The sequence below is a fragment of the Cervus canadensis genome, chromosome 2 (assembly GCF_019320065.1).
Source record: "Cervus canadensis isolate Bull #8, Minnesota chromosome 2, ASM1932006v1, whole genome shotgun sequence".
In the NCBI taxonomy this organism is placed as follows: Eukaryota; Metazoa; Chordata; class Mammalia; order Artiodactyla; family Cervidae; genus Cervus; species Cervus canadensis.
In genome coordinates this window covers 32473780-32613429 of record NC_057387.1, presented here as the reverse complement: position 1 = coordinate 32613429, position 139650 = coordinate 32473780, and the positions used below count along the sequence as shown (strand labels likewise).

The 139650-nt window shown below is 45.8% G+C and overlaps 7 protein-coding genes and 1 long non-coding RNA gene across 15 annotated transcripts in view; 6 read left to right on the top strand and 2 right to left on the bottom strand.

Annotated features, from left to right (window-relative positions):
• The window catches only part of LOC122436576 (glutathione S-transferase Mu 1), a 16944-nt gene extending 6318 nt beyond the window's left edge, over nucleotides 1-10626 (top strand). The window contains exon 9 of one of the 2 annotated variants that reach the window (XR_006268046.1): nucleotides 10249-10626. The gene's annotated coding sequence lies outside the window, so the exon portion shown is untranslated. Of the gene's footprint in view, nucleotides 120-10248 lie in introns of those variants that run through there. The other variant, XM_043460404.1, reaches the window with a different exon arrangement.
• Nucleotides 10627-29554: 18928 nt separating this feature from the next.
• Nucleotides 29555-38840, top strand: LOC122436573 (glutathione S-transferase Mu 1-like). 3 transcript variants are annotated; one of them, XM_043460399.1, is made up of 8 exons: nucleotides 29555-29680; nucleotides 29952-30027; nucleotides 30593-30657; nucleotides 31234-31315; nucleotides 31413-31513; nucleotides 32172-32267; nucleotides 32356-32466; nucleotides 38328-38840. In XM_043460399.1, the coding sequence occupies exons 1-8, from the start codon at nucleotides 29645-29647 to the stop codon at nucleotides 38415-38417; spliced, it is 657 nt and encodes a 218-aa protein (XP_043316334.1). In that variant the 5' UTR covers nucleotides 29555-29644; the 3' UTR covers nucleotides 38418-38840. The 3 variants fall into 3 exon arrangements, with proteins under 3 accessions (XP_043316334.1, XP_043316335.1, XP_043316333.1); XM_043460400.1 differs by lacking the exon at nucleotides 32356-32466; XM_043460398.1 differs by lacking the exons at nucleotides 31413-31513; nucleotides 32172-32267; nucleotides 32356-32466 and having other exon boundaries at nucleotides 29596-29723; nucleotides 31186-31315.
• Nucleotides 38841-39268: 428 nt separating this feature from the next.
• LOC122436574 (glutathione S-transferase Mu 1-like) lies at nucleotides 39269-49836 on the top strand. Its single transcript, XM_043460401.1, has 8 exons — nucleotides 39269-39427; nucleotides 39732-39807; nucleotides 40213-40277; nucleotides 40580-40661; nucleotides 40760-40860; nucleotides 41591-41686; nucleotides 41774-41884; nucleotides 49309-49836. The coding sequence occupies exons 1-8, from the start codon at nucleotides 39392-39394 to the stop codon at nucleotides 49396-49398; spliced, it is 657 nt and encodes a 218-aa protein (XP_043316336.1). The 5' UTR covers nucleotides 39269-39391; the 3' UTR covers nucleotides 49399-49836.
• LOC122436575 (glutathione S-transferase Mu 1) lies at nucleotides 41389-65454 on the top strand. 2 transcript variants are annotated; one of them, XM_043460402.1, is made up of 8 exons: nucleotides 55249-55406; nucleotides 55711-55786; nucleotides 56192-56256; nucleotides 56560-56641; nucleotides 56740-56840; nucleotides 57571-57666; nucleotides 57754-57864; nucleotides 64942-65454. In XM_043460402.1, the coding sequence occupies exons 1-8, from the start codon at nucleotides 55371-55373 to the stop codon at nucleotides 65029-65031; spliced, it is 657 nt and encodes a 218-aa protein (XP_043316337.1). In that variant the 5' UTR covers nucleotides 55249-55370; the 3' UTR covers nucleotides 65032-65454. The 2 variants fall into 2 exon arrangements, with proteins under 2 accessions (XP_043316338.1, XP_043316337.1); XM_043460403.1 differs by lacking the exons at nucleotides 55249-55406; nucleotides 55711-55786 and adding an exon at nucleotides 41389-41413.
• Nucleotides 65455-70278: 4824 nt separating this feature from the next.
• LOC122436577 (glutathione S-transferase Mu 1-like) lies at nucleotides 70279-93646 on the top strand. Its single transcript, XM_043460406.1, has 8 exons — nucleotides 70279-70613; nucleotides 70915-70990; nucleotides 71408-71472; nucleotides 71774-71855; nucleotides 71943-72043; nucleotides 72830-72925; nucleotides 73012-73122; nucleotides 92614-93646. The coding sequence occupies exons 1-8, from the start codon at nucleotides 70578-70580 to the stop codon at nucleotides 92701-92703; spliced, it is 657 nt and encodes a 218-aa protein (XP_043316341.1). The 5' UTR covers nucleotides 70279-70577; the 3' UTR covers nucleotides 92704-93646.
• A 10247-nt stretch (nucleotides 93647-103893) lies between these two features.
• GSTM3 (glutathione S-transferase mu 3) lies at nucleotides 103894-107218 on the bottom strand. Its single transcript, XM_043460396.1, has 8 exons — nucleotides 107079-107218; nucleotides 106603-106678; nucleotides 105966-106030; nucleotides 105203-105284; nucleotides 105016-105116; nucleotides 104595-104690; nucleotides 104392-104502; nucleotides 103894-104091 (listed from the first exon to the last, which is right to left on the bottom strand). Exons 1-8 carry the CDS (start codon nucleotides 107124-107126, stop codon nucleotides 103993-103995), a joined length of 678 nt encoding a protein of 225 aa, XP_043316331.1. The 5' UTR covers nucleotides 107127-107218; the 3' UTR covers nucleotides 103894-103992.
• Nucleotides 107219-107269: 51 nt separating this feature from the next.
• Nucleotides 107270-125239, top strand: LOC122436572. 2 transcript variants are annotated; one of them, XR_006268045.1, is made up of 4 exons: nucleotides 107270-107396; nucleotides 108546-108590; nucleotides 116309-116476; nucleotides 124992-125239. It is a non-coding gene; the product is annotated as an uncharacterized LOC122436572 (long non-coding RNA). The 2 variants fall into 2 exon arrangements; XR_006268044.1 differs by having other exon boundaries at nucleotides 107317-107628.
• On the bottom strand, nucleotides 109817-125902 carry EPS8L3 (EPS8 like 3). 3 transcript variants are annotated; one of them, XM_043460394.1, is made up of 20 exons: nucleotides 125745-125898; nucleotides 124744-124838; nucleotides 121684-121749; nucleotides 121478-121542; nucleotides 119473-119631; nucleotides 119037-119186; nucleotides 118896-118951; nucleotides 118339-118478; nucleotides 118141-118259; nucleotides 117768-117888; nucleotides 117607-117668; nucleotides 117235-117309; nucleotides 116734-116882; nucleotides 112460-112541; nucleotides 112192-112226; nucleotides 111518-111692; nucleotides 111193-111321; nucleotides 110818-110891; nucleotides 110399-110531; nucleotides 109817-110143 (listed from the first exon to the last, which is right to left on the bottom strand). In XM_043460394.1, exons 3-20 carry the CDS (start codon nucleotides 121712-121714, stop codon nucleotides 110132-110134), a joined length of 1767 nt encoding a protein of 588 aa, XP_043316329.1. In that variant the 5' UTR covers nucleotides 121715-121749; nucleotides 124744-124838; nucleotides 125745-125898; the 3' UTR covers nucleotides 109817-110131. The 3 variants fall into 3 exon arrangements, with proteins under 3 accessions (XP_043316329.1, XP_043316328.1, XP_043316330.1); XM_043460393.1 differs by lacking the exon at nucleotides 124744-124838 and having other exon boundaries at nucleotides 125745-125902; XM_043460395.1 differs by lacking the exon at nucleotides 124744-124838 and having other exon boundaries at nucleotides 121684-121775; nucleotides 125745-125896.
• Nucleotides 125903-139650: the final 13748 nt, after the last annotated feature.

The window sequence follows — 139650 nt, the reverse complement described above, 5'->3', positions numbered from 1 at the left end:
TGGAGAGCCCAGGCCTGAGCCCCCAGCACTGCCCTGAAGAGCCTCGTGTGCAGGCCTTGCTGTCCCGGCGTGGGCCCTGCCCAGCCCTGCTGATCACCAATAAAGCCTTAACCACGCCTGCTATGTCTTATCTTTTTCCCTCCTGACCATCTGAACTGTCCAACTGGCCCTGCTGCTTCCTAGGGATGGCGTGGTGATGCTGGCAGTGTCTGGGTGCATAGGGATCCTATCTGGTAGTAAGATGTTCTGAGACTTCTTGTTCCCATTTCTGAGGCCCTCAGAGCAGGAGTCCTCAGAGGGCTCCTTCTGTTAATAGAAGGGAGGCCTCTTCCTGAGCCTCCATCTCTCATCCATTCCTCCTCCTTATTAAGAGCTCAGGCGCCCTCTGTTGGCTGCTGCGCAGCTGTTATTCAGGACCTTTCTGGGTTACTTCCTCATTTTCTTAGCTACCCAGGAGGTAAATTTCTTTAGTCCTCGAATACATGAAGATGTGTTGCTAGTGTACACTGAAGTAATGTTTTTGTTGGTTATACAGTTCTAGGATAAAGACCTTCAGGCCTCTGATGCAATTAGATATAGCTAGAATTAAGCCTTATTCACGGGAACAAGTCTCTCTTGAATACCTGATGGATATATATATATATATATTTTTTTTTTTTTTTTAACTTAAGGCACTTGCTTTTCAGTTCTTGCCAATGTGAGGTATCTAAGTCCAGAGTCTATATAGAGATCTTGGGGCTATTGTGTTCCTAGTTCACACCCTTCTATGAGTATATTAGATTTCCTGGTCTCCTTTACATCAGGCACCATTCATCACTCTGCTTTGCATCCTCTGGAAGTAATTTCAAATCACACTGTCCAGGGGTCTGCTTATGAGAAAGTTTCTAGGACCTCAGGAGTTCCCAGACCATGCTACCATAAATAGTTGTTTATTTGGGGGTCTAGTATTCAGTCAAAGCTCAGTTGGGAGAAAATACTGCAAATCACAAAGGACCTTTATCCAAAAATATTTAGCTGAAAATATAACCAATGAAAAAAAGGCCTAAGCATTTTTTTTTTTTTTTGCCACATCATGTGGCTTATAGGATCTCAGTTTCCAACCAGAGATTGAACCCAGGCCCTGGCATTGAAAGCCCAGAATCCTAAACACTAGTGAACTCTAAGGCCCCTGTCTTGATTGGGCATTACAAAAGAGAATATCCAAAAGGCCAGTAAGCATATGAAAATGTGCCCAACAATATTGGATTTGGGGAAGTTATGAACACAGTTAATCGAATTATATACCCACACAGGCTAAAATTAAAAGGACCAACAATTGTTCACAAATATGTGCAGTAACTGGAACAATCACTCACTGCTGGTGGAACAACCACTTTGGAATACCAACAGCACTTCCTGGAATTAAACAACATCTACCCTATGCCCCTGGAATGCCACGCCTTGTTATATACTAATGCGGATGTGTGCTTATGTCTTCAACAGACATGTACCATAGTGTTCAAAGCGGCTTTATATTAAAAAGCCAAGAACTGGCAACTTTTTAATGTCTGGCAATACAAGAATGGACAGATAAGCTGTGATATGTTATATAAGTCCATTGTACAAATTCATTATTCATATGATGGAGTATTATACAATGTATATACTTATGATGAAAATATTATGAAGGGCTGCTGCTAGACACAATAACATGGATGACTCTCAGAGACACAATATGGACAAAAGGATGCAGACACCAAATGCACCTACTACATCCTTCTATTTACATGATCATTAACAGGCAAAATAAGTCCAGGGTAACAGAGGTCAGCTGAATGGTGAGCTTGTCTTTGTTGAAGAGATTGTGTGGGGCTGGAAATGTTCTCTATCTTGATCCAGGTGGTGATTCCATAAAAAGATACATATCTAAAAACCCATTGAGTTGTCCACCTAAGATGGTGCACCTTACTGCTTGTGATGGACATAAACATGGTCTCATTGTTACATTGCTTATGTTTTTCTTTATCATCAGTCTTCCCCGTAGGATATAAATACCATGAAAGCAGGCATTTCTGTCTCTTCTTGTTCCTGGTCTTTCAGGTGTGTTTGTATACAAATGGAACAGCACCTGGAAGATACTGGGTGTTCAGTGAAGAGTTATTAAGCTAGTTGTATTTAATATTAGTTGTATTCACTTGATTTTTACTCATGCCTACTTCTTTGGGTACATGTAATTTGTGTGTACATACATTTTTAGGTTCTGCTCTTTTTTCTCTTAATGTTTCCCTTAAAAATCTATACCTATTAGCCATACACTTGTGCACATATTACTAAATATTTACTGGATATGTCTCAATGCTTCCAGTAGATAAAGTGTAATTTGCCTAGTCAGTCACTCACTACTGGGCAATCTGGGGTTTTCTATTTTTTACTTTTCCTTATGATAGTGTCATCTTAAGCTAATGTTTTCCTCTGGTTTGTGGCCTTTATTTGGTAGTTCCCCTGGCAGATACTAGAAGGCAAAGTGTGAGAATGGTTTAAGCTTTAATAGCAGACTATTTTATTGCTCTGGAGAGAGAGTAATTTATTTGATGGTGCCCCCAGCAAGGCATGCGGGCCCTTTTCCTGTACCTTAGGCACTTGGGGTGTCATAATTTCATCGTATGCTAATTTTACGGGCTCATTATCATACCCTGCCATTTCCTACCTTTACATTTTTCTAATTGTTTACTGGCTGTGCATGTTTCCACTTGCTGAATAAATCCCAGTCTATAAATCTCCCTGTGTCCCATGCTCACCCCATTACTCATTTAATTCTGGATCACAGTTTAAAGATGAAGTGATGGTAGTCACAACCTTTTTTTAATGGGCAAAGTGGAACTTACTGTGGTTCTATTCTAGCTTATTATCTAGAGCAAATGAACACACACTTTGAATATGATAATAAATATGTTTTTAAAGCAAAATATAAGAGCTAAAGCAATCCATTTTTACAAGACTTATGAATTAGAGGGGACTGGCTGAGATGCCTTATAAAAGAACTCTAAGTAGGTTTGGAGAGAAGAGGTCCTCTTTTCCACTGGTCAATCTCCTTGACATTGTCATTATTTTAAGGTCTTTAAAGGGCAAGTTGTGGGCAAACAGTGGTAATTGAGATGCACTGTGGTCCTGTCCATCACCAATATCCTTGTGTGGCAGTCATTAGATGCTTACATATTCAACTTTCGATCACCCTACGAGGGTGATAAAAACAGAGGTCTCAGTCTAGACACTGAGTTCACAGTGACTTATTGCAAATTTCTGTACAATCTTCTCAGTCATGTGGGTTTTTTATTATTATTATTTTGTTTTTCAAATTTCTTTTCCTGTTTCTCAGTGCCAGGGAGGTTTCCAGCTGTGATCTTAGAGGTAGGGTCAGCCAACCCAGCCCTTCACCTTTGGTGTAATGGGGTTGCTTCACCTCTGTTGCAGGACCACCCCACTTCCAGGGGCTGGAAGATGGCCTGCAGACTGTCACAGGAGCTGTGGACCCCAGCGTCTGACTGTGGGGAGCATGGCTGTCCAGGCTTCTCCTGAGCACGTCACTGCTTTTCAGACACGGGTGTCCTGATGACCGCCTGACCCAGCTCCCCCAGTCTAAGCGGGGCTGTGCTGTGAGAGACACACCAAAGACCTCCCCCAAACTTGCCCCTTGGACACGGTGTAACAATCCATTCAGTTCTTCCCGGTATAGACATGTCAGCAGTTCCTGGAGAATGAGCTGTCTTAGCAGAGGTCAGTGCTGCGGCCCTGGAAGCTTGGTGAGCTCCGCTCTCTGACAACCAGAGCGACCCCACACCACCACACTCTGCACCCGGGAGGCCCAGGCTGCCAGCCCAGCACCACATTCTCTGCCCCGCTCTCCTGCTCTTGTCCTGATCTGCTGCCTGGTGCCTGCGGAGACAGCCCCCAGAGGAAGACAGTTTCTGGTCGTCCCTGCAGACAGCCCTCCCTGCTGTCGGTCTGTGACCAGGCTCGTGGGTGCTCTGGCTCCTCCTGCCAGGGCAGTAGGAGGAAAACCAGCTGCAGGTTTTGACCTCTGGTCGTAGACTAGAATATCTTAACCTCAGCACCAGACAATTTAGATGGCGTAATTCTAGACTGTGGAGGGCTGTCCTAGGCATAGTGAGGTTTTTTGCAGTATCCCAACCCCTCACCCATTAGCTGCCAGTAGCACTTCCCAGTCATGACAATCACAAAACTCTACCAGTGATTTGTGAATTGCTCATGGTGGAAGACAACAGATGTAGTGGGTGGAGGTGAGCACTTTAAAAAGGGAATAGGATTTAAATATCAGAATGTAACATATATTGATAAGGTAAGTCTTTCTTAATGAAACTTTTTCAATTAATAATAACATAGGTATGCATGTTCTGGATCATGTGATAAGTATATTTTTTAAGGTTTGATGTATCAGACTTCTAGAAATTTTCAGAAATTACAAAGAACTTGTGTAGATCCTGGATGCTAGTTTTCCAAACTTGCTTTCTCCTCTCTCTCACCTCCCTGTCCCTCTGTCTTTTCTCTGGTTCTCAAATGCTCCCTGTGAGCACAGGGTATTTATACCAAAACACCACACTCTGTGCTTCTAAGCTGTCATTGCTGATATTTGGATTTAGGTTCATAAGTGACAGTGATTATAATCATCCTCACCTGTGTTGTCCTTTCCAGGTTAAGGCATTCAGGCCACACTTGTCTACAGTTTGTGAAAATTTATGTAATCCATTCCTTTTTTGAAAGTTTTGAGTAATAATCCAGAAAATTTTCGAGGACCAAGTGTCCTTTTGTGTTATCATTTTTCTTTATGGATCTTCATTCAAAATATTTATGTCTTTTAACACATGTTTTAATACATTTATGTTAGCTCTGTTTGGTTGTCAGGAAGATCCCCTGGAGAAGGAAATGGCAACCAACTCCAGTATTCTTATCTGGCAAATTCTATGTACAGAGGAACCTGGCAGGCTACAGTCTATGTGGTCTCAAAGAGTCATACACGACTGGGTGACTAACACTTTCACTTTATTTGGTTGCAACGGTAATTAGCCATTACCTGAGAAAAATATTTCCCCAGTTTAAAAAAATGTAACTGACTTTGAGGACTTTTGCTCAGTCCTGATTGTTTCTAAATGGTAACAGTGTTTTTGTTTTTGTTGTTAGACAGATGAAATATTGATTAGGCTAATGTTTTCAGAGAATTAACAAACTATTTTATAAACATATTAGGTTTGAAATTTTTCTTTTTAACATTGTTTCTTATTTTCCATATTTTTCACCTTGAAGTTAGTTTCTTTTCTAAAATCCTGCAGTCCTCGTTTGTCTGCATTTCTTTATTCAAAGTAATATAAGTAGATAATTTTTTTTTCTGATATCCCACTTGGCAGATTCTTATCAATATTTATTTTATTTTCTTACTTTCAAGTGAAAAATATATTCCTTTGATTTAACAATCTTTAAAAAATTAACATAAATTAGGACACATTTAAATCTTGCTGTTTGTATTTATTTATACTATGTAATTTAGTATTCCGAGGTTATATCACATAGAATTTCTGTTAATTCACTAGAGAGTTCAGAATGTCAGCGCTAGAGTTGGAGGGAATTATGGAGGGCCATGCAGAAGAGAGACCAGAGGCTGGACTTCTTGACTGAATACTGGACACTATATGTTCTGATGTCCTGCACCATGTTCTATAAAATAATAGAACCTGTCAACATTCTAGAGTCAAGAGAAAGCACATGTAAATCCAGAAGATGTGGCCACATTGACTCTGAGTATCAGCGAGGCAACCACTGGCTGCATCACACGCTGCATCACTCTCCAGTTTCAGACACCTAGGGCAGGTGTCTGGAGCTGAGTGGTGACGGGTCAGGAACAGTGTGGTTTTTGCCCTCTGCCTTCCCATCGCCTCTCACACGTGGGAGGTGGTACCCATAGGAGTCTAGTGAACACAGGTGGGTTGAATTGCAGCGTGGGCACCGACCCCGGTTCAGTCGGAAAGCATGGCTGCTCATCTGGCAGCTGGGATCAGACACAGCCCTGGGAGGCCTGCTCTCTGCCAGGGAGTCGGTATCTGAGGGCAGTGACAGCTGTGTTTTCCTTCAGGAGAAAATGAAACCTGCGTAATTGGAGGGAATCCCTCTGAAGATGAAGCTTTTATCCCAATTTCTGGGAAAAAGGCATTGGTTTGCAGGGGACAAGGTAAGGGGGCGGGGAGGGCAGATTTGAGAGCCAGGATTTCATTTTGCCCAGGTTCAGAGTTTAATGCCCATTCTTGCTTTGCCTTTCTGCAGCTCACCCATGTGGATTTCTCTACTTATGACATTGTTGACCTGCACCACAGATTGGAACCTAAGCCTGGATGAATTCCCAAACCTGAAAGACTTCCTCGACTGCTTTGATTTAATTCTCCTGAACTTCTCACTATTTATATCTCTTTTTTCTTCTCCAGGATGCTTTCTTAGTCTCGGGGCTAAAAATTAAGAATACCTACCATTTATCAATGATTGATTTATACCAGGATATCTGCTGAGCATCTTACATATATTGTGTTTCATCTTTGCAACATTTCTACATGGTAGAAGAATTATCATCTCCATCTTTTTTTAATTAATTATTTTAATTGGAGGATAATTTCTTTACAATATTGTGGTGGTTATTGCCATACATTGACATGAATCACCCATGGGTGCACATTATCACCTCTGTCTTATAGTAAGGAATTAAGTTGAAAGGACAAGTAATTGCTGAAGATCACAGACAGCCTGTGCTGGGCTCCCAGTGAGAGCATCCGGCGTCTATGGGCAACAGTCAGTGGTTCTCTGTTTCTTGTACTGAAAAGAAAAGCTCAGGTCCTTTTCTTGTCTGAGTTCACAGCCCTGGACAGTGTGGAGGAAGCAGAACCTTCAGGAGATGGTATGCAGCTGTGATTAGTAGAGTGAGACACAGTAGGATTGATATCAAGTATCAAAGACAGAGACAATTTTTTCTCCTGGTTCCTGGGGAGCTTAGCAGCAATCATATCCCAGCCTGGGGTTGTATTAGGATTCCTAGGACTAAATGGGGTCTTCCCTGGGGGCTCAGTGGTAAAGAATCTGCCTGCAATGAAGACCCAGATTCAATCCCTGGGTTTGAATCCCAGGGGGATCCCCTGGAGGAGGGCATGACAACCCACTCCAGTATTCTTGCCTAGAGAATCCAATGGACAGAGGAGCCTGGCAGCTGCAGTCTGTGGAGTCATACAGAGTCAGACACGACTGAAGCGTCTGAGCAGCAGCCCCAGAACTAATTGACGCTGACATTTGAAAACATAGGTAGATGCCCATGTGGAAGTATTTTTCTTGACACCTCTTGTGATGACCACTACTCTTTCCTTTCTGTCTTCCTTTCCTTCTTCCTTCCAATCACCCCAGATTCTGTCTCAGAGATGTGATAGAACATCATTTTAAGTCACGTTCACTGATCTGACCCTCTCCTCAGTATGAGGCACTGAGTCAGGCGCAGGGGAGATGCAGAAGTCACATAATATGGTGCCCAACCTCTGGGGCTCAGGCAGCTAGAGAACTATAGGAACCCCGAGCGGTGTGGTGCGGGTGGAGCCTCCGTGGTTCTGGAGGAGGGCAGCCTGACCTCATTTCCCAGCTCACCACTGGTACCCTCAGTCAGCCAACTAGGGAGCGACAGTCTGCTTTATGTCAGGTTTGGGAATTTGAAGCTCTAGTCCAGTAGGTTTTCAGCCTACAGTCTGCTTTCTATTCCCTCTCTCCATCATACAATCTCCTTTCTCAGCTAGTTCTCATCAGTTCTGTTCTAGTCCAAGCTGATCGGCCTCGGGGATCATTCAAGAGCTGGGATGATGGCCTGGAAGTGAGTTGGAGACAGATGTGGGCTGCAGTGTGTGGCCTGTTGGGGCCTGGACTGTGGAATATAGGCAGCCCCAGGATGTTTGAATCCTTGAAACTCTAGGGGCCCAGTGAGACTAGGCTCAAGTCTCAGGCCAGGCAGCTGGACTTTGTTCTTAAAGAGAAATAATTAGAATCTGGTACTGAGCTTTATAGTATTCTTTTTTTGCTTCTTCTTTTTTTCTTTTTTGGTTTTTCCATTCTTTTTTTTTTTCTCTCCGACTGCCGGCGACGGCCGGGTATAGTATTCTTGCCTGGAGAATCCCATGGACGGAGGAGCCTGGTAGGCTACAGTCCACGGGGTCACAAAGAGTCGGACACGACTGAGCGACTTCACTTCACTGAGCTTTATACTTTTCTATCAGCTTTCATCCAGGTTTGCTGAGTCATTGGGTACAGTGGTCTCTTCTGCAAGTTGTTTATGTATTTCTGAGTCTCTTTGTGGTGCTAGGGGGCCCTCTGTGGGCAAAGCCTGGAGCCTGCCTCTGATAAAATTTATGTTTATAGTATACTGTAAACTTTTTTTAAAAGTAATTTTTCTAAAAAAAAAAATAATAATTTTTAAAATTTATTTATTTTTGGCTGTGCTTGGTCTTCATGGCTGGGTTGGCTTTTCTCTAGTTGTGCCAAGCAGGGGCTACTCTCTACTTGCAGTTGGCAGATTTCTCATTGCAGTGGCTTCTCTTGTTGCTGAGCAGAGGCTCTAGGAACGTGGGCTTCAGTAGTTTAGCATGTGGAATAGCTGTGGCTCCCGGGCTTGTTTGCTGCATGGCATGTGGGATCTTCCTGGATCAAGGATGGAACATGTGTCTTTTGCATTGACAGGCAGATTCTTTATCACTGAACCACCAAGGAAGCCCCTACTGTAATCTACAAAGTGTGCAATAGCATTATGTCTACAAAAAGAATGTATTTACCTTAATTTAAAACAGTTTATTGCTAAGAAGTGCTAACCATCATCTGAGCATTCAGGGAATTGTAGTGTTTTTGCAATTGTTGTTGCATAGTCACTAATTCAAGTCCAACTCTTTGTAACCCCATTGGCTGCAGCACATCAGTCTTCTCTGTCCTTTACTATCTCCTGAAGATTGCTCAGTCTTGTGTCCATTGAGTCAATGATGCCATCCAACCAACTCATCCTCTGTTGCCTCTGTTGCCCTCAATCTTTCCCAGTATCAGTCTTTTCCAGTGAGTCTCCTCTTCACATCAGGTGGCCAAATTATTGTACCTTCAGCATCAGTCCTTCCAATGAATATTCAGGGTTAATTTCCTTAAGGATTGACTGGTTTGATCTCTTTGCTGTCCAAGGGACTCTAAAGAGTCTTCTCCAGAACCACAATTTGAAAACATCCATTCTTTGGTGCTCAGCCTCCTTTAGGGTCTAACTCTCACTTCCGTACATGACTACAGGGAAAACCATAGCTTTGACTATAGGGACCTTTGTCAGCAAAGTGATGTCTCTGCTTTTTAATATGCTGTCTAGGTTTGTCATAACTTTCCTTCCAAGGAGCAGGCGTCTTTTAATTTCATGGCTGCAGTCACCATCTGCAGTGATTTTGGAGCCAAAGAAAAGAAAATCTGCCACTGCTTCCACTTTTTCTCCTCCTATTTTCCATGAAGTGATGGGACCAGATGCCATGATCTTAGTTTTTTGAATGTTGAGTTTTGCAAAAGTAAGATCAAATGATCACAGACCACCTTAACAAATGTAATGATTATGAAAAATTTGAAAATGGTGCTATAATGACCAAAATGTGACAGAGACATTTAGCGACATTTATGAGCAAATAAATGCTCTTGGAATGAATAGCGGCGATATACTTACTTGATGCAAGGTTGACACCAACCTTAGTTTGTAAAACACACAATACCTGGGATGCACAGTTAAGCGAAGTGTAATAGAACCAGAGATGCCTATACATCACCCTCTCTGGTGGATATCCACAGAGTGGAGTCTCTGTGTGCGGTAGGTCTTAGTAAGATAGCACATTAGTTAGAGGAAACCGAAGGGGTTGAGTTCTCAGCACTAGGGACGGCAGGAAGACTGCCTTCTCTAACACTTGCCCCCACAAGGAGGGGCTGTCCTGGGGTTCCCAACTTGGGTATCTGAAATGGAGCTGCTGGAGCCCCAGTGGGGCAGCTGATCGTGATCCAACTTCCTTTTTCTTATCCTTATGGCCTCGAGAGGATTTCTGCTTACATGAAGTGCAGCTGCTTCCTCCCGTGCCCTTTGTACATAAAGAGTGCCATGTGGGGCAGCAAGTAGTGCCCTGGAAGGCAGGAGATGGAGCGAGGAGCCAGTGCCATGCTTGCTGCACCAGGGCCCTGGAGAGCAGCGGGAGCTTCCTGCACCCCAGGACCAGATGTCTTGTTTTTTCCTTGTTTCTTTCTGTTTGTCCCCACTCAGGCCCTATTTGGCCCCAACTCTTTCCCAATCCCATTCATCCAGGATCTCTAAGCTCTACAGCACCCTACTCTTCTTCAGTGAAGTCACCCCCTGACATTATCCTTTCTGCTCTAAAGCCAGCCAGATCATCCTTCCTTTCCATGTGTTTTTTTCCCTTCTGTGAGTAGCCTGACCAGACCCCTGGCTTGGAGAGCCCAGGCCTGAGCCCCCAGCACTGCCCTGAAGAGCCTCGTGTGCAGGCCTTGCTCTCCCGGCGTGGGCCCTGCCCAGCCCTGCTGATCACCAATAAAGCCTTAACCACGCCTGCTATGTCTTATCTTTTTCCCTCCTGACCGTCTGAACTGTCCAACTGGCCCTGCTGCTTCCTAGGGATGGCGTGGTGATGCTGGCAGTGTCTGGGTGCATAGGGATCCTGATCCTATCTGGTAGTAAGAAGTTCTGAGATTTCTTGTTCCCATTTCTGAGGCCCTCAGAGCAGGAGTCCTCAGAGGGCTCCTTCTGTTAATAGAAGGGAAGCCTCTTCCTGAGCCTCCGTCTCTCATCCATTCTTCCTCCTTATCAAGGGCTCATGGGCTTTGTAGAGCTGTGTGTCTTAGTAGGGCTCAGAGTGGTGGGATGCCTAGTGGAGAGAACAGGATTTGTTTCCCCTCGTAGTGCATGGCTTTATCACCTCTGGGATGTGATCACATCTGGAATGTGTCTAGGGCCCCATCTCCACTTTTCTCAGATGCCTTCAAGGTGCCTTATGTTGGCTTCTACACAGCTATCGTTCAGGACCTTCATTCTTGGTTTGCTTCCTCATTTTCTTGGCTACCTAGGAGATAAATTTCTTTAGCCCTTGCATATCTGCAGATGTATTGCTAGTGTACATTGAACTAACATTTTGGTTGGGTATAGGATTCTAAGACGAAGATCTTCAAGCCTCTGACGAAATTAGTCATAGCTTCTAGAATTCAGCGTTGTTCATAAGAGGGTGATGGCATTCTTCCCTGAATCTCTGGTAGATGGCTGATAATGCTGATGACTCTACTTTTAGTATCTGTGCTTCCGAAGTGACCACAATATCCATAACCCTAAAGACGTGGCTGTGTTAATTATTTTTTTTTCTCCTTTATTTATTTATTTTTTTTTTTCCATTGGGTTTTGTCATACATTGATATGAATCAGCCATAGATTTACACGTATTCCCCATCCCGATCCCCCCTCCCACCTCCCTCTCCACCCGATTCCTGTGGGTCTTCCAGTGCACCAGGCCCGAGCACTTGTCTCATGCATCCCACCTGGGCTGGTGATCTGTTTCACCATAGATAATATACATGCTGTTCTTTCGAAACATCCCACCCTCACCTTCTCCCACAGAGTTCAAAAGTCTGTTCTGTACTTCTGTGTCTCTTTTTCTGTTTTGCATATAGGGTTATCGTTACCATCTTTCTAAATTCCATATATATGTGTTAGTATGCTGTAATGTTCTTTATCTTTCTGGCTTACTTCACTCTGTATAATGGGCTCCAGTTTCATCCATCTCATTAGAACTGATTCAAATGAATTCTTTTTAATGGCTGAGTAATATTCCATGGTGTATATGTACCACAGCTTCCTTATCCATTCATCTGCTGATGGGCATCTAGGTTGCTTCCATGTCCTGGCTATTATAAACAGTGCTGCGATGAACATTGGGGTGCACGTGTCTCTTTCAGATCTGGTTTCCTCAGTGTGTATGCCCAGAAGTGGGATTGCTGGGTCATATGGCAGTTCTATTTCCAGTTTTTTAAGAATCTCCACACTGTTTTCCATAGTGGCTGTACTAGTTTGCATTCCCACCAACAGTGTAAGAGGGTTCCCTTTTCTCCACACCCTCTCCAGCATTTATTGCTTGTAGACTTTTGGATAGCAGCCATCCTGACTGGCGTGTAATGGTACCTCATTGTGGTTTTGATTTGCATTTCTCTGATAATGAGTGATGTTGAGCATCTTTTCATGTGTTTGTTAGCCATCTGTATGTCTTCTTTGGAGAAATGTCTGTTTAGTTCTTTGGCCCATTTTTTGATTGGGTCATTTATTTTTCTGGAATTGAGCTGCAGGAGTTGCTTGTATATTTTTGAGATTAATCCTTTGTCTGTTTCTTCATTTGCTATTATTTTCTCCCAATCTGAGGGCTGTCTTTTCACCTTACTTATAGTTTCCTTTGTAGTGCAAAAGCTTTTAAGTTTCATTAGGTCCCATTTGTTTAGTTTTGCTTTTATTTCCAATATTCTGGGAGGTGGGTCATAGAGGATCCTGCTGTGATTTATGTCGGAGAGTGTTTTGCCTATGTTCTCCTCTAGGAGTTTTATAGTTTCTGGTCTTACATTTAGATCTTTAATCCATTTTGAGTTTATTTTTGTGTATGGTGTTAGAAAGTGTTCTAGTTTCATTCTTTTACAAGTGGTTGACCAGTTATCCCAGCACCACTTGTTAAAGAGGTTGTCTTTTTTCCATTGTATATCCTTACCTCCTTTGTCAAAGATAAGGTGTCCATAGGTTCGTGGATTTATCTCTGGGCTTTCTATTCTGTTCCATTGATCTATATTTCTGTCTGTGGCTGTGTTAATTAAACCAACAACTTAAACTGGTTTTCATTCATTAAATATTAAATATAGTTTTAAAATTGGGGACAAGTTTCTGTTACATTTAGAAATACTTAATTTGTAAACACTTTTAAGTCAATTAAACAGAATTCTTTCATTAATTAATTTTAATAATGCTATTCTGAGGGAGGAGCATATCATATTTATAATGTGCACAGACAAGCATACATCCAGATAGACACAGAGATCTCACAGTTTTATTTTAAAACTTAGTCATGGGGATTTCCTGGTGGTCTGGTGACTAAGACTGCATGCTCCCAATGCAGGGAGCCCAGTTTTGATCCCTGGTCAGGGATCTAGATCCCACATGCCACAACTAAGAGTTCACGTGCTACAATTAAGCCCTCACACAGCCAAATAAATAAATGAAATATTTTTTAAAAGTAAAAAAAAATTGTCGTGAATCAAGTATTGTACTTTAAACTCACTAATTCATAAGTTGGAATAATTCATTTACCATCTTGAATTTAAAGAAAGACCTAGAACCCTTTCCCCTTTTTTCCTTCATTTTTAGGTTCTACTGATGGACCCAAGGCTGCCGTTTCAGGCAATATGGGCTGTGTTTACAAGTCTCAGGACATGACAAGAATTATAACCACAAGCTTTCTCCTGGGAGTACTTTTGTTCCCTTAAGTTCTGAATCTGTAAAAGATGTTTTTCTCTAATTTCAGAAACAAAAAACCAGTTTGGGAATGATGAAAGAGCCCTATCCTGGCCAATTTGGGGCAAGATAAGGACTTTCAGGTATTGGCTGTGTACCAATTGTAAACAAAGCCAGCTGGAGTTTTAGTGGCTGGCTGCCAACCCCAGAGCTGATAGACTTTCAATTCAGTTCAGTCACTCAGTCTTGTCTGACTCTTTGCAACCTCATGGACTGCAGCACGCCAGGCCTCCCTGTCCATCACCAACTCCTGGAGCTTATTGAAACTCAGGTCCATCGAGTTGGTGATGCATCCAACCATTTCATCCTCTGTTGTCCCCTTTTCCTCCCGTCTTCAATCTTTCCCAACATCAGGGTCTTTTCCAATGACTCAGTTCTTCCCATCAGGTGGACAAAGTATTGGGAGTTTCAGCTTCAATATCAGTCCTTCCAATGAATATTCAGGACTGATTTCCTTTAGGATGGACTGGTTGGATCTCCTTGCAGTCCAAGGGACTCTCAAGAGTCTTCTCCTGCACCACAGTTCAAAAGCATCAATTCTTTGGCACTCAGCTTTCTTTAGTCCAACTCTCACATCCATACATGACTACTGGAAAAATCATAGCTTTGACTAGATGGACCTTCATTGACAAAGTAATATCTCTGCTTTTTAATATGCTGTCTAGGTTGGTCATAGCTTTTCTTTCAAGTAGCAAGCGTCTTTCATTTCATGGCTGCAGTCACCATCTGCAGTGATTTTGGAGCCCCTCAAAATAAAGTCTCTCACTGTTTCCATTGCTTCCCCATCTATTTGCCATGAAGTGATGGGACTAGATGTCATGATCTTAGTTTTCTGAATGTTGAGTTTTAAGCCAGCTTTTAAACTCTCCTCTTTCACTTTCATTAAGGCATTTTAGTTCTTCTTTGCTTTCTGCCATAAGAGTGGTGTCATCTGCATATCTGAGGTTATTGATATTTCTCCCAGCAATCTTGATTCCAGCTTGTGCTTCTTCCAGCCCAGCATTTCTCATGCTGTAATTTGCATATAAGTTAAATAAGCAGAGTGATAATATATAGCCTTGATGTACTCCTTTCCCAATTTGGAACCAGTCTGTTGTCCCATGTCCAGTTCTAACTGTTGCTCTTGACCTGCATACAGATTTCTCAGGAGGCAGATAAGATGGGTCTGGTATTCCCATCTCTTGAAGAATTTTCCACAGTTTGTTGTGATCCACACAGTCAAAGGCTTTGGCACAGTCAATAAAGCAGAAATAGATGTTTTTCTGGAATTCTCTTGCTTTTTTGATGATACAACGGATGTTGGCAATTTAATCTCTGGTTCCTCTGCCTTTTCTAAATCCAGCTTGAACATCTGGAAGTTCACGGTTCACGTACTGTTGAAGCCTGGCTTGGAGAAATTGAGCATTACTTTGCCAGTGTGTGAGATGAGTGCAACTGTGTGGTAGTTTGAGCATTCTTTGGCATTGCCTTTCTTTGGGATTGGAATGAAAACTGACCTTTTCCAGTCCTGTGGCCACTGCTGTTTTCCAAATTTGTTTGCATATTGAGTGCAGCACTTTAACAGCATCATCTTTTAGGATTTTAAATAGCTCAACTGGAATTCCATCACCTCCACTAGCTTTGTAGTGATGCTTCCTAAGGCCTACTTGACTTCGTATTACAGGATGTCTGGCTCTAGATGAGTGATCACACTATTGTGATTATCTGGGTCATGAAGATCTTTTTTGTATAGTTCTTCTGTGTAATTTTCCCACCTCTTTTTCATTCCTTCTGCTTCTGTTAGGTCCATATCATTTCTGTCCTTTATTGTGCCCATCTTTGCATGAAATATTCCCTTGGTATCTCTAATTTTCTTGAAGAGATCTCTAGTCTTCCCCATTCTATTGTTTTCCTCTATTTCTTTGCATTGATCACTTAGGAAGGCTTTCAGAAACACAATTTTGACAGACTTTAGAAACACAATTTCTCATTTTCTTATAAAGTACAAATCTTTTCAATTTTAAGCCACATTAAAAGAAAAAAGTCAGCCAGATCAATTCATTCCAAGGCTCATTCTAGACTTTTCCTGTCTCTGGATTCCTTCTAGTTTCCTGCTAAGAAATCACTTCTAGGTCCTTGCCTAGTAAATCACTCCATATTTTTTTTCTAGGCTCTTCTGCTTAGGGATTCCTAGGCTTATTTCACTGAGGAAATGTGCGAAAAATTTCTTTTAGACCTTTCCTGCCTATAAATTCCTCATAGGTTACTTTGATCTAGGAAATGTACTGCTGCTGCTGCTGCTAAGTTGCTTCAGTTGTGTCCAACTCTGTGCGATCCCATAGACGGCAGCCCACCAGGCTCCCCTCCTGGGATTCTCTAGGCAAGAACACTGGAGTGGGTTGCCATTTCCTTCTCCAGTGCATGAAAGTGAAGACGCTCAGTCGTGTCCGACTCTTAGCGACCCCATGGACTGCAGCCTACCAGGCTCCTCCATCCATGGGATTTTCCAGGCAAGAGTATTGGAGTGGGTTGCTATTGCCTCCTCCGAGGAAATGTACTAGTACCCTATTAAGACTTCATGTTTTGGGAATTCCCTGGCAGTCCAGTGGTTAGGACTTGACGTTTTCATTGTTATGGCCCTAGTTTGATCCCTGGTCAGGGAACTAAGATCCTGCAAGCCACGAAGCTCAGACAAAACAAAGCAGAACTTAAAGACATCAAGTCTTAATATCCTAAGATTTCAAATAATAATCCTTATTAAGTGAAATTATCCTAAGATTTCAAATAAAATTACCATAAGGAGGTCCAGATATCAGGAAGAGCTCTCAGAAGCACCTGAAGTGTTCTATAAGGCTAAGGGAAGGGGGACTCAGAAGGCTGAAGCTTAGTACTGGGCACTGTACCAAGTGCTGTACTAAGTCTACCACATAGACTCCAAGTGCCCTCAGGTAGATTTTCACTTATCTTGCTGACTATGCCAAGCAATGTCTGTGGAAATAGTCAACAATCCAATCTATAATGGAAAAGTGTTTTCTTTGAGGCAAACTGAGAAATTTAGCCCAGGAAGCACGGATTCAAGAGGCACTTGAATTGTGTTCCTTTAAACTACAAAATAGGGGAGGCTTATAAAGGCAAAAAACCCCCACAAAATTATGTAAGTTGTTCGTGAAGAATTATAATTGAAGTTGGCAAGAAGTAAGGGTGCTTGTTAAGCAAGGATTGACTGGGGTCCAGAATGGTTGCATAGTTATGAGGCGAGACCTTGAGAACATAAGGTTGCAGCTGGCAGGGCTAGTGTCCTAGAGTCTGATCTTGCTCAGAGAAAAAGTTCTCAGGAGCACAGGAACATATCTGAAATTATATCCACAATGGCCATCAGGCTCTGTTTTGGATGCCTGAACCACAGTTACTGCATTTTGATCTGTAGATGCATTCTTTTCTTTAAAGATTAAAGCAGATATACAATCCATGTTTGACAGATCACAAAATAGTCTGTTCTACTGACATAACGTGTAAGTCATAAAAGCCAGGATGACTTTCTCTAACCTTAACAGGTGAAAAATTTTTCCATTACACCCTTCCACGAATATTTTAAGCACAAGTTTTCTCCACCATGATTTACCTGTCACCGTTCATCTCTCTGCATTGCATCCACTGGAAGGAACTTCAAATCACACTGCCCAGTGGTCTGCTTAAGAGGAAGTTTCTAGTATCTCAGGAGTCCCCAAACTGTCCTACCACACGTAAGTAGCTGCTGCTTTTGTGGGTATGGTATTCAGGCAACACTCAGTTGGGAGAAAACATTGCAAATCAACAAAGGACATTTATCTAAAAATATAATCCAATGAAAAAAGGTCCATGTCTTGAATGGGCATTTCCAAAAGAGAATATCCAGAAGGCCAATAAGCATATGAAGTGGTGCTTAACATCATTAGATACTGGAGAAGTTAAGAAGTCATATCTTATTACATACCTACATAGACAAAAATTAGAAGAACAGAAAAGAGTGCTTTTTTTTAATTTAATTTTTTAGGTTGAAGTATAGTTGATTTTCCCCTTCTTGGATCACAGCCTTATCATGGTAAAGAGGCTTGTGTAACTCAGTGAAGCTATCAGCCATGCTGTTCAGGGCCACCCAAGACTGATGGGTCCTAGTGGAGAGTTCTGACAAAACATGGTCCACTGGAGTAGGGAATGACAGACCACCACAGTATTCTTTCTGTGAGAACGCCATAGACAGTACAAAAAGGCAAAAAGATATGACACTGGAAGATGAGCCTCCCAGTTCAGAAGGTGTCCAATATGCCACTGGGGAAGAGCAGAGGGGAACTACCAATAGCTCCAGAAAGAATGAAGCAGCTGGGCCAAAGTGGAAAGGATGCTCAGGTGTGGATGTGTCTGGTGGTGAAAGTAAAGTCCGATGATGTAAGGAACAATATTACGTAGGAATCTGGAATCTTAGGTCCATAAATCAAGGTAAATTGGACCTGGTCAAGCAGGAGATGTCAAGATTGAACATCAACATCTTAGGTATCGGTAAAGTGAAATAGATGGGAATGGGAGAATTTAATTCAGATGACCATTGTATCTACTGTGGGGAACAATCCCTTAGAAGAAATGGAGTAGCCTTCAAAATGCAGCACTTGGGTGCAATCTCAAAAATGACTGAAAGATCTTGGCTCGTTTCCAAAGCAAACCATTCAACATCACAGTAATCTAACTAATCTATGCCCCAACCACTGATGCCAAAGAAGTTGAAGTTGACTGGTTCTATGAAGACCTACAACACTTTCTAGACCTAACACCAAAAAAACAAAACAAAAAACAAAATGTCGTTTTCATCATAGGGGACTGGAATGCAAAAGTAGGAAGTCAAGAGATACTTGGAGTAACAGGCAAGTTTGACCTTGGAGTACAAAATGAAGCAGGGCCAAGGCTAACAGAGTTTTGTCAAGAGAACATGATGGTCATAGCAAACACCCTATTCCAACCACATAAGAGACAACTTGACAACTTTACACAGATGGTCAATACTGGAATCTGATAGGTTATAATCTTAGGAGCTGAAGATGGAGAAGCTCTATACAATCAGCAAAAACAAGACCGGGAGCTGACTATGGCTCAGACCATGAACTCCTGATTGCAAAATTCAGACTTAAATTGAAGTAGGGAAAACCACTAGACCATTCAGATATGACCTAAATCAAATCCCTTATGATTAACAGTGGAGGCGACAAGCAGATTCAGTGCCTGAAGAACTATGGACAGAGGTTTGTAACACTGTACAGGAAGCAGTGACCAAAACTATCCCAAAGAAAAAGAAATGCAAGAAGGCAAAGTGGTTGTCTGGGGAGGCTTTATAAACAGCTGAGGAAAGAAGAGAAGTGAAAAGCACAGGAGAAAGGGAAAGATATACCCAACTGAATACAAACTTCCAGAGAATAGCAAGGAGAGATAAGGCCTTCTTAAATGAACGATGCAAAGAAGTAGAGGAAAGCAACAGAATGGGAAGGACTAGAGATCTATTCATGAAAATTGGAGAGATCAAGGGAACATTTCATGCAAGGATGGGCATGATAGAGGACAGGAATGCTAAGGACCTAACAGAAGCAGAAGAGATAAAGAAGAGGTGGCAAGAATACACAAAACTATACGAACAAGGTTTTAATGACCAGGATAACGACGATGGTGTGGTCACTTACCTAGAATCAGACAACCTAGAATGTGAAGTCAAGCGGGCCTTAGAAAGCATTACTGAGAATAAAGCCAGTGGAGGTGATGGAATTCCAGTTCAGTAATTTAAAATCCTGAAAGATGATGCTGCAAAAGTGCTGCACTCAATATGTCAGCAAATTTGGAAAACTCAGCAGTGGCTACAGGAGTAGAAAAGATAAGTTTTCATTCCAATCCCAAAGAAGGGAAATCCCAAAGAATGTTCCAGCTACTGTGCAGTTGCCTTCATTTCACATGCTAGTAAGGTTATGCTCAAAATCCTTCAAGCTAGGCTTCAGGAGTATGTGAATTGAGAACTTCCAGATGTACAGGCTGGTTTTAGAAAAGGCAGAGGAACCAGAGATCAAATTGCCAACATTTGTTGGATCATAGGGATGGCAAGGAGATTCCAGAAAAACATCTACTTCTGCTTCATTGATTACTTCAAAGCCTTTGACTATGTGGATCACAACAAACTATGAAAAATTCTTAAAGAGATGGAAATACCAGACCATCTTATCTGTCTCCTGAGAAACCTGTATTTGGGTCAAGAAGAAATGGTTAGAACCTTAGATGGGACAACTGACTGGTTCAAAATTGGGAAAGGAGTAACACAAGGCTGTATATTGTCACCTTGTTTATATAACTTATATGCAGAGTATATCGTGAGAAATGCCAGGCTGGATGTCAAGATTGCCAGGAGAAATACCAACAACCTCAGATATGCAGATGATACCACTCTAATGGCAGAAAGTAAGGAGGAACTTAAAGAGCCTCTGGAAAAGGTGAAAGAGGTGGGTGAAAAAGCTGGCTTAAAACTCAACATTCAAACACTAAGATCGTGGCATCCAGTCCCATCACTTCATGACAAATAGGAGAAGAAAAAGTGGAAGCAGTGGCAGATTTTTTCTTGGGCTCCAAAATCACTGTGGATAGTGACTGCAGCCATGAAATTAAAAGATGCTTGCTCTTTGGAAAGAAAGCTGTGACAAAGCTAGGCAGCGTATTAAAAAGCAGAGACATCACTTTGCCAACAAAGCTCCCTATAGTCAAAGCCATGGTTTTTTTCAGTAGTCATATATGGATGTAGAGTTGGACCATAAAGAAGTCAGAGCACTGAAGAAGTGATGCTTTTAAATTGTGGTGCTGGAGAAGACTCTTGAGAGTCCCTTGGACTTTAAGGAAATCAGCCAATCCTAAAGGAAATCAACCCTGAATATTCATTGGAAGGACTGATGCTGAAGCTGAAGCTCCAGTACTATGACCACCTGATGTGAAGAGCCAATCATTGGAAAAGACCTTGATTTTGGAAAAGATTGAAAGCAAAGGAGAAGAGAGCAGCAGAGGACGAGGTGGTTAGATAGCATCATGACTCAATGGACATGAGTCTGAGCCAGCTCCAGGAGGTGGAGAAGGACAGGGAAGCCTGGCGTGCTGCAGTCCATGGGGTCACAAGGAGTCGGACACGACTGAGCGACGGAACAACAACAGCAATAGTTGATTTACAGAGTTGTTCCAGTCTCTACCGTATAGCAATGTGACTCAACTATACATAACCTAGTTATGTAAAAAACAGTCTTTTTTTTTTTTAGAGATTCTTTTGCATTATTGTTTATCACAAGGGATATCACGTATGACTGCCTGTGCTATGCAATAGCACAGGCCCTTGTTTTTTATCTATTGTATATATGGCAGTTTACATCTGCTAATCCCACACTCCCAGTCCTTCCCTCCTCCCATCTCACTCCTTTGGCAACAAGTCTGTTCTCTGTGTCCATGAGTGTTTCTGTTTTATAGATAGATTCATTTGTGCCATATTTTATATACCACATGTGGTATTAGTTTTTCTCTTTCTGACTTGTTTCACTTAGTATGCTAATCTCTATGTTCATCCATGTTGCTGCAAATGGCATTATTTTATTTTCCCCATCCTCATCCCAGCGTCTTCCTCCCATTTGCTTGTGGCTGGTCCCAGGTTACAGAGGTGCAGTACCACGGTGAGATTCTCAAATGCTATTAGTTTTTACTAGGGATTTTGAAACTATTGTGGCCCACTTTGGACAGCTCCCTATCATGGCTTGAAAGAGGAAATCCAGAGTTGCCTCGGGGCCCCTGGCCTCCTGCTTGAGTGGGGCTCGTTCCCTGGGGTTGGCTGGGCAGTGAGGCCGGCTCCCCAAGTGTCTGAAACAGGCTGAAGGGGTTCTGAGCCCTGTCTACAGGAAGCAGAGGACCCACACCCCTCCAGGGACATGCCAAGACCCTGTTGAGGTGGCCCAGAAAAGCTGTGTTGTTTACAAGCTCAGCACAGTTGTTATTTTAAGATGTTGATGGAGGGCAGTGTGAGGCATGAGACCCCCGGTTGGGATGGGACTGGGGGGGAGTTGCTAGGCACACCGGAGGGGCAGACTGCCACAACTCTTTTCAAAATATAGGTTCCATAAGGCCTTAGCCAGAGCATGGACCTCAGAGTGGAGTTTTTCTTTCTCCTAGCCCTAGGCAGAGGCCTAGGCATAATATGTATGTGGAATACATATATACACACACATCTTATTTATTCATTTTTCTGTTGATGGACATTTGGGTTATTTCCATACTTTAGTTATGTGAACAGTGCTGCTATGAACATGGAGTGAAGGTGTCCTTTTAAATTACAGTTTTATCCAGATGCATGCCCAGGAATGGTATTGTTGTATCATAGAGTAGCTCTTTGTTTGGTTTTCTGAGGAAACTCCACCCTGTTTTCCATAGTGGCTGCACCAACTTAAATTCCCACCAACAGTGTGGGTGGGTTCCCTTTTCTCCACACCTTCTCCAGCATGTATTATTATTTTTTCTTTTTTTTTCCATTTGTTTTTTGTAGACTTTTTAATGGTGGCCATTCTCACTGGTGTGAGATGGTACCTCACTGTAGCTTGGATTTGCAACTTTCTAATAATTTTTCATGTTGAGAATCTTTTCATGTACCTACTGGCCATCTGTATGTCTTATTTGGAGAAATGTCTGTTAAGGTATTCTGCCCATGTTTTGATCGGGTTATTTGGTTTTTTTGTTGCTGAGTTGTATGAACTATTTGTATATTTTGGATATTAAGCCCTTATCTGTTGCACCATTTGCAAATATTTTCTCCCATTCTGTAGGCTGTCTTTTCACTTTTTAATGGTTTCCTTTGCTGTGCAAAAGCTTGTAAGTTTGATTAGGTTCCATTTGTTTATTTTTGTTTTTATTTCTATTGCCTTGGGAGATTGACCTAAGAAAATGTTGGTATGATTTATGTCAGAGGATGTTTTGTCTATGTTCACTTCTACCTGTGTACATATATCCTTAGCTGCTTCTTCTTTTCCTTTACCATTTCCCTTTAAATCTATACCTATTGACCATATGCTTGTCCACATACTACTAAGTATTTACTGGATATGTTTCATTCTTTCCAACAGATAAAGTGCAATTTGCCTTGTCAGTCGCACACTATTGGACATGTGGGGTTTTCTAATTTTTTACCTTTTTTTTTTTACCACACTATAGGATTATCTTAAACTGATGTTTTCCTTTGTCTTATTTCCTTATTTGGTAGATCCCCAAGAAGATACTAGAAGGCAAAGGGTGAGAACGGTTTAAAGCTTTGATAGTAGACTATTTTATTGCTCTGCAGAGAGAGTACTTTATATGATGTGCCCCCAGCAAGGCACGTGGACCTCTTTCTGCAGTGTCTTAGGCAGCTGGGGTGTCACGATTCCATCTTATGCTAGTTTTATGGGCTCATAATCATACCTTATGGTTTTCCACCTTTACCTTTTGGCGTTTATTGGCTGTGCTTGTTTCCAGCTGATGAGTGAATCCCTATGAATCTCCCTGTGTCCAGCACTGTTTGACTTTGTTCATCCATGACTTATTTAATTCTGGATCATAGTTAAAAGATGAGGTGGCAGCAGTCACAACCTTTTTTCATAGGCAAAGCGGAACTAATTGTGGTTTTATTTTGCACTTCTTACCACATAGCAAATAAATGTATAAACTAATTATATTAACCAATGAATATGTTTGTAAAATTAATCATAAAATGAAAAGCTAAAGCACCCCTTTTTTTGAAGTCTCCACTATCAAACTGACTGGCTGAGATGTCTTATAATAGAACTCTAAGGAGGTTTGGAGAGAAGAGGTCCTTTTTTTTCTACTGGTCAGTCTCCTCGATCATAGGGACTGCTTTAAAGCCTTTAAAGAGCAAGTCACAAACATGTCTTCTTGCATGTTTTGCCCACCTGATGTGTGTGCGTCAGTGTCTCTAGGAGGCCTTGAGTGGTATGTAAAATATGGAAAAGGAGCTGTTTCTATGGTTACTTCCATCACTGATATCCATTAGATGCTGACATATTCAACTGTGGTCACCCTATGAGGGTGTTAAAAACAGAGAGGATCCCGGCCTAGACATCATGAGTTGCCAGTGTCATCCTTAATAGAAATAACCCCCAGAGAAAAATGGATATCTTGAAGCAAAAGGACAGCTTTATTCTCAAGGTTTGCAAACTGAGGATATTCAGACTTTGGCTGGAATGGAAAATATGTTGGGAGGCAGGGCGCAGGGAGAGGGAGTGAGTGATTTTTGTAAACAAAAAACACAGAAACCATGGTTTGAGAGACTTATAATGGGACCGGATGGTCCTTGCAGCCACAAATTCTGGCTGAGTGATGGCAAGATTGTTTTCAATGATTGGCTGTCATTGGAGGTTCCTGTTAGGGTGTTTGTTGTTTTTTTTTGTAAGATAGGACCCTCCGCAGAAACAGGCATCCTTGTAGATTTTGCTTGTGGTTCTCTAAGAAAACAGAGCACATGACTGAAACCCAGGTCCATTATAACTGCCTAGCTTCATTTTATTTTGGGTCCTCATTAGCCACAGGGGTCCATTTTCTATGTTTTCCTCTGTGGATTTTTCTTCATTTTCCTTTCCTTAGGGGATATTATTTTATATTTAAAGCAGTAACTTGTAAGAATTTTCAGTATGTCCTTCTCAGTCATGTGGACAGTTTTTTTTTTTCCTTTAACTTTTTCCCTTTCTCCTCAGGGCCAGGCCAGTTCCCAGCAGGGCCCCCAGAAACTTGTGTGGTCAATCTCAGCCCTTCACCTTTGGTGTAATGGGGTTGCTCCACCTCTGTTGAAGGGCCACCCGACTGGCCCAGGGGCTGGAAGATGGCCTGCAGACTGTCACAGGAGCTGTGGACCCCAGCGCCTGGCTGTGGGGAGCATGGCTGTCCAGGCTTCTGAGCACGCCACTGCTTTTCAGACAGGGGTGTCCTGACGACCGCCTGACCCAGCTCCCCCAGTCTAAGCGGGACTGTGCTATGACAGCCACACCAAAGACCTTCCCCAAACTTGCCCCTTGGTGGACACGGTGTAACAATCCATTCGGTTCTTCCCATGCAGCCATGTCAGCAGCTCCTGGAGAATTAACTGTCCTGGCGGAGGGCAGCGCTGCGGCCCTGGAATGAACCTTGGGGAGCTCTGCATGAGCCCACTGTCTGACACCCAGAGCGACCCCACACCACACTCTGCACCTGGGAGGCCCAGGCTGCCAGCCCAGCACCACATTCTCTGCCCCGCTCTCCTGCTCTTGTCCTGATCTGTTGCCCGGTGCCTGCGGAGACAGCCCCCAGAGCAGGACAGTTTCCGGTCGTCCCTGCAGACAGCCCTCCCTGCTGTTGGTCTGTGACCAGGCTCGTGGGTGCTCTGGCTCCTCCTGCCAGGGCAGTAGGAGGAAAACCAGCTGCAGGTTTTGACCTATGGCCATAGACTAGAATATCTTAACCTCAGCACCAGACAGTTTAGATGGCGTAATTCTAGATTGTGGGGGACTGTCTTACACATATTGAGGTTTTTTGCAGTATCCCAACTCCTCACCCATTAGATGCCAATAGCACTTCCCAGTCGTGACAATCATAAGTGTCCATAGACACTGAAAATGTCCCTTGAGGGAAAGAATCACCCCCTGTCCCAAAGGAAGACAAATGATGTAGTGAATGGAGGCTAACATTTAAAAAGAAAGGAAAGTCAGACTTCCTGGAGGTGCAGTGAATAAGAATCCACCTGCCTATGCAGGGGACATGGGTTCAATCCCTGGTCAGGGAAGATTCTACGTGCTGAGAAGCAGCTAAGCCCGTGTGCCACAACTACTAAAGCGTACACACTCCAGGGTCTGAGAGCCACAACCACAGAGCCTGCGTACTGTAGCTACTGAGGCCCGATCTCCTAGAGCCTGTGCCCTGCAACAGGAGAAGCCACCACAGTGAGAAGCTCACCGCAGTGAGAAGCTCTGCAACGAGAGAAAGCCCGCAGCAGCAACGAAGACCCAGTGCAGCCAGAAGTAAATAAAATAAAAAATACATAAATATAGAAGTGTATATATATCAAGACATAATAAAAATAAATTTTAAAAAAAGAAGAAAGGAAAATCAGAATGCCACACGTTGATAAGATCAGTCTTCCTTGATGAAACTTCTATTTTGATTAATAATATATCCATGTATGTCCTAGATCATCTGGTAAACTTTTTTTAAGCTTTGACATTTCAGACTTCTAGAAAATTTTCGAAAGTACAAAGAACTTATGTAGACCCCGATACTAACTTTCCACACTTGATTTCTCCGCCTTCTCCCCTCCTCCTTCCGTCTTCTCTCTGTTTCTCAAATGCTCCCTATGAGCACAGGGGCCTTTTATACCAAAACACCACCCTCTGTGCTCTAAGTTGTCATTGCTAATGTTTGGGTTTAGGTTCATAAGTGACAGTGATTTATAATTGTCTTCACCTGTGTTGTCCTTTCTAGGGTATTCTATGTGTCCTTTCAGGCCACACTTGTCTACAGTTTGTGACAATTTCTGTATTGCATTTCTGTTTAGAAAGCTTTGAAAAATTACCAAAAAAATTCCCAAGGACCAAGTGTTCTTTTGGGTTATTATTTTTCTTTATAATGCTATTATTCATTCAGAATCTTTGTTTCTTTAGCACATATTTTGATGTGTGTATGTTTGTTCCATTTGTTTGTAACATTAATTAGCCATTACCTGAGAGAGATTTCCCCCACCTTTAGAAATTGTTTGACTAATTTTTAGGTATCTTCCTCAGTCCTGATTTTTACTATCATGTAAAACTTTTTGTTTTTGCTGTTAGCCTACTGTTGTATTGATTTACTAGTGTTTTCAGACAATTAACTAAGGGTTTTATAAGCATTTGTTTAAATGTGGAATTTTTGTTCTTAGCATTGTTTCTTATTTTCCATAATTTTCACCTTGAACTTGGTTCCTTTTCTAAATTCCTGAAAACTGAGTTCATCTGTCTTTCGTTATTGAAAAGAATATAAGCAAGTAGTAAAAATTTGTCAAACATACAATTTGGTGGTAAATTGTCACTGGGTTTTTAATTTTGTTATTTTCAGGTTAAAAAATGTTCTTTATATCTTGGATATTCTAAGCTTACACAGACTATTTCCAAGTCTTAAAAAAAATTAACAAGTAGTGCACATTTTAATTCTATTGTTTGTATGCACTTACACTGTATAATTTAGTATTCTGAGGCTATTTCACATACAGTTTCTGTTAATTCGCTAGAGAATTCAAAAGGTCAATAGTAGAGTTGGAGGGAATTATGGAAGGCCATGCAGGAGACCAGAAGCTGGAGTTCTTGACTGGATACCGGACACTATATGTTTTGATGTCCTGAACAATGTTCTCTAAAATATTAGAACTTGTCAACATGTTACAGTCAAGCAAGAGCATATGTAAATCCAGAAGACATAGCTACACTGACACTGAATATCAGCGAGACAACCACTGGCTGGCTGCATTAGGCCCTTCAGCCCCCTCTCCAGTTTCCCAAGTCCCCACTGCCCCCTACGGCCTTCCACACACCCACTGCCCCCACCAATGGGACCCCTGGGCCCGGTGGCTGAGTCTGAGAGCCTTCTCCGCCAGCCCTCTTCTTCCTCCTGCAAAACTGATGTCTTCCTCCTGCAAAACTGACATCTTCTTCCTGATGGGGCCACCTGTGCTTGGGGCCCATCCCTGTCCTCAGTTCTTTGCCCTAGCAGACTCTGCCTCTTTCTCCTGCCTTCAACCTCCCTCCCTCTCAGTGCCCCTTGGTGTTTGAACACTGAAAATCTCTTCTATACTTAAAAATTTCTCCCAGCTGACATCCAGCCTTTATTACCCAGGATTGTCTTACTCTTTTGGCTACTATATGACGGGATCACAACGATTGTTCTTTGCAAAAAAGGAATGAAGGATAGATGAATAAATTACATTATATTACAGTATCAGTTTTACCTAGTTTAAAAGTTATTATTCTCTTTGTTAATTTGAAACAGCCATTTTCTTCGTGGAATCTAGTCAGGTTTCTGTTCTAAGCTCAAAATGTGTAAAACCCAGAATGGCAACTCCTTATATTAAGGAAACATATAATTATCAAGAGGGCCAGCACTTCTGTGTTTGCATGGCCACCATCGTCTCCCTGTGGACAAACCAGACCAGGGTATCCACCTGACCTGAGCCACATCCTGAGTCTGCATCAAGAGCTGAGCCCTGAAGACTGGCAGGGTAGGGACTAGAGGAACACAGAGGGACTGAGCTCTGCTGGTCTCTGCTGACACACTCTCCCTTCTCCCCAACTTAGCAGAGATGTGCACACTCTGTGATTTAATGTGAATTAGATAAAATCTATCTGTATCCTCAACCCCTTGGTGGTTTGAAACTTTTATTGAATACCTGGTTCACATTAGTTTAATCTGAACAAAGTGTACCTAGTTTAACTTATTTTTCTAGTGCATCAACCTTGAATTATTTAAAAAAATATTTATTCATTTATTCATCTGCGCTGGGTCTTAGTTGTGGCATGGGGGATCTTTGATCTTCCTTGTGGCCTGTGGGATCTTTTTTTTTTTTAGTTGTGGCATGCAAACTCCTAGTTTTGGCATGCAGGATCTAGTTCCCCAACCAGGGATTGAACCTTGGCCCCTTGCATTGGGAGCATGCAGTCTTAGCCACTGGATCATCCAGGAAGTCCCTCAACCTTGTGTTTTAACTTGTAGACCCATTTGTTTTCAAATGTTCTTTTCATCTGTTTTCATATATCCACTAATTTGTAATACTCTTTAAACAAAGAAGAGGAAACACAGGCCAACTTATGTCCTATTCTCCTAAATTTGAAATAGCCTTCAAACTTCCAAGAAGAACACTGACAGGTAGAAGCTGGTTTTCTGGAGGTTATATCACAGAGTGAATTTAAAGGACACTTGAACCATCCTCTCATACACAGAATCACACAGGGGTCAGGAGGCAGGATGAGGGCTGGAATCTGTGGACCTGGGCAGCTGAGGGTGTGCTGGGCCCACTCTGACTGCGGTCCTGTGCACCGTCCTTCAGGTTCCTGACTGCCGTCCCTCCTGGCAACTCTCTGCTACAAGAGAGGAGACTGACTGTTCTGAGGACAGCTCTTCCCCTTTCAGTCACATTCCTTCTGTGACCACCATTCTCCCCATCACTGTATCATGTGAGGGGCATCTAGCTGGCTTTCAGGATATTTCTGGACTGCACTTTGACATCATTGCTGGGCCTGGTTCTGGATTTAGATTCACAATCCAAACCATAAACTAGTTGATTAATTTACATTTGATCAGTTTCACTCTTAGAACAGCAGGGAAGGGCGGGGTCCTCCATAGGCCCGGAAGAAAGGCACTGAGACACATTTTCTTGACCTGGGTGATTCTTCCTATCCCAGTGATAGGCTTTTCCTCCAAGACTTGAGGCTGTTAGGGATCGTAACTGATTGAGGAGCTTTAGGATTGCCTGGAGTCCTGTTCTTCCTGTGACAGGTGCCAATTAACCTCGCAATTTGAGGGGCACCTGCTCTTGGCCTAAACTTGGTGGTCAGAGTTTCCCAGAGCTCGTGGGATCTCTGAAGCCCAAGGGCAAACCTATGCGGTTCCTGAGAGGCAAGGGAAGGCAGAAGAGCCTTGCTGCTGTTGATTCCGGTTTGTTTCCTGAGCGTCCCGCCAACTCCACCGACTTAGCAGAGATCTGACTGGGATCAGGAACCAGGTGAGCCCGACCCGGGGGTTCTTGGCATCTCTGAGCCCACACCATGTCTCTGGACACCCCTTGGCTCTGAGGCGGAAATAGGTCTCATTTTCGCTTGCCTAGGGCTGCATCTAGGAAAGGCCTCGCCGAGTTGGGGGTCGCGCTGGGGGTGGGGCCTAGAAGAGGGGCGGGTGCTTCCGGTCCCGCCTTCACCGCCGGGTCAGAGGATAAATTTCCAGCCCAGCCCCTGTGAAGTGTCTCCACTCAGCACGGAAACCAGCCCCATGGCCATGATCCTGGGTTACTGGGACATCCGCGGAGTGAGCTGGGGTCACCAAGGCGGGAAGGATGGAGGCCGGCAGGGTAGGGAGGGTTGGGGGTGGGAAATGCTGTGCAATGGGGATTGATTTCACTAGAATATTCCTGTTCAGAGCTTGGTGGAGCCAAGCCCAAAGTCCTATCCCTCTGCCCTTTTTTCTCAAGCGGGGCTTGTGTGCGGGAGTGTGGGTGGGGGTTGGTGTTGAGGTTGTGGGAACACAGAAAGTCATATTAAGACCTGACATCTGCTCTCCCTCCGGCCGTCTCTCTCAGCTGGCCCACGCCATCCGCCTGCTCCTGGAGTACACAGACTCAAACTATGAGGAAAAGAAGTACACGATGGGGGACGGTAATGACATCCTTGTCATGTCCTGTCTTCTGTCCAACTCATGCTGATTTGGTGCCAAGCATCCCATGTTCTGACCCCTGTTGTTCACGTCTGTTGCCCTCCCCTCCAGCCCGCCCAGCTGGAGCAGGGACCTGCCCCTTCCCGAACCCTTTAGGGTGCAGCTGGCCTCCAAGGAAGGATATGAGAGCCCACAGCTGGGTCCTGTATCAACCATTGGCACAGGCTCCCCCTAGTGCTTACCTAAACCCTCTGTACCCATTCCAGGGTTCTTGCCTGGAGAATCCCAGGGACGGGGGAGCCTGGTGGGCTGCCGTCTATGGGGTCACACAGAGTCGGGCATGACTGAAGTGACTTAGCAGCAGCAAACCCTTTGTAAGGATTACTCACCTAGTTTCAAGAAGTTTCTAAGTTGGTTTTTCCCCTGAAAGCTCCATGTGAGACTTAGTGGTTCAGATACCAGATTCACCAGTTCAGGGGGGGTCTTGCCTCTACTCCTTGCTGGGTCCTCCTGGAAAGGAGGGTTGGATTCGTGAGAGGTTGTTTCATTCCATCTTCTTTTTCACAGCTCCTGACTATAACAAAAGCCAGTGGCTGAATGAAAAATCCAAGCTGGGTCTGGACTTCCCCAATGTACGTACAGGCGCTGGGGTGCTGGGAGGGGGAGTGGACAGTGTCTCTATCCATCTTCTTCCCTGGCTTAGAGGTTTCAGGAACTGGTGCCTTCTGCTCTGCCTCTCAACTTCCTGGTTCTGTTTTCTACCTTTCCATGATGCTCTGTGTCCCAGCTCATCCCTTCATTTTACAGCATATCATTTAGTGTCTGCCAGAGAAGGCAATGGCACCCCACTCCAGTACTCTTGCCTGGAAAATCCCATGGATGGAGGAGCCTGGTAGGCTGCAGTCCATGGGGTCGCTAAGAGTCAGAAACGACTGAGCGACTTCACTTTCACTTTTCATTTTCATGCATTGGCATGAAATGGCAACCCACTCCAGTGTTCTTGCCTGGAGAATCCCAGTGATGGGGGAGCCTGGTGGGCTGCCGTCTATGGGGTCGTTCAGAGTCGGACACGACTGAAGTGACTTAGCAGCAGCAGCATTTAATGTCTGCAGTGGACCATGCTCTGTGAGTGCCAGGTTTCATCTCTGCTCTTACTCAAGGACGGTGACGCAGGTGGCCCAAGTGACCAGGCCCTGTTGTTCTTCCAGCTGCCCTACTTAATTGATGGGACTCACAAGCTAACCCAGAGCAATGCCATCCTTCGCCACATCGCTCGCAAGCACAACATGTGTGAGTGGGCATGGGGTTGGGGGCAGGGGCACAGGTGGCCATGCCCTGGGCTGGACTGCAGTGGGATGCTGAGGGTGAGTCTGCTGTGTGGCCACAGGTGGGGAGACAGAGGAGGAGAAGATCCGAGTGGACTTACTGGAGAACCAGGTTATGGATGTCCGCTTGCACATGGCCAGGATCTGCTACAGCCCTGACTTTGTGAGTCCTTTCACATTGGACTGGACAGGGTTTGAAATGCTGGACACGGTCCTCTACACTGGAGAATCTTAGGAAAGACTCCAGCTTCCTCTGGGTGGAAATTCAGTTCCTAGACAGGTGTTTACGTTGTTAACCCAGTGTCTCCTCCTCGACATCTCTGGCATAAACACAGGTGCCTAGTAGGCAGCCCGGGGTCAGACTTTATTCCTCTCCCTCTTGTCTTTCAGCCTCTCAGATTCTCTCCAACTGTCCAGAAACTGCTCAGGCGTCTACACCATTTCTGACTCCCAGACTGGAACATAGGACTTTTTTCCTAGTCATTCTAGTGTTTATTGGCCTGAGGTCTGAGGCCCAAGCTCTGCCAGGTCTCAGAGCACTGCTGGTCTGACCCAGGGCAGGTGTCTGGAGCTGAGTGGTGACAGGTTCAGGAACAGTGTGGTTTTGCCCTTTGTCTTCCCATCGCCTCTCACAGATGGGAGGTGGTCCCCATAGGAGTCTGATGAACACAGGTGGGTTGAATTGCAGCGTGGGCACTGACCCAGGTGCAGTCAGGGGACATGGCTGCTCACCTGATAGCTGGGATCAGACGCAGCCCTGGGAGGCCTGCTCTCTGCCAGGGAGTCTGTCTGAAGGCGGTGACAGCTGTTTTGTGTCTCAGGAGAAACTGAAACCTGGTTACTTGAAGGAAATTCCTGGAAGGATGAAGCTCTTCTCAGTTTTTCTGGGGAAGAGGTGTTGGTTTGCAGGGAACAAGGTAAGGGGGATGGCTTCTGGGGAGGGAGAGCTGTCATTTTTCCCCAGGTTCAGAGTTTGGTGCGCATTCATGCTTTGTCTTCCTGCAGCTCACCTATGTGGATTTCCTGGCTTATGACATCCTTGATTTGCAACGCATATTTGAGCCCAGGTGCTTGGATGAATTCCCAAACCTGAAAGATTTCCTCACACGTTTTGAGGTCATTCCCATGCTCCCCCTAGTATTTATGTCTCTTCTCCCACCTTTCCCTGATACTTTCCTGTGTGTATGCATGCTAAGTTGCTTCAGTCATGTCCAACTCTTCGTGACCCTACAAACTGTAGCCTGCCAGGCTCCTCTGTCCATGGGATTATCCAGGGAAGAATACTGGAGTGGGTTGCTATGCCCTCCTCTAGGGGATCTTCCCAGTCCAAAGATCGAACCTGCATCTCTTTCATCTCCTGCATTGGTAGATGAGTTCTTTATCACTAGTGCCACCTGAGAAGCCTGGATGATTTCCTAGTTGGAACTACAGTGAAGAATAGCATTTATGGAGAACTTGGTTTATGCCAGAGTCTCTGCTCAGCAATGACATATATTGTGTCAAATTTAATCTTTATAACATTACTATATGGTAGAAAAATTATCCTCTTCATTTTACAGATAAGGAGTCAACCTGAAAGGACAAGTAATTTTTGCAGGTCACAGAACCAGTACAGGCTGTGCTGGGCTCCTAGTCAGAGCGTCTGACTTCCATGGGCAGCATCAGTGGCTCCTCATTTGCTGTAGGAATAAAACCCTCGGGTCCCTTTCATGACTGGCTCACAGCTCTGGAAAGTGTGGAGGAAGCAGAACCTTCAGGAGGTGATATTCAGCTGGCATTAGTAGAGTGAGACACAGTAGTAGTAATATCAAGGACTAAAAAGACAGACAATATTTTCTCCTCATCTCTAAAGGGCTTTGCAGCAACTGAGTCTCTGCCTGTTGTTCTGAGATTCTCAGAGCTGTAGTTGGTGGCTTCCCTGGTGACTCAGATGGTAAAAAATCTGCCTGCACTGTGGGAGACCCCGGTTTGATCCCTTAGTTGGGAAGATACCCTGGAGAAGGGAATGGCTACCCACTCTAGTATTCTTGCCTGGAGAATTCCATGGACAGAGGAGCCTGGGGGCGGGGGGGCTATAGTCTGTGGGGTTCCAAAGAGTCGCATATGACTGAGTGACTAACATAACATTTCTGCTAACATAATATAGATGTCCTGTGCAAGGATTTTATCTTGACTTCTCATTTGGTGGGTACTTTCCTTCCCTCCTCATCTCCCATCCTGTCTTCCTTCCCGTTACTCCAGATTCTGTCTGAAAGATGGGTTAGTATTTTCATTTTAAGTCACGTTCACTGATCTGATCCTCTCCCCTGTATGAGACACTGTGTCAGGCACAAGGGGGATACAGATGTTACACAGTCCTGGTGCCCTGCGTCTGGGGCTCAGTGCAGCTGGAGAACTATAGGAACCCTGAGCTGTGTGGTGTGTGTGGGGCCACCTTGGCTCTGGAGGAGCACAGCCTGACCTCACCTCCCAGCTCATCATTCACCCAACTGGAGAGCAACAGAGTCTGCTTTGTGATGGATATGGAAATTTGAAGCTCTTGTCCAAGAGGTTTTTCAGTCTACAATCTGTTTTGTATGCCCACTTCTATCATGAAATCTGCTTTCTCAGCTAGTTCTCATCAGCTCTGGTTTTGGTCCAAGGCTTGTTGCCTTGAAAATTTTGCAAGAGCTGGGGTGACTGCCCAGCAGGGAGGATGGGGACAGATGTGGCCTGCAGTGTGTGGCCTGTTGGGGCCTGGGCTGTGGGGTACAGGCAGCCCTAGATCTTGGAGTCCTGGGACCTCTTGGGCACTGTCTGTCTTGCGAAGATGGTGCACAGGTGCACCTGAGTGTTGCTGCCTGGCTGGCTGTAGCAGGACTGAGGATGAGGTAGGTTGAGGCCCCGTGAGAGTGGGCTCAGGTCCCAGTCCAGGCAATTGGTCTGTGTCTTTTAAGTGGAAAAATTAGAGTCTGGCCTAGCCTAGTCTTGTTGCTACAACCCTCCTATCATGTTTCATCCATGTTTTCCTGAATAATTGGGTGAAATGTGGTCTCTTCTGCAAGTTGCTTGGACACTTTCTGAGCACTTTTGTTTTGCTAGGGCCCATCTCTATGGAAACTCTTGCAACTAGGAACCTTTTCTGAGAAAGAGAATAATTTTGGAGAATGAGAAGAACAAATACTCTTATGACCAGATGTCAATTGGGAAAAAACCCTCACAACTTAAGAACAGTGTTGTTCAGTTGCTCAGTTGTGTCTAACTCTTTGCAATCCCATGAACTGCTGCACACCAGGCCTCCCTGTCCTTCACCATCTCCCAGAGTTTGCTCGAACTCATGTCCATTGAGTCGATGATGCCATCCAACCATCTCACCCTCTGTTGCCCTGTTCTCTTGCCCTCGATCTTTCCCAACATCGGGGTCTTTCCCAATAAGTCAGCTCTTCCTATCAGGTGGCCAAAGTATTGGATCTTCAGCTTAAACATCAGTCCTTCCAATGAATACTCAAGGTTGATTTCCTTTAGGATTGACTGGTTTGATCTCCTTGCAGGTCAAGGGACTCTGAAGAGTCTTCTCCAGCACCACAGTTCAAAAACATCAATTCTTTGTCGATGAACCTTCTTTATGGTCCAACTCTCACATCCATATATGACTACTGGAAAAACCATAGCTGTGACCAAACAGACCTTTGTTGGCAAAGTGATGTCTCTGTTTTTTAATATGTTGTCTAGGTTTGTCATAGCTTTCTTTCCAAGAAGCAAGTGAAAGTGAAATTCACTCAGTCATGTCTGACTCTTTGTGACCCCATGGACTGTAGCCTGCCAGGCTCCTTTGTCCATAAAATTATCCAGGCAAGAATACTGGAGTGGGTGGCCTTTCCCTTCTCCAGGGAATCTTCCCAACCCAGGAATCAAACCCAGGTCTCCCACATTAGGCAAATTCTTTACCGTCTGAGCCACCAGGGAAGCCCTTCAAGGAGCAAACATCTTTTAATTTCATGGCTTCAGTCACCGTACACAGTGATTTTGGAGCCCAGGAAAGTAAAATCTGTCAGTGCTTCCATGTTTTCCCCTTCTATTTGCCCCTTCTATTTGCCATTAAGCAATGGAACTGGATGCCATGGTCTTATTTTTTTGAATGTTGAGTTTCAAGCCAGCTTTTTCACTCTCTCTTTCACCCTCATCAAGAGGCTCTTTAGTTCCTCTTCACTTTCTGCCATTAGAGTGGTATTATCTGCTTATTTGAGGTTGCTGATGTTTCTCCTGGCAATCTTGATTCCACCTTGTCATTCATCCAGGCCAGCATTTTGCATGATGTATTCTGCATGTAAGTTAAATAAGCAGGCTGACAGTATGTAGTCTTGTCTTACTCCTTTCCCATTTTTGAACCAGTCCATTGTTCCATCTAAGGTTCTAACTCTCCTACATACAGGTTTCTCAGGTGATAGATAAGTGGTCTAGTATTTCCACTTCTTTAAGAATTTTCCAGTTTGTTGTGATCCACGCAGTCAATGAAGCAGAAGTGAATGTCTGTCTGGAACCCCCTTGCTTTTTCCATGGTCCAACAAATGTTGGCAGTTTGATCTCTGGTTTCTCTGCCTTTTCTAGACAGCTTTTACATTGGAAGTTCTTGGTTCACGTACTGTTGAAGCCTAGCATGAAGGATTTTGGGCATAACCTTGCTAGTATGTGAAATAAGTGCAATTGTACAGTAGTTTGAACATTCTTTGGCATTGCTCTATTTTGGGATTGGAATGAAAACTGACCTCTTCCAGACTTGTGGCCACTGATCAGTTTTCCAAATTTATTGACATATTGAGTGCAACATTTTAACAGCATCATCTTTTAGGACTTTCAGTAGTTCAGGTGGAAGTCTGTCACCTCCACTAGCTTTGTTTGTAGTAATGTTTCTTAAGGCCCACTTGACTTCACACTCCAGGATGTCTGGCTCTAGGTGAGTGGCCACACCATTGTGGTTATCTGGGTCATTAAAACCTTTTTTTGTGTAGTTCTTCAGTGTATTCTTGCCACCTCTTCTTAATCTCTTCTGCTTCTATTATGTCCTTACCATTTGTCTTTTATTGTGCCCTTCCTTGCATGAAATGTTCCCTTGATGTCTCCAATTTTCTTGAAGAGATCTCTAGTCTTTCCCATTCTTTCCCATTCTATTGTTTTCCTCTACTTTGCATTGTTTGTTTAAGAAGGTCTTATCTCATTTAATAGATCTTGGTATACTCTCGGACTCTGCATTCAGTTGAGTATATCTTTCCCTTTCTCCTTTGCCTTTCACTTCTCCTTTTTCCTCAGCTATTTGTAAAACCTTCTCAGACAACCATTTTGCCTTCTTGCATTTCTTTTTCTTTCAGATGATTTCGGTCACTGCCTCTTGTCCAATGTTATGAACCGCCATCCATGTTCTTCAGGCACTCTGTCTACCAGACCTAATCTTTTGAATCTACTAATCACCTCCACTGTATAATCATCGGGGAATGGATTTAGGTGCTACCTGAATGGCCTAGTGGTTTTCCCTACATTCTTTAATTTAAGCCTAAATTTTGCAATAAGGAGCTGATGATCTGAGCCACAGTAAGCTCCAAGTTTTGTTTATACTGACTGTGTAGAGCTTCTCCATCTTTGACTGCAAAGAACATAATCAATCTGATTTTGGTATTGGCCATCTGGTGATGTCCTTGTATAGAGGACATACCTCTAACATACCTCTTGGTATGTTAGAAAAGGGTGTTTACTATGACCAGCTTGTTCTCTTGACAAAACTCTGTTAGCCTTTGCCCTGCTTCATTTATGTACTCCAAGGTCTAACTTGCCTGTTATTCCAGGTATCTCTTGACTTCATAGTTTTCCATTCCAATCCCCGATGATGAAAAAAGACTGCTTTGTTTTGATGTTAGTTCTAGAAGGTATTGTAGGTCTTCATAGAATTAGTCAACTTCAGCTTCTTTGGCATCAGTGGTGGGGGCATAGAGTTGGATTACTGTGATGTTGAATGGTTTGTCTTGGAAACGAACCAAAATCATTGTGTTGTTTTTGAGATTGCACCCAAGTACTGCATTTTGGAGTCTTGTTGACTATAAGGGCTATTCCATTTCTTCTAAGGGATTCTTCACCACAGTAGTAGATATAATGGTCATCTGAATTAAAATCTCCCTTTTCCATCCATTTTATTTCACCGATTCCTAAGATGATGTTTAATCTTGCCATCTCCTGCTTGACCACAACCCATTTACCTTGATTCATGGACCTATTGTTCCTGGTTCCTATGCAGTATTATTCTTAAAAGCATCAGACCTTGCTTTTACTACCAGATACATCCAAAACTGAGCATTATTTCTGCTTTGGCCCAGCCACTTCATTCTTTCTGGAGCTTATGCATCTTAACCATCTAGGGACCATGTATCCAAAACATAGAAAGTTTCATCTTGTTTTTTCCCATCATGAATTGCCTTGCAGGCACTGTTGGTGGGCAACTGGGCTGAGAGTCACTTAACTGTTTGTGTAAGTGGATGATGAGTGAGCCTCCTTGATTTCAGCTATGGGGGAGGGGATGCAGCAGAGAGACTCAGAATGGAGAGGGAGAACAGGCTGCATTCTAGCCATGTTACTTCTGTGCAGTGTGAGCATGAGGGAGGTGCTTATCTTCTGTGTGCCTCAATTTCCCTTCTGATAAATGGTCTCAGTAGAATCCACTTGGAAGGGAGTTGTGTAGAGATTCTGAACCTATGTCACCATGTCTAGTGGATTACAGCACCATTTAATACAGTATAAAGTCTCTGTATGTGATAAGTCTGGATGTCAAATGAATTACAGGAAATTGGAAGAGTTAGCTTTCCAGAGCTGGGGACCCGAGAAGACTATCTTTTGCCCCAACATTTGACTCCCACATGGAAGGGCTGTACCCCAGGTCCCAAACGTGGGGAGAGCTGCCTGGGTTCCAGTGGGGCAGCAGACCTGAGGCCTGGTGTTCTTTTTCCCACCCTCAGGGCCTGAAGAAGATCTCTGCCTACATGCAGTCCAGCCGCTTCCTCCCAGGCCCTCTCTTCCTGAAGCTTGCCGTGTGGGGCAACAAGTAGTGCGTGCAACCAGGAGACGGGCGCGAGGAGCCAGGGCCCCGGAGACCAGGCGGACCTTCCTGCACACAGAACGTTCGGTGTTTTTCTTTCTCCTTCTGTTCACTCTAGAGGGCTGCTTGGCCCCCTTATCTCCCTCCCACACCCCTTTCCATCCCTACTTTAAAGATTGTTTCCCACTATTTTTGAGCAAAGTTCCTCCCCCACCCCACATTATCCCTGCTGCATTAAAGCCACCCAGACTATTCTTCCCTTCCATGATTACTTCTGCTGTGAGCAGCCCAGCCAGACTCCTGGCCTTGGAGCTGTGTTCTGAGCTCCCAGCACTACCTTGAAGACCAGACCTGGCCTGGTATGCACGCCCTGCTTCCCAGTGTGTTTCCTGCCCAGCCTGTCTGATCCCCAGTAAAGCCTTATCACACTTGCTGTGTCTTGTCTTATTTGTTCAGGGCTTCCTGGAGTCATGACTGACTGTGTTGGGTACGTGGGGGTGTGTATTTTCCCCTCTGTTGTCCCTTCAGGGCTCCATGGATGGGTATGGGTGTGTGTGGGATGGGGTGGAGCTGGAAGACCGCAGCTCTCATGGGTTATATTAATAAATCATGGGGGAGTGTTAGGATTGCCTGGGGTTCTCATCTTCCTGTAAGACAGGCCGATTTAATGTTATAATTCAGGCTTGTTTCCCAAGGGCACTGGCAACTCCTCCCGGGTAGCTGACGTCTAACTGGTCGGGAACCAGGCGAGCCCGACCTCGGGGGCCTTTGATCTCTAGGCGCCCAGGGATTGGCTCCCAAAGGAATCTGCTGAGACAAGAGTAGACCCCGTTCTGCCCGCCGCGGGGATGAGTCAGGGGCTGGGCTGGGGGCGGGGCCGAGAAGAGGGGCGGGTGCTTCCGGCCCGCTTTCTCCCGGATTCAGAAGACGTTTCAAGCCTAACTGCGCTGGAGCTTCTGCACTCTGAGCGTCATAACCTGCACCATGCCCATGATCCTGGGTTACTGGGACATCCGCGGGGTGAGCGGGGGTCCCCCAGGGCGGGGAAAGTGGAGGGCGGGTGGGGAAATGCTGCGCCACCCTGGGAAAATGCTGCAAAGCTGGGGCCTGTTCAAACCAGAAACTTCCAGAGGACTTGCTGCAGCGGAGCCCCTCTCCCCTCAGCCCGATCATCTTCTCTGGGTGTTGGCATGTGTGTGTGTGGCGTGGGTGGGCTGGTGCAGGTGATGGTGCTGAGGGAGTTGGAGGTGTGGAAGTGACCTGGAGCAGTGAGAGTTTTGCAGTCGAGACTGACGTCTGCCCTCTGTCCCACCATCTCTCCCAGCTGGCCCATGCCATCCGCCTTCTCCTGGAGTACACAGACACAAACTATGAGGAGAGACAGTACTCGATGGGAGATGGTAATGGAATCCTTCTCCTATTCTGACTTCTGCCCTTCTCATGCTGATTTGTTGCCAAGCAACCCATGTTCTGCCTTTGTTGCTCCCATCCCTTAACTCCACCAGCTGGAAAAGGGACTTGCCCCTTCCCAAACCCTTTGGGGGTGCAGCTGTCCCCCAAAGCAGGACATGAGAGCCCCTTGGGCTCCACTTAGTGCTTGCATTAGCTCTCTGTAAGCCTCAACTCAGGGATGTTCCAAGTCCTTCTAAGTGTGCTTTCCCCTAAAGCTCCATGTGAGGTTAGAACCCATTTCAGATTCCAGATCCAGTAATTTAGAGGGTCTTGCCTCTGATTCCTTGGTAGGTTCCCTGGGAAGGAGGGTTGGATTTGTGGGAAGTTGTTTCACTGCATCTTCTTTTTCTCAGCTCCTGACTATGACAGAAGCCAGTGGCTGAATGAAAAATTCAAGCTGGGCCTGGACTTCCCCAATGTAGGTGCAGGGGCTGGGATGCTGGGAGGGGGAGTGGACAGTTCTCCATCCATCTCCTTTCCTGGCTTAGAGGTTTCAGGAGCAGGTGCCTTCTGCTCTGTCTCTCAGCTTCCTGGTTCTCTGCCCTGCCCTTCCATGATGCTCTGTGTCCCAGCTCATCCCTCCATTTTACAGCATATTATTTAGTGCCCACCATAGTATTTAGGCTCTGTGAGGGCCAGGTTTCATCTCTGCCCTTGGTCAACGGAGGGGGTACAGGGGAGTCTGGTGGCCCAAATAACCAGACCCTGTTGTTCTTGCAGCTGCCCTACTTAATCGATGGGACTCACAAGCTCACCCAGAGCAATGCCATCCTTCGATACATTGCTCGCAAGCACAACATGTGTGAGTAGGGCTGGAGTCGGGTTCAGGGTACAGGTGGCCATGCCCTGGGTTGGACTGGAATGGGATGCTGAGGTTGAGTCTCTGTTGTGTGGCCGCAGGTGGGGAAACCGAGGAGGAGATGATTCGTGTGGACATTTTGGAGAACCAAGTTATGGATGTCCGTTTTGCCATGGTCAGGATCTGCTATAGCCCTGACTTTGTGAGTCCTTCCCACTGAATTGTAGAGGGTGTAAGATGCATGTCAGGATCTCATCTACTGGTCTTTTAGATTTTGATCTTCTTGGAGCTAGTGATCCACCAAGACATTTTCCTGAAAACTCTGACTCAGTATCCCACTAATCCTAAGAGGAGTCCAGCTCCCCTGGATAGAAATTCAATTCGTAAACAGAATGTTTTCCTCCTTACCACATAGCCTGCTTCTTGGCATCTCAGGGATCAGGACATGTGCCCAGTGAGCAGCTCAGGGTTAGACTTTATTCCTCTCCCTCCTTCCTTTCAGCTTCCAGTTCTCTCCAACTGTCCAGAAACTGCCCAGGTGTCCACACCATTCTAGTCTCCTGTACTGGAACATAGGACTTCTTTCCTAGTCATTTTAGTGTTGATCAGCCTGAGGTCTGAGGACCAAGCTCCACCCGGTCTCACAGCACTGCTGGTCTGACGCAGGGCAGGTGTCTGGAGCTGAGTGGTGACAGGTTCAGGAACGGTGTGGTTTTGCCCTTTGTCTTCCCATCACCTCTCACAGATGGGAGGTGGTACCCATAGGAGTCTGGTGAACACAGGTGGGTTAAATTGCCCCTGGGCCCTGACTCATGTACAGTCAAGGGACATGAGTGTTCACCCGACAGCTGGGATCAGACACAGCCCTGGGAGGACTGCCCTCTGCCAGGGAGTCTGTGTGTGAGGGTGGTGACAGCTGTTTTGTGTCTCAGGAGAAACTGAAGCCTGGTTTCTTGAAGGAGATCCCTGAAAAAATCAAGCTGTTCTCAGAGTTTCTGGGGAAGAGGCCTTGGTTTGCAGGGGACAAGGTAAGTTGGACGGCTTTGGGGGCAGGATAGCTGTCATTTTTCCCAGGTTCAGAGTTAGGTCCGCATTCATGCTTTGTTTTTCTGCAGCTCACCTATGTGGATTTCTTGGTTTACGACGTCCTTGACATGCACCGCATATTTGAGCCCAAGTGCCTGGATGCATTCCCAAACCTGAAAGACTTCATTGCTCGTTTTGAGGTGATTCCCCTGAACTCCTTAGTATTTACATCTTTCTTCTCTTTCTTATTCTCCCTGATTTCCTAGTTGGAAATATGATGAAGAATAGCATTTATGGAGAATTTTGTTTACCAGAATCTCTCCTCAGTTACTGACGTGTATTGTGTCACTTTTAATCTTTATAACATTCCTACATGTAGAACAATTATCCTCTCCATTTTACAGATAAGGAATTAAGCTGAAAGGATAAGTAATTTCTGAAGGTCACACAACCAGTACAGGCTGTACTGGGCTCCCAGTCAGACCGTCTGGCTTCTATGGGCAGCAGTCAATGCCTCTCCATTTCCTGTACTGAAATGAAAAGCTCAGGTCTTTTTATTGTCTGTGTTCACAGTTCTGGAAAGTGTGGAGGAAGCAGAATATTCAGGAGATGGTATGCAGCTGGCATTAGTAGAATGAGACACAGTAGGATTGATATCAAGTAGTAAAAACACAGAGAATATTTTCTCCTGATCTCTAAAGGGCTCTGCAGCAATTGAGCCCCCACCTGTTGTTCTGAGATTCTCAGGGTTGTAGTTGGTGCTGGGATTTGGGTACATACAGAGGTGTCCTGTGCAAGGATTTCATCTTCACACCTCTTAGGGTAGACAGTTCCTTCACTCCTCATCTCCTGTCCCTTTTTCCTTCATGTTAACTCCAGATTCCATCTCAGAGATGCGATAGTGCATTCATTTTAAGTCACGTTCACTGATCTGATCCTCTCCCCTGTATGAGACACTGTGTCAGGCACAGTGGGGTACAGAAGTCATGCAGTCCTGCCGCCCAGCTTCTTGGGCTCAGTGCAGCTGGAGAACTACAGGGACCCCAAGCCGTGTGGTGTGTGTGGGGCCACCTTGGTTCTGAAGGAGCACAGCCTGACCTCACCTCCCAGCTCATCATTCACCAACTGGAGAGGAACAGAGTCTGCTTTGTGACTGATATGAGAATTTGAAGCTATCGTCCAATAGGTTTTTTGGCCTACAATCTGTTTTGTATTCCTGCTCCCCATCATGAAATTTGCTTTCTCAGCTAGTTCTCATCAGCTCTGGTTTTGGTCCAAGACTTGTTGCCTTGAAAATTTTGCAAGAGCTAGGGTGACTGCCCAGCAGGGAGGATGGGGACAGATGTGGTCTGCAGTGTGGCCTGTTGGGCCCTGGGCTGTGGGATACAGGCAGGCCTAGATCTTGGAGTGCTGGGAACTCTTGGGCACTGTCTTGGGAAAATGGTGCACAGGTACACCTGAGTGTCTCACTGTCTGGTTGGCTGTAGCGGGACTGAGGATGATGTGGGTTGAGGCCCAGTGAGAGTGGACTCAGGTCCCATGCCAGGCAGTTGGTCTGTGTCTTTTAAGTGGAATAATTAGAGTCCGGCCTGAGCTAGCCTTGCTGCTCCACACCCTCCTATCATGTTTCATCCATGTTTTCCTGAATAACTGGGTGAAATGTGGTCTCTTGTTTATGTTGCCTGACCACTTTCTGAGCCCTTTTGTTTTGCTAGGCCCTTTTGTTTTTCGTCCCTTTGTGGGCAAACCCTGTGAACTAGGAGCCTTTTCTCAGGAAGAAATTATTTTTTGCTTGATGAGAAGAACAAATACTCCTATGATGAGATGTCGATGGAGAAACATTCGACACTACTTAAGAGCAGTGAGTTTTGACTTTATTTGGAGACCTCCAGTTTTGTTTGGAACCCAGGAGACAGCTTCTCATAGAGCTCTGAAGATGTAGGGTAGGAGACAGTAGGTATATGAGTTTTTGGCTGGGATATACATGTAGTCAAGCATGCATCTTGGTAAAAGATTAGTGCTATTTATTGAAAAACAAACATCTCAAGTTAATGATCTTAGTGCTTTTCTCTGTGTAGGAAGATGGGTTAATCTGGAGTCATGAAAATTCTTTTTTTGAGATGCATCCTAACTGTCTGGGGGCCCCGTGTCTAAAACACAGAATGTTTCATTCTGGTCTTCTTCATCCTGAAATCTCCTCGGGCGATTGTCTGTGGTTGACTGCAGTAGATTATAGCTTACCCCTTTCTATAACCAGTTAGGAGGGAATATCTTCAGGCTTTTTACTGTTCATGGAAACGACGTAAGATTTACATTCATTCTTTTATTTTCATAAATTTAAAAAAGTTATTTATTTGTTTTTGGCTGGGCTGGGTCTTCGTTGCTGGGCCTGGGCTTTCTCTAGTTGCAGGGAGCTCGGTCTGCTTTCTAGTTGCGGTGTTCTGGCTTCTAATGCAGTGGCTTTTCTTGTTGCAGAGCACCGGACTCTAGGCACTTGAGCTTCAGTAGTTGTGGCTCTCAGGCTCTAGAGCATAGGCTCAGTTGCCCCGGGGCATGTGAAATCTTCCCAGACCAGGGATTGAACCCATGTCCCCTGTTTTGGCAGGCAGATTCTCAACCACTGGACCGCCAGGGAAGTCCTTCATTCTTGACAAATCCTTTAAAAGGCTGTAAATTAGATTTTGGGTGAAGGAGCCTTTCCAACTGTTTGAGTTTAAAAACACCTCTTTTCCATTATTTCTTCTGTTTGGTGTTAGATTTATCTTATTAAGTTAATCAGGCTTAGTCTCAGGTCATTGTCTGCTATATTTGCATATCTGATATGAAGAGATTTTTAAAAATATGTAACTTTTTTGGGCTACATTGGGTGTTAGTTGTGTCATGTGAGATCTTCCACCATGGTGCTCAGGCTTCTTCTCCTTGTGGTGTGTGGGCCCCAGAGCACATGGGCTCAGTAGTTGTGGTGTGCGGGCTTAGTTGCCCCTGGGCCTGTGGGATCTTAGTTCCTTGACCAGGGATTGAACTGCCTTCACTGCACTGGAAGGCAGATTCCTAACAACTGGACCACCAGGGAAGTCCCCTGATACGTGGAGGTTTGCAGGACAAACACAGTTGCTTTCAATTCCCGGAAGAACTGGGCTGCTATCAAAATGATATCAAAAGATTGATTTGACCAACTACCTTTTTAAAAATTTTGCTTTTTTATATCAGTAGGAAAATTTCCAGCTAAACTGGAAATCAAAAGATTTCTATATTTTAGAACTTTAGGGATCAGTGTTATCGTGTCTTCAAATATTTGCAGAAGGCCCTCTTTCTGAGTGCACAAGTCAAACTCAGATCAATTTACCCTTGGTCAAAAACAAAACCAACCAACCAAACAAAACCTCCAAACCAAACTCCAATATTGCTTTTATTAGGCCCTGAATATTAGATTGCAATTTTAACCTTATGGTGTGTGGGCTCAGGTAACCCTATTGGTTTCCTCTGTTATATTTAATTAACGTTGCCTGAGAGGCAGATTATATGCCCTGTCTTATGCCAGGCAGGGGAGCATTCCCCAGTGAGACATGTTTGTATATCCCCACAGTATAATCAGGTAAAAGAGATATAACCATCTTACAGAAAGCCTGTTCAAATATACCACTTTTTAGTATGTTACTGAGTCCAAGCTTGGTCTGCTTGCTGCACAACAGGCCAATCATCTGAGAGATGAGGTGCAGACTGAGAAGATGGCAGACTAATGTCTCAAAATAACCATCTTATCTGGGTCTGGATGCCAGGTTCTTTTATAGAACAGAGATGGGGGAGGTAAGGAAGTAAAGTAAAAAGGTCATTAATCTTGCAAATATCTCCTGGAATTGCCAGCCTTGGGGAGGGGATGTGTTAATTTTTTCCTTCCTGTAGCCATCCACAGGTGGACAGGGCCCTGAACAAGGGCACTTTGGTCTAACATTCAGGCAGAGGGGCAGGGTTCCCCAAGGCAGGCCATTATTGTGGAGGGTATCCTTTTAGTGAACGAAAGCAATGGGAAGCAAAGTTTAAAGTAAAAGAAACAGATCTGGACTTCTCTGTTGGTACAGTGGATAAGAATCCGCCTGCCAGTGCAGGGGACATGTGTTCAATCCTTGTTCTGGGAAGATTCCACATGATGCAGAGCATCGAATCCTGCACCACAGCCAATGAGCCCGGCTCTGGGACCTGAAAGCCACAACTGCTAGTCTATGTGCTGCAACTACCTACCGCATCTCACGCGCCTAAGACTGTGCGCCACAACAAGAGAAGCTGCTGCAATGAGAAGACTGTGCATCATAATGAAGAGGAGCCCTCACTGGCTGCACTAGAGAAAGCCCAGGCTCATAATGAAGACCCAGTGCAGCCAAAAAAAAAAGAAAAGATACAAATCTTAAAAAAAAAAAAAGAAACAGATCCAACATGGAGGCAGATTTTGTTCTTCCCCGTAACAAAAAAACTTTCATCTCAATTCTATCAACTATTAATATTTTACCTTTAACCATAGCCCTTATAAGGATCCTGTTAACAAGTCTTGGTCTTATAAGGAGTCCCAGAAACTTTCCTTTTTATTCCCTGGCCAATTTACCCAGTTCTGTCCCCAGTGAGGGGTTGAGCCAAGGGACCCAGGGTTTTTTGTCAGTCTTTATTGGATTGTTTGGCATATTGCCCTGAGCAATTGCTGGTGAATTTTTCTACCATCTTGCCTTTAAAATTTTCCTACACTGGGGTAAATAGAGTGGATTTGTGTGGGTCTCTTTAACATTTAAGGGGACTGATAAGGGGTCTTTTTGGCCTGTCCAAAACATCTTTTTTGGTAGTGTTGTATCAAAATCTTTGATTTTGTGCCATCAAAGTCTGTTTCATTTACCATACCTCTTAATAGCCATCTAAAGATTTTCATCCTATTGGGACCAGTTCCTTTAAAATTTCTACTTTGTAGGAAGAACTCATTTGACTTTCCTCTCAGTTTTTAACTATTCCCTTGTTAATTAACCTAATTAACTTTAGTTATTCTTTTGTTTTTATTAGCATCTGTAAGAGTCATTGAGGGGAAGCTGAGACCACAAAACTCTAGGAATAATTTTTGTTGGTTGGTTGATTGATTTGAAACTAAAGAAGTTCTTAAGGTTAGCCACCATTATATATCTGTGTATCCACTCTTTAGTTTGATTTTTCCATAGGGATCAGCTAAACAAATGTTTTCAATGAGAGGTCTCTTAAAATTTACCAATTTAGCAGGTTTCCCAGTTTAAAGGATCCATTGTTAGAATTCTTAGTTATGATTCAAACTAATAAGAGGCAAGAGGAATCCCCACAAGAGAGTGCAAAAGATGCAGCCTTCTCAAGAACCAGGAAGTTTACTCCCAAATATAGTCTAAGAAAGTAAAGGCCTTTGTTGTACAAGGAGACACAAGGAGGGTTGAAACGACAGAGACCCTTTATGAACTGGGACCCCTAATGACACATTTACCTAATGCAACATAGCTGGACAAAAAGACTCTTGGAATCACAGTCTGTGCAACTTGCTGCCAACCATACACCATATGTACCTTCACAATTAGAGAGACTAAGCTTTCAAAGTACGCTGGAAGATGCCTAAGAAGATGAGGTAGAACTTTTATGTCTCAAAGATACAGGGAGATGATGCAAGTTCTTCCTAGAAGGACTTTTGTTTCCTTAAGGTCAGAATTGGAAAACAAAAGTTTTTCTGGCCAAAGTAATCACAATTTTACCAAGCCTTCTGAATCATTCAGTCTGTTTGATCTTATAACCCATTCCTCTAGCTGTGTACACAAAAAAATCCCTAATTTTGAATGTCAAAGAACCCTTTTTTGACCATTTTTAGGATGATATCTCCTTTGGTATAGTTTCCCCAATTAAGTAAGCATTTGCGAGTATAAACTCCACATGTACCTGTAATTACATATGTAATGTACCTGAACCTGCCTGTAATGTCAGTCTTAGGTTGTCAATCTTTCACCCCTCTTTCTTTTGTTTATAAAGCTTTGTTTCCCATTTCACAGTATGTTTGTCAGGATAAATTTCTTTTGATAAGTGCGTGTGGTGGGCCCTTCTGCTGTTTGTGAGCTTAACTCTCCTTGTCGTCACCCTGTAGTCATTTCAGGTCTTTGATATGTCTCAGTTTCTTCTGACAGTCTGAGAACACCTTGGGCATTGGGAACACAGCTTGGCCAAACCTTTTGTGTGTGTCCCTGGATGAGCAAGTTTCTTTAAAAAGTGGGATTCCTTATGGGATTGCTGTGTGATATGAGGACTTGCCTCCCATCACTCCTGCAAGTGTCTCAATTGCCTGAAAAAGCCTTGCTTGGCCAGGAGGAGCTCTGCCCCTTATCTATGGAGCTAAGAGATCTCATGTGGTATCTACACTATATTCCAACCAACTCTGGTAAATTAGTCAGTTCAAGGAAGTACACGAACCAGTCCCTGACCTATGCACCCAACCTGAGCCTTCCCAGTGTCTCAGCTGGGTACTTTCTCAGTATCTCTAAAATGAGATGACAGGAAGCTTTTTCATGTACCATTAAAGAAAACTCAGGATTGTCAACCAAGATGGTAAACTGAGATCATGAGAGATTCACCTAAATTCATATGATCATGGACAGAAGTGAACCAGCACAAGGGGCCTTGCTGGTACCAAGGCTCCAGCTCCTTGTAAGGTTCCAGTACCAGTAAGAAGTCTCATTTGGACTCCTTTGTGGTCACTATAACTGTCCACTGGAAACAAAGCTCACACAATGTAAGAGCAGTGAGTTTCCCTTTTATTTGGAGACCTGTATGCTAGGAGACACCCTCTCAGATATCTCAGGGAAACTGCTTTCAGGAGGTGGAGGAGGAGGTCTGGGAAATAGGAGTAATCAATTATACATCTTGGTAAAGATTACTGCTAATTACCACAAGCTAGGGATCTCAAGTTACTGATTTTAGTGCTTTACTCTGCATAGAAAACTATACAAACCTAGGTTGATTAGAGTGCTTCTTTAGATGCATCTTAACTGTCTAGGGGCTATGTATCCAAAACAGAGAATGTTTCATCTGTTTTTTTCCCATCCTGAATTCCTCTGCGGGCACACTGTTGGTGGGAACTGCCAGGAGTGGTCACTTAACTGTTTGTATAAGTGGATGATGAGTGAGTCTCCTTGTTTTTTTTTTCAGCTGTGAGGAAGGGGGTGCAGCAGAGAGACCTCAGAATTGAGAGGGTGAGCAAGCAGGTTGCATTCTAGCCATATTACTTATGTGCAGCGTGAGCATGAGGGAGGTGCTTATCCTCTGTGTGCCTCAGTTTCCCTTCTGATAAATGGTCTCAGTAGAACCCATCTTGCAGGGTCATTTAGGGATTCTGAACCTATGTCATCATCTCTAGCAACAAGCGCTGGGTGGAGTCTCCATATGTCATGTTTTATCAAGATATCACTGGAATTACAAATAATTGGAAGAGTTAACTTTCCAGAGTTGGGGATACCAGGAGGATGGTATTTTGTCCCAATATTTGATTCCACATGGAAGGGCTATATCTAGGTTCCAAACTTAGGGAGAACTGCATGAACCGTAATGGAGCAGCAGACCTGAAGCCTGATCTTTTTCCCATCCTCAGGGCCTGAAGAAGATCTCTGCCTACATGCAGTCCAGCCGCTTCCTCCCAGGCCCTCTGTTCCTGAAGCTTGCCGTGTGGGGCAACAAGTAATGCCTCCAACCAGGAGATGGGCGTGAGGAGCCAGGGCCCCGGAGACCAGGCGGACCTTCCTGCACACAGAACCTTCGGTGTTTTTCTTTCTCCCTCTGTTCACTCTAGATGCTTCCTTGGCCCCCTTATCTCCCTCCCACCACCCTTTTCATCCATCCTTTAATTCAGTTTCCCACTTTTTTTTTTCATTTTTTTTTTTTGCAAAGGTCCTCCCTGACCCCACATTATCCCTTCTGCACTAAAGCCACCCAGACTATCCTTCCCTTCCATGGTTGCTTCTGCTGTGAGGAGCCCGGCCAGATCCCTGGCCCATGGAGCTCTGCTCCGAGCTCCCAGCACTGCCCTGAAGACCAGACCTGGCCTGGTGTGCAGGCCCTGCTTCCCAGTGTGGTTCCTGCCCAGCCTGTCTGATCCCCAGTAAAGCCTTATCACACCTGACCTGCTGTGTCTTGTCTTATTCCCTCCTGGCTTCCTGGAGTCATGACCGACGATGTTGGGTGTGTGGTGGTGTCCATTTTCCCTTCTGTTGTGCTCTGCAGGGCTGCATGGATGGGCGCGTGCGCGCGCGCGCGTGCATGTGTGTGTGTGTGTGGTGGGAGGTTGGGCACAGGTGGGATCATACTATTGCTTGTTCATTCCTATCTCCACTTCATGCACCTCTGTTTCTTAGCATGAGGTCTCTACTGAAGGGGGGCCCTTCTGTGCCTGCTTTCCTCTAATTCAGCATTTATGGGATGCCTCCTGTCAGCTTGTAGTACTCTGTGTCATGGTTCAGGGGGCTCTTGGGTGCTGGTTAAGGGACCTGAGTAGTCTACTGATGGGTGTGGGATCCTGGTGTATTCGCTTCTGTAACCTTCTCCTGGAAGTTTTCTCTGCTTTAGATACCCTTCATCTGTGTTCTTACAACATATCTCAATAAAATTTGCCGCCACTGTATTATAATCATTGTTTTACTTGTTTTCTCTCTAACTTGGTCATAAAGACATTGAGGAAAGAATCCATTCTTATTCAACTTTATATCTCACATCTATTATACTGCCTCACACACAGTATATGTTCAATAACAGTTGGAAACGTGAAAGAAGTATCTCTAGTTAAAACCCTGGGAAATTCTCAGACAAAATTTTATGGATTTAGAGCTCTGCATATAGGTACCTAGCTTCCAGGTGGTAATAGTAAAGAACCCACCTGCCAATTCAGGAGATGTAAGAGATACAGGGCTCGATCCTTGGGTCAGGAAGATCTGCCGGAGGAGGGCATGGCAACCCACTTCAGTATCTTTGCCTGGAGAATCCCATGAACAGAGGAGCCTAGCAGGCTACATACCATGGGAACGCAAAGAGTCAGACTCAACTGAAGCGACTCAGCACTATAGTTTCCTGAGCCACTTAAGATAAGGAATCAACATCAGAAGTTTTGAAATCTATATGTCTAGGGGAAAGCCATTAGGTCTCACTAACTTAAGCATTTAGTGGGCTGTAGCTGGCCCTTGGATAACTTGACCTGAAATGAGCTGGGCTAGTGTGCTGGACCAAAGTGTAGCCACTCTGTGCAGTCAGGAGGGAGAGTGCCATTTTAGGTAAAGTGTAGGCCTCATCAGATAACAATATGATTAGCAGGTCCTTCAAAGAGTGGCTAGATGGTGGAGTTGGGTTTGTTATAGCACCGCCTCGTCTTGACTTGGCCTCAAGTCATAGCCCTCAGGTGCTCTGGAGAAGAGTCCTGTTAGGTATTTGGCTGAGTGGTCATTTCTTGCAGTTATTAAGCAAAAAATATTAAGCAAAAGTAGGAATAATGTGAACTAAATGATTTTAAATAAATTATTATTTCAAAAACTAAAAATGCTAACATAAAAAAGTCCAGTAAACTAATAGTTAATGAAACTTATAAGTCAGTAAATATTTTTGGTTTTGCAGGCTAGATGGTCTCCGCCATCACAATTGTTCACCTTTATTACTGTAGTGTGAAAGCAGCCATGGGACATACATAAATGAATGGATGGGGCTGTATTTCAACAGAACTTCAAAAACAGATGAACTTATTTCTCTGACTCCAGATTTAAATGCTCAAATTAAAAGGGCAAAGCTAGTGTGGGAGGGAGGGTTAAGAGAGAGGGGAGATATGTATACCTATGGCTGATTCGTGTTGATTATATGACAGAAATCAACACAATATTATAAAGCAACTATCCTCCAAATAAAAAATAAATGGCTATCTTAAAACTTAAATCTTAGATTCGGATGTAAGAGGTGACCATCAAAAAAACCTAAACAACAAAATAATTCTTTAAAAAAATGAGGCAATATGTGATAATGAAGATAGTTGCAAATAAAGTTTGAACACATTTGTTTAAATGTGAAATATTTCTTAATAGCATTTCTTGTTTTCCATACTTTCTATTTTAAACTTGGTTCGTTTTGTAAATTCTTGCAATCCTAGTTTGCATTTTGTTATTCAAAATGTTATAAGCAAGTGGAAAATTTTTGTCTCATATATAATTTGTCAGTAGCTTGTCAATGGCTATTTCTACTATCTTATTTTCAGATTAAAAAATGTTCTCTATGACCTAAAGTTACACAGACAACACTTACAAACAAAAAATTAGCACGATGAAGACACATTTAGATTCTACTCTTTGTATTTATTATACTATTAATCTTGTGTTCTGAGGCTATTTCATATAGAAACACTGTTAATTCACTGAGAATTCAGAAGGTCAGAAGTAGAACTGGAGGGAATTAAGGAAGACCGTACAGAAGAAAGACCACAGGCTAGACTTCTCAACTGGATACTGGACACTGTATGTTTTGATGTCTTGCACAGTGTTCTCTAAAATATTAGAACCTGTCAGCATTTACGGTCAAGAGAGAGCGCATGTAAATCCAGAAGACGTGACCACACTGACACCTAATATCAGCGAGGCAACCACTGGCTGCCCCCTGTCCAGTTTCCCCAGTCCACCTGCCTCCTACTGCCTTCCACACACCCACTGCCCCCAGCGGTGGGACCCCTGGGTCTGGGGGCTGAGTCTGAGAGCCTGTTCAGCCAGTCCTCCTCCTCCTCCTGCAGAATTGACATCTTCCTCCTGACGGGGCCACCTGTGCTCGGGGCCCATTCCTGTCCTCAGTTCCTTGTCCTAGCAGACTCTGCCTCTTTCTCCTGCCTTCAACCTCCCTCCCTCTCAGCGCCCCTTGGTGTTTGAACACTGAAAATCTCTTCCATATTTAAAAATTCCTCCCTGTATTTCCCAGAAGACTTCCAGCCTTTATTACCCAGGATGGTCTTACTTATGGTGCTGCTATATGTCAGAATTATAGTGATTGTTTTTTCATAAAGGTAAATGATAAATGGATGAATGAGATTACATTATGTTACAGCATCTGCTTTACCTATTTTAAATATTGCTATTGTGCTTAATGTAGCTTTGGAAAATCATTTTCTCAGTGTAATCTAGTGCTATTCCTGTAAGTTTAAGATGTAGAAAGGTCAGAATTGTAATTCCTTATTATGTTATGAAATGTGTTAACTATTGTGAAGGTCAGCACTTTTGGTGACCATAGTCTCCATCGCTTCTTTGTGGGCAAAAGGACAAGAGAATCCACTTGACCCTGAGCCACATCCTGAGTCTGGACCCAGAGCTGAGCCCTGAGGACAGGCAGGGTAGGAACGGCTGGGACCATCCATAGAAGGACTGAGCTCTGCTGGTCTCTACTGACACACTCTCTGCTTCCAAATTTAGCAGAGATGTACAAACTCTAAGTCTGTGATTTAACAGGGATTGGAGAAGGAAATGGCAACCCACTCCAGTATTCTTGCCTGGAGAATCCCAGAGACGGAGGAGCCTGGTGGGCTGTCTATGGGGTCGCACAGAGTCAGACACGAGTGAAGCGACTTAGCAGCAGCAGCAGCAGCAGAAAAAGTCTGTCTTCCAAGCCCCACTCCATACTATACCATGGTGATCTGAATCTTCTTGAAACAATGGTTCATGCCTTTCTATTCTACAAAGTGGTGTGCTGTGCTGTGCTTAGTCGTGTTCGACTCTTTGGGACCCCACGGACCATAGCCCGCCAGGCTCCTCTGTCCTTAAGATTTCCTGGAGTGGGTTGCCATTTCCTCCTCTAGGGGATCTTCCAAACCCAGGGATCGAAACCATGGCTCCTGAGTCTCCTTCACTGGCAGGCATATTCTTTACCACTGAGCCATTTGGGAAGCTCTATTTTTTAAACATATATTTTTGTAGTATACCAACTTTGTGTTTTTGGAGAAAAGCATGGCAATCCACTCCAGTAGTCCTGCCTGGAGTATCCCATGGAAAGAGAGCCTGGGGGGCTTATAGTCCATGGGGTTGCAAAGAGTCAGACTTGACTGAAGCAACTTAGCATATAGCACAGAGCACAACTTTGTGTTTTAACTTACAAAATTTGTTTGTTTTTCAAAGTTCCTCTCATTTGTTTCCTACATCCACTACTTTGTAATATCCTTTCAATAAACAAAAGAAACCACAGCCCACCCAATGTCCTTTTCTCCTAATTTTGAAATAACCTTCTGCCTCAAAGAGGAAAGTTGGCAGGTAGGACATTGTCCTTGTGCAGTTTGTACCACAAGTGACAGATCACAGAGTAACTTCAAAGGACTCTGAGCCCACACACTACTATATATAAGAAAGATAATCAACGAGGACACACTATACAGTACAGGGAACTCTGGGCGTCCCTAGCGGCTCAGATGGTAGAGAATTCGCCTGCAGTGCATGAGACCCGGGTTCGATCCCTGGGTTGGGAAGATCCCCTGGAGGAGGGCATGGCAACCCACTCTAGTATTCTTGCCTGGAGAATCCCCATGGACAGAGGAGCCTGGTGGGCTACATAAAGTCCATGAGGTCACGAAGAGTCAGACACAACTGAGTGACTAAGGAAACAGGGAACTCTCCTCAGTAGTCTGTGATAACCTATATGAGAAGAGAATCTGAAAAAGAGTGAATGTATGCTTATGTGTAACAGAATCACATTGTTTTACACCTGAAATAAAGCAGGACTGTAAATCAAATATACTTCAATAAACATTTTTTTAAAGGCACAGATCACTCTCTTAAAATCACACTGAGTCAGGAGGCAGGGTGAGGGCTGGGATCTGTGGATCTAGGCAGCCAAGGGTGTCTGGGTCACTCTGACTCTGGTCCTGTGTGGACTCATCCACCCTTCTCAGGACACCCTCTGGAGCCACCCACTCAGAGGACAGGTCTTCTCCCCTGGGTCACATTCCTACCACACTCCCCGTCACTGTCCCATCAATGTGAGAGACATGGAGCTGTCAGGACATCTCTGGAGCTGCACCTGGGTACCCTCTCTGCTGTGCATGAATCTGGATTTAGATTCACAAGTGAGGCCATAAACTACTTGATTAATTTATGTTATATCTTTATTTTTAGGCACACGAGGAGGGCCGGGTCCTCCACAGTCCCTGAAAGGAAGACATGGAGGCCACATTTCCTTTCTCTGCCTCCTGTCTACTCTTCCTACCGCACTGATACTCATTTCTGGAAGACTGCAGCTATCATGGATTGTAAATCATGGGGGACCGTTAGGGTTACAAATCATGGGGGAGCGTTAGGATTGCCTGGGGTTCTCATCTTCCTGTAACACAGGCCGATTTAATGTTACGATTCAGGCTTGTTTCCCAGGGGCACTGGCAACTCCCCCCGGTGAGCTGACTTCTAACTGGGGTCCGGAACCAGGCGAGCCCGACCTCGGCGGCCTTTGATCTCTAGGCGCCCAGGGATTGGCTCCCAAAGGAATCTGCTGAGAGAAGAGTAGACCCTGTTCTGCCGGCCGGGGGCTGAGTCAGGGGCTGGGCTGGGGGCGGGGACCAGAAGAGGGGCGGGTGCTTACGAGCCCTCTTTCTCCTGGATTCAGAAGACGTTTCAAGCCTAACTGCGCTGGAGCTTCTGCACTCTGAGCGTCATAACCTGCACCATGCCCATGATCCTGGGTTACTGGGACATCCGCGGGGTGAGCGGGGGTCCCCCAGGGCGGGGAAAGTGGAGGGCGGGTGGGGAAATGCTGCGCCACGCTGGGAAAATGCTGCAAAGCTGAGGCCGGTTCAAACCAGAAACTCCCAGAGGACTTGCTGCAGCGGAGCCCCTCTCCCCTCAGCCCGACCATCTTCTCTGGGTGTTGGCATGTGTGTGTGTGGCGTGGGTGGGCTGGTGCAGGTGATGGTGCTGAGGGAGTTGGAGGTGTGGAAGTGACCTGGAGCAGTGAGAGTTTTGCAGTCGAGACTGACGTCTGCCCTCTGTCCCACCATCTCTCCCAGCTGGCCCATGCCATCCGCCTTCTCCTGGAGTACACAGACACAAACTATGAGGAGAGACAGTACTCGGTAGGAGATGGTAATGCAATCCGTTTCCTATTCTGACTTCTGCCCTTCTCATGCTGATTTGTTGCCAAGCAACTCATATTCCGCTCTTGTTACTCCCATCCCTTAACTCCACCAGCTGGAAAAGGGACTTGCCCCTTCCCAAACCCTTTGGGGGTGCAGCTGTCCCCCAAAGCAGGACATGAGAGCCCCTTGGGCTCCACTTAGTGCTTGCATTAGCTCTCTGTAAGCCTCAACTCAGGGATGTTCCAAGTCCTTCTAACTGTGCTTTCCCCTAAAGCTCCATGTGAGGTTAGAACCCATTTCAGATTCCAGATCCACTAGTTTAGAGGGTCTTGCCTCTGATTCCTTGGTAGGTTCCCTGGGAAGGAGGGTTGGATTTGTGGGAAGTTGTTTCACTGCATCTTCTTTTTCTCAGCTCCTGACTATGACAGAAGCCAGTGGCTGAATGAAAAATTCAAGCTGGGCCTGGACTTCCCCAATGTAGGTGCAGGGGCTGGGATGCCGGGAGGGGGAGTGGACAGTGTCTCCATCCATCTCCTTTCCTGGCTTAGAGGTTTCAGGAGCAGGTGCCTTCTGCTCTGTCTCTCAGCTTCCTGGTTCTCTCCCCTGCCCTTCCATGATGCTCTGTGTCCCAGCTCATCCTTCCATTTTACAGCACATTATTTAGTGCCCACCATAGTATTTAGGCTTTGTGAGGGCCAGGTTTCATCTCTGCCCTTGGTCAATGGAGGGAGTACAGGGGAGTCTGGTGGCCCAAATAACCAGACCCTGTTGTTCTTGCAGCTGCCCTACTTAATCGATGGGACTCACAAGCTCACCCAGAGCAATGCCATCCTTCGATACATTGCTCGCAAGCACAACATGTGTGAGTAGGGCTGGAGTCGGGTTCAGGGTACAGGTGGCCATGCCCTGGGTTGGACTGGAATGGGATGCTGAGGTTGAGTCTCTGTTGTGTGGCCGCAGGTGGGGAAACAGAGGAGGAGATGATTCGTGTGGACATTTTGGAGAACCAAGTTATGGATGTCCGTTTTGCCATGGTCAGGATCTGCTATAGCCCTGACTTTGTGAGTCCTTCCCACTGAATTGTAGAGGGTGTAAGATGCATGTCAGGATCTCATCTACTGGTCTTTTAGATTTTGATCTTCTTGGAGCTAGTGATCCACCAAGACATTTCCTTGGAAACTCTGACTCAGTATCCCACTAATCCTAAGAGGAGTCCAGCTCCCCTGGATAGAAATTCAATTCGTAAACAGAATGTTTTCCTCCTTACCACATAGCCTGCTTCTTGGCATCTCAGGGATCAGGACATGTGCCCAGTGAGCAGCTCAGGGTTAGACTTTATTCCTCTCTCTCCTTCCTTTCAGCTTCCAGTTCTCTCCAACTGTCCAGAAACTGCCCACGTGTCCACACCATTCTAGTCTCCTGTACTGGAACATAGGACTTCTTTCCTAGTCATTTTAGTGTTGATCAGCCTGAGGTCTGAGGACCAAGCTCCACCAGGTCTCACAGCACTGCTGGTCTGACCCAGGGCAGGTGTCTGGAGCTGAGTGGTGACAGGTTCAGGAACGGTGTGGTTTTGCCCTTTGTCTTCCCATCACCTCTCACAGATGGGAGGTGGTACCCATAGGAGTCTGGTGAACACAGGTGGGTTAAATTGCCCCTGGGCCCTGACTCATGTACAGTCAAGGGACATGAGTGCTCACCTGACAGCTGGGATCAGACACAGCCCTGGGAGGACTGCTCTCTGCCAGGGAGTCTGTGTGTGAGGGTGGTGACAGCTGTTTTGTGTCTCAGGAGAAACTGAAGCCTGGTTTCTTGAAGGAGATCCCTGAAAAAATCAAGCTGTTCTCAGAGTTTCTGGGGAAGAGGCCTTGGTTTGCAGGGGACAAGGTAAGTTGGACGGCTTTGGGGGCGGGGTAGCTGTCATTTTCCCCAGGTTCAGAGTTTGGTCCGCATTCATGCTTTGTTTTTCTGCAGCTCACCTATGTGGATTTCCTGGTTTACGACGTCCTTGACATGCACCGCATATTTGAGCCCAAGTGCCTGGATGCATTCCCAAACCTGAAAGACTTCATTGCTCGTTTTGAGGTGATTCCCCTGAACTCCTTAGTATTTACATCTTTCTTCTCTTTCTTATTCTCCCTGATTTCCTAGTTGGAAATATGATGAAGAATAGCATTTATGGAGAACTTGGTTTATGCCAGAATATCTGCTCAGCAGCTGATATATATTGTGTCAAATTTAATCTTTATATAACATTGCTATTTGATAGAAGAATTATCCTCTGCATTTTACAGATAAGGAGTCAACCTGAAAGAACAAGTAGTTTCTGCAGGTCACAGAACCAGTACAAGCTGTGCTGGGCTCCCAGTCAGAGTGTCTAACTTCCACAGATAGCATCAGCGGCTCCTCATTTCCTATAGGAAAAAGAGACCTCAGATCCCTTTCATGACTGTGTTCACAGCTCTGGAAAGTGTGGAGGAAGCAGAACCTTCAGGAGATGGTATGAAGCTGGCATTAGTAGAGTGAGACACAGTAGGATTGATAACAAGTAGTAAAAACACAGACAATATTTTCTCCTGATCTCTAAAGGGCTCTGCAGCAATTGAGCCCTCACCTGTTGTTCTGAGATTCTCAGGGTTGTAGTTGGTGCTGGGATTTGGGTACATACAGAGGTGTCCTGTGCAAGGATTTCATCTTCACACCTCTTATGGTGGACAGTTCCTTCACTCCTCATTTCCTGTCCCTTTTTCCTTCATGTTAACTCCAGATTCCATCTCAGAGATGCGATAGTGCATTCATTTTAAGTCACGTTCACTGATCTGATCCTCTCCCCTGTATGAGACACTGTGTCAGGCACAGTGGGGTACAGAAGTCATGCAGTCTTGGTGCTCAGCCTCTTGGGCTCAGCGCAGCTGGAGAACTACAGGGACCCCAAGCCGTGTGGTATGGGTGGGGCCACCTTGGTTCTGGAGGAGCACAGCCTGACCTCACCTCCCAGCTCATCATTGTCACCCTCAGTCAACTAGTTTGAGAGCAAAGAAGTCTGCTTTGTGATGGATTGGGGAATTTGAGGCTCTAGTCCTAAAGGCTTTCAGCCTGCAATCTGTTTGGTATTCCCACTCCTCATCATGAAATCTGCTTTCTCAGCTAGTTCTCATCAGCTCTGGTTTTGGTCCAAGACTTGTTGCCTTGAGAATTTTGCAAGAGCTGGGGTGACTGCCCAGCAGGGAGGATGGGGACAGATGTGGCTGCAGTGTGTGGCCTGTTGGGCCCTGGGCTGTGGGGTACAGGCAGGCCTAGATCTTGGAGTCCTGGGAACTCTTGGGCACTGTCTGTCTTGGGAAGGTGGTGCACAGGTGCACCTGAGTGTTGCTGCCTGGTCAGCTCCAGCGGGATTGGGGATTAGGTGTGTTGGGGCCCAGTGAGAGTGGACTCTGGTCCCATGCCAGGCAGTTGGTCTGTGTCCTTTCAGTGGAATAATTAGAGTGTTGCCTGGACTAGTCTTGGTGCCTCACACCCTCCTATCATGTTTCATCCATGTTTTGCTGAGTCATTGGGTGAGATGTGGTTCTGCAAGTTGCTTGGGCACTTTCTGAGCGCCTCTGCTTTGCTAGGGGCCCATCTGTCTATGCAAACCCTGGGAACCTAGGAGCCTTTTCTGAAGAAGAGAATATTTTTGCATAAAGAGAAGAACAAATACTCCTATATGAGATATTGATTGGAAAACAGAACTTAAGAGCAGCAAGTTACAGTTTTATTTGGAGACCTTACTGAGGACAAGAGACAGCCTCTCAAAGAACTCTGAAGATGTAGGGTAGGAGACAGAAGATATATGAATTTTTGACTAGGAAATACATATAGCCAAGCATGCATCTTGATAAAAGATTAGTGCTAATCCTTGAAACACCAACATCTCAAATTAATGAACTTAGTGCTTTTCTATGTGTAGGAAGATGCGTGAATCTTAGGTCACTATAATTCTTAGTTTGGGATGCATCCTAACTCTCTGTAGGATCCCATGTCCAAAGCACAGAATGTTTTATCCTGGTTTTCTTCATCCTGAGCTCTCCTCAGGGTAGCCTGTTTTTGAGTGACTGCAGTTGGTGGCAGCTTATCCCTTTTTATAACCAATAAAGAAGGAAAATCTTCAGGCTTTTTACTCCTCATGGAAAAGAATAAGATTTGTATTCATTCTTATTTTTTCATAGATTTTAAAAAATATGTATTTATTTTTGTCTCAGCTGGGGTCTTTGTTCCTGGGCACAGGTTTCTCTAGTTGCAGCTAGCTGGGGCTAATCTCTAGTGTGGTCATCCGGCTTCTATTGCAGTGGCTCCTCTTGTCATGAAGCATGGGCTCTAGGTATGCGGACTTCAGTAGTTGCTGCTCTGGCTATAGAGCCCAAGCACAGTAGCTGTGGTTCATGGGCCCAGTTGCGCTGGGGCATGTTGAAACTTCCCAGTCCAGGGTCAAACCCATGTCCCCTGCATTGGCAGGCAGATTTTCAACCACTGGACCACTAAGGAAGTCCTTGCACTCATTTTTGACAAACCCTTAAAGAGGCTGTTAAGTATATTGTGAGTGAAGAAGCCTTTCCAACCATTTGAGTTTAAAGAGGCCTCTTTGTTATTTCTTCCCGTTGGTGTCAGGTTCTACCTTATAAAGTTAATCCTGCTTAGTCTCAGGTCATTGTGAGCTGTATTTACATTTCTGGCATGTGAAGATTTTAAAAAAACATTTATTTGTTTGACTGCAACAGCGTGTTAGTTGCGTCATGCAGGATCTTTCATTGTGGTACTTGGGCTTTTTCCAGTTGTGGAGTGCAGGCTCTAGAGCTCGTGGGCTTCGTAGTTGTGGTGTGAGAGCTTCATTGCCCCAGGGCATGTGGGATCTTAGTTCCTCAACCAGCAATTGAACCTGAGTCTCTGCATTGGAAGGCAGATTCCTAACCACTGGACCACCAGGGAAGTCCCTTGATATGTGGAGATTTGCAAGACAAACACAGTTGCTTTTAATTCTCTGAAGAACTGGGCTGCCACCCAAATGATGTCAAAAGATTGATTTTCCCAACTACGTTTTCTTTCATTTGCTTTTTTATATCAGTAGGAAAATTTCCAACTAAACTGGAAACCAAAGATTTCTGTATTCTAGAACTATAGGGATCAATGTATCATGTCTTCCAATGTTTGCAGAAGGCCATCTTTCTGAATGCACAAGTCAAACTCAGGCCAATTTATCATAGGAACAAAGGTAAAACCAACCAACCAAGCAAACCCCCCAGACCAAACTCCATTATTGCTTCTATGAGGCCCTGAATATTAGACTGCAATTTTTATTTCATAGTTTGTAGGCTTAGGTAACCCTATTAGTTTCCTTTATTATGTTTAATTAACGTTGCCTGAGAGGCAGATTATATGCCCTGTCTTATGCCAGGCAGGGGAGCATTCCCCAGTGAGACATGTTTGTATATCCCCACAGTATAATCAGGTAAAAGAAATGTAACCATCTTACATAAAGCCTGTTCAAATATACCACTTGTAAATATGTTAGCAAGTCCAAGCTTGGTCTGCTTGCTGCACAACAGGCCAATAATCTGGGAGACAAGGTGCTGAGCGCGGGAATGTGGCTTTATTCAGAAAGCTGGTGGACTGAGAAGATGGCAGGCAAATGTCCCCAAATAACCAACTTATCAGGGTCTGGATGCCCATATGCCTCAGTTTTATAGAACTGAGAGTGGGTTGGTGAGAAAGTAAAGTAAAAAGGCCATTAATCTTGCAAATGTCTTCTGGAATGGCCAGCCTTGTGAAGGGGATATGTTAATTTCTTCTTTCCTGTAGCCATCCATAGGTAGCCAGGGTCTTGAACAAAGGTACTTTGGTTTAACATTCAGGCAGAGAGGGGCAGGGTTTCCCTCTGTAGGCTATTATGTATAGCCAGTGTCCTTTTAGTGAACAAAAGCAATGGGAAGCAATGCTTAAAGTAAAAGAAACAGATCCTATATGGCATCAGATTTTGTTTTTATCTGTAACAAATCTCAGTTCTATCAACTGTTATACCTTTAACTGTAGCCCTTGTCAGAACTCTGTTAGCAACTCTTGGTCTTATAAGGAGTCCTAGAAACTTCCCTTTTTATTTCCCAGGCCATTTTATACCCAGTCCTATATAAAAGGTTTTGGGCTCCAGTGATGGGATGAGCCAAGGGATCCAGGCCTTTTTGTCAGTCTTTAGCTGGATAGTTTGGTTTATTGCCCTGTGCAATTGCTGGTCAGGTATCTCAGTGTAATTTTTTTACCCTCTTACCTTTAAAATTTTTCTAAACTGGGGTAAGTAGAGTGGGCTTGTTTGGGTCGCTTTAATATTTGGGGGACTGATAAAGGGGTCTTTCTGGCCCATCGAAAACATCCCATTTGGTAGTGTTGTATCAAAACTTTTGTTTTCATGCCATCAAAGTCTGTTTCATTTATCTCATCTCTTAATAACCATATAAAGATTTTTATCCTATTGGGACCAGTCCCTTTAAAATTTCCTACTTGTAGGAAGAAATCACTTGATTTTCCCCTCAGCTTTTATCTATTCCCTAGTTTATTAACCTAAGTAACTTTAGTTATTCTATTGTTTTTATTAGCACCTATAAGATCAATTGAGGGGAAGTGTGAGACCACAAATAAGGCTCTATGAACAACTTTTGTTTGTTGATTGATTGATTTGAAACTAAGGAAGTTCTTAACGTTAGCAACGATTATATTTCTTTGTATCCATCTTTAATTAAAATTTTTTTAAATTTAAACTTTTAATTTTCTAATGGGATATAGCTGGTTATCAATATTGTGAATATCCACCTTTTAATTTTATCTTTCCATGGGTACCAATAAAACAACTGTTTACAATGAGAGGTCTCTAAAAATTTACCAATTTAGACGTTTTTCCAGTTTAAAAGATCCATTGTTAGAATTCTTCGTTGTGATTCAAACCTGTAAGAGGCAAGAAGAATCCCCTCAAGAGAGTGCAAAGGGTGCAGCCTTCTCAAGAACCAGGAAGTTTACTCCCAAATATAGTCTAAGAAAGTAAAGGCCTTTGTTGTACAAGGAGACACAAGGAAGGTTGCAACAACAAAGACTGTTTATGAATTGGGACCCCTAATGACACATTTACCTAATTCTCACATAGCTGGACAAAAAGACTTGGAATCGCAGTCTATGCAGCGTGGTGTGCTGTGTTCACCATCTGTGTTCCTTTATAGTTACAGAGACTAATCTTTCAAAATGCACTAGAAGATGCCTAAGAAGATGCGGTAGAACATTGATGTCTCAAAGGCACAGGGAGATGAAGCAAGTTCCTTCTATAAGGTCTTTTGTTTCCTTAAGGTCAAAAAAAAAAAGTTTTAAAAACTATTTTTGCCAAAATAGTCACAATTTTACCAAGTCGTCTGAATTATTGTTGCTTTTGTGGGAATTGATTTTGGTGTTATAAAAAGGAAGTTCAGAGAGAGTTGAATAGCATGAAGGAGAGCATTGCAGAATATACTTAGAGGAGCAGAGAGGAGCAGTAGAGAGCAGGGCCAGCTTCAGGGGCCTTTTAAAAATTCTGATAAAATTTCAAGCAATTTTTTGTTGGTTTTCTGAAAGAAGTTACTTTCTCATTTCCTTTTTTAGAAGTTTCTAAATACAAATTGAAACAGACCTTCTATTCAGTCTGTTGGATCTTATAGTCCATTTCTTTAGCTATGTACATGAAAAAACCCCCAATTTTGTGATGTCAAAGAACCCCACATTGGTGATTTTTAGGACAAGATCTTGTTTCGTATAGTTTAAGCTTCATATGTAATGTACCAAACCTGTTGGTGTTAGTCACTGGTTAGCAACCGGTCACCCCTCTTTCTTTTGCCTAGAAAGTGTGATTTCCCATTTCAGAGTCTGTCTGGACAAATTGCTATTGATAGCTGTATGTAGTGGGCCCTTCTGCTGTTTGTGAGCTTAACTCTCCTAGTTGTCACCCTATAGTCATTTCAGGTTTTATACATGTCTCAGTTTTTCCTTCTGACAGTCTAAAATCACTGTGAGCACTGGGAACACAGGATCACCAAACCTTTTGTGTGCGTCTCCCAGATGGGCGAGTTTCTTTCAAGAGTGGGTTTCCCTACGGGACTGCTGCATGGTATGAGGACTGGCCTCTACCTCTGCTACAAGTTTCTCAATTGCCTGGGAAAGCCTTGCTTAGCCAGGAGGAGCTCTGTTCCTTATCTAAAGAGCTAAGAGTTCTCCTGTAGTATCTATACTATATTCCTACCAACTCTAGTAAAGCGGTCAATTCTAGGAAAGACACCAGCCAACCCCTGATCTATTCATCCTGACCTGTTCTCTCCACTGGGTACTTTCTCAATATTTCTGAACTGAGAAGTCTGGTGCATTTTCATCTACCACTGAAGAAAACTCAAGATTGTCAACCAAGATGGTAAATCTGAGATCACTAGAGAATTCAGCCAAATTCGTATTCATATGTAGAGAAGTAGACCGGCACAAGGGGGCTTGTTGGTACCAATGTTCCTCCTCTTTGTAACCTTCCAGTGGGAGGAAAAGTCTTCTCTGGGCCCTGTGGGGGTCGCCAAACCTGTCTACCGGCAAGGAAAGCCCGCACAATGGAACAGCATGGTGGGCAACTGCCCTGAGGGTCACTTAACTGTGTAAGTGGATGATGAGTGAGCCTCCTTGATTTCAGCTATGGGGCAGGGGGTGCAGCAGTGAGACTCAGAATGGAGAGGGAGAACAGGCTGCATTCTAGCCATGTTACTTCTGTGCAGTGTGAGCATGAGGGAGGTGCTTATCTTCTGTGTGCCTCAGTTTCCCTTCTGATAAATAGTCTCAGTAGAACCCATCTTGCAGGGGAGTCATGTAGAGATTCTGAACCTATGTCGTCATGTCTAGTAGATACGTAGCACCTAATACAGTATAGAGTCTCTGTATGTGGTGAGTCTGGATGTCAGATGAATTACAGGAAATTGGAAGAGTTAGCTTTCCAGAGCTGGGGACCCCAGAAGACTATCTTTTGCCCCAACATTTGACTCCCACATGGAAGGGCTGTACCCCAGGTCCCAAACGTGGGGAGAGCTGCCTGGGTTCCAGTGGGGCAGCAGACCTGAGGCCTGGTGTTCTTTTTCCCACCCTCAGGGCCTGAAGAAGATCTCTGCCTACATGCAGTCCAGCCGCTTCCTCCCAGGCCCTCTCTTCCTGAAGCTTGCCGTGTGGGGCAACAAGTAGTGCGTGCAACCAGGAGACGGGCGCGAGGAGCCAGGGCCCCGGAGACCAGGCGGACCTTCCTGCACACAGAACCTTCGGTGTTTTTCTTTCTCCTTCTGTTCACTCTAGAGGGCTGCTTGGCCCCCTTATCTCCCTCCCACACCCCTTTCCATCCCTACTTTAAAGATTGTTTCCCACTATTTTTGAGCAAAGTTCCTCCCCTACCCCACATTATCCCTGCTGCATTAAAGCCACCCAGACTATTCTTCCCTTCCATGATTACTTCTGCTGTGAGGAGTCCAGCCAGACCCCTGGCCCACGGGGTTCTGCTCTGAACTCCCAGCGCTGCAGGTCTGAAGACCAGACTTGGTCTGGTGTACAAGCCCTGCTTCCCTGTGTGTTTCCTGCCCAGCCTGTCTGATCCCCAATAAAGCCTTAATCACACCTGCTGTGTCTTGTCTTATTCTCTCGGGGCCTCCTGGAGTCATGACTGACTGTGTTGGGTGTGTAGGGGTATCTATTTTTCCTAGTGTTGTCCACTGCAGGGCCATATGGATGGGCATGCATGTGTGTGTGGTGGGAGGTTGGGCACAGGTGGGATTATGCTATTGCTTGTTCATTTCTATCTCCACTTCATGCACCTCTGTTCCTTAGCATTGGGTCTCTACCGAAGGGGGGCCCTTCTGTGCCTGGTTCCCTCTTTAATTCAGCATTCATGGGATGCCTCCTTAGCTTGTAGCACTCTGTGTCATGGTTTAGGGGGCTCTCGGGTGCTGGGGAAGGGGTCTGAGTAGTCTACTGATGGTGTGGGATCCTGGTGGACTCATTTCTGTCACCCTTTCCTAGAAGCTTTCCCTGCGTTCTTATAACATATCTCAATAAAACCTACCCCCACTGTATTATAATTGTTGTTTTACCTGTTTTCCTCTGTAACTTGACCATAAAGACACTAAGGAGATAATCAATATCTTATTTGACTTTAAATCTCATATCTATTACGCTGCCTGGCAAACAGCAAATAGTCATTAAAATTGTAAATATAAAAGAATTATCTCTAGTTAAAACCCTGGCAAACTCTACAGTCATTATATGGATTTACAGATCTGAATATGGTTATAGCCATTTGAGATAAAGAATACATTTCAGAAGATTTAAAATCTGTAGGTCAGGGGGAAAGACTTTAGGTCTCACTAACTTAAGCATTTATTAGGTTGTAACTGGGTCTTGGATAACTTGACCTGAAATGGGCAGGTCTAGTGTGCAGGGCCAAAGTGTAGCCTATCTGTGCAATCAGGAGGTGGTGTTCCATTTTATGTTAGGATACCTGCAAAGTGTAGGACTCATCAGATAACAGTATGATTAGCAGGCTCAAAGAGTGGCTGGATGGTGGAGTTGGACCTTATGGCATGGCCTTAAGTCTTAACTTGGCCTGAAGTCTGATAGGCCTTGAGCTTTGGAGAAGAGTCCTGTTGGGTGTTCGTCTAGATGGTCATTTCTTGCAGTCACTGAATAAAAAGGTAGCAAAGGAATAATGTGAAATACATGATTATTTCACTGAATAAAAAGGTAGCAAAGGATAATGTGAAATACATGATTATTTTAAGAAATAAGAAACAAATGATTATTTAAAAAAGTGAAACTGCTAACAAAAAAGTCCAGTAAACTAAAAGCTAATGAAACTGATAAGTCAGTAAATGTTTTTGTCTTTGCAGGCCATGTGGTCTCCATTTTGGTCTCAAGTTGTTCCATATGGTCTCAATTGCTCACCTTTATCTCTGTTGTGTGAAAGCAGCCATAGACCATACATAAATGAATGGATGGGGCTGCATGACAACAGAACTTCAAAAACAGATGGACTTATTTTCCTGACTCCAGATTTAGATGCTCAAGTTAAAAGGGCATAGCTATATTAGAACTTAAATCTTAGATTCAGTAAAAAGGTGACGCTCAAAACAAGGCAATATGTGTTAATGAAGACAGACGAAGTGTAAACACATTTCTTTAAATGTGAAATTTTTCTTCTTAGTATTCCTTGTTTTTCATGTTTCATCTTGAACTTGGTTCCTTTTCTAAATTCTTGAAACCTTAGTTTACCTCTTCTTGTTCAAAATATTATGTCAATGGAAAAATTTTGTCTCATATATAATTTTGTAGTATCTTGTGAGCAGTTAACTTCTATTATTTTTAGGTTAAAAAATATTCTTTATATCCTGAATATTTAAAACCTTAAAAAATTAACAAGATGAAGGACACATTTAAATTCTACTGTATTTATTTATACTATATAATTTTGCATTCTGAGGCTATTTCATATAGAAATTCTGTTAATTTATTTGAGAGTTCAGAATGTCAGCAGTAGAGCTGGAAGAATGGAATGCAGTGTAGAGTCAAATCAGAGGCAGAATTCTCAATTGGATGCTGGACACTATATGCTCTGATGTCCTGCGCAGTATTCTCTAAAATACTAGAACTTGTTAATATTTACAGTCAAGTGAGCGCATGTAAATCCAGAAGACGTGACCACACTGACACCGAATATCAGCGAGGCAACCACTGGCTGCATCATGCCCTTCAGTCCCCTGTCCAGTTTCTCGAGTCCCCCTGGCCCCTACTGCCTTCCACACACCCACTGCCCCCAGCGGTGGGACCCCTGGGTCTGGGGGCTGAGTCTGAGAGCCTGTTCAGCCAGTCCTCCTCCTCCTGCAGAATTGACGTCTTCCTCCTGACGGGGCCACCTGTGCTCGGGGCCCATTCCTGTCCTCAGTTCCTTGTCCTAGCAGACTCTGCCTCTTTCTCCTGCCTTCAAACTCCCTCCCTCTCAGCGCCCCTTGGTGTTTGAACACTGAAAATCTCTTCCATATTTAAAAACTCCTCCCTGTATTTCCCAGAAGACTTCCAGCCTTTATTATCCAGGATGGTCCTACTTATGGTGCTGCTATATGTCAGGATTATAGTGATTGTTTTTTCAAAAAAGGAATGAGGGATAGATGGATGAATTACATTATATTACAATACCGCTTTACCTGTTTTAAATATTATTATTCTGTTTAATGTAGCTTTTAAAATAATTTTCTCAGTGAAATCTAGTTGTGTTTCTGCTCAAAGTTCAAGATGTATAAAACTCAAAATGGCAGCTCCTTAATGTATTGTGAAATGTGTAACTATTGTATGAGCCAGCACTTTTGTGTGACACAGACACCATCACCTCCCTGTGGGCAAACGAAAATAGTGATCTACCTGACCCTGAGCTGCATCCTGAGCCTGGCCCGGAGCTGAGCCCTGAGGACTGGCCGGGTGGGAATGGCTGGGACCATCCATGGAGGGACTGAGCTCTCCTGGTCTCTGCTGACACACTCTCCCTGCTCCCCAGCGAAGCAGAGATGAGCAGACTCTGAGTCTGTGATTTAAGAGGGATTAGAGAATGTCTATCTTTCTTTGAAACCCCACTCCATACCGTATCTTAGTTATTTCAGTCTTTATTGAACACTGGTCCAGACCTTTCTATCTTAATAAAGTGTAACCTATTTTTAAACATATTTTTTATCGTGTACCAACTTTGTATTTCAACTTATAAAATTCATTTGTTTTTTTAATGTTGCTCTCATCTGTTTCCTACAGGCGTTACTTTGTAATATCCTTTCAAAAAAGAAAAGCAATCACAGCCCACCCTATGTCCTATTCTCCTAATTTTGAAATAAATTTCTGCCTTCAAAGAGGAAAGTTGGCAGGTAGGACATTATTCTTGTGCATGTTGTACCACAGGTCACAGATCACAGAGTGACTTCAAAGAACATTGAGCCCACACGCTACTATATATAAGACAGGTAACCAGAAAAGACCTAGTGTACAGCCCAGGGAACTCTACTCAATATTCCGTGATAACCTGTATGAGAAGAGAATCTGAAAAAGAGTGAATATATATATATATATAAAACCGAATCACTTTGTTGTACACCTGAAACTAACACAAGAGTGTAAATCAACTATACTTCAATATAATTTTTTTTTAAGGCACAGATCACCTAAAATCACAATGGGTCAGGAGATGGGATGAGGGCTGGAATCTGTGGATCAAGGCAGTCAAGGGTGTCTGGGCCACTCTGACTCATCCTGTGTGGAGTCGTCCAGGATGCCACCCCTCTCTGGCCACCCTCTCTAGCCATCTACACAGAGGACAGGTCTTCTCCCCTGGGTCACATTCCCACCACACTCCGCATCACTGTCCCATCAATGTGAGGAACATGGAGCTGTTTGTCAGGACATCTCTGAAGCTGCACCTGGGTGTCCTCTCTGCTGTGAGTGAATCTGGATTTTTCACAAGTAAGGCCATAAACTACTTGATTAATTATGTTGTATCATTACTTTTAGGCACATTAGGATGGCAGGGACATCCATAGTCCCTGAAAGGGAAACACAGAGACTGCATTTCCTTTTTCTGCCTCTTCACCTCTTCCTACCTTGGACTTCCCTGATAGCTCAGTTGGTAAAGAATCCGCCTGCAATACAGGAGACCCCGGTTTGATTCCTGGGCAGGAAGATCCCCTGGAGAAGGGATAGGCTACCCACTCCAATATTCTTGTGCTTCCCTTGTGGCTCAGCTGGTAAAGAATCCACCTGCAATGCAGGAGACCTGGGTTCAATCCCTGGGTTGGTAAGATGCCCTGGAGACGGGAAAGGCTACCCACTCCAGTACTCTGGCCTGGAGAATTCCATGGCTTGCATAGTCCATGGAGTTGCAAAGACTGAGCTACTTTCACTTTCACCTCTTCCTGTTACAGTGATATTCTGTTCTGGAAGACTGCAGCTATCATGGGTTATATTAATAAATCATGGGGGAGTATTAGAATGGCCTGGAGTCTTGATCTTCCTGTAACAGGAGCCAATTTTTAAAATATTTATTTATTTGGGCTTGACAGTTCCTAGTTGAGGCACTGGTGATCTCAGATCTTTGTTGAGACATGCAGGCTGTTCGGCAGCCATGCAGAAACTCTCAGTTGTGGCTTGTGTGATCTAGTTCCCTGACCAGGGATCCAACCTCATTCCCCTGCACTGGGAGTGGGAAATCTTAGCCACTGGATGACCAGGAATGTCCCCAGGGACCGATTTAATGTCTCCATTTCAGGCGCATGACTCTTAGCCTAGACTTGGCAGTTAGAGCTGCCCAGAGCCCGCAGGAACTCTGCAGCCCAGACTTAAGGCTGAATTGAGCCAGAGAGGGGAGTGGAGAGGGAGGAGCCTTGCTCTTGTTATGATTCAGGCTTGTTTCCCAGAGGGCACTGCCATCTCCCCTGAATAGTCAAGGGCTGACTCGAGGCAGGAACCAGGCGAGTCCGACCCAGGTGGCCCCAGTCTTCTCGGCGCCCAGAGCTTGGCTTCCAATTCCTTCTGCTAAGAGACAGGAATAGTCCTCGCTCTGCCTGTCTGGGCCTGGGTCAGGGTCTGTGCCAGGGGTGGGACCGAAAAGAGGGGCTGGTGCTGCCAGGCCCGCCTTGACCCCCGGGTCACAGGATAAGTTTCAAGTCCAGCTGTCCTGGAGCTTCTGCACTCAGAGCGTCATAACCTGCACCATGCCCATGATCCTGGGTTACTGGGACATCCGTGGGGTGAGCGGGGGTCCACAAGGGCTGGGAAGATGGAGGCGGGTGGGGAAATCCCGGGCAGTGGGGCTGGTTCAACCAGAAGCTTCCTCAGGGCTTGCTGCAGCAGAGCCCCTTTCCTTAGCCCCACCATCTTACCTGGGTGTTGGCATGTGTCTGTGGGTGTGGGTGGGTGGGTGGGGGGCGCCCATGCAGGGTTGGGGGTGGTGGTGAAGGGAGAGGCTTGGGAGTGTGGAAGCGACCTGGAGCAGCGAGAGTTTGGCAGTCAAGACCTGACGTCTGCCCTCTGTCCTGGCATCTCTCCCAGCTGGCCCATGCCATCCGCCTGCTCCTGGAGTACACAGACTCAAACTATGAGGAGAGACAGTACTCGATGGGGGACGGTAATGGCATCCTGTTCATGTCCTGACTTCTGGCCAAGTCATGCTGATTTGGTGCCAAGCTGCTCATATCCTTGTCCCTGTTGCCTCTGTTGCCCTCCACCAGCTGGAGCAGAGGCCTGCCCCTTCCCAAACCCTTTGAGGGTGCAGCTGGCCTCCAAGGAAGGACATGGGAGCCCATAGCTAGGCCCTGTATCAGTCATGGGCTCCTGTTAGTATTGCACTAACTCTCTGTAAGCCTCACTCAGGTAGGTTCCAAATCCTTACAAGTGTGCTTTCCCCCAAAGCTCCCTGTGAGATTGGTGATTCTGAATCCATATCCACCAATTCAGGGAGTTTTGCCTCTGACTCTTCAGTGGGTCCCCCAGGAAGGAGGGCTGGACTCAGGAAATTTGTTTCACTGTATGTTCTTTTTCACAGCTCCAGACTATGACAGAAGCCAGTGGCTGAATGAAAAATTCAAGCTGGGCCTGGACTTCCCCAATGTAGGTGCAGGAGCTGGGGTCTGTGGGAAGAAATGGACAGTGTCTCCATCCATTTCCTTTCCCGGCTTAGAGGTTTCAGAATCTGGTGCCTTCTGCTCTGTCTCTCAGCTCCCTGGTCCTCTCCCCTGCCCTTTTATGATGTTCTGTGTCCATTTTACAGCATATTATTTAGTGTCTACTAGGCTCTGTGAGTGCCAGGTTTCATCTCTACCCTTGGTCAAGGGAGGGGGTGCAGGGGAGTCTGGTGTTCCAAACACAGACTCCTGTGTGTTGCACAACAAAGGCCCTGTTGTTCTTCCAGTTGCCCTACTTAATTGATGGAGCTCACAAGCTCACCCAGAGCAATGCCATCCTTCGCTACATCGCTCGCAAGCACAACATGTGTAAGTGGGGCTGGGGAACACATGCCCACTCCCCTGGGCTGGGCTGGAGTGGGATGCTGAGGGTGAGTCTCTGTTGTGTGGCCACAGGTGGGGAGACAGAGGAGGAGAAGATCCGTGTGGACATTTTGGAGAACCAGACTATGGACGTCCGCTTGCACATGGCCAGGATCTGTTACAGCCCTGACTTTGTGAGTCCCCTCCTACTGGGCTGGGTTGCCCAGAGTTTAAATGCAAGACAGGGTCCCATCTACACTGGTCCTTTTGCCATTTGAACCACTTGGTTCTTTTGATCCACCAAGCTTGTCCCTACAGAGTCCCAAGAGTGACTCTCAGAACCCCCAGAACATAAAATGCAAATTCTAATTCCCACCAATCTTAGGAAGAGTCCAGCCTCCCCTGGGTGGAAATTCAATTCCTAGATGGTATATACCTCCTTAGCCCAGGTCCTCCTTCCTGGCATCTCAGGGCTCCAGATGTGTGTCTTGTAGGCAGCCCAGGGCCAGACTTTGTTCCTCTCCCTCCTTCCCTTCAGGCTCTCAAATTGTCCCCAATTGTCCAGAAACTGTCCAGAAACTTCCCAGGTGTCCACACCATTCTTGGCTCCCACACTGGAATGTAGGACTTCTTTCCTAGTCATTTTAGTGTTGATTGGCCTAAGTTCTGAGGACCAAGCTCCACCAGGTCCCACAACACTGCTGATCTGACCCCGGGCAGGTGTTTGGAGCTGACTGGTGACAGGTTCAGGGAGAGTGTGGTTTTGCCCTTTGCTTTCCCATCGCCTCTCACAGATGGGAGGTGGTACCCATAGGAGTTTAGTGAACACAGGTGGGTTGAATTGCAGCGTGGGCATGAACCCAGGTGCAGTCAGAGGCCGTTGCTGCTCACCCGCAGCTGGGATCAGACACCACTCTGGGAGGCCTGCACTCTGTCAGGGAGTCTGTGTCTGAGGGTGGTGACAGCTGTTTTTTGTCTAGGAGAAACTGAAGCCTGGTTACTTGAAGGAGATCCCTGAAAAGATGAAGCAGTTCTCAGAGTTTCTGGGGAAGAGGCCTTGGTTCGCAGGGGACAAGGTCAGTGGGATGGCTTCAGAGGAGGGAGAACTACTATTTTTTCTTACTCAGAGTTTGTTGCACATTCATGCATTGTCTTTCTGCAGCTCACCTTTGTGGATTTCCTGGTTTATGATGTCCTTGACCGGCACCGCATATTTGAACCCACATGTCTGGATGAATTTCCAAATTTGAAAGACTTCATTACCCATTTTGAGGTAATTCCCCTGGTCCTCCTAGTATTTATATCTCTCTTCTCTTCCCTCTACTTTCTGATGCTTTCCTAGTTGAAACTTCAATGAGAAATAGAATTTATTGAGAACTTGGTTTATTCCAAGATCTCTGCTCAGCAGCTGACATACATTGTGTTAGATTTAACTTTTATAACATTCCTACAGGGTAGAATGATTATCCTCTCCATTTTACCGATAAGGAATTAAGCTGAAAGGATAAGTAATTTCTGAAGGTCGCAGAACCAGTACAGATTGTGCTGGGCTCCCAGTCAGAGTGTCTGGCTTCTAGGGGCAGCAGTCAGTGGCTCTCTGTTTCTTGTATGAAATTGAAAAAAAGCTCAGGTTCTTTTGTTGACTGGGTTCCCAGCTCTGGAAAGTGTGGATGAAGCAGAATCTTCAGGAGTTTGCATGCAGCTGGCATTTGCAGAGTTGCGACACAGGTCTTGATATGATATGAAGTAATAAAATGATTTGAAGTAGTAAAAACACAAACAGTATTTTCTCCTGCTCTCCAGAAGGCTCTGTGGCTATTGGCTCCCTCTCTAGGGGTGTACTGAGATTTCCAGGAATGTCATTGGTGCTGGGATTTTCTTCCATATGTAGGTGCCTTCTTGGGAAGATTTTATAAGGATGCCTCTTATGAAGGGCACTTTCCTTCCCTCCATGTCTTCCTTCTTTCTTCCTTCCACTTACCCAAGATTCCATCTCAGAGATGGGGTAGTGCGTCATTTTAAGTTATATTCACTGATCCGATCCTCCTCCCTGTATGAGGCCCTATGTCAGGCATAGGGGGATGCAGAAGTCACATAGTCCTGCCACCCAGCCTCTGGGGCTGAGTGCAGCTGGAGAACCATAGGAACCCCGAGCTGTGTGGTGTGGGTGGAGCCACCTTGGTTCTAGAGGAGCACAGTCTGCACCTCCCAGCTCATCATTCACCCTCAATCTACCAACCGGAGAGTAACAAAGTCTCTTTATGATGGATTTGGGAATTTGAAGCTCTAGTCCAATGTTTTTCAGCCTACAATCTTGTTTTGTATTCCCACCCCCATCATGAAATCTGCTTCCTCAGCCAGTTCTCTTCAGCTCTGGTTTAGGTCCAAGGCTTGTTGCCCTGAGATTTTTGCAAGAACCGGGATGACTGCCCAGCAGGGAGGATGTGGGACAGATGTGGGCTGCAGTATGTGGCCTGCTGGGGCCTGGGCTGTGGGGTACAGGCAGCCCTAGGTCTTTGGAGTCCTGGGAACTCTCGGGCACTGTTTGTTTTGGGAAGATGGTGCACAGGTGCACCTGAGCGTCTCACTGCTTGGTTGGCTGCAGCAGGACTAGGGATGAGGGAGGTTGGGGCTCAGTGAGAGTGGGCTCAGGTCCTGGGCCAGGCAGTTGGTCTGTGTGGCCTGGCCTAGTCTTGCTGCTCCACACCTCCTGTCACCTTTCATCCATGATTTGCTGGATGAGATCTGGTGTCTCTTTCAAGCTGTTTATCTACTCTCTAAACCCCTTTGTTGTGCTTGAGGTCCACCTGTGGTCAAGCCCTGGGAAGCCAAGAGCTTCCTTCTGACAAAGAGAATTGTTTTGCAGAATGAGAAGAAGTTGTTCTGTAGGGAGATGTCCCCTGGGGAGTGGGGGGAGGAGACAGTAAAAAACTACAATATAAATGCAGTGAGTTTCAGTCTTATTTGGGGGTCTTACTGAGGACTTGTAGCCTATGTGACAGCCTCTTGGAGAGCTCTGAGTAACTGCTATGAAGAGGTAAGGTAGAAGACAGTAGATATAAATTATCACCTTGAAAATACATATAGTTGAGAATGAAAAATTTGTCTGCCAGAGGCAGTAAACAAAGGATGTTGCAGCCATCAAGCCATTGCATTATAGTTGTTCCCTGTGGTGGGCCCTGAGGGAATTCAGGATGGAAACCCAATACCCACCACCTAGCCATCATCCACTGCAGCCGTACCCAGCAGTGTACCCAGCAGAGACTCAGGATGGGAAAACACAGGATACTGGCCTCAGATAGCTGAGGTACCTATCAAAGTAACGATTTCAGTGAGCCCAGACTTTTGTAGCTTCTTATACACAGAACAGTGCTAAATTCATTAACTTGAGATGTCTGATTTTCTTTAATTAACAGTAATCTTTTGATATTCCAACTACTTGGTTTTGTTACAAAGCTCCTATGTATCCTGGCTCCTTCCTTACCTCTTCAAGCCCAGGAAGCAGCCTCTCAGATAGCTGTAAGGGACTGCTCTGAAGTCCTCAGAGAATTACAGTATAAAACATAATTCTCAACTTTTAGGTTGTGCATTTTTTTCATGACATCATCAAATATACATGTTGGTAAAAGATTGCTGCTAATCATCAAAAAACCAACATCTCAAGTTAATGATCTTAATGCTTTTCTATGTGTAGGAAGATGGGTGAATCTCGGGTCTTTGTAATTCTTCATTCAAGATGCAACCTAACTCTCTAGGGGACCCTGTGTCCAAAACACAGAATGTTTCATTCTGGTTTTCTCCATCCTGAACTCCCCTGAAGGCACACAGTCTGTGAGTGATTGCTGTGGGTTGCAGCTTAGTCCTTTTCTTAACCAGGTAGTGAGTGAGACTCTATTCTTTTTGTTTACAGCTTCTTTAGGCCATAAATTTGACCAAGGTTTGGGAGGCATTTCATCACCAGTTTGTCCCATGGTGCTAGGAAGGCTCATTTCTAGGTCAGACAAGGACTTCATTGATAGGTCATTTCTACGCTACAGCTGGACACTGTTAATATACTAAAACTTCTCTGGATCATCTGTCTTACTAACTAGTCTATTATGACCCAGGATATGTTTCCCTTTGTCACTTCTTCCCGTATCTAGAGTCGCACCACTACAATGAATTTTATATAGAGCTGTGTGTGTGCTAAGTTGTTTCAATTGTGTCTGACTCTTTGTGAGCCCATGGACAGCAGCCTGCTAGGCTCCTCTGTCCATAGGGATTACTCAGGCAAGAATACTGGAGTGGGCTGTGAAGCCCTCCTTCAGGAGATCTTCCCAACTGAGGGATCGAACCTACACCTCTTATGTCTCCTGCACTGGCAGGCCAGTTCTTTACCACTAGGGCCACCTGAGAAACCAATATGGAGGTAGATATGCAATATATAGAGGTTTACCATCATTAATTTTATCAGAGACCTGGATGCACAGAAGGTAATGCAAGAGACAATAATCTTATAAAATAATTAAGGTATAAGTAATATAGTTAGTAACATTTTTAAGGTCACAGTACAGCAATGAAGGAAACAAAGCATGAATAATTTGAAAACAACAAAGAGAGAATAAATTAAAACAATGATTAATATAACTGGTTGCAGTGTAGATCACGAGAAGCCATCAAGTCCAGAGAGGGGCCAGCTGGAGAGGCCAAATGCTGGAGGGATTAGATAGAAAGAAAAAGATAAATACTCCATCTTTGTTTGCAAAGGTATACTTTCTCAACTTGCTGCAAGTTATAGTAGGCATAAGAGGAAATGTTTCCTCATATCCAGAGAACAAAGATTAAAAGCCAGCAATATTTCAAACAGCCATAAAATTATAAATTCAGTTCATTCAGTGCCATGGAATTAAACCTTGTTGACCTTGACTTTTTTTTGTTAGTAGTTTTATTAAGCCATCAGGTTTTCCATTTACAGTTTTGTAAATTTTTCACTCAGTTCAGTGGAATCATTTAAAAGTTACCAGAAATGTGTATTTGTAAAAACATCCTTTTTATGAATCTTCAAGATCTACATTCTTTTAAAAAGAATCAGAGTACAACAATCAGATCAGTTCAGTTCAGTTCAGTCGTTCAGTTGTGTCCAACTCTTTGCGACCCCATGAATTGCAGCACGCCAGGCCTCCCTGTCCATCACCAACTCCTGGAGTTTACTCAAACTCATGCCTATCGAGTTGGTAATGCCAGCCAGCCATCTCATCCTCTGTCATCCCCTTCTCCTCCTGCCCCCAATCCCTCCCAGCATCAGGGTCTTTTCCAATGAGTCAACTCTTCGCATGAGGTGGCCAAAGTATTGGAGTTTCAGCTTCAGCATCAGTCCTTCCAATGAACACCCAGGACTGATCTCCTTTAGGGTGGACTGGTTGGATCTCCTTGCAGTCCAAGGGAATACAACAATAACTGCCCATAAATGTCAAAAGACAAATGATCTGATTACAATATAACTGTCAGTGAAATTTGGTTATTTCTGTGACATACAAAATTTTAATACAATAACTAGAATTATGACACATAAGTCGCCAGGACACTTTTAGTAATTTTATATGATAATAATTACCTATATAGTATAATCTAGAAGTGTTAATTATAACTCATTTGACAACATTTCCCATGTTACTTAATATACTGAAAGGTGTAATTAATATCTCTTTTTGGGAGGTGGGAGGGGGGATCGGGATGGGGAATACGTGTAAATCTATGGCTGATTCATATCAGTGTATGACAAAACCCACACACAAAAAAATACTGGATATAATAAAAACTTTCATTGATGCTGAATTCCAAAAAAAAAAAAAAAAATCTCTTTTTGAGTTATTTTAGGGCCCTCTGAAGCATTCCAAGTGAGTTAGATGTCAAAAGAACTTCATTTAGAATTTACCTTGGGGAAGGTTTGTCAAAGATATCAAGTTTTTAAAGCACTTGATAAAGTAGGATCATAGGTCCCAGTAAATACTTATTCATTAACCAAAGAGACAGTAAAAGATTTTAAAGTCAAAATATGTGAAATTATAATAGATCACTTAAGAGGTAAAGAAACATTTTACATTGTTACCAAAAGATCAATATTTCAAGAAAACTTTGTCCTCTCAATGGAAAGAAAAATCAGATTCTAGTTTTGCACCACCTGACATTTAATACTGAGCTTTATTTACTTTGTTAAACTCATTCTAATCATAGCCAGACTGGACTGCACATAGAATTCCTTTCTAAAGTTATCTTTTCTTTCTCACAAGCCTTTTACAACTTTCTATATGCATATTAGTTTGTCTCTCGTTTTCTTTCCCATTTAGAAAGAGCCAGCTTTTTTTAAAAAAAAAGGAAAAAAAGAGAAATAATCAGCTTTAGCACAAAATCACTTTATTTTCTCTTAACAAAGTACATTTCCATTTTATTTTTAAATTGAAGTATATTTGATTCAAGTTTTGTACTGTTTCAAGTGTACTGCAAAATGTTTCAATTATATATAATTCAGAATATTCTTTTCCATCATAGTTTGTTACAAGATATTAAATATAGTCCCTGGTGATATACAGTAGGTCCTTGTTGTTTACTTTATATATGGTAGTGTGTATCTGTTAGTGGCAAGCTCCTAATCATTCCTCCCTTTTCCCCTTTGGTTACCATAAATTTATTTTCTATGTCTGTGAGTCTGTTTCCGTTATGGGAATAAGTTCATTTTTATCATAATTTTAGATTCCATATATAAATGATACATATGACATTTGTCTTTCTCTGTCTGACTTATTTCACTTAGTATTTTTATCTCTAGGTCCATCCATGTTGCTGCAAATGGCATTATTTCATTCTTTTCTATTCCTGAGTAGTATTCCATTGTGTGTACACACACACACACACACACACACACACACACACACACACACACACCACATCTTCTTTATCCATTTATTTGTTGATGAACACTTAGGTTGGGTCCATGTCTCGGGTATTGTAAATCATGCTGCTGTGAACACAGGAGTGCATGTATCTTTTTGAATTAGATTTTTCTTTGGATCCATGACCAGGAGTGGGATTGCTGGATCATATGGCAACTCTATTTTTAGTTTTTTAAGGAACTTCGACATTGTTCTCCATAGCATCTGCACCATTTCATATTCCCACCCCACTGTAGGAGGGTTCTCTTTTCTCCATCCTCTATTATTATTTACAATTTATTGACCTTTTGATGATAGGCATTCTGACTTGTGTGGGGTGATGTGTCATTATAGTTTTGATTTGCATTTCTCTGATAATTAGCAATATTGAACATATTTTCATGTTCCTGTTGGTCATCTGTATGTATTTTTTGGAAATGTCTAGGTCTTCTGCCCATTTTTTAAAAACCTTTTATTTTATATTGGGGTATAGCTGATTAACAGTGTCATGATAGTTTCAAGTGAATAGCAAAGGGGCTCAGCCATACATATATATATATATCCATTCTCCCCCAAATTCCCCTCTCATCTAGGCTGCCACATAACATTTAGTAGAGTTCCATGTGCTATACAGTAGATCATTATTGGTTATGCCTTTTAAATATAGCAGTGTGTACATGTCCATCCCAAACTCCCTAACTATTCCATCCCCCCATCCTTCTCCCTGGCACCCCAAGTTTATTCTCTAAGTCTTTGAGTCTCTTTCTGTTTTGTAAGTAAGTTCATTTGTATCACTTCTTTTCAGATTCCACACATAACAGCTGTCATACTATATTTCTCCTTCTCTGTCTGACTTACTTCACCCAGTATGACACTCTCTAGGTCCATCCATGTTGCTGCAAATGGCCCTATTTCATTCTTTTTAATGGCTGAGTATTCCATTGTATGCATGTACCTCATCTTCTTGTTCATCTGTCAATGGACATTTAGGTTGCTTCCATGTCTTGGCTATTGTAGACAGTGCTGCAATGAATACTGGTGTGCATGAATCCCTACAGATCAAGTGTTTTTTTGTTTCTGGATACATGCCCAGGAATGGGATTGCAGGGTCATATAGTAGCTCTATTTTTACTTTTTAAGGTACTTGCATACTGTTCTCCATAATAGCTGTACCAGTTTACATTCCCACCAACAGCATAGGAGGAGTCCCTTTTCTCCACACCCTCTCTAGCATTTATTGTTTGGATTTTTTGATGATAGCCATTCTGACTGGTGTGAGGTGATATCTCATTGTAGTTTTGATTTTAATTTTTTAATAATTAGTTTTTCATGTGCCTCTTGGCCATCTGTACATCTTCTTTGGAGAAATGTCTATTTAGGTCCTCTGCCCATTTGTTGACTGAGTTGTTTGTTTTGATGTTGTTAAGCATTATGCACTGTTTATAAAATTTGGAGACTAATCGTTTGTCAGGTCACATCATTCACAAAATTTTCTCCCCATCTGTGGGTTGTCTTTTCATTTTGTTTATAGTTTCCTTTGCTGTGCAAAAGTTTTTAAGTTGGACTCATTTGTTTAATTTTTGTTTTTATTTACATTATTCTGGGAGTCAGATAAAGAAAGATGTTGCTGCAATTTATGTCAGAGTGTTCTGCCTATGTTTTCCTCTAGGAGTTTTATAGTGTCTAGTCTCACATTTATGTCTTTGGTTCTATTTTGAGTCTATTTTTGTGTATGGTATTAAAGAATGATCTAATTTCATTTTTTTTTTACATGTAGCTGTCCAGTTTTCCCAGCACCATTTGTTGAAGAGACTGTTTTTCCAACATTGTGTAGTCTTGTCTACTTTGTCATATGTTAATTGATAGTAGGTGCCTGGGTTTATTTCTGGGTTTTCTATCCTGTTCCAGTGATCTATATCTTTACTTTTGTGTCAGTACCATACTGTTTTGATGACTGTAGCTTTGTAGTATAGTCTGAAGTCAAGGAACCTGATTTCTCTAGCTTCATTTTTCTTTCTCAAGATTCTTTTGGCTATTTGCGGTCTTTTGTGTCTCCATACAAATTTAAAGATTTTTTTTTTGCTCTAGTTCTATGAAAAATGCCACTGGCAATTTGATAGAGGTTGCATTGAATCTGTAGCTTGCCTTGAGTAATATGGTCATTTGGACAATATTGATTTTTTTCAATCCAAGAACATGGTATATTTTTCCATCTGTTAGTGTCATCTTTGATTTCTTTCATCAGCATCTGATAGCTTTCCAAGTCCATGTGTTTTGCCTCTTTAGATATGTTTATCCCTAGATATTTTTGATATTCTTTTCAATGTGATGGCAAAAAAGGTTGTTTCCTTATTCTCTTTCTGATAGTTTATTGATAGTATATAGGAATGCAAGAGATTTCTGTTTATTAATTTTGTATCCTGCAACTTTACTGGCTTCTTTGATGAACTCTACTAGTTTTCTGATAGTGTCTTTAGGATTTTCTATGTATAGTAACAGTGACAGTTTTACTTCTTCCTTTCCAATTTGGATTCCTTTTATTTCTTGTCTGATTGCTTATGGCTAGTACTTTCAAAACTATATTGAATAAAAGTAGTGAGAGTGGGCATCCTTGTCTTGTTCCTGATGTTAGAGAGCATGCTTTCAGCTTCTCACCATTGAGTATTATGCTAGATGTGGGTTTGTTATACATAGCCTATGTTGAGGTATGTTCCCTCTATGCCCACTTTATGGAGAGTTTTTTTTTTTTTAAGAATGGTATCTCTTTAAAGATTGTTTATTTTTGGCTGTGTTGGGCCTCAATTGTAGCACATGGGCTTTCTTTAGTTGCAGTGAGTGGGGGCTACTCTTTGTTGCAGTACACAGGCTTCTCACTGTGGTGGCTTCTTTTGCTGTGGGGCACAGGCTCTAGGCACATGGGCTTCAGTAGTTGTGGCTCCGTCATTGCAGCTTGTAGGTTCTAGACTGCTGGCTCAGTAGTGTGGCACACAGGCTTAGTTGCTCCACGGCACGTGGAATCTTCCCAGACCAGGGATTAAACCTGTGTCTCCTGCATTGGCAAGTGAATTCTTAACCACTAGACCACCATGGAATCTCTCTGCTTTTATTATTATTGTTTTTTTTTCCATAAATGGAATTTGAATTTCATCAGTAGCTTTTTCTACATCTGTTGAGGTGATCATATGGTTTTTATTCTTAATTTGTTGATATAGTGTTTGAATTGATTGATTTATGGATACTGAAAAATCCTTGTATCCCTGGATATCTCACTTATTCATGGTATATGATCCTTTTAATGTATTATTGGATTAGTTTGCTAGTATTTTGCTGAGAATTTTTACATATCTGTTCATCAGTTATATAGGCGTATACTTTTCTGTGTGATGTCTTTGTTTGGTTTTGGGATCAGGGTGATGATGGCCTCATAGAAAGAGTTCAGTAGTTCCTCTGAAATTTTCAGGAATAGTTTCAGAAGGATAGGTGTTAAGTCTTCTTTAAATGTTTAGTAGAATTCACCTGTGAAGTCATCTGGTCCTGGGTGTGTGTTTGTTGGGAGTTTTGTATTTATAGATTCAGTTTTAGTACCCATAATTGGTCTGTTCATAGTTTATCTTTCTTCCTGGTTCAGTTTAGGAGATGGTACCTTTCTAAGAATTTATTCATTTCCTCAGGTTGTCCATTTTATTGGTATATAGTTGTCATATTTTTATTCTTTATAATTCCCTCTTTGCCGAAAAGTTTTTTTCCTTATTTTAATAGTTTTAGTTACGTATATTAATTAGAATTCTTAACCTTTAATACCTTAGTTTCTAATGAAAACTAAGAAATAAGCAAGACTGGCACAATAAAGGACAGAAATGGTATGGACCTAACAGAAGCAGAAGATATTAAGAAGAGATGGCAAGAATACACAGAAGAACTATACAAAAAAGATTTTCATGACCCAGACAGTCATGATGGTGTGATCACTCACGTAGAGCCAGACATCCTGGAATGCAAAGCCAAGGGGCCTAAGGAAGCATCACCACAAACAAAGCTAGTGGAGGTGATGAAATTCCAGCTGAGCTATTTCAAGTCCTAAAAGATGATGCTGTGAAAATGTTGCACTCAATATGCCAGCAAATTTGGAAAACTCAGCAGTGGTCACAGAACTGGAAAAGGCCAGTTTTTATTCCAATCCTAAAGAACGGCAATGCCAAAGAATGCTCAAACTACCACACTCATCACATAAACAATTGCACTCTGCTCACACACTAGCAAAGTAATTCTCAAAATTCTCCAAGCCAGACTTCCATAGTACGTGAACCGTGAATTTCCATTTGTTCAAGCTGAATTTAGAAAAGGCAGAGGAACCAGAGATCAAATTGCCAGCATCTGTTGGATCATCGAAAAAGCGAGAGAGTTCCAGAAAAACATCTGCTTCTGCTTTATTGACTATGCCAAAGCCTATGACTGTGTGGATCACAACAAACAGAGGAAAATTTTTCAAGAGATGGCAATACCAGACCATCTTACCTGCCTCCTGAAAAATCTGTATGCAGGTCAAGAAACAACAATTAGAACTAGACATGGAACAACAGATTGGCTTGAAATTGGGAATGGAGTACTGAACTGAACTGAACTGAAGAAATAAGCAATTATGAACTGTCTTTTATGTTAGTATTCTATATTAGTATTCTGTAGATTAGTATTCTGTAGATGGGCAAATTTATAAATACTATTTTTGGTTTCTAAAAACATGCACTTTTTCTGTATAAAAATTTGTCAGTGTGCTACCAAACATATTTATTAATAGTCCTAAATATCTTACAGTCAGTTCAATTCAGTTCAGTCACTCAGTCACATCCGACTCTTAGAGACCCTATGGACTGCACACACCTGTCCATCACCAACTCCTGGAGCTTACTCAAACTCATGTCCATTGAATTGATGATGCCATCTAACCATCTCATCCTCTTTTGTCCCCTTCTCCCACCTTCAATCTTTCCCAGCATCAGGGTCTTTTCTAGTGAGTCAGTTCTTTGCATCAGGTGACCAAAGTATTGGAGTTTCAGCTTCAGCATCAGTCCTTCCAATGAGTATCCAGGACTGATTTCCTTTAGGATTGACTAATTGGATCTCCTTGCAGTCCCAGGGACTCTCAAGAGTCTTCTCCAACACCGCACACAGTTAAAAAACATCAATTCTTCAGCTCTCAGCTTTCTTTATAGTCCAAGTCTCACATCCATACATGACTACTGGAAAAACTATAGCCTTCACTAGATGGACCTTTGTTGGCAAAGTAATGTTTCTGCTTTTTAATGTGCTGTTTAGGTTGGTCATAACTTTTCTTCCAAGGAACAGCATCTTTTAATTTCATGGCTGCAGTCACCATCTGCAGTGATTTTGGACCCCAAGAAAATAAAGTCTTTCACTGTTTCCATTGTTTCCCCATCTATTTGCCATTAAGTGATGGGACCGGATGCCATGATGTTTGTTTTCTGAATGTTGAGTTTTAAGCCAACTTTTTCACTCTCCTCTTTCACTTTCATCAAGAGGCTCTTTAGTTCTTCTTTGCTTTTTGCCATAAGGGTGGTGTCACCTGCATATATGAGGTTATTGATATTTCTCCCAGCTATCTTGATCCCAGCTTGTGCTTCCAGCCTAGCATTTTGCATTATGTACTCTGCATATTAGTTAAATAAGCAGGGTGACAATATACAGGCTTGAGGTACTTCTTTCCCAATTTGGAACCAGTCTGTTGTTCCATGTCCAGTTCTAACTGTTGCTTCTTGATCTGCATACAGATTTCTCAAGAGGCAGGTACGGTGGTTTGGCATTCCTGTCTCTTGAAGAATTTTCCACTGTTTGTTGTGGCTCAGATCATGAACTCCTTATTGCCAAATTCAGACTTAAATTGAGACTGATTGTCTGAGGAGGCCTTACAAATAGCTGAGAAAAGAAGAGAAGCTTAAAGCAAAGGAGAAAAGGAAAGATATATGAATTTAGAGTTCCAAAGAACAGCAAGGAGAGATGAGAAAGACTTCCTAAATGATCAATGCAAAGAAATAGAGGAAAACAATAGAATGGGAAAGACTAGAGATCTCTTCAAGAAAATTAGAAATACCAAGGGAACATTTCATGCAAAGATGAGCACAATAAAGGACAGAAATGGTACAGACCTAACAGAAGCAGAAGGTATTAAGAAGATGTGGCAAGAATGCATAGAAGAACTGTACAAAAAAGATTTTCATGACCCAGATAACCACGATGGTGTGATCACTCACCTAGAGCCAGACATCCTGAAGTCCAAAGTCAAGTGTGCTTTAGGAAGCATCACTATAAACAAAGCTAGTGGAGGTGATGGAATTCCAGCTGAGCTATTTCAAGTCCTAAGTGATGATGCTGTGAAAGTGTTGCACTCAATATGCCAGCAAATTTGGAAAACTCAGCAGTGGCCACAGGACTAGGAAAGGTCAGTTTTCATTCTAATCCCAAAGAAAGGCAATGCCAAAGAATGTTCAAACTACCACACAATTGTACTCACCTCACCCCTGGAGAAAGGAATGGCAACCCACTCCAGTATTCTTGCCTGGAAGATTCCATGGACAGAGAAACCTCATGGGCCACAGTCCATGGGATTGCAAAGAGTCAGACACAACTGAGCAACTAACACACACACACACACACAGACACATGCTATCAAAGTAATGCTCAAAATTCTCCAAGCGAGGCTTCACCAGTACATGAAATGAGAACTTCCAGATGTTGAAGCTAGATTTAGAAAAGGCAGAGGAACCAGAGATCAAATTGCCAACATCCATTGGATCATAGAAAAAGCAAGAGAGTTCCAGAAAAACATCTACTTCTGCTTTATTGACTATACCAAAGCCTGTGTGTGGGTACCTGAATGGTCTAGTGGTTTCCCCTACTTTCTTTAATTTGTCTTAATTTTGCAATAAGGAGTTCATGATCTGAGCCACAGTCAGCTTCCAGTCTTATTTTTGCTGACTGTATAGAGCTTCTTCATCTTTGACTGCAAAGAATATAATCAATCTTATTTTGGTATTGACCATGTGGTGATGTCCATGTGTAGAGTTGTCTCTTGTGTTGTAGGAAGAGGGTGTTTGCTATGACCAGTGTGGTCTCTTGGCAAAACACTGCTAGCTTTTGCCCTGCTTCATTTTGTACTCCAAAGCCAAATTTGCCTGTTACTCTAGGTATCTCTTGAATTCCTACTTTTACATTCTGTCCCCTATGATGAAAAGGACATCTTTTTTTTTTTGGTATTAGTTCTAGAAGGTCTTGTAGGTTATCATAGAACCATTCAGCTTCTTTGACATTAGCAGTTGGGGCATAGACTTGGATTACTGTGTTACTGATGGTTTGCCTTGGAAATGAACAGATATCATTCTGTCATTTTTTAGACTGCACTCAAGTACTGCATTTCAGACTTTTTTGTTGACTGTGAGGGCTACTCCATTTCTTCTAAGGGATTCTTGCCCATGGTAGTAGATATAATGATCATCTGAATTAAATTCACCCATTCCAGTCCATTTTAGTTCACTGATTCCTAAAATGTCGATGTTCACTCTTGTCATCTCCTGTTTGACCACTTCCAATTTGCCTTGATTCATGGACCTAACATTCTAGGTTTGTATGCAATATTGTTCTTTATAGCATCAGCCTTTACTTCCATCACCAGTCACATCTACAACAGAGTGTTGTTTTTGCTTTGGCGCCGTCTCTTTATTCTTTCTGGAGTTATTTCTCCACTCTTCTCCAGGAGCATGTAGGGCACCTACCTTCCCGGGGAGTTCATCTTTCAGTGTCATACCGTTTTGCCTTTTCATACCAGCTCAGAGGGTATGGGTAGGTCTCTGCTCCACTGCACAGTGTGGGATGCCCTTGAGCTTAAACCTTCAGGCCCTGAAGCCACAAGACAAAGTCAGGGCTTCTATTCAGAGCCCTTGAATCCTGTTTTCTCAGAATTAGACAAGGCTGTGGTCAATGCAATCCATTTGGTTATTTTTCTGTGATTGTGGTTTTCATTCTGTCTGCCCTCTGATGAATAGGGAAAAGAGGCTTATGAAGTCTTCCTGATGGGAGAGACTGACTGTTGGGGAAACTCTGCCTTGTTCTGATGGGCGGGGCCATGCTCAGTAAATCTTTAATCCCATTTTCTGTTGATGGGCGGGTCTGTGTTCCCTCCCTGTTGTTTGGCCTGAGGCCAAACTGTCCACCCAGGCCTCCACTGGAGACTCCTGGACACTCACAGGCAAGTCTGACTCAGTCTCTTGTGGAGACACTGCTCCTTTCTCCTGACTCCTGGTGTGCACAAGGTTTTGTTTGTGCCCTCCAAGAGGAAGCCTCTGTAATGTTTCAGTATTTTATTTTGCTTGGGAATGATCTAGCTATTTAATAAATTTCCATCATTTAACTTAATGTAGTCAAGCTCCAAAGCTTCAAGTTATCAAAGATCTGGAGAAACTAGTTTTAAGTAGACATACCATAAAACATAATTATTCTTAAAGAGTTCATTTTAAAGCTCTTATCCCACTTGTATTTTTTTACTTCACTTGTTATAGATTACCCATGAAAGTTTCATGAGAAATTAGACCAAGTCACCCATCCTCACAAGCTATTTTTCTTGCTGATGAAATTTTTAAAAGAGATCATATGACCTTATTTGGCTTTTAGTAAACCTAGGTGCCGGCTTCCCTCATAACTCAGTTGGTAAATAATCTGCCTGCAATGCAGGAAACCTGGGTTCGATTCCTGGGGTGGAAAGATCCCCTGGAGAAGGAAATGGCAATCCACTCCAGTATTCTTGTCTGGAAAATCCCATGGACAGAGGAGCCTGGTGGGCTACAGTCCATGGGGTCGCAAGAGTTGGACACAACTTAGCGACTAAACCACCACCACCAAACCTAGGTGCAGTAAAGTTGACATGTCTGTATTAATTAAACCAACAAACACCCCTTGACAAGGCCCTGCCCACCAGAGGGATAAGACCCAGCTCCACCCACCACTGGGCAGGAACCAGTCCCTGCCACCAGAAAGCTTACACAAGCCTCTTTGACAGGCCTCATCCACCAGGGAGCAGACAGCAGAAACAAGAATAACTACAGGCCTGCAGCTTGTGGAATAGAAATTGCTGTCACAGAAAGTTAGACAAAATGAGATGGCAGGGGAGTATGTCCTATATGTCCCAGACAAAGGAACAAGATAAAACCCCAGAAGAACAACTAAGTGAAGTGGAGGTAGGCAATCTATTCAAAAAAGAATTCAGAGTAATGACAGTAAATATGATCCAAGATCTTGGAAAAAGAACAGAGACACAAACCAAGAAGATATTAAACAAGAAATGTTTAATGAAGAGTAGAAGATCTAAAAGCAGACAGAGATAAACAATATGATAACTGAAATGAAAAAATACACCAGGAGGAATCAATAGTAGAATAAATGAGGCTGAAGAATGGATAAATGAGTTTATGGAACATAATAAAGAAAACAGAAAGAAAAGAAGTGAGGACTGTCTATGTGATCTCTGGGACAATATTGAACATACCAACGTTTGCATTATAGGGTTCTGAGGGAAAGGATTGGGGAAAATATCTGATAACAGCTGAAAATTCCCTAACATGGGAAAGGAAACAGTCTTACAAGTCCAGAAAATGTAGAGTCCCAGGCAGGATAAAGCTAAGGAGGAACATGCCAAGACATATAGTAACCTTGGAGGCAAAATACAAGCAAAAAACCCCACTCTATTATTTCTTTTATTAAATATTAGTCCTCAGTTTTTACCTCATACTCTGTGAAGAAGTGAAGTGAAAGTGTTAGTTGTTCAATCGTGTCTCTTTTCTACCCCATGGACTGTAGCCCACCAGGCTCCTCTTTCCATGGAATTCTCTAGGCAGGAATACTGGAGTAGGTTGCCATACCCTTCTCTGGGGATCTTCCTTGTCCAAGGATCGAACCTGGGTCTTCTGCATTGCAGGTGAATTCTTTACTGTCTAAGCCACCAGAGAGGTCCAAGAATACTGGAATGGGTAGCCATTCCCTTTTCCCTTCTCCAGGGGATTTTCCCAATCCAGGGATCAAATCCATGTCTCCTACATTGCAGGTGGATTCTTTAGCATCTGAGCTGGCAGGGAAACCCTCATACTCTGTGGATTCATGTAATCCTGTGGGTTTCCTTATGATGTTTAACTAACATTGTCTGAGGGGTAGATTTACATGCCCTGTTCAAGCATGGGAAGCATTCCTCAGTGAAATATATTGTACATTTCTATAATATAATTGGATAAAATAGATATAACCATCTTATATAAAGCCCATTCAACCACATTAAGTTTTTATAAATTTTCATCCCAGTCCTTTCAACTCTTAGTTAGACTTTTAACCATAGACCTCCTTAGGACCCTATTAACAAGTCTTGGTCTTACAAGGGGTCCCAGAAACTTCCCTTTTAATCCCCCAGCCATTTTATTCATTTCTGTATAAAAGGCTTTGGGGTACCCAGTGAAGGGTTGAACCAAGGGACCTTAATTGGCCTCTTGCCCAAGCAATTGTTTGTCTGGCAATTTGGTCAGTGTAATTTTTTTCTCTTCCAGACAAAGATTTTTCTTAACTGGGATAAATAGAGTGGCCTTGTCTGAGGTCCTTTAATGTTGAGGTGACCAATACAGGGTTCCTTTGGCCCACAGAACATTAGGTTTTGTATCAAAACCTTGGTTTTAATCCCATCAAAGTCTGTTTTATTTATCCCATTTCTTAATGATCATCTAAAGATTTCCATGCTGCTGAGACCAGTCCCTTTAAAATTTCCATATTATTAGGAAGAAATGACTTACCCTCAGCTTTTATTTATTTTCTTGTTAATTAACCGAATTACCATTAGTTATCATATTGTTTTTATTAGCATCTCTAAGACCCATTGAGAGGAAGCTGAGACCACAAACCCTGTTTGTTTATTTTAAACTAAGGGAGTCCTTAAGGTTAGCTGTTACATTTCTTTGTATCCACCTTTTAATTGGTCTTTCCATCTGTAGTGGACTTCCCTTGTAGCTCAGCTGGTAAAGAATCTGCTTGTGATGCGGGAGACCTGGATTCGATCCCTGGGTTGGGAAGATCCCCTGGAGAAGGGAGAGGCTACCCACTCCAGTATTCTGGACTGGAGAATTCCATGGACTAGTCCATGGGATCACAAAGAGTTGGATACAACTGAGCGACTTCCACTCACTTCCATAGTTATTACCAGTAAAACAGCTGTTTACAATATGAGCTCTCTAAAAGTTTACTGACTTAGAATTTTTTCCAATTTAAAGTCTCAATTTTTAGGATCAGTTCAGTTCAGTTCAGCTGCCTAAGATTAGGTAGAACATTTGTATCTCATAGGCACAGGGAAATGATTCAAGTTCCTCCTAGAAGGGCTTTGGTTTTCTTATTGTCAGAATTTTGGGGAAAAAAAAAAGGTTTTTAAAACTTCTTTGGCCAAAATAATTACAACTTTACCAACCCTTCTGAATTATTGTTGCTTTCATGGGAATCAATTTTGGTGTTATAAAAAGGAAGTTCAGAGAGAGCCGAACACCATGTAGGAGAGCATTGAAGGAGATACTTAGAGGAGCAGGGAGGAGCAGTGGAGAGCAGGGCCAACTTCAGGCGCCTTTTAAAAATTCTGATATAATTTCAAGCAATCTTTTGTCAGTTTTCTGTAAGAAGTTACTTCCTCATTTCCTCTTTTAAAAGCTTCTAAATACCAATCGAAAGAGGTCTTCCATTCAGCTGATCTTATAGTCTGCTTTCTCTTGGTGTTCATGGAAAAAAAAAAACACAAAACCCCTCAATCTTGAAATGGCAAAAGAACCCTATTTTGGTGATTTTTAGGTTGAGATTTCCTTTGGTATAGTGTCTCAAATTAAGTAAAAGTGTTAATCGTCAGTCATGTCTGACTCTTTGTGACTCCATGGATGGATGGTAGCCCTCCAGGCTGCTCTGTCCATGGAATTCTCCAGGCAAGAATACTGGAGTGGGTTGCCATGTCCTTCTCCAGGGGATCTTCCCAAACCAGAGATTAGACCCAGGTCTCCTGCATTGCAGGCAGATTCTTTACCGTCTCAGCTACCAGGGAAGCCCTTTATCCCAATTAAGTAAGTATTTTCAAGTGTAAGCTCCATATGTAATGTACATAAACCTGACTGTGATGTTAGTCATTGGTTAGCAATCTGTCATTCCTCTTTCTTTTGTCTAGAAAGCTTTCCCATTTCAGAGTCTGTCAGGATAAATTGCTATTCGTAACTGTATATGGTGAGCCCTTCTGCTGTTTATGAGCTTAACTCTCCTAGTTGTCACCTGTAGTCATTTCAGATTTTTTACATGTCTCAGTTTTTCTCTTTGACAGTCTAAAACCATGGTGAGCACTGGGAACCTAGGATCGCCAAACTTTTTGTGTGCGTTCCCCAGATTGGCGAGTTTCTTTAAAGAGTGGGTTTCCCTATGGGACTGCTGCAAGCTTCTCAATTGCCTGAGAAAGCCATACCTGGCCACGAGGAGCTCTGTTCCTTATCTATGGATCTAAGAGCTCTCATATGGTATTTACACTATATTCCAGGCAACGGTGTTAAAGCAGTCAGTTCAAGGAAAGACACCAATCAGTCCCTGACCTATTCACCCAGGCTGAACCTTCCCAGGGTCTCTCCACTGGGTACTTTCTCAGTATCCCTGAACTGAGAAGTGAGGTACCTTTTCATCTACCACTGAATAAAATTCAGGATCGTCAACCAAGATGATAAATCTGAGATCATGAGAGATTCATCCAAATTTGTACGCACATGTAGAGAAGTGGATCGGCACGAGGGGCCCTGCTGGTAGGTAGCAAGGTTCTAGATCCTTGTAAAGTTTTGTTGAGGGGATGAAGTCTTCTCTGGGTCCCTCTGTGGTCAGCAAAACTCTCCACTGGAAAGTAAAACCCACATAATGCAAAGCAGTGAGTTTCCCTTTATTTGGGGACCTTACTGAGTACTATGTCCTAGAACACAGCCTCTCAGATAGCTCTGGGGGAACTGCTCTCAAGAGGTAGGGGAGGAGGCATGGGAAATAGGAGTAATCAACTATGTATCTTGGTAAAAGATTACTGCTAATCACCAAAATCCAGGGATCTCTAGTTAGTGATTTTAGTGCTTTTCTATGTATGAAAAGATCTTCAGTGTATGTATGTGCAAATCTTGGGTGATTAGAGTTCTTCCTTAGATGCATCTTAATGGTCTGGGAACCATGTATCCAAAACACAGAATATTTCATCTTTTTTTCTTCCCCCCATCCTGAATTGCCTTCCTGGCACACTGTTGGTGGGCGACTTCCTTGAGTAGTGACTTAACTCTGTATAACTGGATGATGAGTGAGCCTCCTGGTTCTTTTTGTTTTCAACTGTGAGGAAGTGGGTGCAGCAGAATGCAGAGAGAGAAAGGGGGCAAGAGAGGGAGCAGGCTGTATTCCAGCCATATTATTTATGAATTGTGTGATCATGACAGTGGTCCTTAACTTCTGTGTGGCTAGTTTCCCTTCTGATAAATGGTGACAGCAGAACCCATCTTGCAGGATAGTGGCATAAAGATTCTAAACCTGTATCATCATCTCTAGCACCCAGCAGTGGGTGGAGTCTCCATATGTGATGTCTTATCAAGATACCACTTGAATTACGGGAAATTGGAAAAGTTAAATTTGCAGAGCTGGGGATACCAGGCGGACTTTATTTCCCCCAATATTTAACCCCACATGGAAGGGCTATATCTAGGTTCCAAACCTAGGGAAAACTCCATGAACACTACTCGGGCAGCAGACCTGAGGCCTGACCTTCTTTTTCCCACCCTCAGGGCCTGAAGAGGATCTCTGCCTACATGAAGTCCAGCCGCTTCCTCCCACACCCTGTGTATTTGAAGATGGCTGTGTGGGGCAGCAAGTAGTGCTCTGGATGGCAGGAGACGGGCGTGAGGAGCCAGTGCCCTGGAGACCAGGGGGACCTTCCTGCACACAGAACCTTCTGTCTTTTTCTTTCTCCTCTGTTCACTCTAGATGTTTTCTTGGCCCCCTATCTCTCTCCCACACCCCTTTCCATCCCTACTTTAAAGATTCAGTTTCCCATCATATTTGAGCAAGTTTCCTCCCCCACCCCACATTATCTCTCCTGCACTGAAGCCACCCAGGCCATCCTTCCCTTCCATGGTTGCTTCTGCTGTGAGCAGCCCAGCCAGATCCCTGGCCCATAGTGCTCCGCTCTGAGCTCCCAGCACTGCCCTGAAGACCAGACCTGGCCTGGTGTGCAGACCTTGCTTCCCAGTGTGGTTCCACCCAGCCTGCCTGATCCCCAGGAAAGCCTTATTCACACCTGCTGTGTCTTGTCTTATTCCCTCCTGGCTTCCTGGAGTCATGAATGACTGTGTTGGGTGTATAGGGTGTCCATTTTCTCTTCTGCTGTCTACTGCAGGGCCACATGGATGGGCATGCATGTGTGTGTAGAGGGGGTGGGGCTTGCTTGTTCATTTCTATCTCCACTTCATGCACCTCCGTTCCTTAGCATCAGGTCTCTGCAGAAGGGGAGCCCTTCCGTGCCTGGTTCCCTCTTTAATTCAGCATTCATGGGATGCCTCCTGTCAGCTCGTAGTACTCTGTGTCATGGTTCAGGGGGCTCTCAGGTGCTGGGAAAGGGGTCTGAGTAGTCTATTGATGATGTGGGATCCTGGAGGATTCGCTTCTGTCACCCTTTCCTGGAAGCTTACCCTGCTTTAGATATCTTTCATGTGCATTCTTAAAACTTATCTCAGTAAAGTCTGCCCCTACTATATTACAATTGTGTTTTACTTGTTCTTCTCTCCAGCTTGACCATAAAGTCACTGAGGAAAGAATCCATATCTTATTTGACTTTATGTCTCTTATATCTATTTTGCTGCCTGGCACACAATGAATATTTAATGAAAGTTGGAAATTTGAAAGAATTATCTCTAGTTAAAGCCCTGCAAAGTGTACAGTCATTATATGGATTTAGAGGTCTTGATATAGTTATCTCAGCCACTTGAGGTAATGAATAAATTTCAGAAGATTTAAAATCTATAGGTCTGGGGGAAAGCCATTAGGTCTCACTAACTTAAGCATTTAGTAGGCTGTAACTGGCCCTTGTATAATTTGACCTGAAATGGGCAGGTCTAGTGTAACCCATTTCAGGATGTGAATGTCTCATCACTGCTGCCTCCAGCATCTTGATCCCTCCACCACTACCTGTGCCAGAGAAGGCAATGGCACCCCACTCCAGTACTCTTGCCTGGAAAATCCCATGGTGGAGGAGCCTGGTAGGCTTCGGTCCACGGGGTCGCTAAGAGTCGGACACGACTAAGCGACTTCACTTTCACTTTTCACTTTCATGCATTGGAGAAGGAAATGGCAACCCACTCCAGTGTTCTTGCCTGGAGAATCCCAGGGACGGGGGAGCCCGATGGGCTGCCGTCTATGGGATCACACAGAGTTGGACACGACTGAAGTGACTTAGCAGCAGCAGCAGCAGCAGGGTAGCCACTCTGTGTGGTCAAAAGGTGGAGTGCCATTTTATATCAGGATACCTGCACCTGCAAACTGCAAAAGTACTGCCTCAATATCTGAGGCATAGCCTCAAGTCTTAGCTCAAAACAAGGAGTAACTTTAGAGAAGAATCCTGTTGAGCAGTTCTCCAGATGGTCATTTATTGCAGTTAAAATAAACAGAGAACAGTAAGAATAATTGTAAAGTCTTTAAGAATTAAATGATTAAAGATAAAACTGGTATGACAGGAAAAAAAAAAAAAAGCCCAGTAAGAGAGCAGCCAAGATGGTGTAGTATTAAGACTCTGAGCTCACCTTCTCTCATGAGCACACCAAAAGTCACAACTATCTGCAGAAGATGCATCAATCAAAAAGACTGGGACCTACCAGAAAAGATCTTCTGTAACTAAAAGACATAAAGAAGGAACCACAAAAAGACAGGTAGGCAGGGAGGACTCCTGCTATCATGAAATCCCATACCTCCCATGGGGTGACCCACTAACTTGAGAATCATATTGCATAGGTTCTCCCATGTGTGGGCTAAGTAACTTCAGTCATGTCTGATTCTTTGTGACCGCATGAACTGAAGCCCACCAGGCTCCTCTGTCCATGGGATTCTCTAGGCAAGAACACTAGGGTGGATTGCCATTTCCTCCTCCAAGGGATCTTCCCAACCCAGGGATTGAACCTGCATCTCCTGCATTGGCAGGCAGGTTCTTTACCACTAGCGCCACCTGGAAAGCCCAGGTTCTCCTATAGGGGAAATGTTTTTGTTCACTACCAATATAATTTTATTAAAATATGGAATGTAAACAGGTTTTTTTTTTAAATCTAACCTTATAGAAATATATGACATTATTAAAAAGTTAATAAAGATTCTAAAGAGTGATGGGGTAGACATATTGAGCTCCACCCTAGTTGTGAGGTCCCCAGAACTGTGGTATGACTCTGCAGCTGGGGGTAGGAGACTGCTTGTAAAGCGTGAGTGAGAGTTGAGCCCCACAACAGGCTCCCAGCCTGGGAGTCCAGCACTGGGAAGATGAGCCCCTAGAGCGTCTGGCTTTGAAGGCCAGTGGGGAGTAACTGCAGGGGCCCCATAGGCCTGGGGGAAATGGGGATTTCATTCTTAAAGGGCTTACATGAACCAGAGGGACCCCTGAAGCACTGACCTTAGCCAATTAAGAGGCTGGACCCTCACTATCACAGATGGCCAAGGACTCTTAAAGCAGAATCAAGGGGCACAGTTAGGAGGTGGTCTGTGTCAAGTCAAGAGACTGGGCTGCACTATAAGAAGTTCCTGGCTTACCCCTGGATCCTGACCATCAAGTGCATTGGTATCGCCCGCATTGACCTGAAATTACCTGCTATTAATACAAGTTCCATGCCTAGTATTCCTCCATCATTGTTGTATCAGCAGAGAAGGATGAAGCTGATAGAGACCCCAAGCTAACAGCCTACAGAAAATGGAAGTTTATTCTTCTTTCATGTCCCATGACGAATAGGCCAGGCTGTTGAGGCATTACTGCTCCGTGAAGTTATTCGGGAACTGAGGTTCGTTTCATCCTGTGGCTCTGCCATTAGCAAGTTTGCTTCCTCATTTCCTTGGTAGCAGGTGTAACATGAGTATGGGAAAGAAAACAGAGCAAACCTAACTAAGCGACTTCCCAGGATACAAGTGAGGCAGAAGTTGCAAACATCACAACTGATCACATTTCATTTGTGATCAGAGGTGTGGCTTTACCTAGTCACAAGAGTAGACATATATTTCAACAGAAAAATAGATTTGGTGGCCAGTTTCAGTCTCTCCCACATCCAGGAGAGAGAGGATAAAGGTTAAACCCAAGACAAGGAGAAACCTTGGGTTTAAGGCAGTGGTTTCAAGCAGGGAGAACAGAAACCAAAGTATTAAAGATAAGATCTTTATCTTCAGATAGACCAAAGGGGAGTGGAGTATTCTTTAGTGTTCCTTGTTGAAACAGGAAAACAATATTTTGAAGGTATTGGTAGCTCACTAAATCTCTGGGGAGGCCAGGGAGTTGGCATTGGAAGCTGGGCAACTAGGAAGCGTGCCTAACCACATGGGGGGCTGTCCTAGAGACGACCCCACGGCCACTGTGGGGCACAGATGCTGGAGGTCCTACCTGTGGCATGTGGTACCGGATGTGAATGCCTCATCACTGCTGCCTCCAGCATCCTGATCCCTCCACCACTACCTGTGCCAGATAGATGCTCAGGGTCTGCTTCTTCAGAACTGAGGTCCTGTTCTACTGTGTGCAGTTAATAGAACCTGGGTCACAGGCCTGTACCTCAGCCACAAGGGAGGCTGCAAAAGCAGATGAATTCATTAGGATTAAGTTCTGCTGTGTATAACTAAATAGTAACAGTGGCTTATAGACTTCCCTGGTGGTCCAGTGATTTGGAGTCCACCTACCAGTACAGGGGACGTGGGTGTGACCCCTGGTCTGGGAAGATGCCACACGCTGCAGGGCAACTGAGTCCGTGTGCTCAACTACTGAGCCTGCGCCCGAGGGTCCACAAGCTGCAACAAGAGAAGCCACCGCAAGGGGAGAGGCCTGCACAGTGCAACTATAGGGTAGCCCCCACTCACCGCAACTAGAGAAAGCCCACGCACAGCAACAAAGACTCTGCACAGCCAAAAATTATATATATATATATAAAAACAGTGGCTTAATAGGACAGAAGTTTATTTCTCACGTGAAAATAGGTCTGGAGGTAGATAGTTAAGCACTGGGAATGCTGGCTTCATATCAGTCTTAATGACTTAGCTTTTTAACTTTATGCTTCATCATCCTGAATGGGTGTTTTCCATTCTCTGTGTCACCTCATAGACACAAAACAGCTGCTAAAGCCCTGTCACATCTGCTTTGCAAACAGCAGGAGGGAGAAAGAGGAGTGGGTCTTGCTCTTTCCCTCTTACAGAAAAACTTCCTGGAAGTAACATATAACACTTCTATTTATAGCTCATTGGCTAGAACTTCATCATTTTGGAAATGACATCTTCTGCCTGGGAAGTAACATGCCCAGCAGGAGTGGAGATTATGTGACAACAGAAGATGGGGACACGGATATCGAGAGTCAACTAGCAGTCTTCTACCTGGGGGAGGTGGGACCTGTAATGTGAGAAATTCCCCACTTGTGAGAAGGATGTTTAAAAGATGCAGAGGACAGATGCCTAACAGAAACATCCTTTTGCACATGTGTGTTTCTAATCATCACTACCATCACCACAACAGGATACTCACGCCTACCGTAATACAACCATCCCTGTACAAACAAAAATACATCCACCCTCTTTCACCAAAACAGGGACAACCCAATGTCATCCATTCCTGCATCCAGCTCCAAGTCTGGCATCTTGGGATAACATTCATATTGATATTCTGAAACTGCCAGATTAAGCATAATGTCAATGACTCCCAATTCAGTCCATATGAAGTAGTAAGGGAATGGGAGGTGGAAAAAAAGGCAAAATTAGTGAGCTCTGTAATTTAATAGAAAACAGCCTACACTCACATTTGCAAATAAACTGTTTTGCCTTTATCTACCACACAAATAGGGGTTTCCCAGGCAGCTCAGTGGTAAAGAATCTGTCTGCCAATGCAGGAGATGTGGGTTCAATCTGTGGGTTGGGGAGATCCCCTGGAGGAGGAAATGGCAACCCATTCCAGTATTCTTCCCTGGAAAAATCCCATAGACAGAGGAGACTGGCAGGCCACATCCCATAAGGGTTGCAAAGAGTTGGACATGATTGAGCACTTGGTTTTTTGTCTTTTTTTTTTACCACGCGTATACCCTTCTATGGTAAGAGATTCCAAAGAGATACTGCATAATAAAGCTTTTACACTAAACATCGATATCTGCAAACTAAAGCTATTCCCTGGATCAGCTCTTGTGCCCATCCCTCCGGTGACCTCACTTTCAGGTTCACTGTTACCCCACTTTATTAGTCTACCACCTGACTGATGACAGACACACAGAGACCAGCCTGCTCTATATAGCAACTCAAGACTTGGAAGCAGAGAAGAAGGTCCAGTCCTGGTGGATTCCAGAACAAGTCTTTCAGAATATGCCCATTATTCTATTCCTGTTAACCAGATCTGGCTTTCCCCAACTCTTCCCAACACAATCCCCCGACAAAGCACAGTCCTGTCTAAAAGACCCAACAGCCATTCTGCATTTCCTACATTCTACTTTTCTTCCCATTTTAAACATAATTCTGGAAAGAAGCAGATAGTGTTTCAGTCATGGTTTACAAAAATCTGTTAGTACTATTGGAAACATTACACCACAGAAGATAAAATACAGATCTAGCCTCATTTTCCCTCAAACGTCTCACCCAGCATGCAAATTATCCTGTTGGTTCTAGTCCCACCTCTCCCCACCATTGTAAACACTCCTTCTAGTGACAATAATCTCAGGCTGGCCCTCTGTCTCTATGTGTCTTCTGCACAGCAGCACCTATTCGTTTGAAATTCAAAAATACATATGTCTATTTAATCTTTTCTTCTGGATTTAAATCTCACGTGTGACACACCTATAATTATTTCTATTGAAAATCCTCCCAAAACACAAAGAGCTCATATCTGCTGGTCCTCAGTGATGTTTCCTTACAATCTGGCCTAAGCAAGCAGCAGACCAGACCATGAAATCTCATCGCCCACTCTCCAGCCTCAGAGTTCTTTGCTGATCTCTGGGACCTCCCTGAACCTGATCTTCTGTGCTCCCTCCAAGGACTTCTGCCACCTACTTCAAGAACAGGGCATTCTGTGTTGTGTTCTATCTCCCAACCAGAACAGAGTGAAATTCTTAAGGTTCCTTGAGACCATTAAGTACTTTTCTGAAGCAAACTCTTCTTTATTCTTTCCATTTTCATTAAAAGAAAATCAATGCATTGTTGTGTCTACTTTGTGTCAGGCTCTACACAAGCTCCAAATAAAATCTGCTTAAGTCACAGTCCGTGCTCTCAGGCAACATATTATTCAATGGCAGAGACAGACATTCAAGCCAGCAACTGGAGTTCAATAAGAGCTGACAGAGGAAAACATTGAATCCTATAGGAACAGGGATTTAAAGTCAGTGCATTGAAATTAGTTGGGTGGAAGGTGGGGGAATGTCACTCAGGAGAACCCAAATCTCAGTGGCTTAATGCATGTTTATTTCTTGCTCATCCTTCCTGTCCACTATGGTCAACAGCCCCTGGATTTCCTGGTCTGTCAGAGACCCAGACTGGTGGAGGCTTCCACAGCAGTCTGAAGTAGATATGGTCACTCCCACACTGGCTTTTAAAGCTTTTGCTTGGAAAATGTGTAATTTCCACTGTGTTTAATTGGCCAAAGCAAGTCAGAATGTTACATGTAAGTTCAAGAGGGAACTTCTCTAAAAGGGAAACAATCATAAATCATTGGTGACCATCACTAATACTTCCCAGAGGGATTATCAGTTGTGGCTCCCCCCAGGTAAGGGCTTCTCAGCTTACATTAGATGGTTAATAGGCATTAGGCAGGCTTAGCTGGCCAGAACAAAAGCATTCCAGGCAGAGAGAACAGCAAGTGCAAAAGCATGAAGATCAAAGAACATGGTACTTCTAGATAATTTGTAAGTTTATGTAACATTCATCCATTCTAAATGCTTTAGAAATACTGGCTTATTCCTGACAAGGTCCAGTGAGGGCTGGGCGGGGCGGGGTGGGGGGTGTTCATTTGTCAGAGAAGGCACAGGGGGCCAGAGTTTATTGTAGCAAGGCCAGGATCCCAACCCAGGCAGCCTGACTCTGGAGTCTAGGGTATTCAGAAAAGCTAGAACCCAATGCTCCAGGGAAAGGGACGGACATCTGCCAAGAGATGTAGCTGGAGAGGAAGCAGAGGTCAGACTATGACGGGTTTTGCAAACTGGAGGAGACTGTCTTTTCCCCAAGGCCTAAGAAGCCATTAGCCATATCCATATTCAAGCAGCAGTGATGTGAGCAAACTTACACATTAGGAAAATCACAGGCTAAATGTTACTTCCTCCTTTCTCTACCACCCACCTGGACTCCTTAAATCCTTTTGATCCACATGGCTCACTGTACCACCTAGTCTTGCAGCTGAGGGATAAGGAAAATGCAATTTCTGTACCAAGTCCAGATGTTTTAATAAGCTCTTATTTTTTTTCCCTTTTCCTTGTTTTTGCTGTTTAATTGTCCATACTTTATCTCATATCCTTCCTTTGGTATACTTCATGATCAGTTCAGTTCAGTTCAGTCGCTCAGTCGTGACTCTTTGCGACCCCAGCATGTCAGGCCTCCCTGTCTATCACAAACTCCTGGAGTTTAGTAAAATTCATGTCCATCGAGTCGGTGATGCCATCCAGCTATCTCATCCTCTGTCGTCCCCTTTTCCTCCTGCCCCCAATCCCTCCCAGCTTCAACTACTTTTAAAGGCAGATCCATTTCTGTACACATCACCTATCCCATCCATGAAATAACTCTATAAATTTTTCTTGAATCACATAAGCTATTTCCATCTGAACTGGAAATGCCTTTATCTAGTTGCTCAATAATGAATACAAATGAAGTTCTCTACTCTTGGGGGAACTTCTCCACCACATTCAGCTATCACAAGTTTTTTGTTTTAAAAAATTCTTACTGATGCTACTTGCACAAATGAATCATTAGTCGACTAGTTTCACACTTGTGCGATCTCTGTGCCTCTGGGGTGACAGGGTGTCCACTTTCCTTCTTTGCTTGAAGGCAGCCATTGTGAGAGCATTCTCTTCTTGCCTGTCTTAGAACTAGAGTCAGGGGCAGTTGGGACCTGGGAGCCACATCTCCCCATCGTATTACTTTTGCTGTAGTTTATTAGATGAAGTCATAGGTCTTGCCCACACTCAAAGGGAGAGGCTTTCACAAGAGCCTGAGTACCAGAAGGTGGGATTATGAGGGCCATTTTAAAGTCTGTTCACCACAGGGAAGAGGCAAAGAAATGGGAAATTGGCCCTTCAGTTTCCGGAGAAATGAGTCCTGGGAAAGAGTGTCCACCAGCAAGAAATCCTTGTCAATTTCCCAAGCTTTTCCAATAAACTTTAGATTTGTTCATCTGAAAAATGGTCCTCTTACTGGTATAATTTTCAATTTCTTGAATTATAAACATCTTTTTAACTTTTGGGCCATCAATATTTCTATTTCCATAAATCATCTGTCCATAGCTTTTGTTCACTTTTAAAAAACTAAGTTACCTCCTTAATGAGATATCACCTCACACACATCATTAAAAGTCTACATATAATAAATGCTGAAGAGGGTGTAGAGAAATGGGAACCATCCTGCACTATTGGTGGGAATATAAATTGGTGCAGTCAATATGAATAACAGCATGAAAGTGAAAGTGTTAGTAGTTCAGTTCCCTCCAAGTCTCTGTAACCCCATGGACTACAGTCCACCAGACTCCTCTGTCCATGCAATTCTCCAGTCAAGAATACTGGAGTGGGTAGCCGTTCCCTTCTCCAGGGGATCTTCCCAAAACAAGGATCAAACTCCATCTCCTGCATCGCAGGTTCTTTACTGCCTGAGCCACCAGGGAAGCCCAGAGAACAGTATGGAGGTTCCTTAAAAAAACAAAAATAGAGCTGCAATATGATCCAGCAATATCACTCCTGGGCACACACCCAGAAAAGATGAAATTTCTAACTTGTAATGATGCACGCACTGCAATGTTCCTAGCAGCACTATTTACAACAGCCAAGACATGGACACAAACTAAATTCCACTGACAGATGAATGGATGAAAAAGACGTAGTACATATACACAATGGAATATTACTCAGACATAACAAAAGAATGAAACATTATTTGAAGCAACATGGATGTACCTAGAGATTATCATACTAAGTCAGAGAAAGACCAATATCATATGATATCATTTATATGCGCTGCTGCTGCTGCTGCTGTATATACACCTAAAAAATTGACACAAATGAAGATAGAAAATAAATTTATGGTTACCAAAGGGAAAAGGTGGGGGCAATGTGAGGGAATAGATTAGGAGTTTGGGATTAACTGACACACACTGCTGCTGCTAAGTCACTTAAGTCGCGTCTGACTCTGCGACCCCACGGACAGCCCACCAGGCTCCCCCATCCCTGGGATTCTCCAGGCAAGAATACTGGAGTGGGTTGCCATTTCCTTCTCCAGTGCATGAACGTGAAAAGTGAAAGTGAAGCACTCAGTCGTGTCCGACTCTTAGCGACCCCATGGACTGCAGCCTACCAGGCTCCTCCATCCATGGGATTTTCCAGGCAAGAGTACTGGAGTGGGGTGCCATTGCCTTCTCTGACACACATTACTATGTATAAAATAAATAATAAGGACCTACTGTATGGCACAAGGAATTATTTCAATTAAAAAAAATACCTGGAATGCCTTAATGATTTCAGTTCAAGTCGCTCAGTCGCGTCCGACTCTTGGCAACCCCATGAACCGCAGCACATCAGGCCTCCTTGTCTGTCACCAACTCCTGGAGTTTACCCAAACTCATGCCCATTGAGTCGGTGATGCCATCTAACCATCTTATCCTCTGTCGCCCCCTTCTCCTCCTGCCTTCAATCTTTCCTATAATCAGGGTCTTTTCAAACGAGTCAGCTGTTCGCGTCAGGTGGCCAAAATAATGGAGTTTCAGCTTCAACATCAGTCCTTCCAATGAATACCCAGGACTGATCTCCTTTAGGATGGAGTTGGATCTCCTTGCAGCCCAAGGGACTCTCAAGAGTCTTCTCCAACACCCAGTTCAAAAGCATCAATTCTTTGGCGCTGTTTTCTTTATAGTCCAACTCTCACATCCATACATGACTACTGGAAAAACCATAGCCTTGACTAGAGTTCTTTATATAATAGTCTCTATACTGGTCTTTTATCTCATTGCCATTTAATTTTTCTTAGTTATCCCTTGTCATAAAAAATCTGTTTACAATCTGGGAAAAAGGTAAATCTGTAAAATCTTTCCCTTTACAGCTTTTAAAATGTTGTATTTAGAGAAACTTTTTCTACCCTATGATCACAAATTTTCATACATTTTCATTAATATCTAGAGCTTTGTGTTTAACATTGGGCCTTAAACTCCAGATGAATTAATTTTAGTGAATGGCATAAGGTAGGAGTCTATTATTTTTAATTGCTAAGTAACTGTCCTATTCCTATAAAAGGATTAGTCCACCAGTTTGAAATATCTTTATCACATACATAAGGGTCTGTTTCTGATCTCCAGTTCCTTTGAGTCCATAGTACCACACAATTTTACTTGAAATCTTCCACAACTATCCCCCACAATTTTACTTGAAATCTTTCCAAATCTACCACAGTTTTACTTGAAGACTTCACCAAGACTTTACAGGGGATACAGTCTCATTTAACAACCTGTTATCTACAGCTGTGAAATCTCAGCCTTCCCTCTAGTATTCTCAAGGTCTGGGCAAGAGCCTCTAGCCCTTGGACTCAGGTGTGGGGCAGGCGAATGCTAATTTGCAGTGATTGAATTCACATGTCCTTACTCCCCTTCGGCCTTTATTCCCAACAGAAACCAAGCTGGACATCAGTAGCCTGAATGCTATTTATTGAAAAGAGCAGGGAAGAGGGAGTACAGGTACCCCAGGGATGGAATGGAACAAAACAAGCAGTACAAGTCTGCCTCCGGCTCAGCAGATTCTCCTGTTGCCCCACTGGGCCATCTTGTTGTTGATAGGCATCTTAAGGAAACGGTCAGACTGCATGTAGGTAGCTATTTTCTCCAAAGCCTGAAGGGAAAGCACACCAAATCTTATAAAGACTCTAACCCAGGCCAAAAGACCCATTTCAAAACAGTAGCACTCGCATGCTGCCTGACTCCACCCCCATGTCCCTCATCCCCACCACTTCTTATAGACAGTGCCTTCAAGGTATAGAAGTCAGGGCCTTCCCAAGACCTAAAGGTTTAGAGGTGTCCAACCACTGATCCCTTTAGGCAAAAGTTGTTAGGCAAGAATATACAACAACGGGGTCCCTCGAGGGCCCAGGGCAGCCTGTGTTTTTTAAGAGAAAGGTGCAAGGGGCATCACCTCAAAACGGCACATGAAAGCCTTCAGATTCGGAAATTCATCCAGGCACTTGGGCTCAAACATACGGTTCTGATCTAAGACATCATAGGTGAGGAAATCCACAAAGGTGAGCTACAGGGACAATAAGATCATCAGGTCTGGGGGGCTCATTATACCTGCAGAGACAGAAAAGGATCCCCTCCCTTTCCTTTCCTGTCTTCTACCTTTTCCCCCGCAAACCATGAGTATTTCCCCAGGAACAAGGAGAACTGTTTCAGTTGTCCAGGTAGCTGTTCCAAGTACCGAGGCTTCAGCTTTTCCTGGGGGAGAAGTAAAAGCAAAAGTGAGAACAGCTGCCATCATCTCCATGGACCAGGGCATGGGCCAGTGATGGACACTTAGCAGCCCTTTCTCCAGGTGCTTTCCTCTCCATGCTTTCAGGGTGAGGTGGTAGATGGAAAGGAGGGATGTGGAAAGAAGGGCCAACACGACTTACATGACAAACAACCCCTCCAGAAATAAGAGTTCTGTTTCTTACTCTGACAGACTTGGTGGGAAGGCAGCAGCAGGAGAATGGGGCACATTTAACCCTTGAGAGTTCCTAAAGGCTCCTTTTCTAGATGGATTCCTGTTCAGGAAACTCACGTGGTCAGGGTTGTAGCAGATTTGTGCCAGCTGCATGCGAAAATCCATTATCTGGTTCTCCATGATGTCCACTCGAATCCTTTCCTCTTCAGTGTCACCGCCTATAGGCCAGATGACAGGAAATCACCCTTGGCCTTACCCATTCCCAGGGGAGCAACCCTCACATCACCAGCCCTACCCCACTCACACATATTGTGCTTGCGGGCGATGTAGCGCAAGATGGCATTGCTCTGGGTGAGCCTGTTCTTACCATCCAAGAGATAGGGCAGCTGGAAAGAAAAGGAGAGGCCAAATGAGCAACCTGACTCTCTCTTGCCTCCCTGCCTCTCTCTCCTGGGAAAGAAGGCTTGCAGGGAAGAGTACAGTAGAGAGAAAATGCTGTGTTTGGAGAAAGAAGAAAGAAAGTAAAAGGCAGCAACTGAGTCTACACTTGATTCTAGACAGGGGTGCTTTACTGTGTGTGTTTTTGTGTATGGGCATGTGCATGCTATGCACTTTTTCTCCGAATAAGGCTTTTAAATGCATAAAGCAAATTACACATATTACATAATTTATATAACATTAAAAGAACAAAATTGTAAGAGTAATATGTGCCTATGAATGCATTAAATAACAGATGTAATTTCTATCATACTTTCAAAGTATGGTAAGTGTAAATAATATTTATTTATAATATTTGCAGCACATGTAATACAAAAATACCCAGTCACAGGCTTGGCTAATAATCAAAGTCACATTGCCTACATTCACAACAGAAGGAACTGTTAACTCTCAGCTAGTGGTTAGTAGAAATGCAAATGTAATTTTTTCTTCATCCAAGTATAAGGACCCCCTGCATTCTATCGAAAGGAAGAGCCCTTATTTTACAAACCACTAGAGTAGAGAGGAAAGGAGCAAGGATATAGCTGAAGGCCTTCCCTTCTGCCCCCTCTTCTCCTAAAACCACCTACGTTAGGAAAGTCCAGGTCTAGTTTGAATTTCACATCCAGCCACTGGCTCTTATCATAGTCAGGAGCTGTAAGAGAAAGAATGAAGTGGGATCCAACCAGCTTAAAATCCCCCTGAGGAGCGTGGAAAGATTTAGGGACACACCCTAATTCCAATTCCTCACAAGCCTGCTAAGTCGCCTCAGTGTGGCCGACTTTTTGTGATCCTGTGGACTCTAGCCTGCCAGGCTCCTCTGTTCATGGGATTCTCCAGGCAAGAATCTCCAGGCAAGAACTGGAGTGGGTTGCCATGCCCTCGTCCAGGGGATCTTCCTGACCCAGGGATCAAACCCCCATCTCATGTCTCCTGCATTGTCAGGCGGGTTCTTTAGCGCCACCTGGGAAGCCCAATACCTCACATACCCAGACCCCAAAAGCTTAGCCATTACCATCAGTGTTAAGGCAGAGCTGGGCTATGGCACGAGGAGAATTTCCAGCTCTCTCCCCACACTAAACACAGCAGAGAGCTCCCAGGTGACTGGTGGCAGAAGTCCCACCCGACCTTGGCGTGATGCCACCCTCTGGGCTCAAGAAGGCAGGAACAGTTGGAAGACCTGCTCGGCTCAGCGCGGCGTCGCACTGGCACCTACTTAAGCATTACCTTCCCCGCACGTGTATCTTTTCTCTTCATAGGATGTATCCGTGAACTCCAGGAGCATGCGGATGGCGTGCGCCAGCTGATGGGTCCAGGGAGAAGGGTGGGGGTGGGGGAAAGCTTTCGGTCAGCAACTGCGCAGTTCCCTGCCCCCAAGCCCCAACATCCTCCACCCCTCACCCGCCAACGTCCCTGCCAGGGCTGCCGAGACGCCGCATCCCGCCGGGATGGGGTGGTTAAGCAGCTCCCGAGACCTACCCAGGGCTGGCTTACTGCCCTCAGCCCCTCTCCCCCAGGCCAGCGTCTCCAATGGCGGGGCAGGGGGTCGGTCTCCGCGGCCCCGGAGCTCGCAGGGGGCCGGCCGCGCACCGTTGCGCAGCGCGGCGTAGGAGGTTTGGCCTCGGAGACCGCCAAGAGGACCCCTTACCACCTCCGCGTCAGTCTCCCAGACCGCCCGGCTTAGCCGCTGAGACCGCACTCACCCCGCGAATATCCCAGTAACCTAGAACCATGGACTTTGACGAAGCCATGCCGAAATCGCCCCTGTGCCTTCGCGCACTGGTGGTAGAAGGCTACCGGGAGGGGCTTTATAGCCGACGTAGGTAGGGGGTGCCAACGTGCGCGCCCTGACTCCGCCCCCACCGCCATCTCCCCCGCCCCCTCCCCACCCTCCGAGTGTCCGCTTGGGCGCCTGCCCGCGCGACTTCTGCAGTTCCTGGCGTTGGGGGAGGATACTTCCGAGGCTAGACCTGTGAGGAGAACGGCCGGGCCCTGTGATTGAGTCTCTCTACCTTCCGCACGTAAAGCCGCACTCTGTTTAATAGTTCAGTTAGAGTGGGATGGGGCTGGGCCCTATCAGTCCAGGCCATGAGGACCCTGTTACCCTAGTTGCCATAAATATTTATCTAGTGGAGATGGGAGGTTTGGGGGAAAGTGGGCAAGCACCAGGAGTCGACAGAGGCTGACCATCAGGGAATCGCTCTCTTTGGCGTGTGCATAGAATGTGGATGGCGAGGAGTTCTGAGCTGCTGGGTAGGTGCCTGGCCTGGCCTCTGCAGCACAAACACTTATAACACAGAGTCCCTAAACCCCTTAGGCCAGGCGTGGGAAAACACATTTCCCCCTAGTTTGGGTGTAGCAAAGATGAAACTTTTAAAAAAGACAGTTCACTAAAAGAAGAAAGGAAAAAAGTACAAATGCATTGGGACAGATGAATTTATAATGTTTGGATTTCTCCTCCTAAAATAACAGACCAGTCACAAATTAACTTGGGATGTAAGACTAATGCTTATTGAAAACCTATGATATGCTAGTCAATAGCCTAGGTATTTCATGTATGCTAGCTAATTTATTCCAATTTAAGCTTCACAACAACTTTGTGAAGTAGCTGTTACACCAATTTTATAGAAGATTAGCGTGGCGTGGAGAGGTAGGGTGAGTTTCCTTTCTAATTTCAAGTGTCCGTGGGTGGCCTAGAATTCAAAACTAGGTCTGTGTAATAGCCCAACTTGTGCTAGATCCTCTGCACTTGGATATCCAAACAGTCTCACCTCATCTCAGTCTTTGCTGGGAAATCTGGGGAGCCCTGGGTTAAAATACTTTTTTACCTGGTTCTGGAAGTTTTCCCTGTTTCTAGGACTTCTTCAGCTCCATGAAGCCCCAGAAGACAATGTGTCAATATCGCTTCTCCTCATTCCCCTAAATTAACTTTTCCGGTTAACTTTTGCTCTGGACAGTCAAACCTTAAGGGTCTCACCTTTGTTCTATTTTGTGAGGAAAAGTATTTGCTTTCTTATTCAGTGTTACCAGCTAGGAGAGATGATTTTCTGAGGCCAGGAACTTGAGGGAATGAGATAGGCAGTCAAAAAATAGGATATTTTGGCAGTGTTAGGGTCATGGACAGATTCAACTGAGTGACTATAAGATCTTTTCTTCTTTTTTTATTGCAGCATAACTGCTTTACAATGTTGTGTTAGTTTCTGCTGTAAAACAAGGTGAGTCAACTCTGTGTACATAGATCCCCTCTGTCTTGGGCCTCCCTCCCATCCCACCCCCATCGCACCCCTCTGGGTCATCACTGAGCCCCGAGCTGAGCTCCCTGTGTTACGCAGCAGCTTCCCACTACTGTCTGTTTTACACATGAGAGTGTATATATGTCAGTGCTACTCTCTCAGTTCGTCCTACCCCCTCCTCCCCCACTGTGTCCGCAAGTCCGTTCTCTACATCTGTGTCTCTATCTGTGCCCTGTAAATAGGCTCATCAGTACCATTTTTCTAGATTCCATATATATACATTAATGTATGATATTTGTTTTTCTTTGTATGACAGACTCTAGGCGCATCCACCTCACTACAACTGTCTCAGTTTTGTTCCTTTTTATGACTGAGTTATAGTCCTTTGTATCTATGTACCACAACTTCTTTATCCATTCACCTGTTGATGGACATCTAGGTTGCTTCCATGTTCTGGCTATTGTAATAAGGGAACGTCTTAAGGACTCTTAAGGGGCCCTTAATCCATATGTATATCAAACCTTATCTGCAGGCTAACTGAATGATAGTAGAACCTCTGTTATATAAGGAGGGGAGTCTTGTGACTGTTCTGAGATTAAAGAAGGCTATGTATCCTAAATATTAGAAGCCACAGATAGTTTAGACTCTTCACCTAACATTTGAGAGAAAAAAGAGAGCCAGAGAGTGAAATGACTTGCGCTGAGTTCACATAGCCAGTCCAATGTTCCCTATGTTCCACCACTAAAGAGGCAAGCTGGGGAGGGGGGCTCAAAATTAGCTCACTGCAACAGGAAGTGACAGAAGTACTAAAAGAGGAAGTTGCCAAGTAGAGCCTGGACATGCTTTTTAGTGTGACTTTGCATCATCAGCCAGTGTGGCTGATCAAAACCTGCAATTGCCAGCCTCAGTACTCCTTGCTCTGATGTTCTGCCCTCACCTGTACTGGGTGTCTTGGAACATACCAGGAGAAATGTACACAGATGGATAAAGATGTCGAGTATAGCCTTATTTTCAAGTTTATTTAGAAATTAAGGACAGTTGGGCCATAATCATCGAATTCTGACTCTGCTCCAGTGAATTCCCACTCATAGTCTGGCCCAGTGATGGATGTAGGGCTGCTGCTGTTTCATGCCCTGTGTCCCAGCTCTTCCTGATTCTCTGCCTTTGGCCTCCACCAGGGCCAGAGGAAGCTGCAAGAGAGGCACACGACAAGCTTGAGGATACCTTTATTGGGGAGGAGAGGGTCTAAACAGAGTCCTGACAAATCTAAGCATAAATGCTCTAAGCTCAGGAGAGAGATGCAATAAATAGGTGGCAACTGGGGAGACCTCTCCACACAGCGAGAAGGGGCACGGTTTGTCTCGGCCTCTGGTCTTGTTCATCCTCTTTGCTGTGTGAGCTGGGGTGTGGGGTTTGCTGCAACCTGGGGGCTTGGAAGAGGAATTCTCAGGGCTCTAAAGAGTATCAGATCCGCCATCTTGCTTGTGAGAAAGTCTTGGTCTTGGAGGTGTCTGAATTGCTGCCTAAGGGCTTATCTGAGGAAAGAAAAGGTGGAGGTGAGGCCAGTGCCAGATAAGGGACCCCAGAGCTCATGCCAGCAGTCAGTTAGGAGCTGCAAGGTGTGCCTGTCACATGAAGTCAAGCCCCTGGGGGACCGTCCTGTACCAGACCTGCCACAGTGAGTGCTGCCCCAGGGTCGGGCGCGCTGGCTTGCCCACCTGGCACTCTTATGCTCACTCAGGGAGCAACCCATATTTCCAGCAGGGCTTGGGACCCTTGCGTGTCCTCACCCCCAGCATCCTTCTGACAGCCTCCAGCCGTGCCAGGACCCGGGGGGCGTCCTGTGGACACAGCATCTGTAGCTCTCCAGGTCTCATGTGAAGCAGCTGGCTCCCCGTCATGGACCCAAGGGTCTTCACGGTGCTAGAAACAAAAATAGCAGAAACCGTCAGTGGTAGGGTGGAAGGACCCAGCCCTGGGTATCTGGGTGGAGAAGGGGCTGTTTGGGCTTGGAGGGCTGGGGTGACAGGAGAATTCACAGAAAGAGTGTCTGGAGGTCAGGGAGTAAGACAAACATACTGGCTTAAACCAACTCCATAAACTCCTGGGGTTGAAGGGACAAGTGCCCTGGAAGAGACACTTGTGCAGGGGGGGTCCACAAGTTATTGGCCCCCTTTACAGAGGTAAAGCTGTGGGACTTGGCACTCACACAGTGGAGAAGTTCTCTGCCTGTAACCAGGCTGTGACCTCCTCAGGCCTTGAGCTAAGTCGAAGCATTGGAGCCTAGAACCAGGGGAAGTGGGAGTCAGAAGCCATCTCATCTCAGAGCCACCCACAGCCCCTCTCATCAGGGTCCCTTCCCTGGGCTTTCATCAAACCATGTGTTTCACTCCATGGTTTGCTTGTCCGACAAGCATAAGGCTTGTTCTCTGCTCTGGCCCCACAATAAACTCGGCAGACAGTAAGCACGTGATAATACTGATTCAGTTGAACTAGGGCCATCTCCTCCACTTGTCAAAGAATCCTCCCTGCCCCCACCTCCGATTCAGGCTTTATAGCTTCTGAAGTCTAGGCATGCTAGTACCCGAGTGGGTGACTCGCTCTGACTCCTGCTGACTCCCGACTCTAGGGGCTCCAGGATGTTGCTGGGGATATAGCCACTCTGTCCCGTTGCATTCTTCACCAGCCACCACCGCTTGCTCTGGTCCAGAACCTGCCAGGGAGTCACCAGGTCAGTGCGAGCCTCTCTCCAGTCAGCCTTCCCCTCCCCCACCGGACTTTCTCTCTCGGGGCCCTGCCCAACCTTCCTTCACCTTCTCCAGGCCAATCCCTCCACCCCCCATGCTCCCAGTAGCTCCCATCAACCACCAACCACCGCCTCCTTTTCTCAGCTCAAGTCCATGCCTCACCTCCAGTACCTCTCCCTGGACCACTGTCAGTTCCTGTGGGTTCCTAGCTTCAAACTCATAGAGGACTTGCATTTTCAGGGCTGGCTTGACAGATCCGGGTCTGGAGGGTACAGGGCTGGGGCCATGGTTGTGTGTCTCCTCTTGAGCAAACTGTGAGGTGCTCCTTAACCTAGGGCTTTCCCCCCTAGCCCCCCAGAGACAGAGTCAGGATGGCTGGAGAGTGGGGCCTCAGAGATCCGGCCCCTGTCTCATCCCCAGATCTCTCCTGTTTGGAGTCTAGCAATGGCTTTTGGGGTTTCCACAGAGCTTGAGGGCAGGTCACTGTTAGATGGGCTTGGGGTATGGGTTTCTATAGGCAAAAGAGATCTAGATGTTGCTGATTTCTCAAGACTCTTCCGGCAGTGGAGTCTTCTGTATCTGAGCACTCCTTTGAGCACTTTATACTCAATCTCTGAGAAATCAGCTATGTGTGGGGAGTACTGAAAGAAGAGGGATTGGAACCTAGGAAGGTAAAAAACTGCTTTTTCACCCAAAGTAGGGGAGAGATGTGCTTGTACATGTCTGACTAAAAGAGAGCCTAGAGGTCAGTGAGGTGTAGAATCTGCAGATCCACAGGATCAGCCCAGTCCTTCCCTCTCCAGAACCACACGGTCCTGACAAAGCCCAGGGCATACCGGATGGAAGTAGCGTCTTGGTATCTTGAGAGCGCCTGTAGGGGCAGAACAAAGTGAGAGCAGGACGTCAGCTGCATGGTGGTAGAGAGCAGGGGTGCGAGACCACAGACCCATCTGCACACAGCTGCCTCATACCCCCTCACCTGTCTGCTTTCCACACAGAACCCACCTACCACTTAGGTGTCACGTGACCATGGCTGGACTGAGATGGTGGAAACTAGCTAGAGTCTAGGGCTTTGATTTGGGCTCTGTGCTAAGCTCCCCTTACCTGGTAGGAAGTTTCTGGAAGCTGCCAACCATCATAGAATGTGGGTTGGTAGGGCGGGGGCTCGCTGCCTGTCCAGTTGGCCCTAGGGAAAGAACAAGGCTGAGTCCACTCTGTGCCAGACTGTGGGATGTGGAGAAGGTGGAGATGACAGCACCTGGCCTGGGGGATCTTCTAGGTAATGGAGAAAGTGGCCCATGTGCACAGATGAAAGGCCCCAGGACACCCACATAGGAGCGAACAGCTAAGCATGTACAAATCCCACGGTGCGGGTATCTGTGGGTCAGCCTCACCTCTGCCCGTGAAAGTGCAGACACCCTAAGAGATGAATACTTTAACTCACTGTTGGGGGGTTTGAATGAAAGTGGCAGAACTGCAGTGTTAGGGCTGGAAGACATTCTTGGGGTCTAACCTATTTCAGTTCCCCAGCACCAGATCTTTCTTTCTAGCTGGTTCGTGTGTGGACCTCCCCCTTGTGATCACCACAGAGCACTCTGGCTGGCTCTAGGGTGGGGGCTGGTACCTGCCTCTCAGCCTGCATCCTCACCCATTGCCCAGGACGCCAGAGGAGCAGCACTGCCTGTGGCCTCCAGGCTGGCTCTGCTTGCCTGCCTGGGGAACGTGGAGTCCCTCCTGGAGGAAGTCTCTCCCTGCCTCCCAGAGACAGATGTGAATGCTGCTTCTTTGTGCTGTGCACACACATTCTGAATTGCACATGATTCTCACTTATCTGTATTTCTTACTATGTTGATCTCCTTGATAGCTGTCTCCAGAGTATAGTGCACAAGGGACAGAAGAGGCAGTAAAGTAAGTCGCTCAGTCATTCCCAACTCTTTGAGACCCTATAGACTGACTATGTAGTCCATGGAATTTCCAGGCCAGAATACTGGAGTGGGTAGCCTTTCCCTTCTCCAGGGGATCTTCCCAACCCAGGGATTGAACCCAGGTCTCCCAAATTGCAGGTGGATTCTTTACCAGCTGAGCCAAAAGGGAACCCCTAATAAATATTTATTCAATGGGGACAAATTATTCCCTCTTTTGAATCTTTTTTATTGGCTCCTTTTCTTTCTTTCTTTCCTTTTTTGATGTGGACCCTTTAAAAAACCTTTATTGAATTTGTTATAATATTGCTTCTGTTTTGTATTTTGATTTTTTGACCGGGAGGCAAGTGGGATCTTAGCTTCTGGACCAGGGATAGAACTCTCTCCTCAGTGCATCAGAAGGTGAAGTCTTAACCACTAGACTGCAAGGGAAGTCCCCATTAGCTCCTTTTCTTTGCCTTAAAAACATGCTCAAGTCTTCCCTTGACTCTGTTACTATGCTTTTTAAGATGCCATCCTATTACCTTCAGTTTAATTCAGTCGCTCAGTTGTGTCCGACTCTTTGCGACTCCATGAATCGCAGCACACCAGGCCTCCCTGTCCGTCACCAACTCCTGGAGTCTACCCAAACCTATGTCCATCAAGTTGGTGATGCCATCCAGCCGTCTCATCCTCTGTCATCCCCTTCTCCTCCTGCCCCCAGTCCTTCCCAGCATTAGGGTCTTTTCCAATGAGTCAACTCTTCACACGAGGTGGCCAAAGTATTGGAGTTTCAGCTTCAGCATCAGTCCTTCCAATGAACACCCAGGACTGATCTCCTTTAGGATGGATTGGTTGGATCTTCTTGCAGTCCAAGGGACTCTCAAGAGTCTTCTCTAACACCACAGTTCAAAAGTATCAATTATTTGGCACTCAGCTTTCTTCACAGTCCAACTCTCACATCCATACATGACCACTGGAAAAACCACAGCCTTGACTAGACGGACCTTTGTTGGCAAAGTAATGTCTCTGCTTTTAAATATGCTATCCAGGTTGGTCATAACTTTCCTTCCAAGGAGTAAGCATCTTTTAATTTCATGGCTGCAATCACCATCTGCAGTGATTTTGGAGCACAAAAAAATAAAGCCTGACACTGTTTCCACTGTTACCCCATCTATTTCCCATGAAGTGATGGGACCAGATGCCATGATCTTAGTTTTCCTAATGTTGGGCTTTAAGTCAACTTTTTCACTTTCCTCCTTCACTTTCATCAAGGGGATTTTTAGTTCCTCTTCACTTTCTGCCATCAGGGTGGTGTCGTCTGCATATCTGAGGTTATTGGTATTTCTCCCAGCAATCTTGATTCCAGCTTGTGCTTCTTCCAGCCCAGCGTTTCTCATGATGTACTCTGCATAGAAGTTAAATAAGCAGGGTGACAATATACAGCCTTGACGTACTCCCTTTTCCTATTTGGAACCAGTCTGTTGTTCCATGTCCAGTTCTAACTGTTGCTTCCTGACCTGCATACCGGTTTCTCAAGAGGCAGGTCAGGTGGTCTGGTATTCCCATCTCTTTCAGGATTTTCCACAGTTTATTGTGATCCACACAGTCAAAGGCTTTGGCATAGTCAATAAAGCAGAAATAGATGTTTTTCTGGAACTCTCTTGCTTTTTCAGTGATCCAGCGGATGTTGGCAATTTGATCTCTGGTTCCTCTGCATTTTCTAAAACCAGCTTGACCATCTGGAAGTTCACAGTTCATCTTTATCAAATTTTTTGAGGATGTGTCCATATGCCCTGCCTACATTTTCTTACCTCTGGATCTTTCTTTATTCCTTACCTCATGACTTTTACCTCTGCCATTACTCTGTTGAAACTAGTTCTTCTAAAGCCCTGATTATTTCTGATTGCCAAATCCAAATGGCCCTGTGTGATCTGTATCCTTCTATTCTATTACCACAGAATTTAGTGTCATTTGTAGTTTTGGGCCAGTTTGCTTCAAGAGAAATAGTTTGAATAAAATTGCCTGCAATTTAACTCTTTTGAAGGTTTTTACATCTCTTTTGTTAATTCTGTTCTCTGTGTTTTTGTCTTTCATTTCATTCATTCATTCATTTTTGGTTGTTTTAAGAAAAGAGAAAACATTTCAGGGTACACCTGACTTTAATCTTATATTTAAAATGATAAGCAGAAACAGAAAGTAGAATAGAGGTTACCAGGGGCTGGGGAAAGAAGGGAATGGGTAAAGAGTTTTGTTTGGTTGTTTAATGGGTATAGAGTTCCCATTTGGGATGTTGAAAAAGTTCTGGAAATGAATAAGGGTGATGGTTGCTCAATATTGTTAATGTACTTTATGGCATTGACTTACACACTTAAAAATAGTTAAAATAAATTTTATCCTATATATATTCTACCACAATAAAATAAATAGGTTATATTATGTTATATTTTATGTCTTTAGATGAAATGGACACAGAAGTCCTTTAATGGGGCTGAACTGAAAAATGAAACAAAACTGCTCGTTAGGCAAAAAGATTCCTAGAACCACTGGCTTTTCCCCCAGTTGATTTCTCTTTCTAAAACCCTGTTCTGTCTTGGTTTTCATGCTTCTGCTTTTTTGTTTCTCCGTTTAACTCTCTGGAATTTCTCTTTGCCTCCTTTACCTCCTTACCCCTGTTTCTTTCTGCCATCTCAAAGTTTTCCCAGGCCCGTCTCTCGTGGGGAGAGCAGGCCATGCTTGTTAAAGGGAGCTCTGCTCACTTTACTGCAGTGCTTACCTCCAGGGGGTCCCAACTATCCCTTCTGTACTGACTGTTCTCAAACCCTCGTAGCCAGGTCAGACTTCTCCTTGCAGGGCCAGGCCACCCAGTCTCTGCAGACACCTCAGCTCAGGGTATCCAAACAGATTTCACATCCCACCTCCACCCCACCTGCTCCCATCAGCTTGGCCTTGCTGCCCAACTGCCCCTGTCACCATTCCACCCACATGAAATATCTCTTCTCTTAGCTCCTCTGCCAGTTGGTTGCAAATTTTATTGATGTTACATTTGCAGCATCTCTTACATCAGTAATTGTTAAAATCTGGGCTGCACTGAGACAAAGTTTTCACTTCGTCCTTGACAAAAATGAGAAAAACTTTAGAAGAAGGTTGCCAGTGCTCCTTTCTTGGGAAGAATTGTTCTATTTTCTGAGATAATGCTTTTCTGCAATGGTGGGTGATGGTAAGTGTCTTGGTGTTTTTTTTTTTTTTTCCATTGTGTTTAGCCTAATTAAAAGTTGGGAACTCCAGGTAGATTTCCCTGATTTGTTTTAAGATATTTCATAGAGTAGAGGTTACCAGGAGCTGGGGAGTGGAGGAATGGGTATAGTTTTAACCGGTATACAATTCATTTTAAGATACAACATAGAGCTTGTCACCTCCTGCCCTACACCCCCATGTTGCTTGCCTCTGATTCATTCAGGCCTTATTGTCACTTACTGGCTGGTGGTCCAGGCTGTCCCCAGCCCTTTCCAGAGGTTATTCTCTGATGGGCTTAGACAGGACTGCAGCAGCTCGATGGCCTTGGTGGTGAGGAGGGGTGAGATCACTCGGGCTGCTAGGCCAGATTCAGGGCACTGGGTCTGGATCTGGGGAAGGATGAAAAGTGTCAGGAAGCCTGGGCTTCTTCGGGGGCAGGAGTGGGAAAGGGCTTGGGGTCCCTGGCTTCCTACTTTGCCCCAGGCCTGCTCTTTTCTGCCCTCACTGGTGTCCTTGGCTCCAACCCCAGCACACCTAGTCTGCTGAGAGGTACTTGCTGGGCAGAGTAGGGTAGTGTCTTGGGGTCAAGGAAGAGGGTGTGCTGGGGGTGAGCAAGGAGCAGACCCGTACCTCCCTCTGCCCCCTCCCTCCCACCCTGACCAGTCTCATCTTAACTTCAGCACGTCCCTCTGTACCACCACCCTCTTCCCCCCTACCCCCACCACCCCTGCCCTGACTCACGGACTCCAGAATTTTGAAGATGATGTGTACAAACTCAGGGGCACTTGTATCCTGCAACCTGGTGGCCAGCCTTCCCTGAGGACACAGGGTGAAGCCTGTCACCAGCCTTCCTCCCACCCCACCTTCACCAGGACCCCAGGGCCCCATAACTGTTCTTGGCTTTGGTGGGGAGCCTGGCATTCTCCCAAAGTAACCAAGAGTGGGGAGGGACGGTTCCAGGAGGAGAAGCTGGAGCAGCATAGGATGTTCATGGAGAGAAGAGGGAACAGGATTGCTGGCGGGGGAGAGGGGAGGGAGAGGAGGGGATTGTTGAGGTGGGGGAAGGGAAGGAGGGGGCAAGAAGAGCTGGGAAACTTGTGGGGAGTCACGTACCAGGAGGTTGAAGCTGTACTTGATCTTCTGGAAGCAGTCGATGTAATGTTCCTCTGTTATCTCTATAGCAAGAAGGGGGTAGATGGCGAGTCATATATCATGCCAAGACTTCCCCCCCTCCCCCAAACCCCAGCTCCTCTCCCCTGGCCCTTCGCACTCACCTCCCTTATTCTTTTTATTTTTCTTCCTGTGATTCTTCTTCTTACGACTAGTCTTTGACTGGGCCTCGTCCAGCTTCCCCACAAACATCTCGATGTCCCTTAGGACATGGTCCAGCACCTCCTGGACCCCAAACAACCCCTGGCTGAGTGGGCAGTTAGACCCGCCCTGGAACTCCCAACCCTGCCCCCCTCCACCACAAGCCTGAGCCTCAGGCCCAGCCCAGGGCCTGACCAAGCCTCTGTGTCCCCTCTCAGGCCAGGCCCTGCCTTGGTCGACCTGGGACCTGGCTCCTTGAGGTGACGGAGACAACTGGTGTCCTCCCTTTGGCTAGACAGCAAAAGCCTCAACAAGCCCAAGACAGTCTGCAGTTACCTTATCCCATTTTGGGTCCTCAGGGGATGGGGACCTCCTTGAAGGAGACAGCAAGAAGGTGCTTGACTCTCGGACGCTGGTGCGGAATGGCAGGGGCCTCGGAGATGGTGGTGGGGTGTCTGCAGAGGAAGAGGACCATGGCCCAGAACTTCTTTGATGGGGACCTTTCCTCCCACTGGCCCCCACGCCCAAACTTACCATGCTCTGGGCCCATCAAGTAGTGCTGTTTGGGAGGGGGTCCCCACTCCAGAGGAGGCGCCGGCTCCTTAGGGAGCGGCCTTTCCAGAGGAGGCCCCCTCCACCGGTCCTGGTCTGAGCGAAGGGCTCCAAACTGGGGCCTGTGAAGGGCATGACAGGGCCACAGCTTTGACTGGGTTCTTGGGGCAGAGGCTCTGCCCACACTTCTGCCCCAGGACCCAGGGGTACCACTGCCCCTCTCCAGGAGCCCCACCAGCCCTGCCCCCTGATCTCCATCCAAACCCTTCCCTGACTCTCCCCTGCGTCATCGGCCTGCCCTCCGGGACCAGTTGGTCCCACGTCAGTCTCTGAGGATAGTCTCCAGTGGCCCCTGGGCCCAGCACCAGTCCCTTCCCCAGGCCCTTTTGCACCCTGCTTCCAGCCTCACCACTCCCCAGGTCAATGTCTGTGTTATTGGGCCACAGGCCCCTGAGCTCCCCCAGGTGTGCGGCAGAGTCTAGCCCACCCAGACCTGAGCTCCAGGGTTCTGCAGGTGGGCTGGGGCAGAGGCTGCCTACCTTTGCTCTAGCTCCTCCTCCAGAGCCTTCTCCAGGCTGGTCTTCAGTCGCTCTGCCTGGAGGAACCAGCAGTCAGACAGGCTTGGGGGATGGGGGAGGGGAGGGGTAAGGTAGGGGGTGGTGATGGTTATTAGATCTCACCCCCACTTCCTGGCACTGGAAAAGCAGAGTGCTAGTGCCTCGCAGGCCCGAATCCTGCACGGTGATGGACAGGACAGAGTTGTAGGAGCCAGTGTTGAGTGCCACGTCCATGACCTTGATGCTGTCCAGGCGGTAGGACTCTAGCTCCTCCTGGGCCGAGCAGAGAGGCTGGCTGTGAGGTCGCTGAGAGCCCGACAGGCCCCTAGCAGCTCCTGACCTGGGTTGCTCCACCCTTCCAATGGCCTGGGATGGGGTGTCCTTTTCCCTGACCCCTGTGCCTCTATCTCCTGTTTCTTCCTAGTCCTGGGCATGTATTGGGGGGGAGGGAGGGGTGGCTGCCGTGTGGGGCATGGTGGATGGTGTTCATGACCCGGGGCTTGCTTTCCCACAGCCCAGGTTAGCTATGACCGCTGGCAGGGAATGGTGGGAGGCTGACCTTGGTCTCGATGTCCAGCAGTTGGAGCCAGCCATCCCTGACCTGCAGGAGCAAGTCCTGGCTCCACACCCGGCCCTGAGCGTCCATCTCCTGCAGCTTCTGCAGAACATCCTTGGGCTCTTGGACTCTCTGTGTCCCCAGCTTACATGTCATCAGGTGCTGAGGGGACAGGAGGAGATGGGCTGGGAGAAGGTTTGGAGAGGGGGCTCACAGGTGGGGATGGAAAGGGCTGGGGGTGGGGGAAGGGCAGCAGAGGGGGAAGACATGTCCCTGGCCTCCTCACTGGCGAGGCCCCAGGCAATCCCCATAAAGCAGTCTTCAAGAGACAATATGAGGGCTGGAGGCAGTCAGGCTAGGATGGGGCTCCCAAGGTGGGGACTGATGGGCTGTAGGAGGGGATTTAGAACTCTGGAAGAAGAACAGTCATCGCCTGTAACAGTCTGCTGCTGCTAAGTCGCTTCAGTCGTGTCCGACTCTGATCAGCCCACCAGGCTCCCCCATCCTTGCGATCCTCCAGGCAAGAACACTGGAGTGACTTGCCATTTCCTTCTCCATCTGTAACAGTCTAGATGGTGGTAAATATAGGGAGGGGGCGTGGGCTTCAGCTATCCAACAAATAAGTCTCAACTTCTCCAGGTAGGATATAGGATGCTCAAATTCTGTCCCCTACTTTTCTTTGCTCTCTTTGAGAATCACCCACCCAGCCTGGTCCATCTCTTCCCTGACCTAGCCTTCCTGTCTCCGTGCCTTTGCTCATGCTGCTCCCCACGCCCAGAATGCATGTCCCACTTCTGATAATCCATTAACTCCCAGTCTCTCAGGAATAAGTCAAGCCCACCACCCTTCTCCCTGATTATTTCTCCAGGGAGAAATATCACTCTAGGTCCACACTGACCTCAGTCTCCACTTAGGCCCTTGTCCCCTGCTAGTCTGATCACAAAGGCGGGGTTTTGCTGTTATTCTCCCTCCTCAAGGATACCCTTCGCTTCTACCATCCTTGTTCAAAAGTCACAGTCCTGCCCCTTGTGCTCCCCTCCAGGTCCTCGCTGGGAGGATGCCATCTGCCTCCTGCCCCTTGACCCCACTGCCCTGCCCTGTCCTCTGCATAGCTCCCAGCTCTTCTTCAAGTTCACTCGGCCAGCATACTCAGGAGCCCTGATATCATGAGCAAATGCCCTGGCACCCTGGGCACGCCTCCCCTGCTCTTGCCTCCTAGACCTAAACAAAGCTAGTTCCCAATCCTCATTCACTCCATGAAGCCCAGGGATCTTAGTCCCAACTCATCTGACTTGGGGAAGCCTGACTTCTTCCAGACGGTTGCTCCAGCATCCCTCCCTGCCTTTTTTTCCGGGTGAGTGCTAAATCTACTGCTGCCCGGGGGTGGTTTCTACCCAGACCCTCAGCCTGATGCAGTGTCTGCTCTTCCCTGCCACGCCCTTCCAGCCTGAGCTGTCACGTGGTGTCAACAGCTGTCCTGGCAACTAGATCTGGCAGGGCCAGTGTCGTTCTCCCAGGCAGTGCCTGAGCCTCCACTTCCAGGCTCCAAGCCCCGCACAGGGAGCTCAAGCCCAGATGGCTCCCCTCTCAGATAGTGGCCCTTTCAAGTCCCTGCACAAGGACCGCTGGCTGACCTCACACATTCTGTCCTTCAGCTGTACCAGATCCTGGGCAAAGAGCAGTTTCTTGGGGCAGGGGATAAGCCGAGAGACAGGAAGGGGTGGGATCGAGTGGTGGCAGGTGACTCCCGGCCCATCCCTTTGCTACTTGGGGATGGGATGCCCACTGGCTTAGCTTCCCCTGCCCACGCCCAGCTGCCCCGTCCTCCCCTGCGCTTAGCAAATGCTCAGGTAGGCTTGCTGGACCCGAGCCCACCTGCTCTGGCTGGGTCAGGCCGTTGGCTTCTGTGGCAGACTTATCTCAGATATCTGCTTTTTGTCAGGGTCGGGGGCACATAGAAGAACTTGGCTTCAGTCAGGAAATTGTATGGGGCCCTAGGGTTACTCACCTCCACTCTGTGCTGCAGGTGGGTGGGCTCTAAGGCGATATTCTGCAGGTACTCCTTCCGGTGCACTGCCGTGGCAGGAAGCAAGGGGGTGAGGGCAGAAGAAGGAGTTGAGACAGGCACAACTATCGGAGGCGGTCAGTGTGGGGAGGGAGAGACTGGAGGCAGGGGGTTCAGGGAACCCAGAGGGAGAGAAGGGGACCACTTACAGTAAATGGCTCTGCTGCTTGGCCGGGACATGCTGATGCTGCTGAGATGACTCCCTAAAGCCCAAACTGAGCAGAAGAGACAGCGATCAGAGCTGGGGAGAGGGATGAGCAGGCAGAGCTGGGTGGGAGAGCCGCTGTCGCAGCCCATCCCTGACCTGGGTCTGGGGCTCAGACCACGGGTCTTTCTGGATGTGTCTCCAGTTGTTTCCTCTGAAGGAGCTCTCCATCCTGGCTGGGCCTCGGAGGCCCCCAGGCAGGCTCTCAACTTCCCATTATTTGGCCAATAATGCTTATCCTGATGGCCCCAGGGAAGCTGTGTGGACAGGCACCTGGGACCAGATCCCATCCTGGGCCCGAGTGTGAAAGGTTCTGGATGGGTGTGCCTGGCTTCTGGACGGGAGGCATGAGGGTCAGCAGCCTTCCCTGTCACAGCAAGCCTCTTGTCCAAGCCTGTTTCAACTCTGCAAATTGGGAGGAGGCCTGTGTTGGCTCTTATGCTGGGGAGCCACTCAGGAGGGGTGTACGTGTGTGTGTATGCACACACATATGTTTGCATGTTTATGATGGAGCTCTGTAGGATGTGTTAGTGACTTGCACTTCCCTAAATGTCTTACTAAAACTGCTGTCTTTGCCTTTCCATACTCTGAACCCTCTGCCCAGAGCCCCTCCCCACCCAACCTTGTAAATTCCAGCTCAAGGAAATAGATGTTTTTTCCAAAGAAGACATACAGATGCCCAACAGGCACATAAAAAGATGTTTAACATCACTAATTCTTAGAGAAATGCAAGTCAAAAATCACAAGAAGCTATCATCTCACACCTGTCAGAATGGCTATTATCAAAAAGGCAAGAAATAAAAAATGTTGGTAAAAAAGAAAAGGGAATCTTTGTGCACTGTTGATAAGTAAAATGTAATGTAAAATGGTGCAGCTTCTGTGTAAAATAGTATGGAGACTCCTCAAGAAACTAAGAATAGAATAATCATATGATCTAGCAATCCCACTTCTGGTTATTTATCTAAAGAATATGAAAACATTCACTGAAAAAGATATCCACACCCCTATAGTCATCATGGGGTCTTCCCAGGGGGCGCATTGGTAAAGAATCTACTGGCCGGTGCAGGAGTCCCAAGGGATGAGGGTGGATCTCTGGGTGGGGAAGATCCCCTGGAGAAGGAAATGGCAACCCAGTCCAGCATTCTTGCCTGGAGAATCCCATGGACAGAGGAGCCTGGGGGGCTACAATCTGTGGGGTCCCAAAGAGCTGGTTGTGACCAAGCACACTCACAGGCATGTTCATCCTGGCCTTTACAAAAGCCAAAATATGGAAACAACTTACGTGCCCATCCACATGCAAACGGATAAGGAAGATGTAGTACATACAAAGGAATATTAGTCAGCCATAAAAAGGTGAAATCTTGTCATTTGCAATAGCATGCATGGACCTTGAGGGTGTTATGCTAAATGAAGTAAGACAGAAGAAGACAGACAAATATTGTATGACTCCACACTTAGGTAGAATATAAGAAACAAACAAAACAAACGAATAGACCAAACCAAATGAAAATAGAGATAACAGATACAGAGAACAGGGTAGAGGTTACCACAGGGGAAGGGGCAGGAGGGAAGGTGAAATGGGTTAAGGGGATCAACTGTGTGATGACGGATAAAGTAAATTTTGATGGTGAGCATGTTATAGTGTGTACAGAATTAGAAATATAATGTTGTACACATGAAACTTATATAGTGTTATAAACCAAGGTTAATGCAATAAAAAAATAAGTTAAAATAAATATATTACAGTTTAAGGATCACCTCCTCATTGAAGCCCTCCTTGATCACCCCACTCAACCCTGCCCATCTTCCTAATGCCACACCTAGTCTTATAAGTTCCTCTCTAACAACAGTACCACCCCAGTTAGTGCTGTGAGCCTAGAGTCAAGTGCCTTATGAACTTTATGTCATTTAATTTTCGCTACCATCATTTATGCTTCCCTGGTGGCTTAGGTAAAGAATCTGCCTGCAATGTGGGAGACCTGGGTTTGATCCCTGGGTTGGGAAGATCTTCTGGAGGAGGGCATGGCAACCCACTCTAGTATTCTTGCCTGGAGAATCCCCATGGACAGAGGAGCCTGACTGGCTACAGTCCATGGGGTTGCAAAGAGTCAGACGTGACTGAGCAACTAAGTATAGCACCGCACAGCACCATCACTTATACTTCCTTGATCCTATGTGCTGAGTGCTGTTCTACAGATGTTACACCCAACAACTCATTTAATCCTCAATACAACCTTGCTGGGTGGGTACTGTTATTACCCCTTTGACCAGATGAGGATGATATGGTGATTCAAAGAGGATAACAGGTCTGAGATCACAAGTAAATATTTTATAGAGAATGAACTCAGCTGGGCCTGACTACAAGTAAGACAGAAGAAGACAGACAAATATTGTCTCCATGCTTTAACTGTTTATGTATGTGCCTCTGTCACTGGGCTGTGCCCTCCTGAGAGTGGACTTATGTTGCCCCTGCTGTTCCCCCAGTGCCTTCCTAGCATGGAGGGAGTCTAGAATACACACATACATTGAAATGGAATGGAGGTAATTGAGATGCGTGGGGGTGTGGTGGGAGTTAGCTGAGTGTGTGGGTCAAGGGTATGTGTTAGTTTAATGATGTGTGTATGCATCATGGATAGGTGTCAGTTCTGCGGGTGTCCTTGCATTTCCGTGATGCATCTGAGTTGTACAGAAACCCTGGAATATCCTGGGCAAAGTATCAGAGAGCAGCCCACGCCCCTGTAACTAGGACTGCTATGAAAATAGCAGAAGATCTGATAAGATGACTCAGTGTTGGGGAAGTGAGTTTCTAGTAAACAAGGGATTGTGTATGGGTCTGTGTTTTCCACGTTTGGGAGGATCCCTTTCCTCTCCAAGGGTAAAGGGTTCTAAAAGCCTGCTCCCCCTCTCCCCAGCTGCACCCCACAGGCTGCAACACTTCCTGCTTCTAGATCTAGAAGATAAAGAAGAGAAAATGAACTTCGTTTCTGTTAGCACCCCTCCATACCTGCCAGCCCCTTCACAGAGGATGGTCCCTGTGGGTTTTATTGCAGCAAAACAGAAATGAGTGAACAGCCTGTGGCACATACCAGCCAAACAGCCCTACAAGAGTTAAACAATCTTGGTTATTCTTTAGCTGTTACTAGTAACAAACACTTGTAGCTGGACTTGGACTTCACAAAGCTGATTACTCTCTGACTCCATATAGATTATACTCAGCACCTGGCATTCTTCTCCCCCTCCACTCTCTTGTAGCATTCTGCATTTCAGAAAGAAGGTCACAGGCTGATAACTTCAGGAACACAAGACCCAGTTGCTGAGTTGCCCGATGACAACTGTGGCCGTTTTGAAATGTTGCAAAAGAAAAAGAAAACGCAAGACCTTCAAGAGGATATAAAACCTCTCCCTATTCCCGAGAAAGGGGGGCATAGTTCTTGAGACGCTAGCCTGCTGTGTTTCCCTTGTGCCTGGCAAAAATAATAAAGCTATTCTTTTCTACTTCCTCCAAACTCTGTCTCCCTATTTCTATTTGACATCGGTAGACAGGGAGCCAGGATTTTGGCAACAATCTCTCTTGGCAGGTCCAAGCAACATCTACTGCTCCACATCACAACAACGAGGTGGAGTAGGGCTGGGGGATGAAAGGTAGGGGGTGGAGGAATGGGGTCTGACTTTGGTCTGTCTTGCCTTCTGGGAGGGGGGTGGGTCTGTGGCAGCCCAGTTTCCCTGTTTATCCCCCACGTTTAGGGAATGGAGCAGGGAAGAAGTTCATGTCTGCATCATGAGCCCTGGAGAGAAGCAGCCCAGAGATGCTGCTGGAGCCCTGCCTACCTCCCTCTCTGCTCCCTGGCCTGCTAGCCTTCAGCCGAGTCCCAAGCCCTCCTTAGGGCCGCCACATTGAGAATGGGCTGGAGACCCTGGCCTAGGAAGCCACTGAGCTGTCCCCACTATGTCGGGACCTCCTGAGGCTTGGCTGGGCCCTGATCTTCCAGAGGGCCAGGCCCTTACCTGGGCTCCAGTGAGACCTGGAGGCTGGTGCCCCCGAAGGGGCAAGTGTCTGAGCTGGTGGCCTGGTGCTGGCGGTGGGAAGATGGTGGCTTCTTTGCTAGTGGCGCAGTCCCGGGCAGGGGCCCTGTGGTCAGGTGAGCCCTGAAGCAGGCCGGTCTTATGGTGCGGAGGTCAGGAGGCAGCCACACCTGTGCTCTTTGGACTCTTGGCGGGTGGGGCGGCCTCCAAGGCTACCAACTGCCCAGTGCCAGAGCCCAGGCCTGTGGCCACGCCTGCGCCGACAGGTGTCCCTAGCTTAGACAGAGCCCCTTGCTTCTGGGCTTCCTGCTTGACTTGCCTCTGCCGTTAGCGTGCAGCCCCCTCTTCCCCCTGCCTGTGGGTGCCTCCCCTGAGGCCCCAGGTCAGCCTCAGGCACTGGGGCAGGGAGCAGGAGCGGGCATCCCGGGCACAGGTGGCGGAGGTGGACCCAGGCTTGGGGGCGGTGTGGGCTGGCATGTGTGCCTGGGTGTGCTGCCCATGGGGGTGTGCGGTCATGGGTACCCAAGTGGTCCCTGTGAGCAGGATGTGGGGCTCACAAGAGTTGATGGGGGCTGGGAGCTGGGACCCTATGGGCATTAGGTGGAGGACTGAGATTTCTTCCCAGCAGGGCCCACCTCATCCTGCCTTTTCTTTCCCCTCTGGCCCAGCAGGGAGCCCTTCCCTCATCATTCTTGCTCTTCCACGCTTTCCTCCCCACCTGACCCCATGCCCTTAGACTCCTGGTTGAGCCTGGGCAGCTTCAACAGAGATGGGAAACTCAGACGCCCCTCCGTCCCTGGTTGTGATCCAGTCCTCGTGCTTCATGATATTTAAAAGCCTTCCTTGGCATCCAGGCTGCCTGCCCTCTGGGGGCTCACAGTCTAACAAGGGAGGTAGGACAGAAACAGGGAGTGAAGCAGGAGGGGAGAATCAGTCAGTCAGTTCAGTCACTCCGTCATATCTGACTCTTTGTGACCACATGGACTGCAGCACGCCAGGCTTCCCTGTCCTCACCAACTCCCGGAGCTTACTCAAACTCATGTCCATTGAATCGGTGATGCCATCCAACCATCTCATCCTCTGTCATCTCCTTCTCCTCCTGCCTTCAATCTTTCCCAGTATCAGGGTCTTTTCCAATGAGTCAGTTCTTCACATTAGGTGGCCAAAGTTTTGGAGCTTCAGCATCAGTCCTTCCAGTGAATTTTCAGGACAGATGTCCTTAGGATGGACTGGTTGGATCTCCTTGCAGTCCAAGGGACTCTTAAGAGTCTTCTCCCACCATGGTTCAAAAGCATCAATTCTTTGGTGCTCAGCTTTCTTTATAGTCCAACTCTCACATCCATACATGACTCCTGGAAAAACCATAGCTTTGACTGGACAGACCTTTGTCGGCAAAGTAATGTCTCTGCTTTTTAATATGCTATCTAGATTGGTCATGGCTTTTCTTCCAAGGAGAAAGCGTCTTTTAATTTCATGACTGCAGTCACCATCTGCAGTGATTTTGGAGCCCAAGAAAATAGTCTCTCACTGTTTTCATTGTTTCCCCATGTATTTGCCATGAAGTGATGGGACTGGATGCCATGATCTTTGTTTTCTGAATGTTGAGTTTTAAGCCAACTTTTTTTCACTCTCCTCTTTCACTTTCATCAAGAGGCTCTTTGTTCTTCTTTGCTTTCTGCCATAAGGGTAGTGTCATCTGCATATCTGAGGTTATTGATATTTCTTCTGGCAATCTTGAGTCCAGCTTGTGCTTCTTCTAGCCCAGCGTTTCCCATGATGTACTCTGCATATAAGTTAACTGAGCAGGGTGACAATATACAGCCTTGATGTACTCCTTTCCCGATTTGAAACCAGTCTGTTGTTCCATGTCCAGTTCTAACTGTTGCTTCCTGACCTGCATACAGATTTTTCAGGAGGCAGGTCAGGTGGTCTGGTATTCCCATCTCTTTCAGAATTTTCCACAGTTTGTTGTGATCCACACAGTCAAAGTCTTTGGCGTAGTCAATAAAGCAACAGTAGGTGTTTTTCTGGAACTCTCTTGCTTTTTCAATGATCCAGCAGATGTTGGCAATTTGATCTCTGGTTCCTCTACCTTTTCTAAATCCAGCTTGAACAAATGGAGGTTCATGGTTCACATATTGTTGAAGCCTGACTTGGAGAATTTTGAGCATTACTTTGCTGGCATGTGAGATGAGTGCAACTGTGCGGTAGTTTGAGCATTCTTTGGCATTGCCTTTCTTTGGGATTGGAATGAAAACTGACCTTTTCCAGTCCTGGGGCCACTGCTGAGTTTTCTAAATTTGCTGGCATATTGAGTGCAGCACTTTCACAGCATCATCTTTTAGGATTTGAAATAGCTCAACTGGAATTCCATCACCCTCACTAGCTTTGTTTGTAGTGATGCTTCCTAACGCCCACTTGACTTTGCATTCCAGGATGTTTGGCTCTGGGGAGGGAGCGTGAAGGAGAAGTTTCCACACAGTAGGAAACTGTCTCACAGCGGGTTCTGTGGGGAGTTTTGGAATCTCAGAAGGCAACATAACCGGGAGGGGAAAAAAAAAAAACCCCACAGTATACACACCTAACTGCAACTGGGGAAAAGAGAGCTTTCCTGGGAAAGGCTCTAACCTAACAGCATAAGGCGCAGCCTGGCCCGCTCAGAGAACAAACAATTGAGCAAACACCGAAGGAGAGCTAGCTGCATACCGGCCCCTCCCCGCCGAAGGCAGAGAGGCAGGCTCTTGACAGCCAGAGCCAGAAGGCAGGGGCTGCTGCAATCTCATCCCCAGAGAAGGCTGTGAGCAGGCTCCCAGCTGCTAACCACATCTTCCTGAGATCCTGGATGACTGACATCCGCCGGGCGGGTCACAGCCCGAGATTAGCTCTCCAGAGGAGACACACAGCACACCTGAGATGGTGTTCTTGCAGCGCACCCAGGAAACTGAGCAACCGGGACCGGAGAGGTGATTAAGACACAGCCCACCTGGGACAGTGCTCTCACCAAGCACCTGATCGCCTGAGCTGCGCAACCTGAAAAGGGACAAAACGCATGCCCAGCCCACAGAGACTGAGCCAGAACTGTATCTGAGTGTCTCCTGTGGCGGTACGGGTCATCAGAGGCCTGCTGCAGGGGCAGGGGCTCTGGGTGCAGCAGACCTGGATATGGCATAAGCCCTCTTGGAGGAGGTCTCTATTAATCCCACCATAGAGCCACCAGAACTTACACAGGACTGGGGAAACAGACTCTTGGAGGGCACAAACAGAACCTTGTGTACACCAGGACCCAGGAGAAAGGAGCAGTAGTAACCCCACAAACTGACCCAGACATGCCCCCGAGTGTACAGGAGTCTCCAGCAGAAGCATGGGTCAGCAGTGGCCTGCTGCAGAGTCGGGGGCGCTGAGAGCAACAGTGTGTGCGTGGGACCTTTTGAAGGAGGTCGCTATTATCTTCACTACCTCCACCAGAGTTTGGCCTCAGGTCAAGCGACAGGGAGGGAACACAGCCCTGCTCATCAACAGAAAATTGGATTAAAGATTTACTGAAAATGGCCCTGCCCATCAGAATAAGACCCAGTTTCCCCCTCAGTCAGTCTCTACCATCAGGAAGCTTCTATAAGCCTCTTATCCACCAGAGGACAGACAGAATGAAAATCACAATCACAGAAAACTAACCAAACTGATCACATGGACCACTGCCTTGTCTAGCTCAATGAAACTATGAGCCATGCCATGAAGGGCCACCTAAGATGGACGGGTCATGGCGGAGAGTTCTGACAAAACATGGTCCACTAGAGAAGGGAATAGCAAACCACTTCAGTATTCTTGCCTCGAGAACCCCATGAACCATATGAAAAGGCAAAAAGATAGGCCTCTGAAAGATGAACTCCCCAGGTCAGTAGGTACCCAGTATGCTACTGGAGAAGAATGGAGAAATAATTCCAGGAAGAATGAAGAGATGGAGCCAAAGCAAAAACAACACCCAGTTGTGGATGTGACTGGTGATGGAAGTAAAGTCTGATGCTGTAAAGGGCAATATTGCATAGGAACCTGGAATGTTATGTCCATGAATCAAGGCAAATTGGAAGTGGTCAAACAGGAGACGGCAAGAGTGAACATTGACATTTTATAAATCAGTGAACTAAAATGGACTGGAATGGGTGAATTTAACTCAGACGACCATTGTATCTACTACTGTGGGCAAGACTCCCTTAGAAGAAATGGAGTAGCCATCATAGTCAACAAAAGAGTCCAAAATGCAGTACTTGGATGCAATCTCAAAAACAACAGAATGATCTCTGTTCATTTCCAAGGCAAACCATTCAATATCACTATAATCCAAGTCTATGCCCCTACCAGTAATGCTGAGGAAGCTGAAATTGAACGTTTCTATGAAGACCTACAAGACCTTCTAGAACTAACACCCCCAAAAGATGTCCTCTTCATTATAGGGGACTGGAATGCAAAAGTAGGAGGGGAGAGAAAGGAGGGAAATTCCCATGTTTGTGTGGTGGTGGGTCTTGTGGTCAGAGACTCGGCCCTGTAGGGTTAGGATCTGTGCTGGAGAGTCCTGTGATCTGGGAGCAGAGCCTGGGTCCAGCCCCCCCCCACCCTTGGCTTCCTTGGGGCCATCCAAGGAGATCTCAGCCTATTTCCCTGCCCCCATCCCAGCCAACAGAGCCCTGGGTCCAGGGATGGGATCTTGTCCACGGGCCTTCCAGCAGAGAGAGACCATTAGGCAGCCAGCGTTAGAAGCCAGGGGGTCACGTGGCTCCTGAGCCAGCCCCAGCCGTGGCCTCATGGATCCAGCTCTCCTGACCTCCCTGGCTGCTCTGTTTCCTGGGTCTGAGGCTCTTGGTCCTTTAACTTCTCTCAGGACAGGACAGCCTGTCCCTTCATTGCCTCCCCCAGCCCCAGCCCCAGCCCTGGTCCGAGTGCCCTGCCAAGACTGTGTTCCTGTCCAGCTCAGGCTGGGCCCTGTCCTTCCCACAGGCCTCTTCCTGCGTTTGGGGGTCAAGCACTGCAGGTACTCTCATGGAGCCTGGGAGCAGAGGCTGGGAGAGGGGCCTGGCCTGCTGCAGAGATCCCTGTGAAATCTTCAGGTGGAGAAACAAGGAGCTCCTCTTGCATCCTCAGCATCTTGCACCTTCAGGGCCCTGTAGGAGTGCCCTTGGGAGCAGGGCAGGTCTCCTCAGATAGGAGTCCTTGGAAGCTTGGGTGGGGCTGGGTCTGGGGCTTCTTCAGTGCCAGGCATTGTGGAACCACTCCAGGGAAGGGGGCATTTGGAGCGATGGAGAGCCCAAGCCCCTCATCCCTGGGGATCAGGGGGACATAACTGATGCTTCCACAAAGAAAGCTCCAGGTGTCAAAGAAATTCTTTGCAAAGTAATCCTGACTGGGACACCAGGAGCCAGGATGCAGGTGTGAGGGGAAGGGATTGGGGACTCAGAGGCATCTCCTTGAATTACAAGGCTGTGACTTTATTCATTCATTCATTTATTCACTTATATATTCACTCTACAGCTATATACTGAGGACTTCCTGTCTGCCAGACACTGTGTTACATGCTAGGGGACACCGTGGAACTCAGCTTGAGTTCAGTATCTCCCTCCAAACCACCCAGCCTCTCCTCCCATGTTGCCAGCTCAGCAAAGGCGCTATCACTGGTCAAGTGTCCACGTGGGGCACAACCTCTGCACCTGGTCCATCACCCATCCTGTGAGTCCCATCTCCTTAGCAACTTCCTAAGCAACTAAAACAACAACAACAGGTCCACCTTCCTCCCATCCCGCCTCCACCGCCTGAGTCCTGCCCATTGTCAGATTGTCTACCTGTGAGGGCACTGTAGTCTCCTATACCCCCTGCCTCCAATCTTGTTCTTATTAGTCCCCCTCGTCCTTGCAGGCAGGGGATCTTCCTTAGCTGGAAATTTGATCATCCACTCCTCTGTATAAAAACCATCACTAACTCCCCACTGATCTCAGGACAAGATCCAAATCCTTATCACGGCACTTAAAAAAGATGCATAAATTTATTAAAACTTTGGAGATATCTAACAGTTTATTGGATAAATTCTTATTATCTTTAGGAAATCTAGAATCTGAGGGATTGGATTTCAAAAGATTTCAAAAGAATTCCTGCTAAAAACTTTCAATACTGTATTCTTCATTAAACTGGGACTTGGACCACTTTGGGCATCCTTTTGTCTCTGAACCATCGCTTTGATAAACTAGTCAGCAGCAGTGCATGGAATGGTGGCTAGATGAGAGACTGGTATTCTCTCTCACCCAGATATAGCGAACAGCGCCATAGTTCCTACTTAATGAAGCAGGAGCTTTGTGAACTTGAGGCTCCAGCCTCTGAGTTCGGCCCTTATCTCCCCTCACTTCCTGCTGCTTGTACTTTACACTCAGCTTAGAGACTGATTCATGATTGATTTCCAGATGTGTCATGACTTGGTACCTGCCTACCTGCCATTCTCTCTGCCCATGGGAAATGCCCACTGTCCTTTGTGTCTACCTGTAAGCTCTACCTTCTCTAGAAGCCTTCCCACTGCCCGAGACTGGTGGGGACCAGGCCCTGGTTCACACGTCCCTCCACTACTGCATGTGTCGCGTTGAGGGAAAGTCCACATCAGAGACCTCAGGGGAGAGAAGGACCTGTGGACAAATACATGAACTGTGGCACCCTGGGCACAAAAGACCATATACTGTTTTGGGGGCATCAGGGAAAATTTCCCAGAGCAGGGGATGCTGGGGCCAGAGCTTAAAAATCACATAAGAGTCAGGCCCAGAGATGAAGTGGGAAGGGAGTGCCAGGTGGAGGGAGTAAAAATCCTGTTGGATGCATGAGTGGAATGGAGTGGTAAACATTGGGAGTGGTGTGTGTGTGTGTGTGTGTGTGTGTGAGAAGATGGTGATGGCAGGTGACAGGGAATATCTGTGTCTTTATCACTTGGTGGTAAGTGGAGTCACTGAGTGCTTTGAGTTACTGAGTGTCACAAAGATATGACAAGGATGTCGCTAGTCCTTGCCCAAATCCCCCCTCCCCGCCCAATGCCCCCGACCCCTGGGAGAGCCTTGCCACTTGCTGGTTCTCGGGGCCTAGAGAGAGGCTACTGAGGAATCAAGGAAGAAATGAACCCAACTGCACAGGTTTTAGGCTAAAGGGGCCAAGAAGCCCCTCCAGGCTATCTTGGCCTGGTCGTGGAAGCGGGCCTGGGCTTCTTGACAACTCCAGAGCAGACCCTGGTCAATAGGGGGCAACTCTGGAGGACTCTAGGGAACGAGGGCTCTGGTTTCCTGAAGGGCAGTGAGGGAGACAGGTCAGGGCTCTGGAATCTGGGGGCTGAAAGGCTCCAGGGGTGGGATACCAGCTAGGAGCGTCTCAGGCTCACGGAATGGATGCCAGAAGCAGAGTCCAGCCGGAGGTCTGGCTGGTGCCCTGCACAGACAAGGCACGGCCTCCACATCAGGTCAGGGGTGGGGCCCGAGTCACGGTGGTCCTGGCTGGGGCTGATGCATAGTCCAGGGGCTGCCAGGCAGTCACAGAAACAGTGCATCTCTCTCTGCTGCCCCCAGTACTGGCACGCAGGGCGAGTTGCTTCCATGAGCCAGACAGAGGAGTCAGCAAGAGCCATGATGTCCCTGCACTTGGAGCTTGCCTTCCGGGGGTCAGAAGAAACAAACATGTTCAGCATGGGGTCCAGAGTGTAGAGGGAGGGGCTGGCCTCACTGGGAGAGGAGGGGTCTGAGCTGGCCCAGGATTCCTGCACACACATGGCCTCTGGCCTGGTTCCCAAGAGCAGTTCTGCTGTGCTCGCCACCTCCACCTCCACCTTCCTGCTGCACAGACGCAGAGGAAAGGGGTCTGCAGCTGGAGGAGGCTGGGAGCGGGTGACTTGGGGGCAAGCACTGTGCAGCCAGGCTGGTGTTGGAGGATTAAATTTTCAGGAAAGAAGGCTGGGCTTTAGGTGTTCCTGGAAACAGCTCTGTTCAGGGGCTGGGAGGCTGGGGTCGGAATCCCAGAGCCCACCATTATCTGCCCTGCTTGCCTTGAGTTCCTCGGTCTCCTAAGCCCCCACACCCCAAGCCAGTTCTTGGGCCTTGTTTCTCCATCCTTCTCCTAACTGTCCCTGGCAACAGGATGGCCCTCTAGATGACATTCTCAGTGTCCCTCCCCCACTTCTGGGCAATTGGTTCTGCCTTTGTCCAGCCTTAGATGGGGTGGGTGACTCCCACACATACCTCCTCATCCCACCCCTCTGTTTTGCATCCCACCCCTCATCCAGGGAGATCCATGGTCCCCAGGGATGAGATTCCTCCAGCCTTCTCTCACCCAGACAGCCTTGGCAGAAGGGCCAACAGGGACACCTGGAAACCTCTTCACTAGAGGCCTGACCCTTGGACGGTGATTCAGAGCAGGCATCCAGGGAGACTGGGGTGGAGAGGAACCCCAGGCCAGGCTGGGGAGGGCTGCTTAGGAAGCAGAGCCTCAAAGAAGGGCCTGTCCTCAGTGATCTTAAGGGAGGAGACGGATATATGCCTGGCTCACGGTCCCACCAGGGGCAGTGCCCTGGGTCACCCTCCCTGGGCCCGGCCTGGCTGCCTGCTATGGGGCCTGCTATGGGTGTGCAGGGGAGGGGACTCAACCAGCGACTCCATCACGCACTTCTGTTCCTGTCCGCGTTTCAATCCGCTGCCCAAGGCGAGCATAATGCAGCCATTCAAAGTCTATTCAGTGATGCGGGGGAAAGTTCATGCTGCAGCACAAGATAGAAAGGCAGGCCACACAGTGGTAGATACTGTGTAGATACTAATTTAGTGGAATAAACAAATAAATACATAAATTGAGATCATATAAATAAAAACATAGAAAAAAATCTAAAAACACACGTAACCTTATAAATCGAAACAAAGCATTGCAATCATGTAAATCTTAAATATAGCAAATGTTCATGATGTTGTATTAGGTGAAAAAAGCTTGTTATAAAAAGGTCATATTCAATTTTATAAACAATTGTAATCATGAAAATCTAAACATAAAAATAAACACCAGCGTTTGAATCTAAACACTTTCTTGGCATCCATTCTGTGACAGGCACCTATGTGCTTATGCTCACAACAACATTTTGAAGTAGGTTCTGTTATTTTCATCTCCAGGTTAGATTTGAAGAAACTGATGTACAAAGAGGCGAGAGGTCATTTATCCCGGGTCACACCCCAGAGATGGCAGGACAGCCATTTGAACCTCCGCAGCTTGGCTTGAAGAAAAGGTACTAAAAGAAAATGTCAGTTCTCTTTAGGGGCTTTTGGGGAGGCAGGAGGGGTGGCTTCTACATGATTTCTTCTCTGTGCTTTTCTATATTTTTCAACTTTTTCCCAAAAAGCATGTTACTTTTGTAATCAGTGCCTCTCCTTTCCCTCTCCACCCCTCACAAAATAAATAGGAGTCTTAAAAGTAACAAAATAAGACAAAAATGTCCCAGGAAAGTGCTGCTCCTGCAACCCTGGGACTCAATCCTGCCCAGAGCTGGCTGTTGCAGGGTGAGATCAGTAGCCTGGGCCCCCCACCCCACCCTGGGAAGGCCAGTGGGTGGGTCAACCCTCCCCTCTGGGCCATGTGGTCCGTGAGGGTCCCAAAGGCCTTGGGCTGTGCCCTCTGAGGAATCTCAGGTCCCTTCATGGAGGCCACCCAGAGCGTGGGCTGGGTCCAGGCCATACCCTGGCTGCCCTTGAGAGGCACTGGACAGGCTGTGCTGTCCTTCCCGAGCCCTGGGGAGGGCTGAATGTGTGGGGGTGGGGTGTGGGACTGGTGGGAGAGTCTGGAAGCCTCTCTGTGGTTTCCCGGCCCTCCCACCCCCACTACATATTCCCACCCCACGTGGTTCCTCCACAGGGAGCAAGGCTCCCTTCTGCAGCACCCAGCTGCTGTTGGGACCCTCTGAGTGACCAGTCCCTCATTACCTCACCAGCAATGTAGGCCGTGTGGACCCCTACATAGTCCAGAGCAAGGGACTCAGAGCCAGAAGCACTCGGTTTGACCCTAGTTCTGGCTCTTGGCTGTGTGGCCTTGGAACCTGAGTTCTCTGAGCTTCAGGTTCATCGTTTGTCAGAAGGGGTGGTGATGACTAAGGATTACACAAGATATCATAGGTCACATGTCTGGAGCAGGGAAGGGGCTCTGTAAATCTGCCTCCCAACACTGGGCTCCCTGTAAGTCCTGCTGCTCCCAAGCTCTCCCTGCGGAGCCACGCAGAGCAGACTCCACACCTCCAAGGTGTGTCTTCCCCGGCAGGCCTTCCCAAGCTCCCTCGGACACCCCAGAAAAGCACGGTACAGCGCCAAGCAGGCTGCCACCTTGATCTCTCTGGAGCAGTGTCTCAAATACCTGGCTCCGTGGGAACCCCTGGGCATACAAAGTCCTAGACTCCACCCATGGAGAGTCCAGGAACAAGTCCCAGAATCCACAGTTTCACAGTCTCCCCAGCGGTTCTCATGGGAACCACTTGGCGAGGCCCTTCCTTAAGTGTGTTACCCGGAAGAGGCCCGTGCTGCGCTGCTGCTGACTGGCGTGGACCTGAGAGGCTGTCCTGTCTGCCTCCCCGCTCCCCCTCAGTTCCCTGGGTGTGCCCTGTGGAGTGTGTTTGTGCCACAGACAGGGAGCATCCTTTCAGAGAAATGACCCACTGTGCTCTGCTCTGAAACTGGACAGGGCTGGACAGTGGCTCAGGCCAGGAACCCTGGCCTCCCCAACTCGGACCCAGAGCACTTGTCCAAAGAGAGGCCTGAGCCACAGCCTCGCGGGGCTCCCAGGATAAGCCTGCTGACTGTGGCAGGCTGTCCGCCCCAGCAGACGGGCAGGGCCACAGCCCTGTGAAAAGAGCACAGAACTCAGGCCACCAGAGACCCTGCCCAGAGAGGCCTGCCCTGGATTCCAGAACAAGCCTCAGAGGGAGGGGCCGGCTGTGGGGCAGCCAGGGGTGGGGGTGGGGTGGGGTGGGCGTGGGCCTGCCGCTGGGCTGGTGACTGGGATCCAGAGCCTGCGGAGAAGGTCCTGGGCCTCTCCGGCCCTGAGGCTAACTGTGTCCTGGGGAGAGTGTGGACAGCTGCAAGGCACCGGAGAGAGCTGAGCCCCAGAGGGGCAGTGGCTTCCGTGACGCGGGGCAGTGGCTTCCGTGACTCGGGGCAGGCACCCACTGCACTAGGCCCTTCAGTCCTCTCAGAATGTGGTCCTCTGGGCTGGAGGGGGCTTTAGAGAGATCCACCACCCCTTAATTCCTGGCTGCCTAAAACATTCCCTCAGAGACCATGCTCACTGTCAAGGCAGTCCCTGTTCCAGCCAGCCAACCCTGACTATTAGAGCATTTTTTCCTAAGCCGGTGTCAGGCCTGCATTCCTGGAACATTCACCCAGCATGCTCCCTCTTTTAAGGCAAGTTCTTCACATGTTAAGAGACAGTATATCATGCTTTCCTGGAGCTGCCTAAATAGTCATTGGTGCCTGAACCCTTGGGTTCAAATGTAACTCTTGGAACCCCAGTTTCCTCATCTGCAAAATGTAGACTATGGCTCCTACTTACTGAATGCGAGCCCGAGGCCTAGTGCTGTGCTAAGCAAGTCACATGCTCAACACAGTGGTGATTTAGTCAGGTTTCCGGTCTCTTCGCCAGCCTCCCTGGCCGGGCTCCAGGTTGGCTGGGAAGGGGTGTGGGCCCCCTCTGCTGGCCAGTCGGTGAATTGCAGACAGAAAAGGCCAGGACGGGGTGGAATCATAGGCGGTTATGGTGGGTGGGACCTCGAAGGTGGCCTGACCCCGCTGAGCATTTTTGTTGTTGTTCAGTCACTAAGTCGCGTCCGACTCTTTGTGATCCCATGGACTTCCCTGTCCTTCACCATCTTCCGGAGTTTGCTCAAACTCATCCACTGAGTTGGTGATGCCATTCAACCATCTCAGCCTCTGTCGTCCACTTCTCCTGCCTTCAGTCTTTCCCAGCATTGGGGTCTTTTCCCATGAGTCCTGCCTGTGAGTGTTTGAGGGTCTCCTGTGGAGGTGTGAGTTAGCAGTGGCCTGCCGTAGGGACAGGGGCATTGGCAGCAGCAGTCTTGGGAGGCACAGCGTGTTGGCATAAGTCCTCTTGGAGGAGGTCGCCATTAGCCCCGCCATACAGCCTGTAGCCCTGCCATAGAGCTGGGCATTTTACAGCTGAGGAAACTGAAGCCAGGGCTGCCACCTCACTGGATAGAATTTGCCATCATGGCTCCTGGCCTGGGGAGCTTCCCACCTCTGACCTCTCCCGCAGGGGAGCTGAACGGTTCAGTCCTAATGGGTTCCCTGGCTCCTTCACCTCCATTTTTTTTTAAATCCCATCCACCCCACTCCTTTGGGGCTGCAAAGAGGAAGGGCAGGATCCTGTGTGATGGGGAGGACATGGGGCAGAGGCCGAGGTTCCTGCTATGTCCTTCCACCAGCAAGGTGCAATTCCAGGGAAGGTCTTGAAGGGCAAGGCCGGGGTCATGTGGGTTGCAGCATCCATGCAGAGAACACTGTCCTTGGAGAGGACAGAGGCCCCAGAGATTGGGCTCCAAACTGAGCCTGCTCCTTCTCTGGTGTCCTCATCTCAGTCTGTGGTCCCACCATCCACTCCCCACATCTAGGCACTGAGTCATATGTTTTTCTTGTTTGAAACTCCTGAATCTGCTATGATCTTCCATCCCTGCTGTTACTGCCTTAATTCAGACCCACCCCCACCCCCTTTATTCCACCACAGCCTCCCAGACCTCCCTACGGATGCTCCCTTCTGCTGCTTGCCAACCTCTGCCTGACAGATCTGCCTAAAATTCAGATGTACACGCGTCACTTCCCTGCTTAAAAATCCTTCAGTTGCTCCCTTTGCTATAAGCAAAAAAAAAAAAAAAAAAAAATCAAAGTCCTTATCTTTGCCCATGGCACTTGAGATTTGCTTTCTGCAAATCTCCTCTTCCTACCCTGGATCCATGTGCAAAGAAGTGCCCAGAAATCCAGACCTGTCTTCACTTTCTGCCTCCCCATCTTTCCTGCCTGGTTAATGCCTGGGTGCTTCCTTCCTATCTCACCTCCAACACGCCCACATCCTGGAAGGGTCCCTGGATTCCCCTTGCCTCTCAGCTGGTTCAGCTGTGGTCTGAGAGGACACACAGCTTCTTCTCTGTCAGAACCCTTAACACGAGATACTGGTGAAGACCTTCATTTTCTCTTCTACTAGACAAGGAAACTCTTGAGGACAGGGTTTTGTGTCTTTCTTTTCTGTGTAATACTCACAAGCAAACCAGTGTCTGCCACCTAACAAAGGATCACTGAGTGGGTGAGTGAATGAAGATAGACAGGAACCAGAAGTCAGGAGAGCCGAAGTGGCTGGGAGAGGAGGCAGTGACCTGGAGGAGGGTGTCAGCATCCCCTGGACACACATTTCTCCCAGGTCCAGCTGCACGTAGGGGGCCTCCCCTTTCCCGCCTCTCCTTGACAGCTGGTGTCATCCAGATACTAGTTCTGTGAGGGCAAGGGGCCTGGAGGATGATCAGGGACCTACACTTTAAACTGAGAGCACCCTTCCTCTCCCGAGGGACCCTGCCAGCCTCCCCGCAGCCCTTGGGGTTGGTGGGAGAAATGGAAACATGAGGTGCTGGGACTGATCACCTATCCCACCCAGCACTGAATATAGGCAACTGTGTGCTGGGCCCTGAGTTTGTGCACATTCGATGTGACTATCCTTTGTCTAGCTGCAGATGGGACCAGGGTGGGCGCAAGCCACAGGGGACAGGGATGAACTCTGGCCGAGTGCTGGAGGATGTCTGGAGCTGGGGCGGTCAGCCAGGAGGTGAGACTTGACCGGATCTTGAAGCTGAGAGAAAAGA

Bases quoted from the DNA above. Each gene is read 5' to 3' on its own strand.
- LOC122436577 (XM_043460406.1), top strand. From the start codon at position 70,578: ATGCCCATGATCCTGGGTTACTGGGACATCCGTGGG. The intron at 70,614-70,914 runs GTGAGCGGGGGT...CATCTCTCCCAG, and splicing joins GTTACTGGGACATCCGTGGG to CTGGCCCATGCCATCCGCCT. The intron at 70,991-71,407 runs GTAATGGCATCC...TCTTTTTCACAG, and splicing joins ACAGTACTCGATGGGGGACG to CTCCAGACTATGACAGAAGC.
- GSTM3 (XM_043460396.1), bottom strand. From the start codon at position 107,126: ATGGCTTCGTCAAAGTCCATGGTTCTAGGTTACTGGGATATTCGCGGG. The intron at 106,031-106,602 runs GTAATGCTTAAG...TTTCTCTTACAG, and splicing joins AAGATACACGTGCGGGGAAG to CTCCTGACTATGATAAGAGC. The intron at 105,285-105,965 runs GTAGGTGGTTTT...TTTTCTTTCCAG, and splicing joins TAGACCTGGACTTTCCTAAC to CTGCCCTATCTCTTGGATGG.
- LOC122436574 (XM_043460401.1), top strand. From the start codon at position 39,392: ATGCCCATGATCCTGGGTTACTGGGACATCCGCGGG. The intron at 39,808-40,212 runs GTAATGGAATCC...TCTTTTTCTCAG, and splicing joins ACAGTACTCGATGGGAGATG to CTCCTGACTATGACAGAAGC. The intron at 40,278-40,579 runs GTAGGTGCAGGG...TTGTTCTTGCAG, and splicing joins TGGGCCTGGACTTCCCCAAT to CTGCCCTACTTAATCGATGG.
- EPS8L3 (XM_043460393.1), bottom strand. From the start codon at position 121,714: ATGTCCCGGCCAAGCAGCAGAGCCATTTACT. The intron at 118,952-119,036 runs GTGAGATCTAAT...TGGTTCCTCCAG, and splicing joins TCCAGTGCCAGGAAGTGGGG to GCAGAGCGACTGAAGACCAG. The intron at 112,542-116,733 runs GTAAGTGACAAT...TTCTTTCCCTAG, and splicing joins ACAGCCTGGACCACCAGCCA to GGCCAACTGGACAGGCAGCG.
- LOC122436573 (XM_043460398.1), top strand. The intron at 30,028-30,592 runs GTAATGACATCC...TCTTTTTCACAG, and splicing joins GAAGTACACGATGGGGGACG to CTCCTGACTATAACAAAAGC. The intron at 30,658-31,185 runs GTACGTACAGGC...CTCTTACTCAAG, and splicing joins TGGGTCTGGACTTCCCCAAT to GACGGTGACGCAGGTGGCCC.
- LOC122436575 (XM_043460402.1), top strand. From the start codon at position 55,371: ATGCCCATGATCCTGGGTTACTGGGACATCCGCGGG. The intron at 55,407-55,710 runs GTGAGCGGGGGT...CATCTCTCCCAG, and splicing joins GTTACTGGGACATCCGCGGG to CTGGCCCATGCCATCCGCCT. The intron at 56,642-56,739 runs GTGAGTAGGGCT...GTGTGGCCGCAG, and splicing joins TGCTCGCAAGCACAACATGT to GTGGGGAAACAGAGGAGGAG.